The sequence below is a fragment of the Clinocottus analis genome, unplaced genomic scaffold (genome assembly GCF_023055335.1).
Source record: "Clinocottus analis isolate CAN_PGR_092001 unplaced genomic scaffold, fCliAna1.0.p SCAF_12, whole genome shotgun sequence".
In the NCBI taxonomy this organism is placed as follows: domain Eukaryota; kingdom Metazoa; phylum Chordata; class Actinopteri; order Perciformes; family Cottidae; genus Clinocottus; species Clinocottus analis.
The window spans coordinates 15,392,045-15,536,223 of NW_027175843.1; the positions used below are offsets into that span (position 1 = coordinate 15,392,045).

At 40.6% G+C, this 144,179-nt stretch overlaps 4 protein-coding genes across 5 annotated transcripts in view; 1 reads left to right on the plus strand and 3 right to left on the minus strand.

Annotated features, from left to right (window-relative positions):
* agpat3 (1-acylglycerol-3-phosphate O-acyltransferase 3) overlaps nucleotides 1-4,498 on the minus strand; it is a 16,128-nt gene extending 11,630 nt beyond the window's left edge. Inside the window, exon 1 of the mRNA XM_068572760.1 lies at nucleotides 4,282-4,498. The gene's annotated coding sequence lies outside the window, so the exon portion shown is untranslated. The remainder of the gene's footprint in view (nucleotides 1-4,281) is intronic.
* Nucleotides 4,499-5,674: 1,176 nt separating this feature from the next.
* On the minus strand, nucleotides 5,675-13,497 carry LOC137783309 (pyridoxal kinase-like). The gene is made up of 11 exons (XM_068573148.1): nucleotides 13,233-13,497; nucleotides 12,270-12,324; nucleotides 9,022-9,126; nucleotides 8,590-8,673; nucleotides 8,339-8,373; nucleotides 8,080-8,165; nucleotides 7,898-7,943; nucleotides 7,698-7,809; nucleotides 7,459-7,595; nucleotides 7,292-7,358; nucleotides 5,675-6,809 (listed from the first exon to the last, which is right to left on the minus strand). The coding sequence occupies exons 1-11, from the start codon at nucleotides 13,311-13,313 to the stop codon at nucleotides 6,682-6,684; spliced, it is 936 nt and encodes a 311-aa protein (XP_068429249.1). The 5' UTR covers nucleotides 13,314-13,497; the 3' UTR covers nucleotides 5,675-6,681.
* A 2,288-nt stretch (nucleotides 13,498-15,785) lies between these two features.
* On the plus strand, nucleotides 15,786-23,648 carry chpfa (chondroitin polymerizing factor a). The gene is made up of 4 exons (XM_068572116.1): nucleotides 15,786-16,281; nucleotides 17,458-18,022; nucleotides 19,593-19,775; nucleotides 19,898-23,648. The coding sequence occupies exons 1-4, from the start codon at nucleotides 15,992-15,994 to the stop codon at nucleotides 21,158-21,160; spliced, it is 2,301 nt and encodes a 766-aa protein (XP_068428217.1). The 5' UTR covers nucleotides 15,786-15,991; the 3' UTR covers nucleotides 21,161-23,648.
* Nucleotides 23,649-26,077: 2,429 nt separating this feature from the next.
* On the minus strand, nucleotides 26,078-101,928 carry asic4a (acid-sensing (proton-gated) ion channel family member 4a). 2 transcript variants are annotated; one of them, XM_068572118.1, is made up of 10 exons: nucleotides 101,089-101,928; nucleotides 38,338-38,482; nucleotides 37,850-37,977; nucleotides 37,567-37,720; nucleotides 33,637-33,690; nucleotides 31,381-31,534; nucleotides 30,720-30,811; nucleotides 30,467-30,546; nucleotides 29,823-29,939; nucleotides 26,078-28,513 (listed from the first exon to the last, which is right to left on the minus strand). In XM_068572118.1, the coding sequence occupies exons 1-10, from the start codon at nucleotides 101,662-101,664 to the stop codon at nucleotides 28,376-28,378; spliced, it is 1,638 nt and encodes a 545-aa protein (XP_068428219.1). In that variant the 5' UTR covers nucleotides 101,665-101,928; the 3' UTR covers nucleotides 26,078-28,375. The 2 variants fall into 2 exon arrangements, with proteins under 2 accessions (XP_068428219.1, XP_068428218.1); XM_068572117.1 differs by having other exon boundaries at nucleotides 26,078-28,516.
* Nucleotides 101,929-144,179: the final 42,251 nt, after the last annotated feature.

Below are 144,179 nucleotides of genomic sequence, written 5' to 3' on the forward strand. Positions count from 1 at the left end.
TTCTCTGACTATCTACAGATAAGAACAAATGAACTGCATGACAAATCAGCATACTGAAGGCTACCCTCCGACATTGAAGAGCAGACCTGAGCTAAATTTATTTGGGATTTGGGGTGCGTTTCCACCACTAATATTATGTTTTTAGTTTGAAAAACATCTTTAAAATTATTTTACGGGGGATTTACCTGATGCTTAGGTCTAGTGGACTTGCCCAAATACATTGTAGTAGTTAATCAAGAGTTGACAGTTAAAAAAAAAAATATATATATATATATATATATATATATATATATATATATATATATATATATATATATATATATATATATATATATATATATATATATATATATATTTTGCTAAAAGAAATATTCACATTAAGCGCAATCAGAATTCAGTAAAACAACAATGACTTCATCACTCAGATTATCACACGAATCGAAACACATCAACTTTTCTCTGTGGCGTGGTGGTTGAACCAAACTTCAGGTGTTCTCTTGTTCAGACCATAAATAAATGACATTCAGAGAAACAAACATTTGGTTTGACTATAAAAACAGCCAGCGGAGATCCACCTCCCCGTGGATACAGGCCCACCTGTAACCAGACACAGATTAGAGACGCTGACTGGGTTAAAGCTGCTTAAGGCTGGTCAGCTGCTTCTGCTCTAGAGGACTGCTGAATCGCACATAAACAAATCCTGGCAGGCACAGCTCCCTTGTCAAGTAATTTTAGTTCTAAAAAAATAATTTGGCATGCAAAGAACTCCTCTTACCACTGTGACCGGTTAAGCCCCGAAGTGCCATGCTGACTTGTATCTCTTTTACAAGTTCTAATAAATCTGGTAGGGCCTGACCTAGCCCGTCCAAGCTACCTCTCCTGTATTTAACTTACCAGTAGACATAGTAGGCCATTGCCATGACCACCAATGCCCCACAAGTCCCAGTGAAGATCATCACAGCACTCTGGTTCAGCATTCTGGCTCCTGGTATTTCACCAAATCAAAGCCAGAATAATAAAAAAGAACATCCAACAAGAAAAATCCTGCAAAGAGCAGTAGATAGTCACAGGCTGGAGAGCTTCATCGCCACAATAATCCCACAGAAGGAAAGAGAGGGATTATGATGAGGACAGCGAGAACGCAGCCAGATCCCAGATCCTTTTGGAGGCGCTGACTATTCAGCAAACGAGTTCACCGAGGAGCAGAGCATTTCTTGTAACGAGGAAAATTACCAGTAAGAATGGATCTTCATTGAGAGCAAGGGCAAAAACAGTCCAGGAAGAGTGAGAGATGGCTCACTTCTGGAAGCAGGGAGACACACTTGTACTGTAAGCAGTGTCTTACATGCATTCCGATCCTCTAATCCTATGGATCAGATTAGGGCTAATTAGCAGGCTATGGGCACCCTGGATATGTCACATTTCATTAAAATTAACAAAGAAGAAGGCAGGACTCTCCCCAACGCGGTAGCGTTAGCGGAAGGGCATCTGGTTCGCTAAAGGGACCAATCATAATGTAGACTTCGTCGCCTCATCTTGCCATTAGCCACCTGTTAGTAACACCTAGCTTTAGGGAGACGTGCTGTGTTGTCAAGCTGTTCTTTGTTTCTCTCTGATCAAGTGTCATTGGGGGTGAATTAACAAAAAGCCTGGGAATCAGCGATGTTTATTCTATATCTTTCCCCTCTCTGTCTCTTTTGGTAGTACCTTGAAAGCTGGAAATTATTTACAACAGATATGTATTGCTCAGCCACACTGATGTGGCAGACAGGGCAAGCCAACAAAAGCCTTTGGGTTCTCACACAGAGTTAACGTCAAATGTTGATCAGACAAGCTGGCAGACGCTGCAGGAATGAACTCCAGCATTTACTGAAGCAAATAGGTCAAAGGTTAGAGTACAGTCCTGGGGCCTTACAACCAAATAGAGATACAAATACATTGGGATAGCTTGACAATGAAGGTTATTCATGTTTCAAAGTATTAAGTGCTCTCAATCACGCGCATTGCAACACTCTAAAGCTGCGCCCTCAAAAGCAATGTCAGTTATACAGTTGTTAGGCCAAGTGTGACAGCCACACTACTGACTAGCACTACAAACAAAAGTTACTTTACTCTTGGCAGGTAAAATAAACTCTGAATGTGCGTTCAAATCCTTTGATTATGAACAGACACACGAGTCCAAAGCAAAAAAAAAACAACAACACTGAGGAGGATACTACTTAATACATTTATTTGAACTTGCCCAGGTTAAATCCTAAAATATACCAAAAATATAATTATCACTACCATGGCGAAGTCGTGTCTGGCAATAACGCAAACATGCACAATAGAGTTTAATAATGACTGCATATTATCTTTTTATCATTGTTAACAAGTCCCATGATAAAAAAAAACAAATGAATCAATCCTAAAAACCATAGTTATCTCCCATTGTGAAAAATCTACGGTCTTTATTACAACAATCATTGTGGGTGTAGTTTATTTCTCTCTGCAGTATACAGTGTCCTTGAGCATGCTCAATGTCGCATGTCTGACAAAAAAAATACTATATTGACAACAGAATAATGCAATTACAGATTTTTATGAAATTAATCTCGATACGGAGCAGTTACTGGAAGATATCTTGAAATCTACTCAAACCGTCCATGCAAAGCCTGAACAGAATGGCTTCTCAAAAAGGACAGACATTATTTAACAAATGATGCGTCACTTTAACAGGGTTACAACACTTTCAACGCTCCCTCTAGACTAGAGGTAGCTTTAGTAAGAGGTGATGACTGATAAGACTCAAGGATGTATAATGGGTCCTTCTTGCTGTAGTCAGCGAAAATAACACTAATGGCAAAATGGGGAGGGAGGGATAATGGATGAATTCAACTGCTCGAGTATGGACACACTAAGTTGTGTGTGGACACTCTAAGGTAAAAGCAGTTAAACAGTCACAACAATGATTACAAGGATAATAAAACTATACACTGCTAGTGTGGGATAACCTGTCAAGTTGTTAAGTACTTCTCAGAAAAAAAATATGTACAGTATCTACATATCTATGTTTCAAAGTCTTATAGGGAAATACTTGATAAGCTGATAAAGAGTTCAATAGGTTACTACGCAGACATATGTGATTGGACTTTGAACCTGAGCAGTTTTGAAGTAGATACTTCAATTCGGCCACTATTGTAAATTTGTAATACACATGGCACACAAAAGTCTTATTATATAGTATATCATTTCCGTTCGCACTTAGTTGCATGCTGTCAAATCTCTGCAATATCAGCGTGGAGTAATGACATATGTGTATTACATTTGCATTAGTGCATTGGCTACCCATTAAGACAAAGCAAACTGTGTCAATGGAATAGCCATATAAGGTTGTAGTCTTCGTGGACAGTATTGTGAGAACACAGCTGCATCTTGCACAAAGAGATAATGGTCAGAGCATTTTATGATCACTAACTAATAAACACATAATTTAAAGCCCAAAGGATCAATGCAACCTAAGTGCCTGTCTCCGTCTCACCCTGACACACTAAAGTTAAGGTCAACTTGCTAAAAGAGTCGAATGAACTCCAGTAACCTCACGTCTGATGTTGTGGTACCACATTGTCACGCCGGTCAACCAGGAGGCAAATGCCTTACACTTTTAGTGCCTTTTAAACAAGCCCAACGACATATTACCATATAACGTAACTCTGGCATGCCGTACTGTGTGCTACTTTCGTATACTACGTTACTCGGCTAATATGTGCAGCACTTTGGCTTTCTAAAATAAAATGCACGAGTGCACTGTGCAGGAGTGCGGCATGGCTAGCTTAGAGAAGGCTAAATAACCCCCTTCTGTACAACCAGTGACCCGGGCACACATGTTATGACTGCGGCCGTCAAGCGAGCTGCTCGGAGAAGTCATGAGTTGCAAAACACGGATCCTTTCACGTCTTTGGCTGCATCACAAAAAATAAAAAATACCCGCTCTGTCCTCTATATATTCAGAAACAACACATAAGTATGATCTGACGTTAGTGTGCAACAAGGACAGAGTAGGCAGCTAACGGTGCGAGCTAGCGTGCTAAATTAACAAATCCAGCGTAGCTAAAATAACAAGAAGATTTGAGAAAGAACATGCGGACGGCTAGTTCGATATTCATCAGCTAAAACGAGCCAAAGTCTTCATATACATATATAATTATCTGTTCAAGTGACCTGTGTCACTTTATGCCATGCTATGCTAGGTAGGCAGCTAACGCTAGCAGTCAGTGTCAGTAACGGACTGTAACGGCTCACCTGGAAATTGTCCACTTGGGAGTCGGTTGTTTTTTTCTTATACTTTTTTGCTGCTTACTTTGGGGCCGTGAAACAACTCTGTTAAGGAGTTCTTCTTTCTTCGTCCGTTTCCCGAAATGCAATAAAAAAAAACACTTGAGGTAATGCGATTTGTAAGAGCGCTATTGTTTGTCTGTTAAAGCCCCACGTTTCCTCAAAGCCCATCTGAAGGTGCATGTCATACATCCGGTCCGGCCCCTCATTCATTTTCAGAATTAACTAAAATACGCAATCTTTTAAATATTTTGTTGAACAACGAGTTAAAAATAAATATGTATAGCTAAAAATGTGTATATTAGCAGCAGTGTAGTACAAGTATATTAAGTGAAATTAGCTAGGTCTTTTTATATACTTTACTGATCCACTGTTATCAGTACATCAGTTTATAGATCAGGCGATTGCTGCTTAATAAACTGATTATAATTTATTGAATGTTTTAGTTTGATGTTGTAAGCATTCCTTAGTCTCAGAAAAAGACATGGAAACTCCTGCATTCAAAACATGTGCAACAAAAAATGCTTGTTATCCACAATACATATTGCAATTTCTGAAACATGGTAGCCTATTTTGACAGTGCATGTGTAATAATGTATAAGGAATTCACTTTTTTTTTTTATCAGCCATTGACATGTTATTATATGTCATATAATTCTCTGAATATGGGGTGTGCATGTTTGATCAACTTTAGACCTCTTTAGCCCTCTGCTGGTGTTTTTGCATAGCTGCAGTATAAGTTGGAAAGGGAAGTCAAAATGTCTCAAACATGAACCAGTCACTATTACAAATTCATCCCTTCTTTTCCACAAAAAAAACCTCAAGTTTATCATTCAGTTTACAATGTAGATAATGCAAACAAATAATGTGCCCTTTTACCTTTGCTCACACTATCCAGGTCGCAGTTGAGTAGACATATTGGCTTGCCGGGTTATTTGGGTTAATGCTGGCTATTCATACCGTGGATTAGTGATGACAAAATATAGCATCACCTGGCCCTAATCACACAATATAGTAAACACTTGGGAGATGACCAGTTTGTAATTCTTCGTACCCTTTTGAATTAAAAGTACCTCGTCAGATTTCTGCTTTAATCCTCTACATGAAGATCAAATGCAATCATGCTATTTAAATAGATTATTTGCATTTGTTCTAAAGTAAAATGTTGTCGAGTTCAAGTTTAAATGTACCACAAGTATTCACAATACAAAAGTTATTTGTACGCAAGTGAGTGAAATGCACTCCTTTATGTGAACACCTTGTAGAAAGGTGTCTGATACCACAAGATTGGGTGACTCATCTTGAAATCTAGCATTACATAATACATGAATAAAATGTAAAAAAAACAGTTTCAGTAAAACATGAACCATTTATTTCTGTTATATTGCTGTTTCTTCTGTCAGAGCAGCAGCTCAAGGTTTGGCACTTGACTTTCTAACATTTGTGAAGATACATTTTTACATTAGTACATGAAAACATTCACAACAAATGTTTCTCTTCTTATTAAGGCTATTATACAGCATGGTCTCTCATACCGGCTCTTTTGTTGAGATATGACAACAGTGAAAGAAGAAAACAATGATTGTTAGGAAATGTATTAAAGATTATCTGTGCAAATACCTCAATTTGAGATGCTTAAGACATGGATCTAACATCAGCTTCAAGACATCAATGCATAATTAAAAAGGAGGTGAAAAACATTTACAGAAAGTTGATTAAAAGAACAATTAAACCTTATTTTAATTATCATGAAGTTACAATTGAAGTGAAACTGATTAGGTTAATGAAACGGCATAGACTACATATTAATTACATACAATGTTTTTGTGGGAGTCACAATACACATTTTAGGACTTGTAATGCATCCAATCTGCATGTATAAGGTGATAACACTTTACTTAAAATGCATGATAAACTATGCCTTGTGACTAGTCCTTACTTACAATCATAGTCAAAGAAAGTCGAGGCACTGTCACGAATGCATCTATTTATGAGTTGTTTTAGAGCAATAAATCATTTTTACCTTGTTAATGAAGATTGAAGTACAGTTAAATTATCTTTATACTTAAACATAGTTGCCTAATGTTGTTTTTTTCTCTTAAATGGCAGATGATGTCTACACAGACTATAGTACAGACATATATGGCAGTAAATTCCGGTGTGTTTGTGAGCAGAATGTACATACATCATACATACATCCTGCAGACAGCGCTCATGAACACATTGTTGTACTCCCTCAGAGTTTCTGTAAGGCAGAGACACGAGACAGTCTTTGATGTGAAAATCCTACATGTGTCTGGCGGCCTGCCCAGATTTGAAGTCGATTTGTACCAGCGAGACGTAAACGTCCAGGGAAACGTAACGTCTTCAGTGTGAATACTTTTGTAAAACCTGAGCTTCCACTACAACGGCAGGTTTCTCAATATCGGCTTTGCTCTGAACCATCCTCAGCTCCAGTTGTGCAGGACTGGGCCTCTTCCCAGGGCCAGCCACCCCTGAAAGACAGAAGAGCAGTTTAAAGAAAACACAAAGTGTAGGACTTTGGGTGACTGGTCAACCGAGCAGTGAAAGGGTCATTCTTGTCTCAGTGAATGTCTTCAAGCTGTTAATCCTCTTGTAGCATTTTACATGCAGTTATGAGAGCAATGGTTATAACATTTCTTGTGTGCCTCCTTTAACATATGATTAACTTTTACTCAATATCTAGAGATCCCAAAACCAAATCGGCAAGATGGAAAATTATGTAAAGGGATGAAATCAATTAAGATGTGCATCTCAATAATTGTTTTTGGTTTTTAGACAATGATAATGGCGTCTACATAATGCACACTACTTGTTGACATAGTACTCCTGCTTGTGTAAATATAGAACTAAAAGAAGGGAGCACACATAATTCCTTAGTGTCTAGTAAACAACTTAAAGATAAAGCAAAGAGACCACATGACAAATCGAAGCCACAAACACGCACACTCCTTACCATTGGCGTAAGTCATGGTCCTCTTAATGACATGGTGCATGACGGAAACAGTCTTTTCACAGGCAGCCTGTGAACCACAAGCACATTGGGATTTATTGTAGCAGTGCAAGTGCAGAAACACCAGATTTCATCCGTTTATGGATGAAATGGTGAAGTGTACCACTGACCTTAAGGTCTTTAGGATGATGGTGAGTCCATGCTAGCAACATGGCAGCGAACAGGTCTCCTGTCCCGACAAATACGGCATCCACTTTGGGGATGTCCATGCAGATTTTCTGACTGGTTTTGGTCCCATCTGCTTTCACTACAATGAGGACGCATCCAAATTAAGAGTAAAATCCCTGAATGTCTCATAAGCTGCAGAAAGTAAACGTTCCGTCTGGAGAAAGTTGTTCTGGTACTTTACCTATGTTTTGGCTCCCGAGGGCGACCAGGAACTGGTCCCCACGTCTTGAGGGCAGGTCTGTGCTAGTGAGGACCACGGTCTCTGGACCCATTTTATGAAGCAAGTCCATCACCTGGACAGCAGTCAGGGTCACATTACAGTGTTCTTACTTTCTGGTTTCACAAACTAAAAACTAATTGAGAAATATGTTTGATATTTACCTCAACAGCATCTTGCTCGGTGGTAATTTTCCTCCCAGTTAATAGTCTGTGTAAAAAAGGGCAGTAGTTACAAATGTACCAATCAGTTATTCACCTACATTGAATAATGAACAATTGACTAATCTAACATTCCGCCATATCAGCTAATATTGCCATATTAGTATCAGTATTAGTGAACTCACTCTGCTTCAAACTGGTTGGGGGTGAGGATATCGGCCAAAGGCACTACTTTGTCCCTGTAGACTGGCAGCAGGTACTCTGGAACGTACTGAAACAGACAACAAAAAACAGGGTTTCCATGCAGTTTTAAACCTCCTGACAAGTGACACCATTAAACGAATAGTTGACTTTTAAGCACAAAAAGAGTACAAAGTACAGTAAACCCTCATCAGGTGTGTGGTTTAAAAAAAGAAAAAGAAGAATTAACTGTAAGATGCTTACCATAGAACCGTGGTCTCCCATAACAGGATCACAAACTGTGGACAAGAAGACTAAAAATTAGGCTTTGGACTATGTTAAGAACAAAAGGTTACACTCTGTTAAGGCTATAGCTAACTTATGTTAAGAATAAATAATACATTCTGTTAAGACTCTAACTATTGATAGTTTCATCTTGCTGAGATCAGATCAACTATTTGGTATGTTACAATTGTATGTGAACAATGTTAAAAAAAAAAAAAAAGTATCCTGACCATATACCAGGCTGGGATTGACCTTCTTCAGCTCCTGAATAATGTCCACCACCATCTCCAAGAAGGACGTGTCTCTGCTGTACCCTTGGAGATTAAAGTGTGAAGAAAAGGAAATGACCCATTGCAAACCTCTTTTACTTTGCTGTTCCCTCTCCAAGTAGTCCAACCACTATTCAAAGTGTATCAATCCATCTAAAGCACGCCATGTGGTCTAATCTAAAATCTAAAAAAGATGAGAAATGCTCGCTAGACTGGTGTTTGCGCGTCAATAACTTTAGGGGAGGTTGTGCCCGTTCATTCCAAGTGCAGTACTACATTGAGGGTGCTGTTGAAGGGCAACTTACTATGTTTTCTAGTAAAGGGCAAAACAAAGCTGTAGCTGCTGAAAATCCACATTTCTTTGCTTGACAGCGAAACACTGCATGGACTCACCTGTGAGGATATAGTCATAGCGGTTCACCTTATTGAGCTTTATGCCCTCATATAGCACATTTAGCTCATCCGCTGTCAGTACTTGCCCTTTCCAATGGGCGTAGCCTAGGGTTCAAGAGGGAGAGCAGAGGTTCAAAATGACATTGAAAAGATACGAATCAAGATGCTTTGAGACCGTTTCAGGATCCGTGGAAACCCTGACACACAGTTAAACCAAGACAAACACTGTAATAATATATTAACCCAGCTGTGAATCAATCGTCAATGTTTTTCTCCATCCCTCTGCTTTTCTCCTCCCCTCCCTCTGCTGAGGTTCCTCTACTCTGTGCACTGTCCAGGGCGACACAGGAGGGGCCTTCACACTGACTGAATGGGGTGCTTGTCTCCTGGCTGCCCGCTTCCCCCTTTATTTGTCCCTCTTTCTCCGCTGACCTAGAATAAACCCTGGAAAGCTGCTCTGACTGCAAATGATTGGACACAAACACACGTCGGTGTATCCTTCATACTGTTCACACGGAGCCCAAAGCTGACCCTGAGCCAGCGAGAGAGCACCTCCTGCAGCGAGGACTTAACAGAAAGCTCGGGGCTAAGCAGAGGCATGTGGAGGGGAAACTTATGTATAAACGCCTCCAAATGAATGAGAACATTTTGGAATATTTATAAGAAAGATTGGAAGCGGGATTACGATCGACACAGTTATGTAACTAACTCCATATGCGGATGAACGGGCGAGCAGATGTTTACATTGATACGAGTGGTGCACATGTCTATTTGGTGAAAGCACATTCCTCACATACTTTGAAATGTGGACCCCAGATTATTGCTGGGGAAATAACTGCATTTCCTTGTCAGGAGGGGAATAAAAGGTAAAAGGAAAGCAAACATGCCTGTGTTCTAATTATTCAAACAGAACATACAACGGATTTATTCTAAGAATAATTCTCAGATGGGGATTACGCACATACACAGCATCTGTGCACGAAGAATCCACAAAGTTTCCGAGATAGAAAATACAAATGGTGAGTAGGCAGGGCTATAGGAACCCCCCTTTCTCTGCAGCATGCCGTTGGTGTGTAACAAGAGAGCTGGAAGTTGAAGGACAAACAGAAAACTCTTGAGAAAAGCACACGGTGAGCAGGAGAAAGGGGGAGTAGCAGGTGTAGAAAGCTAAAGGTTTGAAGGCGAGGGAGCGGTTCTTAAAAACAAGTTCTTAGACTGCGACATGTAAAAGGCCTTGGTGAAAATGGCTTTGGGGTGCACAGGGGACATATAGAGATGAACTATTATCAAAAGAATTTCTTTCACATTTTTCATTCATTACATGAATTGACACAACAATTACAATCCTATCAGCAGGTGTTTCAGCCGATCAGAGTTATTTTGTAGGTCGTTTAGCTGAATGGTTCGGCATTTATATTGCCACATTTCACAAAAGGACTTCAATAAAGCCCAGACACATGTGGGATGAGGATAGAGCTGTTGATTATTATGTATTAAAGATAGTCAACAAGCCAAAGATAAAGATTTCTGGCTTGCATCAACTTTTACACTAAGAGAACAAATGAATAACGAACAACACATGATGTTTTGGCAAATAAGACTTCTGCTCTTCTGTTCGGTACATCTAGTCCAGACTGCCATACTCACAAATACAATCCACTGTGCACTATATATTAATCCCCATTGTGTATTGGTGCGTTTTTTGATAAAGTAATACGTCTGCATTGGAAACGTTTCGCTCCTTTTACATTCTAAAATCTGTTTTCTGGCAGCATCTTGCGTTCAGTCATCTAAATGCATAACTCTGAACTTCACACAGTGTTACTTTATGGGTTAAAGAAACACTGTGTACCAGTTGAAAGAAAGAAAATATCATATACATCCTCTTTCAAATAAAACACTGAACTCACAAGCAATGACCCACTCCTTTGCTCAGTTAATTATACTGAGAGGTTTTGCTTATACAACTTTATGGTGGCTCACGTTGGCTATTACCTAACATTGACTAACTATAGATATTGCTGTTGAACCGACATCCCACAGTCGGTTTGCTGACTTTATTTTTCAGCTTACACCCATTGTCACGTGCTCCCAGTCAGGTCACCTAATGGACATGTCTTCGTTTAGAGCAGCTGATTGCAGTGCATCTTGGGAAATGGAATGTTGGAAATCCAATGTGCAAACATCCTGTAACGGCTGCTCGTGGTCACTGAGAAGCAAAGGTTGCACGACCTTCCTACTGCTTATTTGTTTAGATGTTTTCAAAGAAGAAACCCTATTAATTCTACTCAGGAAAGCCTCAAACAACCATCTTCCTCAAGACATGATTCTATGTTGCATGTTAAAAATAATTCATTTAAGTAATCAATTGTAAAAATATTCATGAATTCTCAGATTATCAATATTTTTGCATGCATCGGTCATACATAGTGTATAAAGGTTATTCTGTTTGCTCCATGTTGGAAATGACTATTTGAGATTTAGTAATCAATGTACTGAAGCCCAACTGTGCAGAATATATATGCGATTGTTGCATCTTTTTGACTTGAACAGTTGACTTTGATTGATCTTTAAAAGCTTAAATAATACAGCCTGCAATATAGAATTCATGAAAGATAACTTACTTCCACCGATACACCCAATGTAAAGTTACCTGAAAAGGAAGATTAACTAATCGTGGAGAAATGGTTTGTAGCAAACACTAACTTCATTAAAAAACAGTAACTGATGACCAAAAAGATTATATTTCACTGAGTTAGCCAACGCATGCATGCAGAGCTTCTCCAAAGGTTTCTATACATCTAAAGAGCTTCGGGCAGTGATTAACTCTATGCATCACTTCTGACCTCTAGGTTTGGTCTGGTTTTTGTGTCCAGTGTTTCTCGCTCAAACATGTTGTGTATGTCCTTTACAAATACGTTGATTATATATCTTACCCAGTAAATCATTTCCAAAGCTGATAAAACAATTTTAACATGCGTTGTCGTTTTGGGCCATGATGCAAACAAAACAACTGCTCGTGGTCAAAGGCCACACAAAAATCCTCAGGTTCTATATGACACCACATGATTATAACTAAAGATTTAAAGCATTACTAATCCATGCACTACACCAGTAATAACAAAAGCTCATGGCTTAATATTTGAATAAAAAGATAAGGGTTGACTTGTTAAGAAAGTGGAAGATGACTCCATATAAATATACTAGATAAAACTGAATAAAAAACACGTTGAAAGCACTTGGCCAACCTGTGTGATTGGAGAACTGTACAGAGTTGATAGAGTCCACTTCAAAGCCCAGCACCTGAGAGAAGAGAAAGTAAGCAGATGTTCACAGAGATGAAGTTTACCAAGTCTACAGGAATTTCTGAACTCCACTAAACTTTGGGAACCGCATAGTAAATCACCCTGAGAGCAGTTCAATGAGAAAACCACAGATTCTGTGACGCTTCAGGCTGTTTTTTGTGATCATTGAAAGGACAGAGGTTCCTTTTAGAATATTTTAGCACACTTCATGCAAATCCCATTACATTCTAATACAGTTATCAAATGCTCTACATGGTTCATAAAGGCTTTTTAATGAACCTAAATATGGAGAGACAGACTTTTCTGGGGACTGTCTGATAATGATCGAGAAACTTGTTTGACATAGGAAAGAAAATGTTTTAGATCAATCCATTCATCACTAAAAGAATCGCTGACATAATTTGAATGACCCAAATATGAGGTTTTGTGACTACAATGGATTTAGTCATGCGTGTTGTAAGTCTCAGAAATGTGATTGATATGGGAATGAAAATAAACTGACGGCTGTCTAGAGTATCTGCTTTTGAAAATGTCCAGATATTAATGCACAATGGTATTTCTGAACAATATGCTCTACACATCTTTCTTAAATTTCGGATTGAAAACTGGCTTTTGTATTTAGAGATATTTCTGCATTTTATTTTCTTCCCACAGCCATTATTTAATAAGATAACGTTGTGTGGGTTAAGTCTAAACTTAGGGAAACGGCTGTGATGTTTGGGCAGGAGAGGAAAGGTTCATATAGCGTTTCAATAAAGGCAATACGGCTCTTCTCGCAAATCAGGAAGTCACGCTCCATACAAAATGCATGTTCTATACCCTTTTATTTCCCCGTGTTGAGCTATTCATTTCCTATATGTTGATGAGGTCTCGTGGCCCCACTTGCATGTGTGATCAAAGTCTTACCTGCAGAGGAAATGTTGCCGACTTGTTCCCAACGTATCCCCTGACAACATGACTCTGAATGGATAACACACGACACTCCATTACCGCAATGAACTAACGTGATACCAGCAGCGCGTCGAAACACCAAACAGAGAAAACACACGTGATAAACTCTAAAGTTGCATGAAAAGCGTGTGAACAGGCTCTGGCACGCTGATTCCTAGCATGTGAGGAACAACTCGAGTATTGAAGGGCAGAAGCGGCGCTGTTGCTAGTGACATTTAGTTTTTCTTCAGGCAGATATAAGGACACCTAAACTGGTGCATTCAAAGGCTCATGAGAAATGTGGGAGCCCCCAGCCTCCTGCCAAATAAATAAACACATCACGTTACCGTTTCAGATAGTTAACTTAGCTATTTGACGTTTTACTAGTTTTGTTAGATTTTTTATTTCAATTAAAAAAAACCAACATAAACAATATTCAGGGTACACAGGAATTAAAACAGTTTGATTTAATCATTCCTCCTGCATGTTAATACTGGCGAAAAAGATAATGTATTTTTTATGTAAGTGATGTTGACAAATTATACACATACATACACATATTATCTGAAGTTGAAATGGGGCTTTAAATCAAGATGATATCTTCCATAGTGACAGTTTTTTAGTACTGAGTAAAAGCAAAAATAGTTTTAATGTTTATTTGGGTACCTTACTATTGTTGGAACACTAAGTTGAAAATGTGTGAATCTATCCTTTCATATTAGTTGGGCAGCTATTTATACCATGTAAAACAAAATGATAACAATGCAAGCGCTTTGAGGGACCTGGGCATGTACAATACAATTAATGAATATATGACTCAATTAATTAAATATTAAATGGTTGCATCTCACTGTGCCCATTAAAACCCACAGTTCAATCACATACATCAGCCACACACATTTGTACAACGATCCACATTACCTTTCTTCACTCAGCCTATTATGGAGATAACTGATTCATCGTAGATGTAATTTTTATATTTTACACTGAGCGACCGAAAAGATGTAAAATAATAAACATAATAATAGTTTTCCACACATTGATTTGAATGTATTCATTAATACATGAAGCCAAATGTAAAATACTGTTAGTCATTGTTTATTCTGTAACTCCTTGAATAAAATAAGTTTTTTATGATACAAATTCAGATTAATTAAAGCAAGTATTTTCATTACCACCAGAGGGCACAAGAGAGCTAAAAGACAGATTTGTACTGGCCTAAATTCAAAAGCAAAAAAGCACAATAGAGGATGTACACAAAATCCCAATAACAACATTCCAATCGAGGCCACTTTTTATATTTTAGATACATATCACATATATGGAGGATTGAGGTCTTTATGAGATCAGTGGCAGCAAGTTTCAGATAAGGACTCAAAAAGATGCAGTTGAAGGATCGACAGCCAAGAAGCACACTGGCCCTGACATCTGGGTGAGGAGCACAGAGGCCAGATAGAGAACAGTGAGAGCCAGGTGGATGAGCTGTAAGCTGAGCTAATCACTAAAATACACATGAAGCAGCTGCAGGGAGAGAGAGACATCTGGCACAAACTTATTACTTGTCTTGAGAAAGCAACCATTGTAAACCAACTATTGTACAACTTTTAATCTCTGGTTGAATCATTTGATCAAGTAATATGGTTTCAATTGGGTGTAGGCAAATAAGAAAACAACAACACTAATAATATGTTTTATTGGGTTGTAAAATGTGTGACGACAAACTGTTTCAAAAGTCCATGTTGTTTTTAATTACTCACACACGACACACACTAATCCACCCTGATTTCTTGTCCAGCCCAAAGCACATCATTGACATCCATTGAGGCTTAAACTAACTGCCGGCAAGAGCAAAACAAGTAAACAGAATTAACTTAATATAAATATCTTAAATCAAATATCCGAATCATAAAAAATAGATGAATCACACCCACAAATACACTATCACTGTGAAAGTAAAAGTCCTATATTGAAAATGATGTAATATAAATTGTTATACATTATTATTAGCCTACTGGTGCACATCACCGTTAGATGGTCAATATATGAGCGTATACGGAAAGAAACCAGAACTGTCAAATAAAAAGATTTCTCTCTGAGTTGTAGTGGTATGACTTGAAATAGAAACCATCAAGTACAAACTATAAGCTAGGTGAAAACTATCATGTCAGTGAAATTATTTTTTTTATATAAGTTCTATGCTTTAGTTATGGTATTTTCAATATGTAAATATCTGCAATGGTTAATAGCTGTATGTGATTTACGTTTCTGTCAAATTAGAAAGTAGAAAACCTAAACGCACAAATAAGATACATACTTTTTATTTTACAGGTCTGTAAATACAACCGCATATGAATGAACGTCATCACTGGCCTTTAAACAGACAGAGGGACTTTGAGTGTGTTCCAGTTCACATATCTCCCGCCTACGGTCCGGTGCGTCCTGTTTATTATCCCTCCGCCATGCGCAGCCCGAATCCATCCATACGATCTGGAACAAGACCCGCCTCTGACGCTAACGTCTGGCCGGGGAGGAGCCAGGTAGCAGCTACACTGACACGTACGAATCCTGCGTAAGATTTAAGGAGGAAGTTACATATTTTCCTTAAGTTGAAACGTCCTTACGGTTGCTTCTTCGACTCAGACTTGATGTAGTTGACCTGTCCCGGACCAGAAGGCCTGTTCGGACGCGTTTGAAGCGCCGCGGGACTCTCGGACAAGAAGAGCCGAAAGCACAAGATGAGATTCTCGGCGTTTATTTCCGTCCTGCGGTCGGTCGGCCCGGTGGTAATCGGCATTTCTTTAGGGTTCACGTTGAGTTTATTGAGCGTAAACTGGACGGAAGAAGCGTGCTACCTAGACGGCAAGGAGGGCGAGGATATGACTTCGGGTCATGACGGGCAGCTCAAAGGAGCCCGAAAGCCTAACTCTATATCCACCATCAACGATGTGGAGTCCGAAGAGGATTTTGAACCAAGAATAGTCCCGTATAAACAAGTCCAGCAGAGTCCCCCAAAGAAAGTCTTCAGGTAAGCTTTAGATGGCCGTTAACTTAAACTGAGGATAATAAATGGCTGGTACCTGTGCTGAAACAGGACACACCAATATGGGCTCACGGTTGCAGCCCAGCAGGCCATAGTTCATAGAAGTCACTGGTTTCCATGTGGATATGATACTTTACACTGACAACACATGATGAGTTAGACTATTCACAAAGACTAACAAAACCAAATGGCAGGTTTACATAGAATTATATATGTATAACAATATAATTAAGTTTTTCTTTCTTTCTCCCTGATGTCACTGGTCTAAATCAAATTGGAAAATAAGTGTGGGGTAGGAAGGTTATATCTCCACTTCATCTGCAGGGTTTTCTAGCTGCCAACATTCCCTGCCACACAGCCGAGAGTATCTACATTTTGGGAAATGCCTGCATGCTGAATGAGTTTTGCCTCACATTTACTTTGTAAACAGGCAGACATTTCCTGCACTTTCTGGATAGAGACCTTGTTTGACTTGTTAGCCCCCACACCAAAAGTGGTTTCATTGCATTGCAATTCCGAGAAAGAGACTTTTCCCAGACAGTGAAAAAGTTCCACAGAGGATATTTAAGCATTTCAGCACACAGGTTTCATATGCAACCAGTGCCATGCAGTGGATTGAAATCCAAAAGGGAGAGCAGCTATCAATTATTTTATTTATTTAATAATGCTGATTGTTTGCTTGTGTAGTCACTCAATCGTTTAGTTTATGCAGTGTCAAAAAAAGTACCCAGAGCCAAGTGGATACTGGCCAACCAACAGGTCATAACCGCAGTGATGAATCACATTTCAAGTCTTTGCCTGTTTAACTTTTCCAGAGAGCAGATCATTTTTCTTTTTAGTCTGTATTTCTGCATATTTAAAAACAGTCAGGATTTCCTGGAAATGTATTGGGCAACACCACAGATTTGGTTTGGATCCAAAATGTCTTTTTTTTTAATTCCATAACTACTATTTTCAATTGTTGTTATTATTCAACATCAACTTTTCAGGTCAATTAATAAACTAAAGATGAGAAATGTCTAGTGAGAAAACAGTCAATGTATTTTTGTATGACAGTAAGATGAAGAATTGTTCAGTTTGTTTTTCTAGGTTTTTTTTGTGTGTGTTTTTAATCCGCACATATTTACCATGTTTTCAGTAGCCATTTGGTTTCTTTTTCAGGGCTAAATACATAAGCACAGAGTTGGGGATGCGAGAGCGTCTGTTCGTCGGGGTCCTGACATCCAAAAACACCATAAACACTCTGGGCGTAGCTGTCAATCGCACCATCAGCCATCACCTGGACACTGTGATATTCTTCACCGGCATGCGCAACCGCAAAGTCCCTCACGGCATGTTTGTAGTCTCTCACGGAGACGAGAGGCTGATCTGGAACATGTTTCAGAATATCAAACACATTTTGGACCACTACATCAATGAATACGACTGGTTTTACTTTGTCCAAGATGACGCCTACACAGAAGCTGACCGGATCAAAGCCCTAGTGGATCACCTGAGTATGGACCGAGAGCTTTACATGGGCAGTCCGGAGGAATTCATCGGTGGAGAAATGGAAGGGAAGTACTGCTACGGAGGATTCGGGTACATCCTATCTCGTACCCTGCTCCTCCGACTCCAGCCCTTCCTGGAAAATTGTCGAAACGACATCCTGAGCGCGAGGCCTGATGAGTGGCTCGGAAGATGCATCATTGATTACACAAACACAAACTGCATCAGTGAATATCAGGTAGGTTGAGACTGTCTGGGCACATGATCACACCGCACTCATCCAACACCATCTCTTCTTCAATAATACATATATCTTTTTTTAAATTTATAAAACAGTGTCGGTTTCTTAATGTCTGATGTTCAAAGGGAACAGAGTGAGGCGACTCATAAGTTAAAATGAATGACGAGCAGCGGAGGAAAAAAAGACGCTCCTGCCGGCTACAGCAGGGGTTCTCCTTCTCCAAAGAAAAACAAAACTGTCACGGCAAAAATCATGCTTTGCTTCTGAGAAAGCACTTAAAAGTGACAGACGGATATATAAAAGTGTAATTACCATTCTAGCACAGAAGTGGCATTTATATTACAGAGTAGATTGCTAATAGCCTTTTCCTCCACAGCTCCAGCAGCAACATGGAATAGGTAAACAGGCCAGCAGAGCGCAGCTCAGTTCAGTCTTGCTTAGGTTCAATGGTGTGAAAATCCCCTGTGGGTCAACATGCTTTGCTCCTGTAATGTCATTAGCATTTAAGGTCAAACAAGCTCTGTGGGGACCTGATCTGTCCCACAGTGCCCTTTCAGGTGACTTTTTTTTTTTTTTTTTTGCATTCTGGTCCCGATGCTAAGAGTGTGTGGTCTTTGTTAACATATTCAAATACTGTATATTGTCAGAAGGTTATCAATGTAAATGTGTCCTTTACAATATACACGCGGCCAGCAGTTTGCAGTCAAGTCCCTCCGCTGTCCTTTGCTTCCATTTTCTGCTCCTCGGCCACGACACAGTGCCGGAAACCATCTTGTCTCTCAGTTGAGAGTGAGTTGCATGGCTAACTAAAGTGCCCCGAGCCAGAAGAGCTCCAGCAGAGCCCCCTAAATGAGGGAGGGGAGCAGGGAGAAAGTTAAAAGGGCCTGGTGTGGGTGAAGAGAACAGCTTAAACGCAGAGCCAGACATCAATTTTTCTGTTAAGAGAGAACATTGATGACAATTAGGCACTGATGATGCTTCACTAAGTGTACCACTACAGGCTGTTGGCAAACATTTACAACAGAGTGGCCTTTCTGCTCAGTTAAGCCACGTCTTCGTTCTTTGTTCTTTTAATAGCTTGATCAGATTGGATTCACTTTTTTTAATCACTCAAGCTCCTTAGGTGACTACTCTGTTTTCAGCTTAAGTGACTGTGTCTTTAAGTGGGATTCTGGTGCCAGGCTTTTGCTATTGGGTTTCAACATTAAGTGCTGGACTGTTTGCTTTTTAACCTGATGCTGCAGAGGTCTTAGTTAGTTCAAAATAAAAAGTGGCAAAATTAAGATGAGCATCTTTTGAACCTCCATGTTCCCAAACCAAATGTAATCCCTGAAATTATCACAACTCTGGACGATAGTAAGTTTTTGTACAATAGTTTTCAAATTGTAGAAAATTAACATGTTTTTCCTTCACTTTTCATCTGTGGTTGAAACAAGATGCTGTCGAGATGGCGTGTGGTGTTTGTTCCAATGGAAGTAGCACAGTGTAACAACTACGCTTTGAAAAACATAAAGCATGTATCTGTCGTCAAGATTTAAGATCTCTCATGAATCTTGTTTTCTCTCAGGGACTTCAGTACCACCATTATGAGTTGGGAAAAAACTCTGATCCGAGTAAAGAACAAAGTGAACAGTTCAAGAAAGCTCTGACTGTCCATCCAGTGTCTGACCCTGAACAGATGTATAGGCTGCACAGATTCTTCACTGAGATTGAACTCCAGAAGACCTACGATGAGATTGCTAAACTGCAGGTAAGATGCTATTCAAATGTCACAATTTTCCCTCGGTTCAGTCAAAAATTAAACCCTTCTCATTACTTACTTTTGGCGGGTCAGCAGCTGTCTAGATCTAAACGGTTCTTGTGTTTCCACAGGCCGAAATAAAAAACGTGAGCGTGGTTGCTTTCGATGGCAACCGAAGCTCCCAGTGGCCCGTTGGGATCAATCCGCCTTTTGAGCCCAAATCTCGGTTTGAAGTTCTGAAGTGGGAATACTTTACAGAAGAGGAGATTTATTCATGCGTCGATGGCTCTCCAAAGTGTGAACTGCAGGGTATTGATCGCATGGATGTGGCCGATGTCATTGAGGTGGCCATGGCGGAGCTGAACAAGAAGTACAAGCCGGTCCTTCACCTGAAGAAGCAGCAGCTGATTAACGGTTACAGGCGCTTTGACCCCGTCAGGGGCATGGAGTACACGTTAGATCTTCAGCTGGAAGTCGTGAACCAAAAAGGTCACAGCCGTTCAATCACCAAGCGGGTTCATCTGGTGCGACCTTTGAGTCGGATTGAGATCATCCCCATGCCCTATGTCACTGAAGCGACAAGGATTCACATCATTATACCTCTTACTCTGCAGGACCGAGTCCATGTTGACCATTTCCTTGAAGTCTTCGCCTCAAATGCCTTCGAGACCAGTGAAAATGCCATCTTAACGTTCTTGTTCATCTATGACCCAGTGGAGGCGCAGCAGGTGAACCAGAACGATATATTTGCCGGTGTGAAGGCACAGATAAACACGTACGAACGCAAATACCCAACAGTAAAAATCCCGTGGATAAGCGTCAAGACGGAAACGCCATCCCAGATCAAGTTCATGGACATCATCTCCAAGAAGCACCCGGTTGACTCGCTGTTCTTCTTGGCTAACGTCAACACAAACGTCAATTCGGAGTTTCTGAACCGCTGCCGCATGAATTCCATAAACAACTGGCAGGCGTTCTTCCCCATCCACTTCCAGGACTTCAACCCCGACGTGGCCTATCACAACCAGCAGCATCCGGCCACGGTCGATCTGATCAAGGACGCGGGCCATTTTGACCGCAGGTCATTTGAAGAAGCGTGCTTTTACAACTCGGACTACATGGCGACGCGCACGCGCATGGTGGCGGACGTCCAAGAGAACGATGAGATTCTGGAGACCCTGGACATCTTCGACATGTTCCTGAAGTATTCGGGTCTGCACGTGTTCAGGGCGGTGGAGCCGGCGTTGCACCAGCAGTACAGCTACCAAGCCTGCAACCCGCGGCTGAGCGAAGACATCTACCACCGATGTGTTCAGAGCAACTTGGAAGGTCTGGGTTCTCGCTCTCAGCTCGCCATGCTGCTGTTTGAGCAAGAGCAAGGAAACAGCACTTGAACGCACCAGTGAACTCCTGCTCCCGCTCGTCTTTTTTGAAATGGTGTTTTTTTTTTTTTTTTTAATGTACTAGAATTTGGGACAACCCATTTCTGGGGGCTGAAGTACCACATGTGACCCTCGACTACACCGCTCTGTGTGAATCAAGGACCGTGTGGTCCGTTCAGAATTTTTAGCCATTTTGGAAAAATGAATGCAGTACATTCCCAATGACACCTCTCCTTTTCAATGTTTACAATACCTGTTTGTACAGATGAGTTGCTTGAACCAAATGTTTTTCGCTACTCTGACGATCCTGAAAGTTACGTTAAGTCATTTCTGACCACTGGTTGGCAGAAACTCACAGCAGCAGAGCCAGAGGGCTTAGTGCTGGCTTATCCAGTTATGTGTTCAGGTGTCAACTACACGGCTACATAGAATCAGAGGTACTTGCGGTAACGCCTCAACCCATCTAGAATGTCATTTAGAATTAATGTTAATATTAAATATTTTGTTAAATTAATGTATAGCTCACCAAAGGTTGTGTGCTCCTTCACATGGACAAATTGAGCTTTTGATATTTACTAATTTGAGTATTTACAAAAGCGCTTCTTTATGTGCCTTGACACTGACTTTTCTACGTGCTGACTGTTTTGAAATTATCTTTGTGTTGCACAGTTTTGCAGGTCACCCCTTCAGGTGACGCACTGCTGATGTTTTTCATTAGAAAACATGAATAATAGTTCTGAGCGGGTGGGAGATATTAGCTCTCACTGAGGTTAAAGTAATGTTACATAGCTGGGAGAACTGAATAGGTACTCGGTCATCCTTAAATATATTTTTTAAAGGTGTCTCTGAAATGTCCTGATTTGTTGAGTACGTGCCTCAAAGCGGGGAGGGACTTGGTAGAGAGACTCCTCCGCTGGTCTTCAGAGGTCATAGAGGACGACTGGTTTATTCCAGTCTGCACATGACTTCAAGTTGTCTCCATGAAACCTTTTGATGTTACAAGAAAATCGACATGCAGGAGGCAAAGGAGAACTATGAATGATGGGGAAAAGAAATCACCTTGGTAAATGTCTAAAGTGATAGCCCACACGAGTCCTCATAAAACAGGATTTAATTAGTTTAGAAATGACTGAAATTAAGAATGTATAAAACATTGAGTACAGCGGACCGTTTTTTATACTCTGAACGAAGGTGTTTAAGTGTTTCCAAAGTATTTTGGACTGCATTGCTCAAAGTTTTTGTAAGTTATTGAATGATGAGTCAATTGTATGGCAAACTCGTAGCCCGCTGCCAGTTTGAGAAGTGGCAGTGCAGTCCAAAGGGAGGCCTTTTCTACGTTACTGAGCGCTGGTTGTGGAGGTACTGTGCTGAACACAAGAGAGTTATTGGTATGTTATAATGTGCAATATTACAGATGACACAACCTGCTCGATGTCCGATGGAGGGCAGGACTTTTCATTTCAAAGACATTTGCTGTAAGTAGAGCAGAGTGTATACCAAAATACTGTTCACGGCGTTACATGAAGATTTGGACTTCTTTCTGTTCAATGTCAAGTAAATACACTGTCATTTCTTTTAAAAGACCTTTAATGTATTTTACTGACACTAGACACTTTCCATCATCAATTTTACTTTGAAATACATAAAATGAAGGCAGGTCATTTTATTTAACTTTTTTTTAATTGGATGCAAACCTATCGGACACACTACACCCAGAGCGGTGATCCTCAACACTTGCTGTATTTGCTTTCACGTGAACAAAGACCGTGGAGGTCATTTTCCTAACGCATCTCTTTTCTTGACGAGAGCAGAAGAGTACGACACTAATAATAATGTGCGCAGTTGGAAACTGAATCTTCCAAAAACCACTGTGAAAGATGGAGGGCTTAGATTACAATATGAAGTTATTGTGGTGATCCGCGTCGCCTCTGCCTTTTATGTAGACGCGAGGAGCTTAAAATTAAGCGAGCGTGGCAGATTAATCACCCCGTGTTGTTAAAGCAGCCACCGTCGCTGGGCGAAGTCTCTTAAGTATTTTGTTCATAACTTATTTATCTGTCATTTCTCGATGAATTATGCAGATTCTGAATACTTCCGCACTAACAGAGGCTTTCATGACATTCTCTGTGTACATGTATAAATATTTTATAGATTCTATTTTTAAGCCTTTTGTAGCTTTATGTACACTGCAATTGATACTTTATTTTTGGTGACAAAAACATATACTGTATCGTATTTTGTATTTTGTGCTTTGAAAATCACGTCGTTTTTAAAATGTGCTTTTGTTACTCTCACTTTCAATCAAGCGAATAATTTCAAAAAGCAGGCAAATACATAGGCTCGTTTTTTAAAATTTCTATTGGTTTACATTATATTATGCATATGGATACTAGTATAACCAAAGCAATACGTTTGAATTAATACTCATCACATTTAATTGTGTGCTGTAATTTCTAATGAACTGTGAATTATTGTGATTTTTAAATAAAGAGTATTTGAATATAAACCTTTCCTCTTTTTGTTGTCTTTTTTTTTCATTTTCTTTTTCATAAGAAAATAGTATTCAGAAGTGCAGTTTGTCCTTTAGGTGTCAGCAAAAGAGCGTGTTTAGTGTCTGCAGCACAGGGCTTCCAGCCGCTGAGGTGAGCGGCGTTACTGAACAGCATTCAGAGATAATATTTCGAACGAACATGAATGTTTTTGTCATTTATGTTCACAGCGTGTGCTTCGTAGGGCTGCAGTTAGCGTTCTTGCTCATGTCGGACTCGAGGTATTTCTGATGGCTGGGTTGGCTAAAAACGAGGGGGGAAAATGTTGCAACCGTAATAACAGCTTTAGTTATTTCAAGGGTCCATATGCACTACCCTGAGGCAATGCTGTAAAACCACATAACTACAGAGCAGCTGGGAGTTAATTGTAAGTCATTATTTTGTACTTTGTTTTATGTTCGATCCCAGGACTTTCTCCTCCCACATGGGGACGCGGTTGTTTCAAGTCCCCTAGAAACGAGAAGTTCTCCGTTTTTCTCGAGAATTCGGGTTCACCTGGAGGGTCTTTTAACAGAAATTGCTGGACGTTAAGAAGAACGGTCAATAAATCACTTTACTTGTCCTCATTAGAAAATGACCCTTTTTCAAAGGCCCTCTGAGTTGTCCCACGTTGTCCCCACAAAACCCACCACTGAAACGCCTTCAATCTCTGAAACCTCGTATATCTTTTTATAACACACGTTAATGGTGGAAAGGCTTTAAAGTGTGGTGAAATTGAAATGCATGTTGAGCGTGTGAATAATGAATACACAATGTTGAATTGGGCTCTGGATTTAGGAGGCATTGGTTTTACCAATCTAAACTTTAATAGTTTTTTGTATATTTACCATATTTAACATTTATAAAATGTGTTCTAACAGAAAAAAAATAATCACAAGATAACACATCTGTACAAAATGTAAGCGTTCCTTGTTGCTGCAGTGATGTCTGTCAGAAATGTGATGGCCTTCCTTCTTAGGAAAGCTTTTCCTAAAAAGGAATTCCTGACAGCTGCTTGTGTCACCCTGCACTCATATTTCTTCTCCACTCAGATGACCTCTCAGACCTCAGCCCAAAAACAAACGGCTGAAAAAGGAGGACAGATCTTCAAAAATGAACATCGGTGGCTGCTCGATTGAAATAGATTTGTTGTTACCAGATAATGCAATAAGCATATATAGCGCTGCATGTGACTGAATGTCACGGCGCTATAAAAAGACAGACCCGTACAGATGTGCACGAAGGGAGCTCAGAGTGGAGGCTTGAGGAATCTCAAGAATGTGAGCTACATGTTATCAAGCAGGGAAGTTGTCCCATCGGCTACAGCACAGACTTGCAGCCCAGCGCTCGGTCCCGCGGCGCCTCACCCGGACGGCATGCTGATGTAAAATCATCCATTTGTAATCGACTTGTCTGTGTTCTTTTCAATGGCTTTTGTAATACAAATGAACCGGGTTGTGTTTTAAAGTGCGCAGCATCCCGAGGATAGAAAACCTTTCGACATCGACTCCGGGCTCCACCGTTCAAACACAAGTCTACAGTGATAAGAGGTCCGGTATTCATCTCAACACACCAGCCTCTGTGTGACTTGTCTGAGGATCGCTACAATTATTGATGACAGAGGAGAAGATTGTTATGCATAGCCTGTACAGGATGCCATCAGAGAATGTGATTGGGAACCTTTTGAAAATGTCAAAGTGACACATGATTATGAATATTAAACAGCCATGTACAGCCCATGATTACTTGACAGGAGGAGAAGATTTGACAGATGGAGGGCTGTGGAATCTCATTTTTGAGTTCGTGATGAATGCCGATATCGCGGCAACAGAATGCAACCGATCAAATGAACAGAAAAGTGATGTCGCCATTTGTAAACATGATATCTTCTCATGTGACGAATTTCACACATTCCCCAGACAAATGTTATGAATGACATGCGGAGTGGATTGTCAAAGGCCTGTCAAAAAATTTAGGGTGCATTAAACTGGATTCATTTTGTGCAGTTTAGCATTGGACTTTAAAATGAAGTAAGGCAATTAGCAACAAGAAAGGACGCAATGTTTTGAAGCCCAAACTGCTGCATGATAGCACGTAACTTGCTGGCACGCTATGAGGGAAACATGATCAACATCTACACCAGGAATACAAGTGTCTTGAGTTAGCACAAGTGGTCCTGGAGTTCAACTGAATGTGAATACCTTTCTGTACTCTAGCATTGCTGAATACATTAGTGAAGGATGAGGTAACGTAATTATAAATGATGCTGCACTAACAAAGCAAAACGTCAAGTACTTCTATATGCATATATATATATATATATATATATATATATATATATATATATATATATATATATATATATATATATATATATATATATATGAGATTAAATGCCATTAATAAATACATTGTGAGGTCTAGTTAACTCATTCTGCTGACACAAGGAAAGGTGTCAAGTTACGCCAAATTGTCTAGATTAGCTTTATCCATCTGAAACTCAGTATGAGCTGGTCGTCATCATCAAAAGCCGCTTTTCTCGGCAGGAACTAAATAAACCTTTGTGTTTAACCATTGCCATAGGTTCTTCTTGAGTAGAACCCATGACAAGTGAAAATGGTTGTGAGGCAAACAAAGAGGTCTTGTTGAGGGGACCATAAAAAAAAAAAAAAAACAAGGACAAGAAGACAAAGTTTTTTGACAAATACCACAAAGTGGTTTTCACGAGCTTTACCCCATTTTTGACCACTGACAGCAACAATGTGCTAAAATGCGCAAGAAAAAGAATACCTGATCTACTTTGTTGTGGTTTGTCCCACTTATATGACAATATAGTTTGGACCGTCGTCGCTTATTTTAACAGTGTAAATCCAAAATGTCTCAATTCATAAAGACTTAGTTATAAAGAAGAAGCTGGCACCAAAGCCTCTCAAAGTATCCAAAGATCCGATTGTGGGAAGTCGGGGCAACATGTTGTTAAAGTTCCTGCAGTGCATAAGGGCAAATGAGCAAGCCGACTCTCCGTGACAACGACATGGTTATGAGTGAATCAATGTAAAAGTCTTCCTTTTAGTTTTCATTCCCACTTTGCTAACTTGTGCTCTTAAAAAATATTGTGTCTTTGTCCCGTCTATTGAGGATTAAGTTACCCAGTAAGAATATTTTCAGCCTCCAGAGCAATTTTTCAAATCTAACTCTGTGCTGTCCTAACTCTACATTTATTAGATAAAAACCTTACTACTGCAATAAAACTCTACGCTTTTTTTGCTAACTATGTCAATTTTTAAACATTTATTTTTTTTCCGCCGAGTCGCATCAGCCTAATGTGCTCAGTCATGTGTGCAAAATGTTAAAGTGCACATGCAAACAAACAAACAAAAAGGCACACACACACACACACACACACACACACACACACACACACACACACACACACACACACACACACACACACACACGCACACACACACACACACGCGCACACACACACACACACACGCTGGGTCTACACTGTAAATAGCTGCTACACTTTTACAGAGGCCCCACAAGCTGAAGGAGATGACTCGGCAAAAAATGAAATTCTGTTTCTTATTGCTTATGTCAGCTTAAAGTTATGATGCTAACCAAAGTGAAGAGTGGATGGTGGGCAGAAATGCATTGAATAAGAAGAAGAATATAAGTAGAATCATTTCATAACTGAAGACATCAACCACTCTTAATCCAGGATTTGTGTCGTCTTGGAAAAAGCAAGACACATAAAAGAAAACGATGTAAATGATAGTCACGATCCATACAGTCCGTTTTTGTTTCCTGGACAAATGTATTGATGTTTGGCAGTCTAACATATCTCCAGATTGTAAGTGTGAGTATTTGCTACAATCGTGACCGCTATTGTCGTATAAAAGTCTTTTCTAAAATGTATAAATAACTCAAATTAATATTCCATAAGTTATATATGAACTGAATATAAACGACAACCATTGAAACAGAACTTTAGAACTTTCTCATTTTAAAGTTGGACTTTATGTACAGGTACAATGCTACTCTCTAACACCTTAACCACAAACCAGACAAAGTGTATCATGTGGAAAGATGCTGCTAGATCTAAAGCCAAGGTCTACAGTTCAGCCTAAATAATTACCCTCGTATTTTGGGTGGATGTAACACGAGTGAGGTTTGCTTCCTGTAAGTATTGTCACCTTGTATACAATATAGAACATATAGATAATAGTATCTCTTTAAATAATTACATAATTTAGAACGTGTCATGGCTTTCTATGGTACCGTGTGTTTTCCGTGAAGTAGGAGGAAGAGTTGGAGAAAAGGTGAATGGAGAGATACAGACAGAAAGAAATCAGAGCGGAATAAATAAATCATGAAGTGTAAACTTGATCACGGTTGGATACAGTCCTCTTGTCCCATTGTAGTGATCATGTACCAAAAATGGATCCTGATGCACAAAGTTGAGAGGTCCATCCAGAGGAGAAAAAAAAAGAAGCTGTGTCCAATTTGTGCCTATAAGTACAAGTGCTTTGTTAGCAGCACGAGTTTGGTGTTTGACTTTGGCTGTAGCTTTTCACTGGTGACAGCAAAGGAGCGACGGAAATGCCAAAGGTCCGTTATTGATCTGAACACAGACGTGTTTTTTTTTTTTTTTTTAATCTTTTGGTGTCACCAGGACTGGAAACGACGGTTGGCTCTAGCAAGCGAAGTCCTCAAATACCCCGCGGTGCCCGGCGTGGTGGTGGTGGGGGTGTGGGACAGGGTGGTGGTGGTTGGGGAGGATCGTGTTGGCGTACGCCCCCTCTGGGTGACTCCGTGTCATGTCATTCGGCTCCTGCTGAGGGCACAGCACACACGTCAACTTCAACATCATGCTTTAGAGATCATGTGCAACGTCACGTGGGACAAAACCAAAATGATAAACATCCATCCAGAATGATCTGTTGGCAAGGTCGTTCAAAACGCAGACACTGCCCCGGAGTACCCTGATCATGCTGCAGATTCAATACTTTAACATTTTTGGAAAGGCTTAACTTTTGATACGAGAGTGAGATTATTAGATCAATTCAATTCAAATTATTTTGTAGAGCCCAAAATCACGAATAACACATTTGCCTCAGAGGGCTTTACAATCTGAACACATCCAACATCCTCTGTCCCGGGGTCTCACATCGACGCAGGACACAACCCCCCCCCCCCCACCCCCCACCCCCGAAAACAAATTCCCTCCGAAAAAAACCTTTAACGAGGAGAAAAAGGGAAGAAACCTCCGTCAGAGCGAGAGAGGAGGATCCCTCTCCCAGGGTGGACAGAAGTGCAAAAGTTGTCATGTGTACAGAATGAACAACAATATCTGTGTGCTAAGTGCACAGCTGGAGTTGGGAAATAGTTAGTCTAAAGCAGTGGTTCTCAATTGGGGTACTAGCACCCCAGGGGATACTTTATACTGGCATCAATTAAAAGAAAACCCTTTAAAATGAGTAAATATGAAATAATGTAAGTGTACTTTCTTTCAGTCCATTGTATTCTGTATTAAATCAGACACAGCGCTGTGTATGGCATTTGCACTAGACAGGGGTACATCACTAATAAAAGGTTGGGGACCACTGTTGTACTGTATCCAGTATTCTAAAGAATCTAAAGATGTACATACTGGGGTATTCTGTCAATATTCTAAGACTAATTTGGTGTCTACATCTCCACAGGGAAGTAAAATGTGATGTCATCCATCCACACCAGCCAAACCTAATCAAAGCTACACATATTGATTATTGGCTACACAATCGATCGTCTTTTCGGTTTCTCTGACAGCCTTGTTTGACACTGAAAACCCTGTTAGAGTTTTCGTCTTTCGTGTGGAATTATGACACACTTGTGGTTAAATGTGAGACAAGAAGTCTATTGTTCAGATAGAAGCACAATGAAGTTGTGCAATAACAAATCCGAGCTCTAAGGGGGGGAGGTGCTTTGTCCTGTGGTTAAGACTAATTAAGAACAATGCAGTATTATTAATGTAATTATTTTAGAAGTGAAACAATATGAATTTGTTTATCCATGAATTATTCCCCTGTAGTCTAATGCAGTTACTGTACTGCAGGGCAAGTTGTGAACAGCTATTTGTTAAAGTACCACGTGTGCTGTACCTTTGCTTTTATTTCCTCTAGACCCACTGTTGCAACTGTGCTGGTCGGCGGCTTGCTCTTGTTCTTCTTCTCCTCTTTCTTTGGCCTCAGCAGGCGTTGTAGCCGGTGCTTGATCATCTGGTTTCACCCATGGCACAGCGGCAGCGGGGAGGGTGGAAGAGCAGCGATGAGCGAAGGAGACAAGAGACAGAGCAGAGCTGAGAGTTTGTTCACTGTGATGTCTGCATTACAGTCCCTCCCTCCGATTCTGCTTGATTCATAGATGTTCGGTAGTCAGCAGGTAGCCGACGAGTCAGCTCAAAAGGGATACATCAGCTGGGACAGCTGTTGTTAGGGCCATGTCAGACCTGAACGGATATTGCTGCAGTTTCTCCAGCCTGGAAATACAGTATGACGTGGTGATAACATTTACACGGCCGGTCCCGAGATTATCTGATGACTAACACAAAAACAATAAAATCAATTTGTCAATATTGGTGGAACATTTTCAAGAACAAATGCTCGAATGTCTTTTCAATAGTTACATTAGTCCGTCACATATTTAGTGATGGAGACAAGTCATACATTTGTGTTAATTACATCTGGGATAGTTGTAGTTGAACAGGGTGATTCGTTGATACGTGTGGCCTTCGCAGGTACCATACCTCATAGATATAATCCAGTAGTTCTAAGACTGTTAGGATGCTGGCTCCAATGAATAAGCCCATTTGTCCACCAATGTCACCTGCAAAGAAGGAGCACTTAAAGAGAAGCACATTGGACACAATGCCAACGTAGGTTCTGTTTGCTACTGATGTTGATGAACAGTAAGTGCAGCCACAACACCTTTCCCTCTGCGACTGCGCGTCTATCTGAATATTCAGAAAAGAGAGAGAAAACAAGTCACGGGAATCTCACCTAATAAACCTGCGACATCGTAGGCTTTTTTTTGCTCAATTGTTTCATAGTTGAGGGCTTCAAAGAAGATATCTAAGACCAGGAAGTTGTCTCTGCAAAAAAAAACAAGTGTGGATGTCAAACACAAGGAAATACACTTGCTCTGTTGTTGTGAATCACAACAAATCTAACGTCATTTGAAAAATACCATCCCCAGTCATCTTTATGCTCACTGTAAATTGTCGCGATGGAATTGTCAGGCCTACAGCGCTTCTCACAGATCCAACCGGTGATTGTGAGATAATGAGGTGTTGCAGGGTTTAACTGAGATGAGGAGAACGAGCACCGGCAGCATGCTCAGTCACTGCCGCGTCTCTCATCTCCCCGGATTTACAAAGTCTGGTAATAAGTGTTGTACGGCATCATGGGCTCTTTGGTTTAGGCGTGTTTACCATTTGAACGCGTCCCTTGTAATAACCCCATAGTGTCTGACTATCAACTCGCTCTCAGCAGATTTTCTACTATTCACCTAAAAGACGAAATAAAATATAATTGATTTTTGTTTATGTGTATGGTTGTGTTTGTTATCACCGACTGGAGGTCATAGTTTATGGCCCTTTTTATTGAGCGCCGCATCGCTGCCCATATGTGAGTTTAGTCATGGTGAACACGGCTGTCGTACCTGATGTAGTCCTCTGACTTGTCGTATTTCCTGGAGAGATAGCGAGCAGAGCCCTTGCTGGGGATTTTGACCATGGAGAGCTCTTTACCGTAGCGGGTGAGATTACAGGGTGTCTCGCATGGACAGGCATCCCCACTGTTCTTCTGTAGCTGTGCTGCAACACAAATGAAACAGTGGTTTAACAGAGATAGATTCACTTTCAGGCATGATTTGATGGCAGTCACTCTACCAGAGAAGCATACAAGATCCTACACAGAGGGAAGAAGTAAACTCAGTCTTTTTTTTTTTTTTACTACTGAGGTGCAGCAGAACAGGCAGTAAACACAGCACTTAAATATAATCACCATATATAGTTGCATTAACACTCATTTGGAGCTGCTTTTCTCACTACCTGGGCTTTTAACTCTGCTTTTTCCCCAATACTTGAGAAAAATATGTGTCGCTTCAGATGCTAAATACTCCACTATGCAGCTGTAAACAAGGCGGATTGAATTGTTGTGAGCGTAAACCAAACCAGGAAGACAAAAACAATTAGCTAAAAGTGACTAAAATGCTCCATAATACTGAGGGGGACCGCAGAGTCGGGTGGTAATTATCTGTGGGTTTGTCACTGTATTAGCAAATCTTTTAACAATAATAGCTCAATCCATTGTTAGAATAAAAATATAAATTGGTCCACGTTAATGTATTTAATTGAAACACCATAGAAATGACTGGTAAGCACACGTCCACTAATACTGTCCAACATATGAGAAAACCTGAATTACAGTTCCAATCAACACTTTAACCCCAATCGCGACACGTTGTATGTTTGACTGCAGGTAAGAGCAATATAATTGACATTACCCGACTATAAAAATTCAATCATATCTACCCTGTTTCCTTCATGAAGTGGCCATGGTAAGTACTACTTGTTCTGATGTTGTATAATACAAGTATTTACCACCTGATTAGGATGATTAGGTCAGTAATAAGAGTTTTTGAAGGCTAAAATAGCCTCAGCACTCAGCATCATTAAACCATAATGCGGTAGGGCCCAGACAATCACAACTAGGGTTCCTCATTGGATCATTTTGAGGATGAACAAATTCATTACAGCCGTTGAATGAAGAATTAACAGTTTGCAAAATCATTAAGCGGATAAAATGTGCAACGGAAAGTCAGGTCGAGTCAGGTTTTAAAGACTTCTCCAGCCGCGGCTTCACCGGCAAAGAAGCAACCGCCCACATGATATGAACAAACCAATATTGGTCTGGATATATTAACAAAATGATGTGTTTGTCTAGTGGTATTATTTAATAAACACTGTGGGAACAGTGTTTACGGTAATTTAGTCACGACATTTGTTCGTAGAATAGATCAAATTATAGTAAATGCCACTAAGGGCTCGACAAAACATACCTAGACTTAACACCCAATTAACTTGCAGGCATGAATTGCTCACACATTAACAAATACATTTTCAACTCTGAAACAATGCTACGTACACTGGAGACTAAATAGCTTTTCACAATCTCTCTTTTCAAATTCTAAATGCATTCAGTCCAAACGAAAATGGAGAGAGGGAGCACTGAAAATAGCGATTAAGAATTGATGATGTATTTTATAACTCTAACAATACGTTGATGTGTATGCAGGAGCACGCCGGCACATATTCTCTGTCTGATATGGGAACAAAACCTTTACAATATAAATATAGAAATGATATTCTAATTCATTACCTCTCATGGAAGGTACATTTATTCTTTGATTCAGGAATATGACCCACATGAATATGCCCCCCTCTTGTAAGATATATCTAAGAGTTCATTCAACCAAATTTTAAATAGGGTTCGAATACATGCAAAGCGAGACGTAATTACATTTTCTGGCTTATTTGGCAGAGATATGATTATTGCACTTATATCTCTGCCATGACCATGATAAAAAAATATTTTTTACATCAACTGTGATGCCTTTGAAATCAAGGCACCTTTGTTCATTTGAGATGGAAGTCGTAGCTCAGGGTGCAGGATGCAGATAGGAAGTGTGAGTATATGAACAGTACAACAATGGAAGCAGCACAGCCATCAAGCTCTAAAGTGACTAAATCACAATGAGGAAAAGTCATTTTAATATATCAAGTCCACCTCCAGGTATTTGTGTTACAGGAAGAGAAGAAAAAAAAACCGTATCATGCTTACTGAGTGTGTTTCCATTTCCCTTTGGGGGAATATATTGTAATGAGAAAAGAAATGAGAGAAGATTGTTTCTTACCGAGTGCTTTATCAACACAGTTGATTTTACTGGGAGGGCAGATATCTGCAGTTCCTGGAGAGGGGAACAGAGAAATGAGTCTGATCAATGTGAAACAAAAATGATCAGTGACCCGTTTTCTGCCGCAATGAGGAGCCGTGGCTGTGAGCAACACTCCACAGCTTATTAGTCGTCTTCAAATGAGGGCAGGCACACAGAGGGGGACTTCCATCCGCGAAGCACAGGCCGTCTTGGACGTCTGTCCTCGAATGCACTGAGAAATGGAGCGTGCCGGCTTCGCACATAACGCATATTTGGAAAGTCTTTAAAAAACAATCAATGAGTCGTTTCCTCGCAGACAAACATATTTTTCGCAGGCCGTTAAGGACAGGTAGTTATTAGCAGCACAATTAATTGGCAGAGGTGTGTTTGTCTGTGTGTCAAATGTTTGTGGGGTTAATGTTATGTGGAAGTCTTCTTCCCAATCACGAAGAAATGTTAATTCATTCATACATTGTGAAATAATGTCTGATGAGCTGAAGCGTCACACACTTTCAGAGTGAGACTTATTTTGTTGTGGAAATAACTTGTCATGATTTCACACAGAAGGAACCATCATGGAGCTTATTGATTGGAGACTACTTTTGAAAAATACTTTGAATCATCATTGTGTATTTTCATTTTTTTCTTATGTCTGAAAGAAAAAGCTGTGCAGTGTCTCTGCATGCTGCCCACACTCTAAGAACAAGAACAACTTAAAAGCCTTTTTTGGTGGTCATCCGAATATAGAAATAGGATGACATACTGAAATATTAATCTTGGACTAAAGAATCCAGGAAAACACAATTTTGCTTCTACACCTCAGAGTTCAGGAGCCCTGAACAAAATCTAAAATACTTTATAAATAACTGTCTCAAAAACGAGTCACTTGCCAAATTTTAGGAATCTGTGTTCTGTTGGAGGCAGACAGCAAACACAACGTCAACAATATGAATTCAACATAATGCAATATCATTAAAAGGCCAAGAAACATGAACGCACAAACCATAAAAAGACAATTAAACGAGAACAAAAAAGTATAAAAACTAGAACCAACCGACAGTAAACAATTGTGGGATTATGCAAACATATGCCAATCACAATTTGCTGGCATTTTAAATTAAGACTGTCGACAGTTGCTGAATGACGCACCTCAAGATAAATAAATAAATAAATGGATTATAAACTTATAAACATTTGTGCTGTTCTCTCAAAATCAAGCAACACCAAACCTGAGCAGCAAACTGCTGCTGTGGATACACAGCGCGGCGTGCTGGGGAAAAGAAATGATACTGTAAATTGTGTTACATACAGTACTGTCTTGGCACATCGGGGCCATAAAAGGATTTCCAATTCACAAGCCGGCCTCAAACTCCTTTGGCGAGCTTTTGAATCAATCGCTCTCTAGAATCTCGTGAAGGGGTTTCCAGCAAACTAAATATGCAACAATAAATTTGATTCACCATTGATAAGTGCAGTGAACTAATGTGAGCTTCCTGCTGCCTGACAGACGCTCTCTTCTAAATCCGGACTGCGCGAACGGCCTGGGAAAAGCTCCCACATTTATTATATCTGAGATAATAAATATAATAAGGGGGTTCTGCTGCTCTCCAAACACATCTGCCCTGTCAACAGCCCTCCCGATCTATCAATTCAAACATGTCCCACTCAATAGACCTCTTCTTACCTGTGACTGATTGGTGGGTTTGAGCCTTATCATAGGTTGGAATCTGATACCCGGAGCATAAGATGGGTTTGCGGGGGTGTGAGGCGAAACACACAGGGATGAGTAAAGTGAAAGCAGTGAGATGTTTTCCAAGCAGTGGCCAGTTGTACAGGGAAGTCAACAGCCATCTTGGCTAGTTTTGCCCAAACCCTGAGCTCATAGCTTACTGCAACACAATCAGGATCTTGTGGCGAGGTGCTGACGCTCCGCAGGGCTCACCAACAGATTAGAGAGGCGTTCGCTTCGCAGCCTGTCCAGATCAAATGATGAGCTGCGATTCCTCTCCGCGGATCGGACCACCTCTTCGGTGCGATCGGTAAAGCCGAAAATGGTGTGCCTGATATATAAATGTCTCACCTAAAAACCACGGCGAACATATTCTAGAGACTGTTGAGCGCCTCCACTCGACAAAACTCCTTTCTGCAACAGTTTAGTTACAGCAGTATGGGGTTAAATTAGCATTAAACATGCTTTATAACTCAAATGTCTCTCACTGTGTTGCTTATTCACATCAGTAGACACTTCCAGTCGTGCCAAATCGATCCCTGCATCCAGTGAGAGTCTCCTGCCGTCACTTTAAATGCGACCGCCTCAAACATGCCCACTTGTCAGACCCATCAGCCAACTTCAGTTTGCATTGAGTGAGTCAGCTCTTTGACTTCTTGCAGCCCGGCCGTGATGACGCATGCGCTGAGTAAGTCTAACGTCTGATTATGCGTTTGTTGTGCTGACCTCTGCGACAAATCCCCGAGCGGACCAGAGACACTGCGGTAAATGTGGAACGACAGTGACGACACACAACATTTTTTGTGTCGTGTCTTCAATGTGTCTGTCTGTCATCCTGCTCTGCTCATGTTATCTCACGTCCAGAGCTCTTTTACTATGATTCAACTGTAGATTTATCTCTATATTTTCACGCTGCTTGATTTAGAGGTGCCCCGTAATATTTAAAAGAGGAAATCATTGATATAATGTTAATGGTACACATATGATTACACATTTGAACTTTGTACAGTTATAGTTACAGACTCTCGCTCCACTTTTCTACATGAGTGAAATTCATTTGCCAGAAAAAAAAGAAAAGTTCATGATTCATTTAACTGAAAATGTTAAATGCGATAACACCAGCAACTCTTCTGGCCATAATACTAGTGGACAACATCTGACATTGTAAAAGGTCTTGTTTTTTTTTCCTGCGCTTTTATCGATCAAATTAATTGATGACAGTACAATAATTGGTGACAGTACACACGCACAATGGAAAGTAACAAAAAAGCAAACAGGGAAATTTATAATAACTCTTGATTTTGTGAAAACGGAACAAATGCTGATTCTGGAGTGCAAATGTTTGTTTTTTTTGTTTTCTTATCTTAAAATTGTCCTGAAAAGAATGTTCTTTGTGCTACATATCTGTAATCAGCTGACATTTTGAATTGATTGTGCGTTGGAGGCAATCTCCCAGTGTGTAAGTCAATGTTAAATGAATCATTTAAAGGGCTGTTTGCAAACTATTTACCAGTGGAAACTAAGCACGAGAACAACCGGGACTGATCAAAATCAATCAAAAATAGGAAATGAGCGCCACAGAAGCACAACAGCTGGGATGTACAAACAAATAGATTAAAAAGTCACTGAGACTTGTAGTCTAGTTGAAGAGTTAGCGTCCAGAGAGCTAGCGGCGCTGCTGAAGGGCATTCCCCTGCAGATATTAAGCATCAAGGTCAGGCATGTGGCAGCCCAAATTATGTCCGCGCCGGAATTATTCAAGTGAGCAACAAAATAATGACTTGTTTTGCACATTGTGTCATCGGCAGTGCAAACACAGGGATGGCTGTTTTTCAATCACGCTCGACCAAACAATTTTTAAACAGAGGGAAATACTCTTTTGGAGGATTTTGATTTTCCCAATGTGAGTTGTCTTACTTTATACATGCTTCTCAAGTCTTGACCTTGAAGTCTCCACATAACATTGTCCAGATTTAAATTGGTGTGTTTCTACAACCGCACATACATATCATTCTCAATTTGGATATCAGTTTGATTATCCTCAATTCTCTGTATCAATACCTTGACAGCATGTGTGCATTTGTAATTTATTCAATCATTCAATTCATCATGTCATCAAATTTTGCTCCCCGTGCCACCTGCTGGGCTCTGTGTACATGTGAGGTAGTGCTTGATCTTACCGGGCATGTGCACCATCCTGCAGCCGCACACTCGCAGGACCTCGTTGGTCTCGCAGAGCAGCCGACATGCACTGATGCTGTATGTGTCGTATCCCGGGAACTTCTCTTTGCTGGCGGAGCGGCAGTTCCCCCAGGGCTGGGGCAGGTAGGTCAGCTAAGTACACAGAGATTTATTAGACCTTAGTCTGAACCACCAGGCGCCAACAGTTGCACTAAGAAGAGTAATCTTGTGGGGAGGGGGATAGTGGGAGCAGGGCGGTGGGCTGCGATGAGGAGGACCTACCCTCTGCTCCTGACATGAAACAAAGGTCTGGAAACCCGGAGAGACGCCGAAGCCCAGCTGGTGGATGTAGGGAGGCTCGTCCTGACTGTGGATCTGAACTCGGATGCCGGCCTCCAGGGATGTCTCATCTTCAGGATGAAACGGAGCATAAACACAAAGCATTGCAAAGGGAGAGTACAAGGGAATTACAGATGGCTGCCTCATATGACAGCTAACTGCAAACCATATTTCAGTCATGTTTGAAAAACATGGCAGCAGGGATTAATATTATGTGACAACTACAATGCTGACACAAATCTGAGGTATTGTGTTCAGATATTTCCTCATACAAATCACATTTTCCAGGTCGCAGGAATGCAATCAAAAAATGCATTATTTACAGCGTGTGAGCCAGAGAAATGGATGCATGTTATTGTAAAGCCCAGCAGAGTTATCTCATGCTGTAGCATATGATGGGATTACATTGGACAAATAGTTGTGAGGCTTACTTGTCTCTCTCCAGATGGGCAGATACTCATCCTGCTGGATATCCAACATGATCTCCAGCCCATTTCCCATTCCACCCTGCTTGCTTTTCCTGGACGTCGTCTTGTTGCCATTAAAGGTATAGCATTTCCCATATCTGGTGTAAACCTGGAAGAGAATAGATTCCTATCATGAACATCACCATAAACATGACAAAGTCCATGCGCTGGCTGTGACAAGATCATACTTGCATTGCAATGAAGGCGGCGATATGGGCAGAATAAATAGATAAACCAGCTGAGTGTCTGCTTGGGCAAGTTACTGAATATTACCCACAAACCTCTGGATGCAGTCTGCCGGCTGTCCCTCATGGACTATGATAAGCTGTATTTGAATTAATTCCCAACACTCACCATATAAACCCCGCACAATACTTCCGCACAACGGTACTTCCATCCCACTGAAATATCAAATGGCATAATAGATTCTTTAATCTTCCTTCAAGAGAAAACTAAAGACAATAAGAGAGAGACATCATGTCACCATGTATCAGAGGAGCTGTCTCTGTGGGGAACACATTGTCTCTTTGTTTATGCGTCTCTTCTAAACCACTGCACTGCAGAAAATGTGCATCTTACCAATCATTTATCTGCTATCTCCCTGCCAGTTTTAAAGGGACGACCTGTGATCTACATGAATGGACTTTAGATCCACCAACAAATAAATACAACACAGGATGGGAACCTGCCATCGATCCCCAAATACCTGATTTTAATAAATAGACTAAAACACAACGCATTCTAAGTTACAGTTTTTTTTAATAGCACAGCAATTTAACCAAGATGTCTGTCCAGTCCTGTTGGCGCGGTGTGCATGTCTGCGTGACAGCGTGAAAGCTCTTCAACAGTGTCAGGGGTTTGTGTATTTTTTTCAGCCCTTGAAAAAAGGCAAAAAGTGAAAGGAATGGAGTAAATGTACTTCACGTTGAAACTAAGTTACCATTTGCAAAACACATTGGTGAGTCCCGATCCGGATCTATGAAAAAAAATCCAAACAGAATTATAATAGAGCAATATGTCATCTCATGTTGTTTATGACTTACTTATAAATACTTGTACTGAGAAGCTGTATGCTTCAATACAAGAATGCCTTTTCTTTACTTTTAATAGTATTGCATTAAGTAAGTTTGTGCGTATTTAAAGACCTTCTTACAGTGCTCTCATTATAAATCAAGTTCGCTGGAAACATTAATAAGTCAGAGAAGGGTTTTTAACTGACTACATTTTTGTAACTCACATTAACTTATACGAGCTAACTGCAACTGACATTGACGATTGCTGGCTAGAATCGAGCTTGACAGGCTTCGCAACAGTGACTAGGCCGGCGGTGCTCGGCAATTGGTCAATAATATGTGGAGATATTTGATCATTCATTTGTCACAAATTACGTTATTATAATTCAGATGTTCTGTGATGCTACAGGTGAGACAAATACAATTTTAAAAAAAAACCTTGCCTCATGGTTTTTGCTGGCTTTAAGGAAGAATTGCTTTGGGGAATGCCTCAACATGCCCACAACTATCTCTCTCCTCTCTACACATTATAATACATCATAATACATCTTTTCACAGAGCGAGTAACCTATTGGATTTGTTTTGTTCAAACATCAAACACAAGGGAACAGAGAAGAAAATATTAAAGCCGAAGAAATCACATGGCACAGGTCAACCGACGATTCGCTGGAGAAATGACAGCGAGTTAACAATCGAGCCGAGAAGAGGGCAGACGTATCATTAAAGTCACACCGCGACGGTCCCAGCATTCTCCGAAACATCGACATCTGTGTTCTGACTTTGATATCAGCTTGCTCCACCTAATGAGTGCTGTGATGTCTAAATAAAGGATGCTGGTGCAACAACAGACACTCTCATTTGCAGACCACAGGGTGTATTCACATCTGAGATGGTTGAACAACAAATCAAAGTCCCGGTTGTGAGGTTCAATCCACCAATTCCCTGCAACAGTTGGCAATTTAGCAATATCCACAACAGTGATTAGGGCGAGAAATGAGTATCAGTTACAAAAGCTTGGGCTTGTGAAAAGGAGAGCTGTATTTTACACCATAATAGACCTGGAGGCTTTTGATCTGAGTGTGTGCATGCATGTTTGTATCGGGAGAGCTTGAATGCTTCAAAGTGAGTCGTGGTTGATGATTTAGAGAAATGGCCGACTCAATTACAGGTTTCCGTTTGGGCTCTGATGTGGTAAAAAAAAAAAAAAAAAAGGGTCTCCATGGTGAAAAGTTGTTCAGTTGTTTCTGCATTTCTTTGTAAACAGTAGAATTGCTTTTCGGCTGGTGTGATGAGAAAATGGAAGGTGGCAAAGTGGGGGGGCGGGGGCCGGGAAGAAGTTTTCAAGTGTGACTTTTGACTGACATGTGCTATTAGGTTGAAATGGTTTAATCTCTATTTGGTTGATGCGGAGCAGTTGTGGAGGTAAGCTGCACTTATCACTGATCCTCCCCTCCGTTCATTGACACACTTAAGCCTCCGCAGGCAGACTTTATCTGATGCAGCAGGCAACAGAGGCAAAGGAGGATTTCACTTTAGAAATGCTCCAAACACCCCGACCAAGTGCTTAGTTTCCGCTCTAAAACTTTGGGCTCCGGAGGACGGCACGAGTTTACAAATGATGTCCCCAGAGAGTACCACGACGTTTTCCCATCATCTCACCCAGGAAATGGTTCTTGGCAGAGCTTCCGCTGGTTTGTTTCTCTGCCTCTGAACACCCCCTCCACACCTCCCCTCCACCTCTCCCGCCCCTCTCTGTCTGCATCTGCAACGTGATTGATGGATGCATTTTTCTCTTCTTACATCTTGCACCAAATTTAGCAAAGGTAGCAGGGCTGACTTGGGCAATTCCCGAGCGGGGACTTGGCACTGCTGTTGACAAGCTGAAACAGAGCAGCAGCATGGCAGTTACAAACCAAATAAAAAGAGGGTTTGTACTCCTCTGAGTGACTCTGTTGTTTACAGGAGGTAATTATTGCCGCACCTAATGGGGCATTGTTCACTTTGTTGCCATTCGGAGGTCTGAAACAATATCAGTGCAATCAACAGACGTTTAGATGGTACAGGAAAATAGATCCAGACATGTGTTTCAGTTGTGTATCACTGTATGAGTTCGGTCTCAACACAAACAACAGAACTCTCCAACGTATTACACTGACTATTACATGGCCTGTTCTGTCTGTTCATGTTATTTATGTACTGACTTTGCATACTATTATTATTCTGTTTCTCCATATTGGGATTCTACTGTTAATGGAGGGATTATCTACCGGGCAAATTGGGCAACTGGCCTCCGGCCCCGTAAACTCTGGGGCCCCAAAGTAGCAATTTGCTTGAATAATAGTTAATTAGGACTTTATTGGTCACAGGAACCCCTTCAACAATTATACAATTATATAATTGAATTAACCATCGCTAATTCGATCATTTACACTTGAGCTTTTCCTACACTGACACGTCAACGCTTTTTAAAAAAAGATTTTGGTTTAACAGCCTGAAACTCTACTGTTTTGGTTCAGTCTTAACACTTTTTTTCAGCAAAAAATGTTTTTTTCCTTAACTTGATGCACAGGCCGACAGATGGATCTCGGGTTAACATTACATTCCAACACCTTTTTTAGTAAAGACATTCTTGTTAACCACAAACTAACTCACGGCAAACCTGGAGAAAGAAGGTATTTCAGAGAGTACTTGTGGTTTCCTGCGTCTCTGTGCTCAACACAATGCATTATGCAAAGTTGGAAGAATGGAGGGGGCATAAGGATAAGGGTCAAGGGTGTCAAATGATCATTCTGTCAAGCTTTCTGAGAAAAATCTGTGATTCTGGGCAAAATAAATCAACTTGGCGAGACTAGACATTTAACTTAAATGCAATAAGATGGAGCACTCGTCTATTGCTACAGGATAATATGAAACAATGAACGACTTCACATCATTTGCATGTACTGTATCTCACCAATTATAGCGTCAATGTCCTTGTAATTCATTATGCGTCTTTTGGCCATGTTTTTTCTTCCAAAGTGTCTTGTTTCATTCTCTGTCTCTCCATGCTAAATGTATTAAGAGACCAACCCCATACCATGTAATGCAGAAGCCCTACTGGGAGAAACCCTTTAAAACCTCTTTATGGCCCTGATCTGACAGTCCCATGGCACTTTTCCTTTTAAATAACCTGCAGGAATCATTTCAGTGCTTCTCCGGAGGACATCCTTTTCCAGGTAGGTGGCGTGTCACAGGGTAGCTCTCTGAGTATGAGGAAGGAGGATTTGAATTAATTTACGGACGGTGGTAGAATATGCCAGAGCACTGATTGGCAGTTGAAAACCATTAAGGCTGGCTCATGCAGGTTTAGGGTTGAGACAGTGCGTTCCTTGATTTAATGACTTCATTGCAAGCTACCAGCAGTAAGACTTGAATCACATTGTGACATGAACTGAATATTTACATGGTATTTCTGAATGTATTGTGTAGGCTGCCGATCAATGCCTACTTATTTAATCTATTGTAACCTTTTATAATAGATACTGTGCTCATGATTCAGTTTGTTTCTTTGCTGGTGAAGTGATTATTCTGTCTATAGTTGTAATACTGTATGTATTTTCTAGAAATACCTGATAAAGGAAACTGCACTGTGAGCAAATGGAATGTTATCCCATTTGTCTTAAACTAAATTTGAGGAAAAGTGACTTGCTATGACAGAAGGGAAGGTCAAGGGACGAAATGTAATTTCTACACAGCTCAATTGCACGAAGGAGCTGTTTGACAGAAAATATTCTTTACATTCCTGCCATGAAGACAAATATTTAAAACGTTCTGAATGTTACATTCACACCACAACTAAAAGTGTCCCAGTTTCACATTTGAATAGACTATATATATATGTCCTCCATACAGTTTGTATTTTAATGCACAAACATCCCTGTTACATAACCAGACAAATAAATAAATAATTTCGCATGGCTGTGACAATGCAAGAATCTGGCATCTGAGACACTGAGTCACTATTTGACCCAACCTGCACTGGAGGACAAAATGACTTCCTGTAACAACAAGAAGCCAAACAGTATTTAAGGAGTCACCTTAGTCGGTTCAAAACTGTTGTTGACAACAGGACGTACAAAGAGTATGTCCAAAAAGGACGCACAAAAGGTATGTGCAAAAAGGACGTATAAAAAAGTATGTGCAAATCTTAGGGCCTTCCTAAAAAAGAAAAAATGTTGCTTAATTTCTTCCCTTTCACCTTCTTGCACTAGACAAGATCCTCCCATTTGTGTTCTGGATACAAAACGTTCCTCTCTCACTCTTAAAAGCACCTAACAATAACTATAAAGGGTGCATGTGACCTTCTGTTAAACAAAGAAAAAAGAGGGACGTCATATCTTCATCGCTAAAACGTATGGTTTGATGTCTTTTCTTGACAAAAGTTAAACGAAGGGCGAGAGGTGCCTCCCAACGGCTCTAACAGGGCCACAACGGAGGCTTGCAGCTAACGGTGATAACAAAGCTAACATCGCAAACTACGGCTAACGTGCTGACCAGTGCCGTGGCGGCTAAACTGTCACACCGGACAGCTTTTTCAGCCGTAACCGTCCTGTGAGAGCAATGCAGAGCCCTGAACTCGCCAGTGGGGCACGCTCATGTTTAAAGCACGCAAATCTGTGAGTTCCCTCTTTACATTTTTATGATTTACACCATTTTTGGGTATCCTTGCTCTATTCAGCATGATAGCACTGAGCCTCTGCAGTTATGGACAAAATATGAGCAATGCCTGTATGGAATACATTCACCAACAACTCTACAGCCTTAATAATGACCATGGAGTTGAATACAAACCTGTACGAATGACAACAAAAAACGATTGAAGAGCTTCATTCAGATATGGTGTATTTCAGTGCTATTAGATTTGACACAAAGTGCTAATTTAAGGTATTTTCTTCTTTTATCCTAAACTCAGCGCAAACAATCCTTCAACAATCTGCCTCTGCTGAAGAACCTTCAGAGGTTTTCAAAAATCATATACAAGGCTAACAGCAAGGCTGCAGACATTCAGAAAATGTTTTAAGCTCAAGATTAGAAATTAAAAATGATAGTGATGTGTTGTCTCAGCGCACAACTGACAAACTGAATACTCATTGCTAAATATTTCTTCTTCTCATGCACCATAGTTAGGCTGCATAATAAAATAAATAATCCTCAATCAAATGTCAAACAGATTGCTTTTATCCTGGGTCAGCGCTTTGAGATCTCAACAACAGTGGGGCGTAAAAACAAAAATAGCAAACATCGTAACCCCCCTAACCTCCTCTTTAAAGAAAAACAGTTCGCCTAAACAGAGGCGAGGCTCTGACATGTTGCATTAAAAGTGCAGACTGGAATGTGAGGCGCACACGTTTTGCACCATTAACCTCCATCTCAATGTCGGCGCTGGGAACGCAGCTTAGGTTTGCTATGCAACACATTACAGTGATCGTCTATCAATTCCGACCAACATTACACAACCTGAGTGCCGAGATCTCAATGGTAGTTTAATACAGTCATTCAAGTGAGATAAATACAGTGTAATCAGAGGGCTGTCATCATGGTGGGTCTTCTGCTGCTGGCCAGAATAACATCTTTAAAATGTAAATGAACACCGGCTAGTGCGAGTGTTCCCAGAAGATCTTCAGATTAATAAGAAGAAAAGTAAATGTAATCTTTTCTGACTGAATTCGGTTACTGGCTCACGGTGTTCATGATCAAACTCTGACGTTGGTTTACACTACGTGGTGGTGAACTTGCTTGATTTTAAGTAGTGTCTTTACATTTTTCTCCGGCGTTTTAACTAAATACCATACATTAAAATGATGAACTGTGCTACAAACCCGCAGGGCTGGTTTCAGTCATTAGAGTAGGAGTTCTGACTCATCTCTTCTCCGCCTTTGCTGCCCTCTTTCCGGTTTCCTCCGACAGAGCATCAAAATAAGTGGAGCACCAAAGTCAGAACAGTGCACTCAGCAAACCTCTCTCTCTTCAAATGTTAGTATTCCCATTTTTTTCTTCCCCCTTTACCCCCACCATGCTGCTATCCCTGCATATCCGAGCATACTCAGCTAATGGAGCAGTGAGAGATGCTCTTGAAAACGTGGTTGGAAATGGACAGGCTCTCCAGCACAATACAGCAACTCACAAATAGAATAGTCACTACATGCAGCACTCTCAGAGACGTGGAAGCTTCCTTTGAGTACAGTCTGCTCTAACATCATGGGCGAAGGGCCCATAAAGGTGCTGTTTTATAAATGTGAGTGGAAACTACTGTCATAATGGGGATAATTCATCTGGATCATCACAGTGAAACAGGTCCCTATTCAGTCTTCATGTGTAATTGAGATGAATCATTTCCTGCAGCGAGAGCTCGTGCCTGGTCTCGCCAAAATGGTAATAACTCTTGACCTGAAGAGTCAAACTATTAATTATGCTCCATATGGAACAATAGTTGTCGTTATCCGTTTATCTATGTACGTATGACCCAACCGGAATGGTGATTTTATGAAAGATAATGGCTCAAAACTGCTTTGAGAACATATAATCCCTGGCATGTTTGAGGTGTGCTGTCAAACTCTGCTTCATCTGAGCCGTTAAGGATCCTCTGTCAAAGTCTTACAGCGCCTCTGGTTAAGCCTATGGTGGTGTGGTAACAATTTGCAGGCTATTTATTCCACTCCAGTGGTCAGGGTCATTGCTCAGAGGAGAGGTCATGGTACAGTACAGTCATGCTGAATGTATGAGCTAATGGTACGCTCAAAATAGCAAAAAAGTACATTGCCCGCCGCTATACATCAGCCAAGAATGCCTCGCTTTTCCACTTCACCTCATTTTGCACACAGTTCTGATCAGTCATTCTGCATACGGTCGACACTGATACCGAAGAGAAGTCTGCCCTGGGCACTGCACCGGAAAACATTCCCGCCTGAGGCATTTGTCTAACTGTCGACTTTGTTTTTCTGCAGTCATTTAGATATTCAGGTTTAATTAAGCCACCTCTGTCATTAACACAGGATTTCATTTCCTAAGCTTTCAATCGCACACCACTCTCGGCTTCTCTCAGAGTCTGGCACCCACTCGGAAACACAAACACTCCCACCCAACTGCCACTGAAGAAACACCGTCACAGTTCCCCGGCCAAACTTTGATTTAGTATTCATAATAACCAAGACACCTGCTTGGTTGTTTTCCCTTTTGAGGGAACTCTAGGGAAATGATATCTGTTGGATTGGCGCGACATGTTAGGGTTGATGAAACTGCTGAGGAGGAAAAGCAGGATCTACTATCTCTTGACATGAATCATCAATATAAAAGTAGTTTTTCAGAGCTATGAAAGAGATACAGATAGAAATAAATATCAATGGCTAGCGCTTGTCATTTGGAGACAGGTTTTTCATAACTAAGCACAGGCATCAACTTATACAAATGCTTGTGATTGCAAGTGTTCTATTAAATGCAGCTGCTGCATGAGATAATCATGAATACATGTGTTTTTTTTTTCTCTTCTTGCGCCCCAGTGGAGCATGTCTAATGTCCAATGAGTCCTAATGACATGCAACACTTACTTTGTTCACAAGATGGTGCAATAAGTGCACTTACTTACCCATTTACTGACTCACCAAACCTTTTGGGGAGTGCAACAGTGAAACAATATTTGCCTCTCAACCGTGTAACATTTATGAGCATGGGGATTCATGTATTTCATGCTACATAAATCATCCAAGTAAACAAGTCTGATTAGTGTTTTTGCTCAGGCGAAAGAGCTTGTTTTGAGTCAAAAGCAGATCTCACAGTCCATTAGACTAAGCTGGATCTAAAGCCAGAGCCCAAGGAAGTTTGGCAGATGCAGGAGTTTGAGCTGCACACCTAAACACGCCCACTTTAATTTGGCCTCTAATCACAGTCCTCTCAAATTGCTGAGTTAAAGGAGATAATGCAGCAATAGAGCAAAGGACTGGAAAATTGAGCAGAAATCAAGAACTTCAGACCTCTCATCGTGTCTGTGACCGACTCTGATCAAAGTCACAGCGACACAAAAAGCTCTAATTTCTGCAATGTGTATCTGCGGGGGCAAAACCGTTCTCCCTCCTCACTCAGGCTTTCACCTAGCTACAATGTGAACCAGCCCGCAGCACTGGTGGAAAGTACGAGAACACGACTTAGAAGAAGAGTGCGTGAGAGTCTGCACAGGGTGTGCAGGAGAGGCGGTGGATGGATCAACCAACACAGGACGTTTGTCGAAAGCGACCGACGTTCGAGTCCTGCGACCAACTAAAAGTAAACGCTGACATTTCGTCGTTAGTCATGTGAGTTGTTGCTGTCTTGAGTCGTAAGCACGATTTTCTCCCCTAAACCTAAAAAAAAGTGGTTTAGTTAACGGAAGTTTATTTTGAAAGGACACATGTGTTTATTCTATATTTGAATTCAACTATGCGCACATAGACACACGCACACACACACACACCCTTGCAGCATCTCTACAGACATTCAGTATCTCTGTGTGAGTTGCATGTCTCTTGCCTCTCTCTCTCTCTCTCATCTATTTCTGTTGTTGCAACTCCAACTGTTCGCCAATGGAGGTTGATAAAGATTAAAGATCATCCAACGCACCTTTAATGCCAGGTTATTTAGAGTGAGAGCAGAGGACTACTGTAATCCCTGTCTGCAGATCAAAGACCGGCCGATATCTGGCCTGCTATTAACCGAGTGGCTGGATGCCACCTGCCCAGATGTTTGGCATGTGGACTCCAGGTCTGCCAAATGGGAATCATGAGACCACAGGACGGCTTCCAGGAAGCATCTGAGGATCCCAAACTTCAAGGACAAGCCTGCAGTCAAAATGTTTAAAACATTTTTTTTTTTTTTACGTAGTTTCTATAATAATCCATCAATCATTTTATGTTTGTGTGATACGTATTCTGTTCTATGGCGAGGTTTTATAAAACATTTAAAAAGAAGAAAAAAAAAATCAATTTCACACCTTGCTAACAAGGTTATTACATTTGATTCAGACACCTTTTAGAAGTTGATGACACCGCTGTCTCACTTTGAAGTTTGAATTTTCTATCAACATAACAGGCACTTTTGATATCCTGCATCAGAGGCCACAAGGCTCGCTGTGGATTAGGAGGAGTTGATGTTGGGCTCTGCGTATCCCAGTCGTGACAATCCCAGGCCTGTTGCCTGGGCTCTGACTGTCAGTTAAAGAACTTGCTTGTGATTGGGCCTCAAAACATTGGAAGGCTTCCTGTGGTTACAGCCCTGACTGTCAATGTGCATTTGATCTCCTTGGAGTTTACTCACACTGGAGCCGTTGTTATTTACAGCCAAAGCCTCAGAGTGAGAGAAATACACCGGGCCGAGCTGTGGTGGAGCTCCAGTTGATTGTTGCCATTATGTTAACCATCATCGAAACACATTACTCACTGTCATAATGGGCACGGACACAAAGACCGACATAAAAGCTGCAATCAACATCACATACAGCGGTCACAAGGCCATTTTGTGCCCTCGCCAACTCTTTTGCAGCAATGTGACACTGCAGTCCAAAACAATCACGGAGGTTAAACACATGTAAAATGTCTGTCATGTCTAAAAGAAGAAATTATGAAGCGTTATGAGGTCAGTCAGTTGGTCGGTTCCAGATCAGGACTAAAATATCTCGACAACTATTGGATGATTTGGCATGAAATTTTAAACCGACATTCATGGCACCTAAAGGATTACCCTCAAGACTTTTCATCTCGCGGCAACAGCATATTTTCACTTATCCAGTAAATATATCTCATAACATCAACCAACTGGATTGCCATGGCATTTTGTGCGTGGCCCCCAGAGGACTAATCTTCATGACTTGGTGATACCCTGACTAATGCCCCCGTCAGTCTGACGTTTTGTGGTTTTAGTAAAACGTCTTGTCAACTGCTGGATAGATTGCAATGAAATTTGGTAAAGATGCCTGCGGCGCTCAGGAAATTAATCCTAATGACTTTAGTGATCGCCAGCACTTTGATTTATGACAAAAATAAGTCTAAATTAATGATAGTAGCTTAGGGGATGAGGGATCGTCCCGTAAACCGCAAGGTAGCCGGTTCGATCCCTGGTCTCCCCATAGTTCACATGTTGAAATGTCCTTGAGCAAGACACTGAACCCCAGTTGCTCCCCGGGCACTGCTCCTTAATTAAGGACGGGTCAAATGCAGAGAATCCTTTCGCCAAGGGGATTAATGAAGGATACTTTATTATTCCCGCCTGCCTTGTTTGTGCTAATTAGCAAATATTGTAAACATAAATGTAAACACTGCTGACGATTAAACGGTACAGAAATGACAACCAGTACCAGTCAATCATTTTGACATCTGACAAACAAATGAAAAATAATGTAAACCCATTTTGCAATATAACAGTTCTCAACATAAGACACAGGAATCTGGCAAAAGTCACTTGTTGACCATTTCAAAACACTGCCATTCAGAATGCCGCACATTCATGGCCGATACACCTGTCACCTGGCCAAACATCCAACGGATATGAGCGCTGTAAAAAGAGTCTAAAAAGGATTTACTGACCCAAACAAGCATTGTCTTTGTTGATAACGCGTTCAAACATTGAAGCTCACAAGACAATGGAAACTGTTTCTACAGGACGTTTTCCCTCAGATACTAGATACCAACTAGGATGGGCAATAAATACAGTTTATAAACGTGAACTATTTAGATTTAATTTAACTGTTCATTTAAAATGTGATTCACCTTCACCTGTGAATTATTTTTAGTTTACATTTAAACAATTGCAGAAACAGGAGAATCGTAAAGACTTAAAAATATAAGCCAACGGTTACATATGGAGAGGTTTCCATTCATCAGAAAAGTATTTTTCCATCAATATGCACATATAAATAATTGTCTCCGTCCTCTAATGCAGATGGCAGTGTTCATACTGGCTTTATATCTATGAAACAAGTCTGTAATATCGATTTTTTTTCTTCCTCCATGTCACAGATGAAGCTGGCTTCAACATTTATAATATGAAAATATGAAGCGCATGCATTTTTTAACACACATTTGCTCCACGCGGATGAATCTGTGTCAAATCAATTTCAAAGGTGGCACCCCCGACTTTGACCTTGTCCCAGGCTGCTCAGGTTTTTGACTGAGTTCCATTAACACAACGCAGAGCAATTTCATGCAACGGACATAAAGCCAACCTCGATGCCTCCACTGATGAGCACTTTTGCAGGCAAAAGTGAGATGATATCGTGCAAATGCTTTACATATCTATCATATCTAGAAGTCCTTGCATTTTAGATATTAATCAAGCCGTTTAAATTTCAATGCTTAGGGTTAAGAGTGTAGACATACAATTAATTTATCTTTTACATTTTAAAATGACATCATTAAGTACGAAGGAGTATTTCTCTACAAGATCAGATGCAACCTTTCACACACACACGCACACACACACACACACACACACACACCCACACACACACACACACACACACACACACACTCTACCCGAAGGTGGGAAGCAGCTGCAGTGTAGGTTCTCCTTGTGTTCTGCCTCTAGAGCACGTGTTGTATAAGTCAGGCCCCAGTCAGGCATTACAAACGCATGACTTATTATAACAAACAACAAAGCTGTAAACCAAGAACAGGAATTGTGACTTCTGCAACTCTTCTCGAGATCTATAATTCACTTTGACAGGTGTCAGCAGCGGAGCATGTTTATTTTTGCTGTGTTGTGACAACAAGCAGCAAAATATACCTCTGAAAACATCAGAAGACTGAACATCCCACAGCCTGTGAATTCTGTGCTGTGCATGATATATCATTAGCGAGCGTTGACACCATTGAGATGACTAAATGATGATAACAAAGCCCCGTGCATCAGAGTCTTCAACGTGACGAAGGAGAAGAGGCCCACCTGACTCTACACAAGGCTGTCTGTTCTCTTCAGAGTCTGTATACGTTTTACTAAACATCAGCAGCTGACTTTAGGTAAATGACAGTAAGTGCAACGCAGCAGAGCAAGCCTCCTATTCGCACTCAGACACCCCTCAGGATAATCACATTGGTTGTCATCATAGCTTGAACGGCAAGTCAAGACTGCTTTTCCAAACCGACTCCGGCAACATTTCACAGACGAAAAACAGTCAAAGTAGATTTTTTTTTGTTGCCCCCTTGAAAAGAAAGAGAAAAAGAAAGCAGTGTTCCAGTGAAATGAAATGAGTATGGCCTTTGACTCTGTGGCTTAGTCTGAGCAAATTCTGTTTGCTGTCTCTCAGCTCCACCAAACAGTGGCAAACAGAATGTCTCTAACTGATCGGTACAGCAGTCAATACATCAGTGTGTGCATTGGGATGAAGAAATCAATGTCAGTGCATTCCCATGCCTCCTCCATCTCTGCCAGCCAGCCCTCATACAGGGATGGAAAGCCATCAACTGAACCTACCCAAAGGGGATAGCGCACACCCGATATTGATGTTTGAAGGGTTGCCTTACTGCCAAGAAAGGCCCTTGTAAAAGCCATGGTAAAAGATTACCCAAGCAAGCATGTCCTCCTTCAGCGCAGCCGAGAACACTAGTTTCCACCCTTGGTACCGTTTTGAAGGGTCATTTTTAAACACTGCAAGAGATGAAACAAACAACAAGCGAGGCTAGGAGGAGCCATCCATCAATTCTACTTGGCTATACCCTGCTGTTTGTTTAGCTGCAGATAAAGCTGGCCCTATCTTCAATTAAGCTTGATCAAACATTGTTAAGGCCCAATCTGTAATGCTAAACTACCCAAACAAAGAGGCTCGTCTGGGACACATTTTTTATTGTTAAATTGACTGTTGGAAAATTGGGAGTTTTTTTGTTGTTGCTGTGATGGGTATAATAGTGGTGCAAAATTCTGCAGCACTGTCTTAATTATACTGATCAAATTGTGCACTTTATCTATATCATTCGCCATAACATTACTGCTCGAACAAGCCACGATCCACACATGGATCAATATAGTTTTATTTTCCCTAATCTCTTCTTATTGAATAAACTCCACATCTATGAATCTAAATATGTAAACTAATTCACATAATGTCAACACAATGTCTAACGTTACATTCTCCACATTCACTTTGACTAAAGTCGGTTGTGTTGATGTCGACATGTAAAATATTACAGAGCCATTCATCTGAGACAGAAGGTGAGATTCTAAAATGATGAACAACAATTAGGTTTTCACTCGGTATTGACGAAATACAGAGCAGATACTAGTGTGGCAGCTGAAAGCTTCTTGTTGAGGTTTGTGAGCTGTTGCATGCGGTTTAGAAGATACGATTGATGTGCCACCGCTCTACCAAACAGACAATGTAATTATAGGCATGCAACCAGGGTCCGCACCATAACATCATCATCTTTTTCTCAGGCTACGATGTCGACTACACTGACACAGAAACAATTTTGTTTCTACAACAAAACACGGATTGTTTCAAAGTAACAGGCTTTTATATCTGGGAATATCAACATATTTCTTTTTTTTAAATTATGAATACATACAAAAATCTGGAACATGGTAACGTAGACATGTAATGGACTTGTATACCATGTGGGCATGCAAAGATGTAGCATCAAAGAAAGGAAGTCTAACATGTTGTTGGACCATCAAAGTTATTTTCACAATGAACTGCAGTTGTGCGGCTCCATGTACATTATCTAACACGGCATGATAACTTCAGTTGGAGGAAAAGTATGGCGCAGTTTCAGCCTTCACAGAGTTTGAGTGTGTAAAGCAATCTTGCTGAAAAATTGAAGCAACAGGATTCAGACGAGGCGATCAAATGCAAGACTTTCGACTTTGTAGGAGACGGGAGAGATAAAATAGAAACGCTGAAGAGGAAATTTCATGGCTATTGTGAGCTCAGAGATACTTCACTCATTCCTCACACGGGCCCAGAACACGTTGGAGCCCATTGATGCATATGCCACAGGAAAGCCAAAGAATGTGAATTTGGACAGCTGCATGACTCCCTGCGACGTGACAGAAGAGTATGTGGTTCAACTAACAACCAGGTGAGAGAAAGACTGATAACAGAACCATATTTGACATTAGAAAAAACAATCAATATCTGCTGTACAAGTGAGATTATATCCAGCCAAGCCAAGAAGCGGAAGTCAACAGTGAAGCTGAAATTCAACAAAGTTAACGCAAACCCAGTAAATCATGAAATTTCTTTTTCAGTCGACTAGACAGAAATCTGAGGAATAAAAATTGACCGAAAGCTTGAAAACAAATGAGAAAATTGTGATTTTTGGACTGGACGCTGCATGGCGCAGACTGCATTGTCAGATAGCAGCACTGGGCCAGAGAGCCCTGTCATGTTTAAACACTGTGCAGATCTCTTCAATGGTCAGCACCATATACAGATTGACCACACACAGCAACTAGTTAATCATGTGCAAAATGACAGTATTTTTGATGCTAAACAGGGCTTATGGTAGATACAACTTCATGATGAAAGCTCAAAGCCGTGTACTTTTAATAGCCACAAAGGAAGATACTGATTCTAGTGATTGTCGTGTGACATTTTCTTCGGCATCTGGGATGTTTCAGTGAGCCATCGCGCAGATTATTGAAGGTCATTGCCTGTTGGGGACAGAATGACCACTGGCTGAGATATTGCTGGTGAGAGCAAAGGTGTGTAACCTGGAACTAAACAAGAACAAGCGCTAAATCATAACAAGGGAAGCCAAATACATCGGACACACTCGCAGTGGAGACGAGACCGGAGAAGGCAAACGTGAGAGCAGTGACCCGGCAGGGGGCTTCTGAGAGGGAGCCAGTATCGTGCCAAGTTCCTACCTGACCTGTCAGACATCAGCGTGTCACTAATGGAAATGCGTGAAGGTGACACATGGCAGCAGTGGCAGGAAATGCAAAAGAGGAGTTTTCAACGGCGTAAACATCTGGTCACCATTTTCCAACCCCAATGTCAACAAACCAATCATGGGTTAGGAGCCTCATTTACTGTAAGCAGAGGTATGCACAGATAGATAGGAAAAGAGCTACTCACCAACTGTCTCTGGGTTTGAGAAAGTTGAAAAGGACCACAAACCACTTGAGAGTGTCTTTAAAAAGACACTACACTGTGCTCGTTTGAGGTTGCAAAAGGGTGGGCTGCAAAAAAAACAAAAACAGTACCAAAACCACCTATTGGGCAGGCCAGGAACTTCATACTGCAATTGCTTTTTAGGTCGAGCAGAAAGAAGATTTGCTGGAGAAAGAATTAAATTAAATTCTTCAGTGGAAAATTGGTCAAGGTCAAGAGACTCTGAAATGCAGATAATAATGAATGAATGGTGAATTAAAGACGTGCAGTATCAAGATCTCTTTCACTACAAAGGAAAGTGTGGCTACTTTTCCCAGAGATCATAAGTTGAGGGACACCACCAGAGTAATTTTTGGGGGGTTTGAAATGCATGGCATTGCAAGCTAACGTGAACCTGGATAAAGGTTCACAGGCATCTGGTTAGATATGGTGCATTTATGATCTTACAGAGTAATATTTTTGAGAAGATGTGATGTGTTGCAAAGCCTTTTGTATGATATGTTTAGAGTTGTCAGGTTTTATCAAAGTCTATTGTCCATTATGTGGAAAAAGGTAAAAAAAAAAAAAATGTTTAAAAAGATGAAAAGATGAACACAGGCGTGTGTAGATCGTAGATGTGGCATAATCCGAAAGCAAAGACTGAAATGTTGCTGCTGTGAAGCGTGGTGAATAAAGTTATTTTCACATTGAACCGCAGTTGTCTGGCTCCATTTATATAACAACAGGAAATTACTGATTGGGATCACTGTAATTGTGAAAACAAATTGTGTTGTAAACACTGCCAACAAATGCTGCTCATCCAGAGGAAATGACAAATAATGTGAGACACACAAAGTTGACAGCAGTACTATCTGACATCGCAGCTTCTAGATGCTCCACTGTTTTACCAGCTTGCTGTTGTTTGGTGCTGGACAATCTGTAGAGTTTTTTTCTGGAAGGATCCATTAGTGTGGTGGAAATGAACTAAAACAGTAAAACAGCTGTAAAATGGAGGGGAAAAAAAAGAATGAAATCCAGCTGGAATACTCTGTGAACTTGTTGATTCTGGGTGATAATGGACTGACGGTGGAGCTGCAGGAATGTGGAACAGATGAATAGTTTGGACTCATTCATTGGGACAATACGACGTCCACACCAAACAGTCTTACTACTCCACATCATCACGTTTGAGCGATCCGGGCAACATTACCGCGATTAGTTTTCATCACCAGCAGGACAGAAAACAATTTCTTTTCAACAGGAATTATTAATCATGCTCCCGAAACACACACAAATAACACAGCCATAGAAAAACAACATCCTATATCATTTGTGTATTCCCAATCTGCCATTTAGTCAAGGCTGTAAAAAACATGAGCCTCAGGTTCAGTTTCTTGAATTAAAATAGATTCACAGCGGTCGGCCGTGATAGGGCAGGACATTACGGGTGTTTGTACTGTTGTGAAACTGCAGGTAGTTGCTGAGCGATCGTTTGTAGATTGGTGCAGAAACACTGGCAGACGCATTCATGTGCGTGTTATTTCGTAAGGGCAGAAACTGAAAAGCCTCGTTGAAACATCCTCGCTCTGCACAGCTTCTTAAAAGGTTAATCTAACAAATTAGACGGCGACATTACAATCTGATAATTAATAACGTAACGGCACATTTTTCACAGGAGAAGGCCCCTTGATGACAAGTCGGCGAGTCAGAATACCAGAAGAGAGAACGCTGTCAGATCTTCCCTCGCCCTTTGCACTGCTACACTTTTTTCTCTTTTTTTTCATCACCGTACAATTTCAGTTTATTGTAACACATAAATCATCTCTGTATCATGCTTGAGAACATACACATCTTAGTTTTACCCATGAGCTGTGACCTCGATACACCATGCGGTCTTTACAGAAGACCAAAAGCATGGGCATAAACAGATAAATATGAGAAGTTGACCCGACTGAAATCCCCAGTTTAATTAATGCCAGGTCCCCGCTCTGTAATTTGAAGTCTCCTTTATTAGAAATTTTAAAAGTGCTCTCCCCAGGGACGCTCTGAGTCACAGGGAAATTGTGGCACAATATGTTTTTAATTTCCCAGGAGGTCCTTGCACAGCAACTATTTAACGACGGAGAAGCTTTGCTGAATGAAACTAAAAGGTATGCTTTTTTTCCCAGCCCTCTTTTGTCATCATGTATGGCCCTAACGTGAAATATTCAACCTATAAGCTTAGTAGTACTTACTCCTGCGTTCCAGTGGGACACGCAGCGTAGTGCTGCTGCAATACAACTAAATGGAAATCCCATTAAGCAATTAAAGCAAAAAAATCGATTCATTTTGCAGCATTTCAGAGATATAAACACTTTAACATGCTGATGAATGTGTTCTTAATTATTTGCCTTTTAATCATGCCATAATTAGGTTTTCAGTTTGGAAACACAATTAAAAAGATTGAAAGAAGCTGATTTTAGTTGAATCTTTTTGACATGATGAGTTGAACGACATTTACCGTTACACATCACTTCTTGTTTTACATTGAGGCGACATGAAGAAGTGTTTCGGTTGGTTATATCCGATCATACTTACATCCCTGCTTTATTTGATCATAGAAACTTTTATAATCAACAAGAGGAAGTTCAGCCAAAACCAGATAATTGAAATGCAAATATTGTCCTGCCCTCAACATTTTGAAGGTTGAATATTTGGGTAAATCTATTCAAGTCTGATGAAACAGTCGGCCAAAGAGATTCAAGGTCAGATCGATGCTTTGCAATCAATGCCGTACTCTTGAAGATGTAATTTCCAATGGCAGCATAATTATCTTGGGGCTTCTCATGCACTATTTCCTGACCGTCTTCCGGTATCAGCGGTATCTGTGAGGCTCGTCTACCCCTTCATCTCCATCTATAATAGAAATACAGTAGCTTGTTACCCTCCTGTTATCGCTGAAATGAGGCACCTCAGCGTGTTTGTCTTTGAAGTCTGACAGTAGTTTGACCACAGCTGTAATCAGGCTCTCTGTCAACATTGAATTTGTTCCTCTCCCATAATATGTTTGGATTTGGGTCAACGCTGCGGAAGTCACTTCACACAATAAGTCAGATTCAAAGGATAAGGGTTTATTAAGGCCCTAAGTCTGGACACTGTGTCAAGTCTGTCTCCTTCATCTTGAGCCCACAGGCTGAGGACACATCCATCAACTGTTCCTGCAGCCCAGCGAGCCCGCTGCTTCTCAGTGTTACCGGAAGGGTTCCTCGCCTGGTCCAGTTAGCTTAACAGATGTCCTGTCAATATCACTCAAATGTGAGCTCAACTCACTGTGGAGCGCAGAGAAACACATTCTGTCCATTTTCACCACAGGAGCTCTACCTGTCTGAGAAGCAGTTCACATTTTCATCCTCACATCTCCTCTCCGGCAGCCTGACCTTGCTTATGAAAGCATTAGCCTTGCGAGGATTTCAGTTGGGGATAAGTACATTTTGTTCACTTGGGATAGTTTAGGTGCTCGTTTCTAAAAGCGCGTACAAGGTTGCTAGCGCGGGGTTTAGAGACACAAGACAGCAGATGAAGCGGCTGAGGAGCGCGGCTGATCCGCCGACTCGACAAAGGCTTTGAATCCGTCTGTGATTCGCAGGCCGGAAACTGTGCGACGCCGGTCGTTTCACTGCAATACTGCACTCCCAACAGAGCCTGATGATGGAGGTGAGTGATGCAGCGGTGCAGTCCTTTCCACATCTTCTAAAAATGCTGTGCACTCTTCTCATTAATGCTGTTGCCCAGTTAGTATTTATTCAACCATATGATTTCAAGTTCAAGGACACTCTTATCAAACATGTCCAACACATTCTTGTCTGCAAGGTGTGTGTTTACAGTTTGATGTGGTGTTACTATTCACACAAGCCTTTAGGAAATTACCTAAACTGTGTGCGTTAGGGATCAGTGCTGGGATATTTGTTTTATAATGATCAAGCTGGAAATCCAGCTGTAATTTAGTCATGTCTGGGATTTTAGTTCCCTTTTATTCCCAAGTGTAAAAACATACAATATTTATCTTCATATCAACTCACGTATTTTGACTTTTCATGTATAATTCACCAGGGTGTGTGTGTGTGTGTGCTGCGAGTGACCATAAAAAAAGCAGTCGAACACGCTCGGGAAAGGATCGAAATTATTTAGCTTTGCTGGACACTGCACATGCCATGGTTAGCTATTTTTACTCCAGTGCAGCATGTGTGCCGGTGTGACACGGTGTCAACACATTGCAGAGTCAACACCCTGTCAGGCCTGGTGGTTTTTGCTCCCCAGCGGCAGACTTTAGTCCGACAAAGCGCTGAGGACTGCTCCTGGTGGAGCTCCGGTCACTGCAACCTGCGTGCTGTTTTTGAAGTTCTATCAAATGTTGTAATCTTGAACTTTGTGAAGTTACTCCCTGTACATAGAAGCCCTGGCTTTTTTTTTTTTTTTGTTTGCGGCTTTGATGTTGGAGCCCTAATGAGAACACATTATTACATACCTGTTGGGAAGAAACACATTCAGCAAATCAGTAAGCTTCTAAGCAGCTGTTTGAAGTTCCCTGGCAAGTTCCCTCTGCTTCACATTGTAATGTGGAGCGATACTGTCTTCTAACGTGCTTGTAATATACTGCGTGTTCCTCAAGATGACACAAATCAATAGATATACTAATCCGGGTGTATCCAGTGGGGCATTCTCTTATCCTGCTGGATTTTCACACACTAACTTAAAAATCTGTTGAGTGGTCTTTAGGGCAAGTTTCTTATTCCTGTCAGAAGGAAGAGGGATTATGTGCGATCCTTAAAGCTTCACCCACTTAGAGATGAACTTTTTTTTTCCACACAAGGCTAAAAAATAAACTAGAAAAATACACTGTTTACATTTGCTGACATTGTAGGATGCAATAAACAAACCTTAAACACAGGGCTTGTGCCAAAATTACCCCACCAGACTGACAGACAAAATGCCTCGCGGTTTTCCTTGTGTTGACATTTTCTAAACTCAGAGGTGAAAATGGCAAAGAAAAGAAAGAAGAAAAAAAAGTGAAACTCAACCAACAAGAGTGCAATTGCACCAAAGTAAAAGAGAAAAGATGACTGGGGTGCAGTGATGTTGGGCGGAGGGACCAAGGAGGTTGCGGTTGCATTTCAACAGCGACACACTATTTATTGTTTGAACAGGTTAAGACAACATCTGCAGCGCTGACGGTTTTAGATTCACATTTCAGCCGTTAATTAGTGAGCAGTCTTGAAACATCTGGGCGGTAGTATGCAGCCAGCCATTGAACACAAATAGGTTTAGTACGCTGTGTCGACGGCCTGTTTAGTCACTGTGTCGAGACTATATCGTGCCACCAACACAGTATGTGAAGGACTTCTTGAAGTTCAAACCGTAGACTGCTGAGGCAGGAGGGCCGGGGCACCTCAGCCCGGATTTACTTTGGAATCTGATTTAAGAATATAAGCCTCAGCCGTTTGTGTTTTTTTTCTTCAAAACTTGTACTTTAAAGAAGCCAAACAATATTGGTCACTCTCTCGTACTGACTTTTAAAATGTTCAGCACTGTCCGCAGCACTGAAATGGAATCGAGGAGATAGATTGGCAGGTAAATAATGACACTAACGACCAACAGGACTAACAGCTCACATGAATCTCACACTTTATACTACGTCAGTGGCTCTGAGGCGGTAAAAAGGACACAGGTGGGTTCACATTGGAGTTAGTCGTAAGCCTGGTGCGTCGCATACAGAAGCTAAAGAGTTTGTCTGTGCTTCGGGTCAGATACTGAGGCATTAGGAGTGAGAATGGGTTGCTGGTTCACGTACATGCCTCTCCTTTCTTTCAGATGCCTTTGGTGATTGGTGGTGTCCATGTCTTATCCAAAAAACAAATATATCATATCAACAAATTCCAACACTTGCAGTCTTGGTCAAGCACTGCTTTTAGACAGATTGGTGATTAAACTCATAACATAATATGTTTGACTTTAATCCACTCCTCTGTTTGCTTGAGTGATCCTCTTACTCGAAGTTATTCCACATTAAGGGTGTTTAGAGTTGACATATCCCTTCCTGCTCCCTCCTTCCATCAATCTGCAACTCCAACGTTGCCGCTTGTTGCTATTTTGAGAGGATCCAAAGAGGATAAAGCCAGACACCTGACTGATGGTAAATTATTCCCTCCAATCCTTGAACCGTGCGTCAAAGCTCAAATTTATGACTCAACTCACATCTAAGAGGGCTTGATATCTGACATTGTCACAGAGTAAAGAGCTGGCGTGTAATTGAATTGAAAAGCACAAAGCCAGTGGTAGATCGCACTGGAAATTCCCAAAGCCTGCAGATTTGAAACCAAGTCACGACCCCAGTAGCCATAAGAGCCATCCAAGTCAAATCCCAGTTGCTTGCATGTGTCTCTCTCTCTGTCACACCAAATCCAAATTCCCTCATCAATCGTGGCGGTGGGCGACACGATCCCCGACAACTTTTCACATCAGTCTGGGGATTAGAGGCATAAGGTTTACGCTGGCCTTGCCAGAATCCAGGATAACATTTTTTGATTCAGCAATTTAAACTAATTTCAAGGCTGGCTCTGCAGCAATTTTCTGGATCAATGGAATGTCATAGCTCACTTGGTCACTAGTCCTCTTATCGCAGGTACCTAACACAGGGGGATGCTTTGCTAATTGCCTGGTTTGGAGAGCAAGGAATTGTCATTTCCTCCATCTTAGCCTGATGTCTGACGGCCAGAAGCATTCGATATGACATGATATTTGCTGTCTATAACAAAGACAAAATGTTGATATGATACGTTGTGTTGTTGACACTGAAAGGCACTTTTAGGGAATAGCAAGGCTATTGTGAGACACTGCAGGAAATTCCAGCAAAAACTGCAAAAATGGATGAGATAGAAAGTGCACAAATATATATCGAGTGGATTTATTTATTTTTTTTCAAATGTAGTTTTTATATAATTGCAACATATGCTTCGGGCAAAAACAGTTACAATACAGTGACTTCTGAATGCTGCTACTGATTGTACCATGTCATTCATGTAATTATATACTATTCCATATGGTGGGCTTTTTATCAATATTTCTTTAATTGCTATGAAACCTAAAAACTGGACATTTTTTGTCATATCGTGTGGCTGGAAAATCAAACACTTGAACATGAAATAAATAAAAAGCTGCAGTGGTGTGGCTTCAGGCTGGCCCAGCTAGAGGAAATTATCTGTTGGACTATTTATTGGTGCTTCTGGCTCCCCTTATTCCTTTGAACATGGAAAACTCAAATGTTGCAACTGAATCGTCTTTAAATCTGGAAAATGCAAAGAAAAGAAAGGCAAAAAAAAAACTGACAGCATCACCAGAAATTGCTGTAATCTGTGACACATTCAGCAGGGTTTCCTTTTCTCCTCATTTCTGAAGAAATGCTGATTCAAGACTGACTTGGGACGAGACCAAAACACATTTTGGGGAAAACCGTTTAGTTTTTCCCTCCTCTGGCAGGGCCTGTTCCATTTTCTTATGTTTCAATTGCCAAGGACAGAGCAAAGCAACTTAGGGTTAAAAAGCAATTTCCTACATCATGACAACTGTACAAATGTATGGTGGCAAATATTGGAGGAAAAAAGGGGGGGGGGGGGCGTGGGGGTAGATAAGGGTGAGAAAGACACCGTGGTGGCAGTGGTGGAGGAGAGAGGTTAATCCTGCTGTTTAATCTGTGGAGGTATGGGGGGGCCTTATCTCTGCCGCCTGCTGCCGTTGCGCTCTCCTTCAGCATCCAGCCTCCCTGACTGTCTGACATCACTCAGCGCTGGGCTGTGGCGGGGGTCGGCCGGGGTGAAGGGGGAGAGGAAAGACAAGCTAGCTGCATGCTACCCCAGCCATACACAGTACCCCCGCTTGTCCCACCACCATCCCCGCATGCCCTGTCGTGCGGCTTTGTGGTGACCACAGAGAGTCAGTTGAAGCTGATTTGGTTCAACGTCCTGTGGGAGCGAGGACGACAACCTTCATTTCTATATTTGTTTTGGTGAAACTGCGATGAGGGAAGAAACCGGAGAGGAAACCCTGGAACTCATTGGCCTCCTATCTGACAAGACTGTTGGCAAACCGAACAGCTGTCAACTACCCTCAGGCAGCAGAGAAACAAGAAAATTCCCACATGAGCATACATTTTAGCATGCCTATTTGGAAAAACCGAGGCGTGGATATTCATATTTGAAGCCACATCTCACTGCAACTTAGCTTATGGCTCTGATTAGTAGATGACAGTATAATATGCATAAGGCCAGCTAGTGCTGAAGGCCTGCAGCGAGCTCTACTCAACTGTTATTAACAGCAAAAAACTGGCCTGCCTCCAGGAAGTGGAAAAGAACACTACATCTTTAGATGACTTCCACTTGACCTTACAATCATCTCTTAGCTTTCAGCCTTGGATCCAACAAGTTTTTCTGGAGGGAGTAACAAACGGTAGCCTTGATGACTGCAAATGGAGAGAGAGGTATTACTGTATTCACTGATTTAGAGGAGCAGTAATTTAAAAAATCAACATAATGAAGGCGAGGACGACTCTGTGACTCGCTCATTCATTTGATTTCTCTCTTACTGGCTGTTCCTTTACATCCATCTCATCAAAGTGCCCACTGCATGAATTGAAGAAAAAAATCAAATGAAAGGTGTCTTTCCTTTATTTGTTCTTTGCATTGACAATTTCCCTTTTAGCGATGAGTTCTACTCCCCTACTAACGGTTATGCTCCATTAACTTTGTGTTATCTCTGTAGTTCTTATTGGTCAGTGGATCATCTCCCTAACGGCAAGACAACCAAATCCAATGCTTTTCATCAAAATTTGATTAAAAAAGGTTTGAAACGTGAAATATAATGCAACACATTATATACAGATTGTCCATGTGTTCATGTTGCGTTAAGGTGGAAAGAAAACTTTATATACATGTAATAACAATGCTGTCGGAAGCCATTGAAGCATTACGACTTTCAGCCTTTGAGAGGTTACAACGGTCGTTACCAACACAACATGAAGAAGAGTTGCAAGTGTTGGCAGGAAAGATGCCCTGTTTTCCACTTTAGGACCACATTTAAATGACCTGGCATTCACGGTTATCCAACAGTATATTCATGCAGAAAAAGGGCAAGCCTTAGCGTTGAAGAAATAAACAGACCAACAAAACAAATCTGCATCCCAAGCCTCAGGCCACAAAAACAATTACCAGAAAATCCATTTCTACATATACAGCTACCTATTCTTTTAATGACTCTGTTAATGATAACATTCCATTGACTGGGTAAGGTCACACGTCTGTTGTCCGTTTTGTTAATTTTTAAAGAGCAAAAAGACAGCAAATGCTTTGAGATAAACTGCCTGCTGTCTTTACTGAGCAAATCTGCAATAAAAAAAAAACAGTGGTTATGCATCAGCATGTGTGAGATGTTGGACAGCTCAGTCGATGTAGTATTTGTTTTGAAAGACAACTTCATCCAAATGCCAGAATCAGGAGAATAGTCCTAGTGTGTGCTTGTCTCGACCATGTCTGGAGGTGGTTCTCCGACAATGCTGCTACGGGAGCTTTAACAGTCTCGCAGTCTCTGAGCCTTTTCATAAAAATGAGATTTGCAGATATGAAACTATATCCTCCGGACTGTTGGTGTTCTCAAATATCCATTTTAAATCTAACAGTTCCAACAACTATAAGCCTGAGGAACAAATTTGTGGTGCACATGTTAGTGCATTCGTTTTTGTTTTTTTTTGTGGGTGTGTTTCCACTGCAAAAAAGTGTAACGATTGGGCAACTACGTTTTCTGAAAGATTTAAAGCAACTGGGTGCTTTCAAATGTCCCATTAGCATGTGACGAGACATTAACACAGAGTCAGCGAGATGTTCTCTGGTTAGGACATGTGCACAGGTGGAACGCAAGATTAAAAACACCGGAAAGCAAAAAGACAATCGTCTCCAAAGGGGATTGTGCTTATCAGACAAAAAATTACCTTGGGTCATTTATTGAAACACTTTAAAGCAGTAAAGGTAGAAGGAGTGTGACATCTTCATACGGCCAGCACAACATCTCAAGGTGGATAGTTGGGCTTTTGTAGCACGTGACATCGCCGCCAGAGATTGCAGCGTCTGAACTACTAATGTGTGTTTCTTTAATCCCCAGTCTTGCTGGGGATATTGTCGTGCATCAGGTGCAAAACAAAGTGGGAAGAGTACACATACAAAGACTGTCAATATAAACGCATTTTATTGCAGTTCAGAGTTTGCAACAAACAGATTAAGTTTTCATTGTGTTATTCTTTTTCCCCCCCCGCAGGATTTGCGCTAAGTCCCTGAATGAGCAGTCAGCGTGGGAGTAGATTTCATCGATATTATCGCCTATATTTATTATAACACCAAATACAAGGTGTTCAGAGGCCGCTGGCTGTAGCCGTAGATAACCCGAAGGCGGCACAGCGTCATCAAGGCGGTCCATCGCAGGCTGACGACTAGAAGTACTGCCCGGCATGCATGTCGGAAGACGATGAGCTGGTGGTCCTGCCACTGATTATGCAAAACTGGTTACATCACTTTATTCAATAAGCAGGGCTGCCTTGATCCAACTTTGATTTAGCTCGATGGCGCTCTCTGGATACTTACATTTTCTAGTCGACAATTTTGCGACAACTAAAGTGTTATTTTATATTTACTGTTACAATAACATCCTCACTTGTAGGAGCATTGTGCAGGCCTGTGTCTCTGGCATATGCAATGCAACAATGACGTCTTGTGAAATTGTATGTTTTTTTCTGAAGTTATGCTGTTTTGTGAAATGTTGTGTTTTCTGAAATGTTGTCTTTCGTGAAGTGAAGTGTGTTTTTTTCACGTATGTGAGAAATGTGTAACAAATATTTGTACTTTCCTGAGAGCACTGACCAGACACATGGACACAATTTGACAAAAAGAACGATGTTTTACATTTTTTAATTGACGGAATACTGTATTATTTTCATCCTCTGTGGTAATCCCGGGCTGGCCGTGTTAATGCACAGTTGATGGCTAATGACAGGTGTATTCGGTGATCATGGGATTTTAATGGCCACTTATCCCTGTCAGAGTCTCCTGTACTGAAAGCTTCTGGGAGCTGCTACAGCTGCTGTCTGTCTGCCAAATGTGCAGCTTTCTGTTCTCAGCCACTCAGTTTCTGTTTGACTTTGTTCTCTGGAAGCAACGCACTCATTTAACTCTTCAGACCACCTGTGTCATTGTTCACGAGGGCCACTGTCATGTTGGTTTCAAAGCAGTTTCAAAAGACCCGTCGCTCCCTATTTCTTGAACCCGTGTCGATAAGGCAAAGGATGTGAACATAGTTGTAACATGCAAAACATAATGTATATTAGTTAATAATGTAATCAATTATTCCTGATTTCTGCTCTTATCAAATCCTGCAGCCTGCTGATAACAGCAGTTTTTAATCATTTAGAGTGAGAGCCAATATAATCAGCCATCAGCAAATTAACATTTACACAACAAAGGGCCTATCAGAGCAAAGTATCGCAAATTATAAATTGTAATCCTCCTACTTTCATTCACAATTTATACAGGAGGGAATTCAAATAACAAAAACTGATAAAAGTATGCCTTTTGGAAACATAAAATGAAATGTGTGGAAATCCTCGTTGTAAGAGAGTTGGTTCAGTGTCACGTATCAGCAGAGAAGAAGCCTTTGCTCTGTATGAATGTGGATCATTGGCTTTACAATAGACAAACAAAAACAATGCAAGTAATGAAATGTTTTTTACTTTTTTATTTGAAATGGCAAGAATATTATTTGTTGTAAAAAAATAAACGAGGTGAGATGAGAAGTTTGCGGTTCACCTTTAAACTGTGTAGCCAAGAGAAGAGAGGTAAGAATATATTGTGTTTCTCCTTTTCCTCCGGCGAAGAACATTTCTCACCGCGATTCTCGTGGGGAAGCTTCAAAAACACATCCAACACCCACATAACTTCGATTTAAGATCTGCACCTCAGCTAGTAATATCACAGACTAACATTTCACAGTATCCTGCCCCGATACTTTGTCTTTTGTAACTGTTGGTGTGATTACCCCCAGGGCATCAGTCCTCCGTGAGCTCTTGGCTTGAATCCCCTACGGCAATATTACACACCCGCTTTTTTACATAATGGTGGTTGGGCAACAGGAAGCTACAGGTCTCTCAGCCCATGTTTGTCTCACATCCACACCATCTGAGAAAAACATTGCCAACAATACCAGCCATCTATCGCTTCAGTCTGCATCAATTCATTCTTCCGATCGATATATCCCTTTTCTCTTGGTAACTTCACACATCTCATCAAGCGGCATTTGAAATGCCAGTGGTTTCATTGATTTCCATTAGCACAGTTCACATCCCTTGGGTGAGGCCACAGCCACGTTGGTCAGGATATTTGAACACTCAGATTGTTTAACACACTTCAGTGCCTTCAGATATCACTGTGACCACACAGTGCTATTGTCCACTCACTTCAGCTGAGCAGTGGTATGCTATGTAGATCTGATTAAAAAAGACCAACAATCCATGACATGCTTCCCTTCCCCTCAGAGGCCTTCTTTTGCACCTTTCCACCTACCTGACTACCTGAGGAGCAGCTCCGGAGTGGTGCCTCAGGTCCATTTGGGAAACGAGAGGTGATCGGTTCATTCCCCATAGGATAGTGGAGGGAACCAGAGAGCCGGGTCTCTTCTGAAGGCACACGGCACTAAGAGCTATTCGGTGGTCCAGGGGACATACTTGAATGTCATGTTGGATCACGTCACACATACTGGGAATAAGGTCAGCATCGAAAATGGGAAAGACCTCCGTGGCTACAAGGACGAAGCTGAGTCAACTGTCTCACGACGAGCTCGAGTTGCACTTAAAAAATAAACTTCTGAGTGAATAGAGCAGCGGAAAAAAAACAACTCAGGATATGTTGTGATTACCCCGAGGCCATGCAAAGGTGGTTTGGCCGACAGTCAAACGTCTCATGCCTTAGATACTGTTTAATTAATGCTTTTCCAAAGAATAATCTAAATGGCAACAGGCAAACAGGACTGTACTATCAATTCTGCATGGGGTTTAAAATTAAATCATTACAATCACTTGTAACATGGAAACCATAATGTAGCTGGATACATTTATAAAATCAAATCTACAAAATGTAGGAATTATAGAAAATAACTACAACATTCTGGGCTGTTTCAATCATAGATTTTGACTATGAATAATAAAGTAAAATGAAGCATTTCATAAGTTCAGTTGTCAGATTTTGGTTTATGTTGTAAAGACATTGTAAAAAAAACACACAATTTGATTGACATAACGGTTGTATGTGATAATGTGATGATGATTATTAAGGCAAGTTTTATAGCAATTTGTACCAGTTTGTCTGAGACAGAGATTATGGCATGTTTTTAAATTACAGTGCAACTAATAAAACGCAAAGCAGGATGTGTTTACATTTACCTAACGCTAGTACATTATATAACACAGTGCACAGGTTTTTATGTAGAAGGGCAATATATTTGAAGCTGCGCTCTGATTGGCCAGATTACGGGCCTGCTATTGGTCCAACCCAAATAAAATGCATAAGCTTGATTTGCATCTTACGGTATTTGTGTTCAAATTCAATGTAAATGCACTAAAAACTGGCTTCAACTATTGCTCTGTACCATACATAAAGAGCAAAGCAATCAAGACGGCTTGTGCAGATTTATCCATACTACCATGAGCAGGACCATTAAAAGCATTCATAAAATTGCTCAATCAACAAAATCCCAGCAGGGCGCTTCTCCGTCCCCTGATTAGTTCCTCTGACCGCTTGCATGATGATCACGCTTCTGAACTACCAAGATCAAGCGCAGAGCTACACGCGCATGACTTAGGAAGAGCAACCCTGGGAAAAGCGTTTGTCAGCAACATGTGAGCGTCTTCGCTAAACGTCAGCTAATAAGGCTAAAGGAAAACCAAGTGCACGCACACACAAGCTCATTAAGATATACTATGATCTCCCCCGGCCTCCAGCGGTATCACCAGGTACTTGTGAAGAGAATTTAGCCGGGGAGAAAGTCAATGAAGTGATGATGAAAATGAGCCCCCCGATGCTGCTGATTGATTTTCTCAGTGAAAAATGGCAGGTGCGTAGGGAGTACTTGTCGGCACTAGACACATCGCAGATGGTATGGGGAATCGTTTTCACTAGGTGTTCTCACGCTACCTGAATTTATCTCGGGGAGGCTAATGCAGTATGCCGTGAATTGAAGGTGTTTGACCTTGACTGCAAATACCTTATCACCGTTGGTACATTTTTTTGGGGACACATATTTTGCAGACAACTTGGGTTATTTTTGGGGGGGAAATTACCCTATATTTTTAACAAAAAATAAAACGTCAGCCTTTTTGGTGACACTGAGCAAAAGAAATTAAAAGAAGATCAGGGGAGCTCAGAGCACTACAGCTTGCAGCTTCAGAGCCCGGCAAATGAGAGATTAGAGATTAATCAATGTAGATATTACAACAAACCGAGTAAGGGTTAACTGAAGCCTGAGTAAATACAGCAGCGAAACAACACGGATTCGATGTCTGTAGTCATTCATAACTCGTATCAGCAATATGCAACCTAATTAGCTCAAAAACAGTGAGCTTCAGAGGGAAAAAAGAACTAGAGCACATTCATTGATTTGCAGGCCCTCAATTCTACTGGTTCTCTGTGCTTGTCAAAATGCACAAAGGCATGAGGAAAAGATTTAATTTAAATAATAGCTGTAATGTCATGTTTGCTGTGCTAACAGCACGACCCAATACTGGATGTGCTGTGTTTTGTTGCTCTATATCAAACCTGCCCAGTAGAAACTAGACACACAAAACATACAAGACAAGAGGGTATGAAGTGCCCCGCTACCTGACCTGGTAGAGCTGCGGTCTTACCTCAGAGGCTGCGGTTTAAATCCAACTCCAGTTCCTGGTTATCAGTATCACAATCAAAGAAAGCCAAAAAGCAAAAGTTGCTCGGGGTATTTTAGCTATTTATTATTGTCATTAAGTTGGAGGACAAAAAAACAAATGATACAAATCAAAGTAGGTTGTGATAGCTTTCGATTTTTAGTCGAAAGCATTTCCCATGACTCAGTGGTTACTCAGTGGTTCTCAAACTGTGGGGCGCAGAGGTATTACAGGTGGGGCAATGGAGGGAAATGCATACTTTCTTTATTTCAATACCTTTATTACATATTACAAAAGTTACATTGTAGTGTTAAGACAAACCAAGAGAACCCTGATGCCAACACTGTGACATCCTTTCCAATTTTGGATCCGGAGAGGGGGGAGACTTTGACCGACCATTTCTTCAGAAACCGTTGATCCAACAATAACCCCCCCTTCATTCCATGCTTGGTCTACCTCTCTACACAATTGTGAGCAACCAAGCACAACACAAACAATACATGTTGCTTCTCTTAAAACAATATCGTGAATGTAAGACCATTGTTACATTTTTGGAATGTTGAAGCTCAGAAATGAGGTGTATCCTGACAATTCAATGTACAGCAACTCAAAATGAAAGATTTCTGCAGGTGAGTGGGTTCATATGGAAAAACAACATGTGCCAAGATCATTTCAACAACCACAAACTGACAAGAAATGTTGAACAACATTATTGATGGCCTGACAAATATCTAATTATGACTCCTAACCTTGACCACGTAGTGGGTACTAACTTTACATTTTTACCGCAACAGAATCCTGAGCATGTTGTTGATTCCATCTCGATCTGTTTGAACTTACCCACGTTCTACATTTTCTTAAGTGCTCGCTGCAAGCTTTCAGTCTGCTGCAGTACAAAGCTGCGCATAGGGGGTGAAAAGATTAAATGTTAAAACAGAGAGAAAGTATCTTTAATGGCAGCATCTTGGAGCATCTTTCCAGCTGTTTTTTTCCACTGGAGTGGAGGAAGAGGAGGAGGAGGAAGAGGAGGAGGAGGTGGGATAGGATGGGGATGAACAGATGAACTGATGGCCTTTTGCTGTGTTTGACAGAACTACGGGCCTGGCCAGGATTGTTCTCTGCTTCCCAGAAGACACCAGTCAGCTGCTGGAGGCTAATTAGAACTTGTCAGCAGAGCAGCCTTTTTATAAAAAAGGGTCAGTGAAAAGGTCAGTCTGCTATATTGTAATTATTTTACATTTTTAAATGAGAGCCTGCTTTTCTCAAGAAATTTGACACCAACACGATCTAATGATTTTTTTTTTCTTCCTGGGAATGGATTTTGTCTTAATAATAGAAGAGGGAGCTTCACCCACGTTCAGTTTTAATACAACTATGTGATTAATTCTTCTGATGTCTGGACAGATATTTAACTGTTGTTGACTGACTGTTGACTCATACAGTCTTTGTGATGGATGTTGAAAGAGTAGAATATTAGCTCGATACTGACAGTGATGAAATAGAATGGAACTGACTCACAAGGGTTTCTTTTAATTCTCTCTTTCTACTATTTATCTATTTGCGCATGGCAATGACACAATGGTAAACGTTAGGTAAATACTGTGGCTATGGAACATACACTATGGTTATGGTGTGATTAGGATTACTACACTAAAACACTTTGTTAAAATTGGAAATAATAGTTTTAATTAGATGAGATCAATGCACATTTCATGTCTTTATGTTCAATATTAAGCCTTAGCATTAAGCCTAGCATATACTAGCTAGCTAGCCAGGCTCCATCCAAAGAAAACACATTCACATAAAACCCCGTGTAAAGCTAAAATAAAACATAGTTTGGTGTGACGTTCCTGACCTTTAACCCTAACCAAGCCTTAATGATCACACATTAAACATTTTGTTGTTCAGTTTAGAGAACGTATTTTGCACTTTTGATATCCATAACTATTCTTTGTCAACTAAATGAGAACCACCACATGTGGTTAAAACATGTGGTTACCAGGTGAATTGTTCAGTTGTTGTTGTTTTTATAGCATTACGTTTCAAAAGGGGAAATATCATGCAAATGTTACTGTCTATCTGAATACTTGTCTCCACCCTCTGTCTGAAGCTCTCCATTTTAGCGCCTGTCTCTTTAAGCCACTCTCCCGAAAAACACCCAGTCTGCCCTGATTGGCAAGTGAGAAAAATACAGTGCACCTTTGCAAAGGTAGTTCTCAAACCGCTGCAGGAGATATGGCTTTTTGAATCACAAAATCTATCGCTGATCTCGGCAGCATACAAACACTAACCGACTGTGTCTTACTCAGCAGTTTTATGGTACGGCAGGCACTCAGGGTACCCAGATACAAGCAGTGAAACAGTGAGTTTTTCATGGCATGTCCCCTTTCAACACACATAAATTCAGTCGGACAAGCGTCAGTTGTGCAACATCTGAGGCTCGCAGAGAAGAGGAAAGAATTCAGCTTTGTTTCATGGATGTCTCTATTGTGGGCTGACCCGGTGGCAACATCACTCAGAGGCTGTTAACCCACAATACATCAGGTGACACCTGTCTGTCCTGTGCTGCCCTTCCCATTTTGTCCTCGACCCACTCCTGTCCATCCTCCCTGGCAGTGTCAGATAGAAATCTCCCTGGGCCAAACTGTGCCATGTCCATTCACTGCTTCCACCCTGTCAACCAGCAAACATCTTCAGATTGGATTGCCTGACCCAACTTCCACCCCCGCGGCTAAATAGATTGCCCCCATTCCCCCTCCAAAGACAGGTGGAGACAGGTAGAAATGACTGTCTCTGTGCTGGACATTTATCACACCTGCTTCTTCTCTGGTATCCGCTAAACAATGTAGCAGAGATAATACAGCATTAGAGTCCTCACCTTCATCATGCTGACATTTGTTACGCCTCGGCAGAGCTGCTGTTTGATCCAGCGCATGTTTCAACATCACATCTTTAATCTGTGTAAACAAGCCAAAGGCCAGCGTGGTTTAGGAGCGAGAGGATGGAGGGACATTATTCAGGCTGAAGCACGCAGCGCGCCGGGTGAACCCAAACCGAGATTAGAGTGTATAGTCATGTCACAAGGAGTCAAGACAGTCACGTCTTGTGTGTGCGTGTGCACATGAATGTGGCTCGAGCAGGTGTTTTCTCTGTGACAATCGAGCAGAGAGTCCTTGTTCAGACTCCTCTGAGCATTCCCAACCCCACGCTGTATATCATAAAGAAAAGGGTGACGTTTGAAATTGACATTTTTAATCTGCAGGGCCTCTCCCTGTGATGTTATCTACTGTACTGTCTGAGGACGGAGTGGAGGGGGAAACATTAATCTAAGAAACACATTATTTTAAAACCGTCATAAAACAATATTTATTATATGTAACGTATATTATATGACAATATACTACCTCTATGGGGAAAAGACAGCAGGTATACCAGTCAAACGTAGTAGGATGTTTTAAAACGTTTAGTGTGCAAAACACATGTCGAATCATATTTATATGCAGTAATTCATAATGAAAATGTTCACATTAACTAGGCATAGAAAGGATAGAAAATACTCTGATATTTGTTTGGAAGAAGGATATGGATAATATACACTGATGTCCTCCATCTCTCTAATGTCTGTTGCCAGCAACAGTGAACATTTGTCTATGATGACTAATGACCGGGATGTTGATAACAGACATCATAACAAGCTGTGATGCATGTGGACTATTATGCTGCATTATTACATTTGTTCTTTCGGCAATTTTATTTGTTATGCCAAGTATTCAAGAATTATGTGACAAGATGATGTTATGCCGATTATTATTCTCAAAAGTCGGAGGTCAATGAGGTCCACATTGAGCTCTTTTATTGACATATTAATATAAAACTGCACTTGATTTGTCCTATTTCTTGATATTGTCTCAGATTGACACATAAATACATATACATATAAAACAGACGTAGGGGTTGTGGTCTCACAAGCAAAGGAAACAGGAAACAAAGTACAGATGAGGTAAAAAAATGAAATACATAAAGTCCCATGCATGCCGTCGACGTGAAAGCCCACTGCTCAGATCAGTCTGAGCCCTGCTGAGACTTGACAGTGCATACAAGTTGGCGTATCTACCCAAGAGCACTCTACAATATTTCACTGACCAGAAATAGAGCGTGCATCTTTCATTGAGCGGCACAGTGAGCTGAGAACATCAGTCAGAACGAAGTTTCTATTTGAGCTCAATTTGTACAAAGTAAATAACAGACGTGCACTGTCAGTTCTAGCATTTAATGTGATGCAGTTTCAATGCAAGGTGGATCCTTTCCCATATTGAATATGGGAGTATTTACAGAAGAAAAACATATATCTTTATGTATGTTTAATGAAAATGAAATCAATCTTTTGAAAACGCCTTCTTTGAGAAATTCATTTTGTCTACTAGTTTGCTCAGTAGAAATAGCTGGACAACCGTTGGGTGCTTTGATGTGTTATTTTGTGTTGGTGCTGAATTCAGTTTGATTTAGGGAGATCCATCCCTATTTAAATAGATGTTATTCTGAACTCCACTAAATCCCTTCAAGATATTGTTAAATATTGTCTGTTTATTAAACCCTCATAAAAGGGCAAATTATGTCAGAATAAACACCCCTTCTATGATTGAAGATGATATAAAATAATAATACAACAAAATAAATTATGGATTTGCAAAAGCATCATCATTATACGTCTATTTTAGTAATGCGACGTATCAATCAGTACATCCATATTAATTTGAATAATTTCCAAGGAGCAAAAAGCATAAAAACTTAATGTGAAGGCAAGTGCTTTAAAACACGGACATCAAGGCAGAGCACGACCGTTTTATGCTTTGTTAGTAAAGGTCAGACCGGCACATTGATGATGTGCTTATTATCTGTCTCAGCGACAATCTGTTTAAAATTACCTCATTATGTTGATGACCAAATCAAGTGCACCCCTGGGCCCCACGCACTCCTCTTTAGCTACTGCTTATGCCAAGTCACGGGCTACCAGTGCTGTCATGTTAGGCCCGATGAGAGCCGTAGGGCATCTGATTCTACATGTATGCCAGCTTAGCCATGACAAAATATTAATTATGTTAATGTGCTCCCTGTCAGGCTGCCTGATCTCCTCATGGGGATCACAAACAGGTGAGGCTTCAGGCTCCTTCACCCTCTCTGAGCGTGTTGAGTGTGCAATGAGCTCTGCACTTTTTCAAAAATGTATTCATGTAGGAAATAACAATGTAAATGTGCATGTTGCTTTAATAATTACAAAGTCCAGTTGCCTTCTTTTGCATGCATATATATATATATATATATATATATATATATAGTTCTTGTTTCATTTACAAACATGTCAAACAACAGTGAGGCTATAAGAATTACATAACATATGTTATCTTGGTAAAAAACAAACATGGGAGACAAAAAGAACAAATTGAACCGCAATGAGAAAACAAAAACGTTTTTGGTTCAAAAGTGTTCAAAGAAAATGGTTTTATCCAATTTCCTTTTAGGTTGTATGAATTTACATATGTATAACTTGCTAAATCAGAAAACATCATACTTGATTTATTGTTTTTTCTGTAAAGTTATACAGAGGTTTGAAACTGGTCTATGCATTAATTATCATTTTAAGCTGTCTAGTTGTGTTCATGTGCAACAGAGTATTATAAACATGTCCATTATGGTTATCATTATGTCTTATTGTAATTCGACCAAGATGCAGGAAGGGAGATGCTCCCCGCTACAGAGTGATATGCTGAGGAAGAAGAGGCAGTCAGCGACTTCACCTGACAACACACTTTGAAAACATGCCTGTAAGGTCTGATTTTGAGAATAACATTATACAAAGTGCTTTCACATCACCACTTACCTTCCAGTAACACTTTGATTTGTTGATGTGCAGAGCCTGTAGTGTAGCCTGAAGAAAAATTCCAATCAAAACCACATCAGACGCTTTCAAGAAGTATTGAATTAGTATTCTAAAAAAAAAAAGTTTCACCTACAGTAGCTCGATTGATTATTCACTATTCATTTCGCTCAATTTCTTTGGTGCTTTGTTTGTTCTGAACTGGTGTGTTGAGTGAATGCTTTCATGCTGAACATGTAAGTGGCCACCCAAGTTCTTATTGATTATGCTATAGCAAACTGAAAGATCAGGCACTGGCACTCAATCTTTTGACAGGAATCAAAAGCAGTCAAGCCTTGACACTTATCCCACTGCGATCTGTACTATTAAACAGCTCCGACTGATGGGCCACTGCTGCAGTTGAAAACAAATACTAACAAGAAAGTTACAAAAAAAGAACTATTCGGCAGTATGCCGAAATACACAACTGCTTCAACATCCACAAACTTACAGGACATCCACAAGGTGGACAACACTGAGTCTACGGGGCTGAAATCACACAGCAGCCACATTAAATGCAGTTTTAAAAAAAAAAAGACTGTGGAGAGCCACCCAGATAATTCTGACCATTATTAACCTCTAGCTGACCCTAATTCAGCTTCACAATCCCCCGGATTCTGAGGATTAATGCTGCATTTGAATAATTAGGGTCAGCCATGGACAAACAGCACATATATAAACCTCTGCTGACATGACCGCTATTGAATTTAATAAGACTGTGCAGCCACAATGAGCTGTCATCCTATATGGAAGCGGTGGATAAACACTGTGGCGGGGAATAACACGTTGATTCGTGTGTTTTATGCAGCAAGCTGTTCTGTCTTATTACAGCCTACTTTTACTGAATGCCATTCATAGATATTAATAGATGTTACAATGAGTACCGTTTTAAAGCCAGTTGTTGGTATGCATTGTTACAATATTTATGGTTCTCATTCATCAGACAACCTTTGAGAAGTAAATACCACGTTTAAGGCTCAGATGTGGGTTCAACATTTTACAGCTTGTTGATCTGTTGACCATGAAAACAACTCTGAAATAGTTACCAGGAATTAGGTACCAAGTACTAGATCCATTTTTCCTCATGAGTCAGTACAAATGGGCAAACAGGAGAGTGATATTGGACATTCACACGGCTGGATGTTTAAGTGTGTTTCTAAAGTTAAACAACGTACATGTTGTGTTTGAAGTTCATGTGGCTAACAATTGGTTCCAATGTCGTGAAAGCAGTCCTGAAGGGACCTTTACCTGCAACACTTTGGATGGTTCCATGCTCAGTGCTACAGATGGTTTCACACTATTGACAGCTCGTCGTGTTATCAGGACACGGAACATATTGATTTAGGCGTGGCAGGAGAAGACTGCTAGCAATACAAGAAATGTAGGCTTCAAAAACCTATCTTTGCACTTTTAACATGTTTGTTAGGTCTCAAAGATACAAACGTCTGAATCAAAACCTAACTTTGATTCCATATAAAAATATTCAATGGGTCCTCTAATAGAGAACCCATTTATTGTCATCTTACATAAATGAAAACGTGCCATATGAAATAAAGCCTCCTTTGGAATTAAAATGATTGGCTAATAGCCACATCCATTCACTGCAGCAAATACTGTACGGCTGAAGGCACAGTATCTGTGAGTACTGAATATAAAATAACCCCTACATAACACATGGTGTTATTTCCACCTTCATCGATCCACTACCATTCATCGCACTGCATCTCATTTAACACCTGCTGTTGGTATTTTGGAACAGTGTGATGTTCAGCATTAAATGCCATTTAAATGTAATGCATCCAACTCGGTGTTAAGTTACTTTAAATTGTCTTTGAAAAGAGTAGTTTACCTCCAATAAGGTAGAGGAAACTTCCATCGGGCTGAAAGAGAGAATTACTGTAGCAGAAGTAAGATGACACTTCAAACAACTTATTGATTCATGCATTGGAAAATATAATCAGAAAATAAAAAACAACAATTTTCAGCAGCTTCAGAAGTGCCAATTAGAAGTATTGATGCCATATAATGACGTCTAAAGACAGAACGCCCGTCTCTACCCACACAATCAACTGTGAGACTCGGAGGTGCCAGCTCACCACTTTTGTAAAGGGCATTTCTGCTATTTGTTGTGCATGTGTGTGGATGAAGGTGAAGGGCGTGTGGTTGGTAAACATTCCTACTCTCTTCTTTTCCCCTCTCTTTCTGTCCCATTTTCTTTGGTCACCACAGCTTACATCTTTGCTACTATTCGAGGTTAAAATCTGCGTTGCCTTCGGCTCGAATTGCAGAGTGAGTGACAGGTCAGTGACAGGAAACAAATGTGAGCCTTCATCACACTGGGCAACCACATAAACATTCGGCAACCCCGGGGGCACGCTGTGAATTGCTAATTCGCTTGTGATGAGGGGGACAGGGGACGTATTTTGAGGGGGGAAACCATGGGTGTCACAAGTCTACCCCAGCTTCCATTTACAAAGTCATCAATTCAGTGTGTTTCTCGCTCCCCCCACCGCTTTCAGACAGAATGGACAGTTTTCTCTTTGCAACAACATTGATCAGCTTCTGTGCTGCGAGCTGCCGGGACTCGGGATATTAGCGGGAAAATGATCAGCTGGGGCGGGAGAAATGGCACACTGCTGGGAGGCTTTGATTGACTTTCTTTGGGGGAGGGGACACTGACTTAGATCCACTTTGAGGTCTCTGAAGATATACTAGTACACAATGCAGGTGGAAGGACAGAAGGTATGTGTGTGTGTGTGTGTGTGTGTGTGTGTGTGTGTAATGTTGAAGAACAGAGTAACTAAAGGCCAACACAGGAGAAGGTGGGATGTCTGGCCCACTCTGTGTGGGTTTTAAACTACTTGTTTGTTTTTCTATTTTGGGTGAAGTGCTGCTTTGTGTTTCATATTTGAGGCCAGAGCTCCAACATGCAAAGTAAAAACGCTGCAGTAACGCAGAAAAAAAAAGTGTAGAGATAGAAGTGTTTACAAGGTAAAGAGATGACTGACCCCCAAGTTTAGGATCCCATGTGATACGCCCTTTATTTATTTACTTAAACTAGGCACCTTAATAATGCAGGGGGGGCGCAGGGGGTTTGGAGGGGAAGAGACATAAGGCAACAATGCTGCGTGAGGTTAAAGGGACAGGTGCATGCTGGGGCTCTGAAAATAATGGGAAGTTAGTGATTGTTGTTTGGCCCACTCACTAACATGGTCAGCAGTGGTTGTGACTAATAATGGCAATTAGCTATATTAATTACAGTAAAACTGTGAGCACTTCAGATAGTTGAAATTAGCGGCAAATATTGGAGTCAGAGCTCAGTAAAATGTAATGCATGACAAAACAATCGTAGAGTTACAGATTATGTTCCTATGGCAATATCTATCATGAATAAACATTCATCAACCCACCTTGAAATCATAGAAAAGAAAGACTTCACAATCAGCTTGAGAAAAAAATCAGCATCAAAGTACGACAGTGATGGCTGTTTGTATAGTATACATAAGATACAAAACGCCTGCTTTAATAAAAGTGTGGGTTTAGTCTTTTGCTTGTGAGATCAGTGTCTCTTAAAGAAAGCACTGGGCCAGCACCACACATTTATTCTTTTTTACAAAAAAAGAAGTGGAACTCAAAGGCTAGGGATGTATCCACCCATGCAAAACCGTGTGAGTAGCCAAAATGTTAACCTTTCTGTTCCGATCACTGGTTTTTTTTAGAATGGCTGCCTTAAAACAGGCTACCAGTATATTATTTTGTGTTTCAAATCGTACATTTGCATTACTTAAAGGGCCAGTGTGAAGCATTAATTGGGATCTATTGGTAAAATTTAAATTTAAAAAAATGCTTGATTGAAATTACTTTGTGTTTTCATCTTAGAATTAACCTTTTATATCTACATATAGGAACTGACCAACCTCTGGCTCTAGATATGGTTGTTGTTGTTTTAGGGTCGGCCGCCATAGTTCTCTTTCAAGCGCGGGAAGAAGTTTCAGCTCGATAACGTCCAATCCTAACGACTAGGCCTTAAACAATATCTTCATAATGATCTGACAATATCCATACAGTCAGAAAACAATGCAAAGAGCCTCTATTCGCCATATTTTAATGGCTGGCAGTTAAATCTCCGGTGGTGAAATGGGCCATCACTTCTTCAAAATACTGTTTATATGTGATGGGGGATCAGTAGTTTCTATCTCGGATCTACAGAAAGCGATATAAAACGTGCTACAACAATAGCCTCATCTCAAAGTACTGTCCTAAACCTGAACTTGACAAGTGAACTCTGAGAAGTACATTACAAAACACCACAGAACAACGAACTCTTGTAATTGACTCATTTGTTGGTCGTTACATCAATTGGCCAGAAAAACAAGAACAATTGTTCGATAATCAAGGCAAAAAAAATGAAATGCTTGCTCAAATGGTATATGCACTACCTGATCTACCAAGGCCGCCGTGCAGGCATCTGTGTTAGTTTATGTTCCTGTCTCGCTGCACGCGGCCTTGAATGATGCGGTCGAATGTGGAGGGACTGGAGATGCAGTCAGACAGGCAGTATCTTTGGGCTGCCAGTGCCCTCTGGGCTTTGTTAATGTTCGTGGTAATGCCTAATGGAAATAATTACCATGCTAGGCTACTATAACTCAATGGATGGGAAGGATGCGAGAACGAGAAACACGTTAGTAGTCCTATATTGGTTATTGTTCATGTGAGTCATAGATATGCAACATAAGATTTAAATAGAATGGAATCAAACCCGGATGTTAGAGTGAGTCACGCTGTGCAGAAACTCAAACATCAAATCTTAAATGGTTGCGTAGAATGTATATGCACAGAGTGTAACCGTAAATAATGATTATATCCACACCCAGTAACATATGCTTGTAAATCAATACATACGCATCAGCTCATTTCCCTCATTTTGATCAAAAGTAAATGTTCGATGCGATCAACAATGTGAGTGATTTGACACATTTTTCTTGATCCAAAGCACCATCATGTCTGTAAATCAGTCTATTTCCATTCTACACCAGCCCCCTCATTCTAGACTAATGGCAAATGATCCCTTGTGGTGCAGCATCCTTTTCCATCTCACTGCCAATTGTACAGGACATCTTTCACATTCTGTCTCTTCTTTGACATTGTCCCCTTTGGGTTGCGAAAGCAAGCAAGGAATACACAATACGTAGGTGGGTCTTCATACCTGTATCTGACTGGAATACTGATTGAAAACATGGTGTACATGTCAGATATATTTCTTGAATTTCAATGGCTTCCAATTTCTAACTTTAAACATTTGCACCTCACCATTTCGCGGGATCGAAAATGGTTGAAACATAAACATGAACCGTTGAGAAAACATAGTCTTAAAAGACTATAAACTCATGGTTTCATGGTTGTGGCCGGCCTCTGTATCGGTAGAATAAATAAAGGTATCTGAAAATAAAGTATAATGCCACATTCCATGGCTTCCAAAGGGCATTGTAAACATCCTCATGCAACCGCTGGCCTGCTGCAGGGAACCAAACAGAATGCAAAAATAATCAAACATCCACTCCCTCTCGCTCTAATCTCCATGACTTTCTGCACTATGGCTGATAAAGTCCATTAGAGTGAAGTTAATATATCGAGACTTGACACATTTGGCCTCTGAAGTAAAGGCACCGCGTTTTATCCCCCCCCCCCCCCACACACACACACACACATCAGTGAGATGACGGCAAGAATAATGTGCAGCACATATGGGAGCAGTCCAGTACACGACACAGTAAACAGGCTCAGTGCACGATTCTGAACAAGAGATGTCTGAGGGGGGTGCCGACCGAACACAGTCTCATGTGAATAACCGGAATATGTTATGTACGCAGATATACTGCAAAGACAGGATGTGTACACAAACATTTTGCTCCATTATACAGGCAGTGGAAGATTTACATTAATTTACTATGAAGACTCAAGTGAGAGGAGCCTAGATCCTGGAGAATTCAAAAGAAGCTTCCTCCCAGTAGACTGCACTTTACATCAAGCGGAGCCCTGGTTAACATTCAAATCATGTGGCGAGTTTAAAAAAAGAAATGTCAGGTCATTATAGATCGCAATTTTTGCCGGGGTAAAACGAATACATGAAACCTTTATTACCCACAAGGCCGAGCAGCAACAGAGAAAAGACACCTTCAGAATAATTCCTTTCTTCTCCTGGTTTACTGGTCAGATCACACCCTCTACCGACCCCCGCCACCCCCAACCCCACGCTTCTTTTACAAGTTCCTGGGCCAGTCATGTCAGGGTCACTGCCTAATCACATTAGGGCTTGATCAAAGTTGCAAGAGCAAGAGGGAGAGCAGGAGAACCTCATTTCTCACAGTGCGGGGATTAAACCTCCAGCAACATCTCAGGATCGTCGGCAGCGCGCCACGTCCCACAGGTCCCTCAGGCCCCACAAAAGGCTTCCGCTGAGTGGTGGGCGGTGGACAGGCTGCTGAACCTGTTGTAATCTGGAAGATAGAATACAGAGGGAAAATCCCGGCTCCGCGTGCTGGGCCAGGATAGATGATCGGCCGGATAAAATATAAAATAAAATACGGGGAATAAATCAGGGCTGCGGCTGTCTCTGAGGTGGGTGATCAAATGATCTTAACTTTCCAGCATGGGCAGACTGTTGGAGGAGCCGTTCCCAGACACACGTATCAATATTTCACAGGAGGAGTTAACGGATTTAAGAATTACTTGAATTCAACCCGAATCCCCACATTTACACTGATACATTTCTAGATATGCCTTTTCCCATGATCATATTGATTGATCTGCTACATACCGTTGCTGTTGAAAAAATATGAAAGAACACATTCAATGGGAAATTTCCACCGTACAATAAACAATGTCAAAACTTGTTCGAGCTGCAATATTCATATTTTAGCCCAAGTCCAATTTTCACGGCAGATTTAATTATATATGTTCTTTTGTGTGTGAAATATTCCATCTAATTAGTTCCCACGAGAAGAGTTTATCAATTTTATGTAAAATTCTTGATCAATACTTGGAAGGTACCTGTTCTGATTTATGACAAAAATGTCACACTTTGTAAGTGTCCAACAGCCAAGGAGACATTTAAATACAGAAAACTTGAACAACATTTTCAACATAATGTTTTATCTGAAGTTTGTTCCAAAAACGAATAGACAATTATGGCCAATGGTAATTGGTGTATATATTGCTGTCTGGCAGTAACGTTTGAATGCTTTGGTTCTCATACGTTGTCCCTGCTGGCCTCACTGCACGCCAATAACATCAAAAGCAAGACAATTGCTCTGAGTAGCTCTCCATTGTTCGTTCTTTGCAAAGCGTTAGCATTTAAACTTCTGTCTTTGCGCTGTTTGACGGTTCTGAGCAACCGCAGCTTTTTGGTTTGATCATTTTCTTTCTCTCCCTGTGAATCTAAAATAGAAATTACACGACTTGCCGTGGGAGAGAACAACAATGCCTCCCACCACTTTTCCATTATATGATCATGTCATTTCTCTTTCCTTATACATTATGGAAATAATATATACAGCTGCTAAGTTCATCTTTACTAATAATCAGAGTGTAAACAAGCAAAGAACTCCATTATTATCACAGATGATGAAAAATATCAGACGAGAAGGTTGTAGCGTTAGAATTAGGAGGCTGGGAGTTTTCTCGATTTCTATCTCCGATGGTAATTATATCCATTTTTGCACATTGATGGATCTGCTTCTTGTTTCTCACAGTGCCCCATCATGTGCGTGTTGTCTGATCTGGTGGCCCTCATCTCAGCGCGGCATTGTTGTCAGTGGCTGCCAAAACATTTACAAATGATCGTTATTATTCGTGGAGCCATTTCCTGACCGCTCTTGTTAGGCTGAACCAAAAATTATCTTGTAATGGAATAATTGTAATCATGCAACAGCTGACTTCCACGTCAACCCGTTCTCACTCCCAATGTGTCTCCAGTGCCGCTCGACGGCTCACATTTAGCGTCTACTATGCACTGGGTTTGCAACCAACACGCTCAGAGCAACCGATGTAGTATAACGTGCCAGATAGTCTCCTCACAGGGCAGACGGGGAGGCGGTGGATGTGTTGAACGATACATTTTCTTTTAGCCAGCAGAACGCTTTTTCGTGTCTCTTTCGTGATTCAACATCACCATCAATAGCCCTTGCACCACTTTGGTGGTTTGTTAGTCACTGTACATACTTACATGCACTTCACATACACTGCATACACTTTGCATTTTTGCACTTTCTTTATTGTTTCATTTCCTAAATGTGTACGCTCTGCAAATTTGTTGTGTATATTGAGTTTTGTTGTCTAAATTTAGTAAAGTCATTCAGATATTTGTTCTATGCAACCTTGCTTGCTACTGTGAAAAACAGATGTCCCCTTGGGGATAAATAACATACACATCTATCTATCTATCTATCCATGTATCTATCTATCACTCTATTTATCTATCTATCTATCACTCTATTTATCTATCTATCTATGTTGCAAAACACAAACTAACTTCAGTCGCTGTGTTAATCATGTGAATCATGTTGACTAAGTTAACATCAACCAGGCTCTTATCCTCAGCCTTACTAAGTGGTTGTGTTGCCGAAACCTAAACCTCTAGTGAAGACAGGAGTTTATTTTGAAAAGACAGACTATGTAACACAGCGTATATTCACAAGCTGTCCAAACTGAAGCTACGGGGGTACATTGAGTGTCCTAGTTTGAAGCTTAGGAGCACTTACCAAGCTGCAGTATTTCTGTGAGGCAATAACACCATTATGTCACTTCCTCGTTGAGTCCTAACTTTCACAGTCCTAACCCACCGCCAAATCAATCACAAGAAACAAACAGAAGGTTGTTTTCGGCATTCAAGAAAAAGGACCTGTTGTTTGATTGGTGAACACAGCCTCACCTTGGAATGGACTGACACATAGCATGTTACTAATTAGTAAAATGGTTTTCTAATCAAGAAAATCAATCTGTTACATTTTAATTGTGAATACAATGTATAACATTACAGGATATCTTTGAGTCTGTTGTTTGTTTCTAAGTCTCTGTTGATGAAGTTCAGTTGCAGTCTCTTTTTATGACCAGCAATTTTTTCTGTGAGCTCTATTGTGACACCTGAGAAGATGAATAAAGTGATAGCGCACAGCGAAGTGCAGCACAACCTTCTATCAGTCATCAAAATAAACCTTGTTTTGATTTCCCCCTGCAGGTCCATGTGATGCCGATGATGCAGGACGCCAAGCCGCCAAGCCTGTGCAGTGAATGAGTTATCTGTCAGTCAGTGTGAATTCATGTTTACCTGACTCGGTGTCTAATAAGTCACCGTGACCCAGAACTGGACAAGAACTCAAGGACAACAATGTATCATTTTTATTCTTTGTTCCAGACTAAAGGCACCAAACAGGTGTGATGAGTCCAGTCACAGCAGGTGCCTCCGGTACTGTAGGAGGTGGTGTAGTATTCGCACTATCTTTGGACCTGGTAAATGTTTAAATAGATTTTCTGGTCAAGAAATTCAAGGTTTAGCATGTCTGAGTTTTATACAATGTATATCTAAACCTTTGCCAGGAAAAACTTTGTATTTATCTCTTTACTATTCTAAATATGCTTTACATCCGAATGATTCCAACCTTTAGTTATTTGTTCACTGTTTGAAGTAAATATAGTATATTTACTATATATAACGGGGCGAGGCAACTGTATGCATGTGTTCCTCCATTAGCATGCGGTAGCTTAACCAATGGTACATTAGCAATAAGTGTGCAACAGAGATTTTTGGAGATGTTGGAGTGCCCCTCCCCCCCCATCTGCATGTCAAATGACCTCTTACAGCCAAAGGCAGTTGTGCAGCCTGTTGTTTACGGTAATTTGATAGATTTTTTTCCTCCAATGATTTTAAATCAGATATGGATGGTTTTAAAAGGATTTCAGCGCTATTTAAATACAATGTCCTGAGAATGGGAGAAAAATATAAATATATTTTTTTTATGTTGCTATGCACCTTATACGGATGGAATAAAATTACAGATCCTTCGGAGATTCAAATTTTGATGTTGTGTTATAATAAAATGAAAGCAAACTTTTAAGTTGATGTGGTTTACTGATTTTTTACAATCCAATGAAACAATGGTTCTTCATATCAGGTTGATGACTCCTGGTATATAGGTCATATGCCAGTTCAAATAGCGCTATATATGGTTTACCAAAAACACACAATGATGCACATAGTGTAGTCCATTGTTGATACAGTATTTTATTTTTTTGGAGGGCGGGCTTGGGGGTCATTAGCTGTGTCTATGCTCTTTTGTATCAACTTCAAAAACAATAAATGGGCTGTTCCCTATGAGGCTGATAATAAAACAATCTCTCTCACCTAGCAGCAGGAAGAAAGGCTCAATGATTATTGCAGTTAAATAGACTCGTGGAACATGTACGCAAATTCAGCTCTCTGAAAGCCAACTGAGTCCTGCTATCTGGATATGAAATCAGTGTCATCGCTAGTTAAACACTATTCCACTGTGATTAACCTGGAGACATATTGGGTCTGAAACATTAAACCTATGGAGGACAGAAAATGACATAAGTATAAATAAATAAATAAATGCATGAAGAAAAACACACATACATATACACTTAAAGGCATAAAAGAAATAATTAAATACAGAAAAATACAAATATTTATTTAATGATGTCTAATTGTATGTATAACTTATATTTATATATTTCTGTATTTATTAATACATTTATTTAAGCATTAATTTATTTATAAATGTATGTATTTATTTATCCATTAATTTAAGCTTTTATTCATTTATTCCTGTATATATAATTATGCAGTTATTTATTTGTACTTAAGTCATTTTAAGTCCTCTATATAAAAGAGTATGGCAAGTGCGTAGTTAAACTAATCCACATGCAGCGCCTGACTCCATTCAGAAAACCCTCTGAATGTATCGTGACATTTTGCTACGATAATAAACATTACATATTTTGGCTGATAAAGCGCGGTATTCTTGGCAGGTAATTTTTTAGTTTACAGCCCGTGGCAGTGAGCTTAAAAGTTAATTTCAGACACTACTTGTCACAATGACAAGGCAGAGCAAGACATTTCAACTTTCACAGTATGATTTCCTGCTCCTCTCATAGTGACATGAAGATTTTTATGATAGTGTTGCACGCTAACGAGGAACAGTCCTCAAATTTGGAAAGAGATTATGGCTCAACAGCCAGAAGTAAACACACCACTGCCATTTCAATCATCATCCAGACTTCAGCCTCCATTTCCAGCATTTATAGATACTATATATATATGCTAGGGATGTCATTTTACCTTAGATATGGAACTGTTTCGCAATCCGCATGGGAATAAAAAACTGCCTAGTTCAACAAACATGCCACCCTCACACCTGGGAATGCCATTCCAATGCCGATAGCGTTAAGCTTATTTTTAAGCTTTGTTCCATGCAAGTCTGTTACATAAACCTAGCCACACCATGCTGCAAAGTGCTGTTTGTATGGCTAAATTGAGGTGGTGTTGTGGGATAGCCCAGGTTGTTCAGGCGTTACATATTTCTTTCATATCTGTCAGTTATAGTACATTTCCCAGAGACATCTAGGAAATCAAAAGGGCACATAAAGGTTTTGCTTCACATTGTGGAGCCATGCAAGAAGAAAAACACTGACATCCACATTTTGTCTTAATGAATAGATGCTCCAGAAGAGACCAATGTTTACTGCAGGTTGACAATCTGAATATCTAAAATCTTCAGGTCTTGAATTTGTCCCCTCAGACAGATTATTACCACTGTCTTTTGGGCTCTTGTCTTTTGTAGTTTACTGCTCTGCTGAATGTGTTTACTTATCCGTAGGGAGCACAATCAAGGGGAAATTGCATGTTCATGGCGCAGATAACACAGACTGGCCACCAGCAGGAGACACTTTTGCTGAGGCCAATTTATCTCAGAAGCAAACTGTCACCTAGTCTTTCAGTGCAAGTATTCTCTAGATTACACTGTCTTCCTGGGTGTATGGGATTCAGCAATACTCCTACACTTTTAAGGATATCACACGGGTGAATGTTTTCCTTTGTAAGCTTGTCTGTACCTCCGACGAACATCTCTACCCCAGTATTCTGTAATGATGCAGCTGGTGTAACACAGGAGGCGATCATGTCTCATAACAAGCTCACAGTACCCACAAAAAGGCAGATCCTTTCCAATAAAAATGAGGCTGCACTCTCTACATTTATAAAATGAACTTTCCAGGGAAGGCAGAAACCTAACTCTCTTGCACATGCAGAGAAAGAACCTCAAACAGTCCCTCTTTCGCTCTGCTTTTCACTCTTTTGTCCACAAACCACCAGCGCAAGTACCGTCTAATGAGATGCTAATCCTGGCATCTTACGGTGGTGTTCTGAGGGGTGAGGGTTTTATTTATTCAGTGGCATCTACTCTGTATACAGGCGATGTCTGGTGAGACCAGGCCATAGTCCTGCATAACCTGCATCAGAAAGAGGCACGGTTAAAGGTGACCTCTTCTGAGTATCATCCTACGCTCTATGAGGATCAGTTCGGATTCATTTTTTACCTCATAGCTGACTAATAGGAGTTGTAAGTTCAATGATTCAGAGGCGTAAGAAAGAGAACCAGCTTTGTTGTGGTCACACAAAAGAATATTTGATGGATAAAATGAACATGGACACTTCGCTCCTATTGTTATTCTGGTTGGGTAAAAGTTAATTTGCCTGTTAATTATCTGTTATGTATTGATTGAATCAACAGACACACACTTTTCAAAGCACTCACCCCTAGATATCTTTAAGCAGCGCCATGAGCGCGGCTGACTTACTTGCCAGCTGAGTCAAGCAGGAAGGAAATGAAGCAAATAATGGCCTGATTTGGAGCACTTGAGCATCTTACAGCAGGTGGAAACAAGGGGGGAGGCTCTAATGCTGCTCTCACGCCAGCTGGTCCTGAAGCAAGGCTGCAGCCAATCTCACTGACCGCTCGGTTTCCCGCTGAGCTGTTTCAGCTGGAGGAACTGTGCCAAGAGGTGTGGCGACTCTCTCTTCAAATCACCTTTTTATTCTTTCTTGCCAGGCTTTACATCTCTCCGGTTATAATCGCAACATAATCGTGCCCACGACATCTTTCGATTTCTTCACGGTGCACTTCCACAGGAGCAGCCAAAGTGGTATTATTGGGCGAAGCGTGCCAAGAGAGATATGATGACACCAATTAGATGACACTGATATTCAAATACACAATGGATGTGGGGTTGGTGAGAGTCTCCCACTCACTTGACTTACGGAAAAGGTACTTTGGTAATTTATCCAGTTGTCCCAGAAGTCTCTCAATGTCATGCTAATTAATTATTTATCATTACCTACACGCACTAATTAGTTGTCAGTTTAAGGGCATGCTTTCACGGAAGACATGTTCAATCTGTCTCTGGGGATAACTTTCATCATGGTATACATACCAATTATTTATTAATTCTTTTTAGAGCAGAAATAGTGAAGGTCAGAGAGGAAGAAAAAAGGCACAGTGATTTGTGAGTGAAGCCCACTGACATTTATCCCTTCCGTGGACTTTCAAGATCTGTTTAGAAAGATGCTGTTGCCCTCTTTCCTTATTCTCAAAGTGAATGTCAAGGACAGGCGTAAACAGCGATGTCATACCTCATTACTGGTCATATTTATTCTAAGGAGATGCCCTTATCAGAGTGATTTGTAATTAAATGGATGAGACCGCAATTTTGAAAAGATCTGTCATTTTCTCATTCCAAGTTTTTGGGGTGGGGGGTTGTTTAATGGATGAGCTATTTGTCTTTTCCAGCCATGATGCATGATAAATGCTTTTCATCTCATTGTAAGATCAGACAATCACAGTTTGAGTGGGTCTAATTATAGCAGCCTCCCATGAGTTGGCATTAAACTACAGACGCAAGCAGACATCTGGTAATAATTGGCACATTAAGAAAGGGTCCGTGGCATTTTACAGATGTTCCTGTGCACTGTTTAAAATGTGTCAGGACATCCATTAACTTGTTTGGAGATGACATCGAAAGTGCAAGAAACTGTAACTAGGAACTCAAACTTCCCGACTTCAAATGCTTGTCTGATGTTAAGGGCACCTCAAATGCCACATCGGGATCTTAAAACACAGCAAAAAAAGAAAATCAACAACATAAACAGACTTTTCTATGACATAAAGTCTGAACTTACTTTAGTTGTCTTTAACATTTATCTCTGGAATGATTTGGTTCAACCCTGCGTATTCATAAAATCGACTGTTAGCTTTACCTTAATACACATTGGTAAAGTATTGTGGCCTCAAATTTCACCGTGAAATGAAACACACTGTGGTAAACAAACAGCTCCCAGAGAAGGTTAAAAAATGTTCTTATTGTGCTACAATGTCCGTGTTGTTTTGCCCCTGTGTGTCTTATAAACATAAGCGTTTTATGTTGTCTAAGTAAAATCTAGGACAGTAGGCTATGAATGGCCAAGAGACTCCTCTCTTGGGGCAACAGTGTTAATCGGAGCAATAGGTCTCCTTCCTGCTGGATCAATGTCAGCACAAATTTCAGATTGCTTTCCTGATGCGCGCCAAGTTATCTGTGATTCAACTTTAATAGGTTATTGAACGGAGCCAGCATTTAGGGAGCAGGGCCGTATTTCACGTTATTGACAATCAAAGGCACACAACCTTCTCATTAGCATGCATTAGGAAAAAACTGAATTAATCTTGACTACACCATCGGGGAACATGACGAGCGTTACACGCTTGTTTAAACAAACATGGCTAACAGTGGCTCGGTAGCACGCGAGGATGGGACATGAGGAATGTAGGAAAAAACAGCCTGACAGACGTTACACTGGACAAAAAGCTCCCGTGTTAACTGAAGGAGAAGCATAGGAGAAAAAAAAAAAGAGGGTGAGCAGTAACACTCTTTCATTCTAAAAATAAATGAAACATTGCATTATAGATTTATAATGATAAAGCAATCCACAATATCATCTTTAATGTTGCAAGACCTCAGTGCATCGTGGCTCCGCTCACTGTCATCATGCTTTTCAGCATGAATGCCACTTCAAAGATTTGTAGAGCATAAATCTCGTATCTCTGTTATGCACGGCCAAAGAGGTCGAGATGTTTCACATTCATTTGACCAATAAATTGGTATCAATTTGAAGAATGCCGTGTAATGGACAGTTATCTATTTTCACTTTACAATTATACTGGAGCACACACACACACACACACACACAGACACGCACAGATAAGCTATGCAAATAGTACGTCCAAACAATATGAGGACTTACGATGGGCGTGACTCTCCTGCTTCAAGCAAGCTCATTATACTGTAATGCATTTGCTCTGACAATTCCTAACTGAAATGCAGCGCTTGGATGACAAAATGAGTGGTGGCAATTCAAACTGGCTGTGCTAAATCAGATGACATTTCACTGCACCTGAAGGTCAAGTGTTTTTGTCAACATGGACAGAGCCTGACAACGAAGCTGCCAGCATCCCATGAAAGATTTACAGTACATGTATTGCTCACACAGGAGGTGCATATAACACCTCTGAGAGGAAAAGGTAGATTTACATAGTTAGTAGTGAAGCTTTGCATCTTATAATTATATCCATATGTCTAGGGAGTGGGAATACACTATGTTTTAGGCTTGTGTCAGTCAAAGTGTTAAATAATAAAGAAAATAAAAAATGCATTGCTGTGAAGATTGATAGAAAGTGCAGAAAAAATAAAGGAGAGAGAGCTGCATGACGGGCATGAACGTTATATCATAGAGCGTGTGTAGCTTGGCGTTTTGTAGCGTTGTTTAAACATAGCTTCAAGGTTTTTTAATCAAGACGTCCAGGTTTGAGATCTGTGAAGCAGTTCGAATCCAAATCTGATATTTTGTTCTCAAATCATTCAGCCCCATTAAGCACAACCACCAAGATGCCAAGGTCAGGAAAATCACCTTTCTTTTAATGTGTCTCCGACTGACTTCACTGCAACAGCCCGGTTGTTCTTGAACAGCAATATTACAAAAAAGCAACCGACATTTGAATTTACTGAAAAGGTTTCTTCAGCCATGGAGTCCTCTCAGCTTTACAGTTTAAAGACATGACCGAGGTTCCTCCACAGCAAATGGCCTCGTTGTTGACCAGTGGGAGCTACTGATCTCCTGGCATACATTATTGAGTAACTTATGTCAGGTATTTACAATCAGTATTAACATTGCTGAAGGTCTAAAAAAAGAGTGTTTGGTGCATTTGCTGCTGACTCAACCTCAAAGCCATTTGACAAATCATTGCATGCATCTCCCAAGAGGAAGCTACAAGATATGCCAAATGTGAAGGTCTATAAGGTGGTTTACACCACATAATCATATAGATTCAGACAAAATATCACCCCTGTCATGACATCTTAGTGCCTATGTACTACAGTTCAAACCTTGTTTGCATAACTGTAGCCAACAGTAATGTAGCTGGAGAGGGGAAAAGAGAAAAGGGATGAAAGCACCTTATGTCAAGCATATCTCATGCAAAGGCATATAGATAGCACGGCATATCTCAATCTTTCAGCGTGTCAATGGACAGCTTTTCTTCTTTTTTTTCACGGGTCATTTATACATTATTTTGCGTGTCATTTATATGCCACAGTGTTAACGTTGTGAAACGGCTTCAAGCGTTATTCTGAAATGGTCGCAGTTATGTTGAGGCAAAAAAAACAACACCTAGTTAGGTTTAGAAATAACATCAAGAGGTGGCTTAAATAACATATTTGACTTGTGAGTCAAATATGTGCATTTACAACAAAAATGCAGAAAAAAATGTCTCTTACTTATTTTTAAAAACTAAAAACTAAAACTACAACACCTAACAGTGTTTTGCCTCTCGTTATATGAGGGGGGTGGAGGTTTCTTCAGGGGGGCGCCCCCCTGAAGAAACCCCCGTATTTTATTGATCGGATTTACACAACAGCTCGTCATGAGGCTCAGAGTATTGAGTATTAACAGGAAGTTACAAAATGAAATACTTCCTGTTCGGTCCGATCTGTAGTCTACTTGTAGTTTATGGATGACGTTTGGGTTCATTCGTATGTGATTATAAATATACATTCATGTAGAAATGTGCGTAGCCACGTCCTTTGTTGTTTTTATGTCTGTCTGTGAAATACATTACCACTGGTTTTGAGATGTGTTATACACATACAATTTTGTATTATAAACCACAAAAAAATATGTTTTTAGATTGAACCTGAGACTAGTCAACAATCGAGCATTAAGTCAGCCGGGCATTTCCCATCATGCACTGGACCAGCCAGTCGGTGAAGAGCTGCTGCAGCGCCTGGCTCCGAAATCGACGGCGGGAGCAAGTCTGACACAAATGTAACCGGCACGCCTTGCGCGTCGATCGGCGGTGATCGATTCTGCGCAGAACTGGCTCATCTCAAAGGAGCCTATTTATGTCTCTACGTGGTCGCGCGAGTTCCATCCCGATGTGCACAGACACTGGCGCGCACAGGTGAGCACTGAGCACATGCACAGCAGCGGACAGAGAGCGTCGAAAAAAATGTCGCGTGAAAAGCAGACACCTATATCTGCGTTTTAAACGCTCCCAGGTTGAAGATGGAGGACCGGAGCAGCTCTCTGAACCCGGAGCAGCTCTCCTGCTCCAAGTGAAACGAACCGAAGTGCTCGTGTCTTGTACCAACAATGAGCTGCTGACTTCACACATTACAAATGAACAAAGTACACGGACATAAAACTAAGTCATTAATAAATACATGGAGAAATGTCTGTACTTTCGGGTAAATGTTTAGTTACGCCGTCAACAGGTTAAACTCGCGCATGCGCGACTCGGCGATTCTTGGCGTTTTGCCAAAAGTCAAACTCCTTGAAGTCTCTGTGAGGTTTTTTCTGTGTCACAAAACAGAAAACAGATCTCAGATCATCATGGAGCATGAACTGAGAGCGGCCGTAACAAATCTACCACCTCGTTTTCAAAAATATTTGTAAAGGAAAGCAGCTCACTGCAGCCACTGTTACTGATGCAACCTGATGCTCACACACCTGCTCTCATTCTGTTTCCTCAAAAAAATATTAGCTTATTGTTTTCCACAATGAGCTATTTAGTAGTAACTAAATATTAGTTCTTTTTTGCACATATAGAATGTTATCTTCAATAGGTGATTGCAATTTTTTTTTTAAATGTCTGATAAGGCAACCTGGTTTACTTGAAAGTGATTGCAATGTTCTTTATTCTGTTATCTATAAAAGCACAGATGGAGTCACAAAATCATGTTATTTATAGAACAAGTTTGAGAAGCATTGCTTCAAGTGTTCGTGTAAACCTCGGGGAAACACTGACTTTAGGACGCGGGTCTTGAACATCATTCTCCTGGTTGCATGTTATGTGTTTGTTTGGCCCATGCAACTCCCGCCCATCCACCTTAAGCAGTCTCTCTCGCTTGTTAACGGCTCATCATAGTTATGTGAATGCTTTTGCACTCAGTGCGCACTACATGACGCTCAAATGACACCCAAAAAGCAAATATAATGCATGCAAGAAAAGCACGCATATTGCACTCAGAATTACTTCAAATGATTCGATCATTCATATGCCATTTAGCGAGAGCGGGCTGGGTATGTGTGGAAACAAAGTCCAAAAAGCAGCAAGGGGCACAGGCAAGTATTTGACATTCGACATAATACAGACTAAGGGCCCAGCGTCCAGCCAAGCAGACAGACGAGGCCTTCATGTTTCGACGATGCCAGGGGTAAATATTCACTTTGACATTTGTGTTGTAAGCTATTTCCATCGGCTGATTTCCATCGGCTGATTTCCAGCCGACTGACATTTTCATCCACACTGCCTATGATTTCTACATTTCGAATCTATTTAAAATATTGAATTTACACCGGGAGTGGGAACACCGCAACATATTGCACGGTGTTCATGGTGTTCTTGGTGTTCTTGCAGTGAAGATCAGTTATAATGCATCTCGGGCACAGCTTTACCCGGGGAGTTCATTTTTTTGTGCTTTTTGTCATACGGACTTTAGTTGTTTCTGCCTTATTTTAGTTACCTTTCGTTTAGAAAAAAAACACATTGGATATTATAGGTTTTTTAAATACATTTGGAAATAAACAAGTATCAAACTAGCAAAGCACTCCGCTGTATTTTAACATTGGTTGAAGCATAATTTGGGAGACGTCCTTGATCTTTCTCTCTCTCATTCTGCAGACTTCCCACCACAGCAGCTCTTTTGAAGCATGGCATCACACCGCCGGCTAACCGCTTTTCTCTCGGTCATGCTAGTTATTGTATTGTTAGCTATTCTTTTGGCGTCCATCCCATTAAAATGTTGTAAGACATCTTCATTGCGACAGTTGAGGTGTGTTTTGTGTTTTTCTTGCTTTTTCTTTTAGTTCAAATTCACAAACTGCTGCCAGGAGACATTAAGCACTTAAGTTTGATACTTTCTGGTATGAACTCAAAATGATCCCGCACACTGCTCTCTCATTTGAAACCTCTAAATTGGTGGCGGAAATCCATCACCTCAAATAAGCACTTCTTCTGTGAGTACCGTGATACATTCAGATGAATCCTGTGCAGCTCGTAGGCATTTGAGATAAATAATCAGTTTGAATAAACAATTCAAGTTAAGTTTTCATTAACGCAAATAAAACTTTTGCATTGAACCAAATGACATTGTAAGGTGTCTCTATTTTTTTGTCCACCTCCTCCATGCGCTATCTCTACCAAAGCAATTAAAGCATACGAGCGAGGGGAATGAAGAAGCACGAACCCATTATGTGGCGGTGGCCTAAAAGCAAGCTTGGTTAATTTTTCAGAGGAATTTCCACTAATGTATTCAGAGACTGGGAAACATGACAAAATAAAAAGCTCACATTGGCAGCTAAGAAGAAAAGTGTGTGTCTAAAGTGTGCGTCATCCTGAACGGTAAGTGCTATTCATCATCAATGTCAATGATAAAAAAAATACAAAAATATAAAGTTACACATAATGATGGATGATTGAATGAGGATTCAAGTTTAGGGCTACTATATTTTTTCAAGAAGAAATGCATATCCACTACGAACATAATGTAATGGCTTTATTTAAACAGAAATCCAAGTATTTTCTTCAACACACTGATACTATCATCTTATTTTTCCACTGAAACCAGTATTGGGGGCCGTGCTTTGAGTCAGGTTGAGATGCATTTGTTTGACGGTGTCGCTGAGGCAAATGAAACCTTTTAAACTCGTAATACAAACCCACATTTTAAATGCCACAACAACTTATTAGCACAGCAGATGTGGAGAACATGTGCAGTGTGAAGGAAAAGCTTACATACATGTTATTGCCCCTAAGACACTGCAACACGCTTTTTCATTTTGCAAGAGCTAATTCAAATTCAGCAATCTTTGAGTTTGTTAAATTTCTGAGTAATCTAATCAAGCCCAAGGGTGCAATCTCCATCAAAAGTCCCTCGTGCTCTTTATTAGGTGGATCCTAATTCAGACGGTGCTGTTTTGGAGAACTTCAACATCAATCAATTACAAATGAAAAATTCCTATTTTGACTTTTGGATCTGACTTTAAATTTGATTTCACTTCATTAAAACACTCCCCCTTCACCCCATCCCCATCCTGAAAAAGTCCAAGCTGTGTTTCATCTTGTGTTGCTCGATTATTTCAGCGCCCTTTAGGAAAAAGGTAGACAGTGTATATTGATTGATTTGAGCTGGATCCACGCTAAAACAAACAGATATCTTGCTCTAAAGATCAAATTCTTCACCAACTCTGGCGGCATTAACAAATTCGGCTGAGACTGAGTCCAAAACACAGACACGAGATAATTAGTCACACCAAGCTTGGAGTAGGAAGGGCAGGGAAGCAATCTGACTGAAGGATGTATTGATCCTGCGGGAAGGGAGGGGCACCCAGTCAGGAGTCATGATCAATCTCGCGAGCCAAGTCTCTCAATCTGTGATGAAACCTGTGTATTTGTATGGGGAAGCATTCTATCGACACCATGTTTGTGTGTGTATTGTGTGTGTGTGTGTGTGTGTGTGTGTGTGCGTTTGTGTGCAGCCACATTAACACTACCAACAGTTTGGTGTATAACTTGTCAGAAAGAGACAAATGTCTGTGTGAGTAGAAGACTCCCAGGGGTTAGAGGAGGGGGGTTTGGCGGCACCACAACATCCGAAGCCTTTATCATCGAGTTAAAAGCCATCTCGGAGCCAGAGATTCCTCCCATCAAACCAAGCGCTCCAAACCGTGGCACAGTGAGAGCTTTAAAACTGGCTCAGGGAGTGATAAAAAAGGTAAATCTTCCCAAATATAAACTGTTTGCATATTGGTGTTATCCAATGGCTGGTCACAGGTGGGTTTCATCTGATTAGACAGCGGTGATGCATATCAGGGAAGCAGCCGACCAATTGCACTGTAATTCATCTTCCTCTGATAGGAGGATGAGGAGGATAAGGTGGGGAAAGAGTGCAGTGGCACTGAAGTGGGTTGTAAAAGCTGCAGTCCTCCCTTAAGCCTTGAAAAATACGGGATCAATGTTCAGTTATTTATTTTTGCATTTTGCGAGCAGGGGAACAACGAGAAGACAAAAGGCAAGAAAATACAGCCCGAGTGTTTGTTTTGTTTCTAGGTTGTGGGGGTGTAATAATGCTCAGTTAGGTCTCCGGGGTTGGGTGTGTGGATCAGATATCAGACAGCACGCTAAGCTGCAGGGACACCCACGGCAGTGGAACTGTAGACGGCTAATTGACAGGCTGTTGGAGAGCAAGCAGGTCCAGATAGCCAGTCACTTTCACGCTCCCACACTCCGAGATCTCCACCAGGGGGAAGGCGGGCCGCGCGGCAGGACGCACGCGTGTGCGTATGCTGTCGAGGGGTGTGTGCAAACCCACCGGGGAGGTGGATGTCACTCTCACAGTCATCTGCACATGAAGACGGGCCATTTCACACAAATATATCTACAACAGTACAACAGACACAGTTTTATATATATATATATATATATATATATATATATATATATATATATATATATATAGAACTGAGAATGAGGGCCTGTGCTTGTCAGTTTTTGCAGGACTCGCAAACAACCAGGGGGATGTATTTCTCATGGTTACAGGGACGATCACACTTATTTCTACAGATGCTCGAAAACCACACAGCGAGTAAGAGACGGGCAAGTGGTGCGACCTTGCACCTGAAAGTTAAATCAAAAAACTGCGCATGACTTCAGCACGGCAGGAAAGAACTTGTTTTGCAATAGAAGTGAAGCCGGGCCGCACCGTGTGGCAGACGTGTAGTATGTTTGGTGACTCATCTTGATATGATAGCACAACACTGTAGCTTTGGGTACCAACACAATAGGTATACAATTCACACACACCACTCACATGCAACTCCATGTGCAGTCTTCTAAGTGTAAGTGCATGCTCTACTCACTCATTACAATCAATTTCCTTTTTATATTTAGACTGTGTACATGCTGTATGTCCTTTGCTCATGGTATTTTATTTTCAGATTAACCACCCTTATAACTCACAATAAAGTCACTTTTGTGCCATTTGTTCACAGTATTGATTTACAATGTGGTCTCAGATTTAATCCCAGTATGAAGGACAGGAGGGGGTTGAACATCATCTATAGCTTACACTATTAAACTTTCAATTATCTATAAAACACACAATGGGGACTTCAATCAGTGTAATGACAGATCGCAGGGGTAGAGCCCCTCAGTTTCGTCCCCGTTAACCCAGGTTTTTATAGCTCATCTCTCATGCCACCCTATAGCTGTTTAGTTATCTCCATGAATATATGCAGAAGGGATCTGTCCTTGCTGAGAGCAAAATCTGATAATGCAGCAGCAAACACAGCTGAGAGTCAGAGCAAACCAATTCAGAGCTCTGTTTAAAAAAAAGCCAAAGGGCTCGCTGCTCATCTCTGCGACAGCACAACACAATAGATGAACAATTATTCTGTGTTAGACTGGAAGAAAAATAATCTATTTATTCATGGCTGGTTGAATTAGCTTTATCTTCTGTGATTAATCCAAGTCAATAATGTAATCTTTAATTATAAAGAATGGCCTTATTACCTACGTCAAATAATCATGCCGGTCCACAATGCCGAAAAGGGGAAAACAAATTCCTCTGCGACGTGATTATGTATTTTCCTGTCATAAATTAGAGCGGCCGGAAAATTTTGTTTAGGCCCGGAGACTTGTGTTTATTTAAATCTTTTAAACAGTGAATTCACAGAAGCCAATTAATGGTTGTCTGTAATGAACTAATCACTTATAATGGAAGGGGAAAAACAATTATAATAGTGTTTTTTTGTGATTCAAGCATTTAATAGCAGACATTTGAGATGGATTTTGGCTAAATTTACTATTCAAATATAATGATAAACTATTATGTATGTTATGTTATGTTAATTATGAGCAATTACTTGTGCAATAAAATAAATTGCTAACCAGAGGTCTTATGCACAAAACATTGTACAAAACGTTGTATTTTTTTTTACAGAAGAAGCTTAAATGCCGGAAATGATTTCAATTATATTTCCCAAGAGCCCCAAATCCATGTAGCTATTATCAAAATGAAACATCTGGAGCTCCCGGGATAATCAATCGAAAGAAAACACATTACAAGAAGCCGATCCTGAAGGGGGGCCCCACGAGAGAACGAATAATGGCCGATGTGCGCAATTCGACGTCTGCATGTGTGCGCATGTAGCTCTGTCTATCTTTACGTGTGATTAATAGCACACCACCTGTAGTAATGGCTTCCTTGCTGGAACAAATGATGAGCGATCTGGAGTTACAAAACACACACTGGAAGAAGCTCGAGCAGACACGTGAATGCGTGTGACTGGCTTTGTGCTCGGTCGCTTGTGCGTTTCTGCCTGGTCCCACAGCTCCCAGTGCTTCCTCCGTATGAACTCACAGTTTTGTTCCCCACCAGGAGTCGGAGTAAGTGATTTGTCATGCGTGGAGGCAGCAAGTAGCCTGTAACAAATCTATCTGACAGCCCCCGAAAATGCAGATCACATAGCCGACAGAGAGGAAACAGCAGCTACGGGAATTTTCACCAGGATCCTAATCTGTGATGAAGTCACCCAGTGTCCAACGAGAGCTACGGGACGCTTCGGAGACTGACGCGGGACAGACATTTCCAAGATGTCAGAATTGCGCGCTAATTAATGTACTCAGGAAGGACTGAGCGCCGACGTGTCATAGGACATTGCCCTCAAACGATCTCGACGCACATTCTCAACTTTTAGTCATGTTGTTGCTTCAGACTGCATTTCGTCAAACTTTTCCTGCGCCCCGAGGAGCAAGACATTGCCTTTTGCCTGATAGAATAAATGAGAATTTGTTTTGGAGATGGATCCATTCTCATGCCCCAACTTCAGGTCCCCGGTGCGGGCTGTCTTTAAGACAACAAAGACAAATTAACGCATCAATACGCTATGAGAGAATCCAAATGAGAAGCCGTGAAATGTCATTATTTCTTTGATGTAATTTGGCACATCACAGGTAATGTAGTGCCATCCGTGTGATAAGACAGAATCTTTAGGTCTCAGGAAGGTGAGCATATCAATGTTCAACATACCCTATTAAGACTTGACACCCACACTTTATCATCTCTAAAGCAATTGCATATTCCTATTCCTGCCGGAGAGATGGGGAAATCCATCTCCTGCAAGGACAGTGCCTTTAATAAATAGTGCACAGAACACAGGCACAAACTCTCCCTCTTTCACCTGATCCCCCCTCTTTCTTTCTGTCTCTCTCTCTCTTTTACACACACGCACACACACACACACACGCACACGCACGCGCGCACACACACTTTCCCTCTGTCATGGAAATTGTTTCATTGCTTTTAGTCAATCTGGCTAATGCAAAAATCATGTATGTCTGTCTTTAAATATTTAATCTTAACAGCGGCGAGATAGAAATACAACGTTGAAGAAGCATTACTCCTTGCCTCCTGATAGGTAGGCGAACTCAGCGAGAGGCACGAGAGAGGCAGCTGCTCTGCAATGTCAGGAAGAGAGAGCGACAGCGAGAGATGGAAAAGAGAGGAAGAGGAGACTGCTATTTTTGATGATAATTTTGTTGCCGTGCACTCTCCGCTGCCGGAGTTGGAAGCAGCATTAAAGCACAGTTTGCCTTGGGAAAGTATACAACCACATCGCTCCCTGCTTCTCTTCTCCGGCAGCAGCCTTTGTTCTTTTGACATAATAGATTCTGGAAACAGGCTGAAGCACACGGCTGGAGAAAAGCACTGTTGCCGCTTAGAACTTCGTGAGGAAGAGAAACAGCTCAATGACTGAGCCGAAGTCATGAATCTTGCATACGGAAATGTATCGTGGGAACCACATGGCCCCTGGAGATGAGTACACGCAGAATTTCAATTCCTCTCGCCTTCAAGTACTCCTTTTGCTTTAACGCTCATCGATAGTTTTGTGTGAACAGGACGAGACTCGTAAAGTTGCCTTTGTATGATTCCTAAAATATGAAAATGTTACTTTACTTGTTTAGTACAAAAAGTTTTGATAAAGACAACACACCGGGATGAAGTAATATACCAGGAGTCTGACAAAGACAGAACTTTGAGAAACTTTTTCACTCACCACAGAGAAGTCCTCGGCTGAACAGTTCTGTCCACTGAAATTGCAGCTCTTGAGCATCTCTTCTAACTGATGTCCTGTTCTGTTGAAGATGTCCTGCATGTCGGGGGCAGGATACATTAAATCAGTAGGTTTGTGCCCATCCTTGTTTTTGGGGGGCAGTCCTGTCAAGTTCGCCAGGTGGTAGATGTCGGCATCGGTGAGCGCGGAGAAGCGAAAGCGGTTGATGTTGCAGATGGTCACAGCGGGGAAAACCATCTCTGGGCTCGCCTCTTCATTCAGTGCCGTGACATGAGGGTGCTCCAGGTAAGAGATGGCACACTTAGCCGCATGGTATAGAAACAGTGCCAGGGAGGTCAGAAAGGCAAGAGCCCAAAGAGTCTGCCGGATGCCCAGGCGACCAGAGACGAAGATGTGGTTAATCCCATGAAGAGAGCAGGAGTTAGCAAATCCGGCCAAGTCCTTAGCCGGAGGTGTGCAGCTCTCCTCGATCAGGCTCTCCTTGTCCCCATCCTGCTTGCTTTTCTGCTTCTCATCCTCCTCTGCAAATTTGATTTTGCAAACAAATTCGATAGGCATGGGGGCAGCCAGGTCTGCGTTTTGGTTTTGTTTTTAATGGCAGCTATCAGCCCCGGATCACTTCTCTTCTACTTCCTTGGCTTGTGTCCTCTGAGCAGGGAGCAACTCCGGGAAGGAAAGAAAAAGACAGGAGAGAGTTTGTTGCTGCTGCTGCTGCTGCTGCCGTTGCTGCCTCTGCTGTGACTGATAGTGCTGCTGCTGCTTCTGCCGCCACGGCTCCCAGTGACTAGAGCGCTGCTGCTGCTGTGCTGCTACTGCTCTGAACGCTTGTCTCACTACTTGATCAGCTCACATAGTCTCGCTTATCAGCAGTAATACAGCTGTCAAATAAAAAATAAAAAACACCCTTGCACGCCGCCTCCGACCCACAGATGAAAATGCAGCATTTTCAGTCGGACTAAAATAGGCACAGCGTACTTAATAATTCATGAGAAGGTAACATTGTGATTATTTCCTCCTCACTGGCGAGAGTCGCAACTTCCCCCGGTCATCCCAGCGCTTCCATCAGACAGCCCCCCTCCTGCCTAATCCACTTGTTTGGCAGGCTCTTCTACATTCGGACCTGAATAAAGTTGGTGTCAAAGGTTGTTCTACCAAACATCCGGTGTTTCAATGCACTGCAGGAGGTCAGCGCTTTTTTTTTTTTTTAAAGCCACCCTCAATATGGTCTCTAGAGAAAGCCTAATTGGAACAATAATGAGGAGAGCGAGGAGTGAGAGAGAGCACAAGCGACTCCTGGCAATCAATTCTGTCTTTGCAACAAAAAAAGTAAAAGAGTATTGATTGAACGAATGTGTTGGTCAGAGATTAAGAGAGGCAGTATATGGTTTCTTATCAGGAACTGATGGCAGCGTCACAAGACTCCTGTACGAATTTGAATCAGTGAAAGCCTCCTGAACTGGACCGCGACGCTGCTGAAGACGTTGAAATAAAGTATTGATCCGCCTCCGTTCCTACCCTTTACAGTGTGTGTCTTAGTGCTGTTAATGGCCTATTTCCAAGTTGCCAAACAAAATTATGCAAATTCAAGGCTGAAAAGGGAGAGCCCTAATGCATGTTATTCCCCTTTAAATGGAATTAGTCATGCGGGTCACATTCACATCACAAGGGGCTGGGACCTCGAGAGAAAAGGCATATTTAAAAGGGAGTTGAACCGCAAACACATGCCGAGTCAAATCCGAGGGGGCATCAGAAACGCAAGATAAAGGTTAAAAAAAGACATTTCTTGATGATGTTGACCTGTGAAATAGCTTAATTAATCATATTTGCTGGAAATAAAATAAACATTTACGCATAATCAAACGCTAAATGAGAAGAATAATCTAGATATAAATCGGATCAAAATTGTGTTACTCATCTATTTGGGTAGTTCAAAATCAACATCTCCTTGAAGGACAAACCGATTTTTTTTTTTCCTATATGTTTTTTGTCATTGCAGTGACTCAGACGTTTGATTTTCATGCTTTTTATATCGTAGGATTGCATTTTTATGGTGTCTTCTTCAGCGAGGCAAACAGAGATATCTACGATATTGCCTTTACTTGTTGGGAGTGAAGCGTCCATGGTTTAGCTGAGCCGCTGGCAGGCACCGAGGTCTGCTAACCACAGAGTGTTTTATGTAGTCACTCCCAGAGGATGCTGGGCTTATTTACAGTCTCACAGAGGAAATGAAAGCTCACAGTCCACGCCATGACTAAATACCAAATGTGAATAAAAAACACGCATGCACATCTGGCACATGAAAACCGTTCAAGGAGTGCATGGCATTATGTTTGTTTGTCAGAGCCAATAACCCTCAAAACCCAGGCCTGTTTTGTGTTTGATGCCCTAAAAATGACATACAATGGTTTAAATGTCGCTGACATTCACGTTATCTTTCACACTGATAATCATGTCTCATTTTGCCAGAAAATACAAATACATAATATATTGCAAATTTATTGGCAATTTTTTGGGAGGATTTCAAGGTCACTTCTAACAAGTAATAGTAATTCTTTTTTTCTTTTTTTTTACAGTTCATGATTGCCGTGATTCAAATGCTTTTCTCTTTACAAGGCTCATCTGTAAATGAGGACAATATGCTTAAAAAGCTTAAAGTAGGTGGAAAAGTAAAAATGGTCGGAATAACTGAAGGATGTGGACGAATGATGAGAATCAAAAGAAAATTAAAGTTTGTAGATATCTTAGATTTTAAAATTCAACATGTTTTAACACTGAATAGAAGCCATTTCATTATTTAGTAAAACCACCGCAGAGAAGAAGAGCAAAACAAAGATGGACACTACAAAGCTTAAAACTAAACCATATTTGGCAGAAATTGTTTTTGTAATATTTCCTGCAAACTCCGAAAGTGTTTTCCCTGGATACCTTTGTGTGTCCAGGAACTGTTGCAGAGGGACCAGATTTACACCTTGGTTCCTCAGATGAGGATTCAGGAATAGTTTTTGAGTTGCTTGAAAAGTCACAGTGGAAACAAAGTGTGTGATGCTGATCTCTTGCCAATAGCTTTCTGTTTTCAACAGGGGTATCAATAGAGCATACAGTATATGTTGATCTACTAATCAATACATTATTTTAGTTATTGTACTAGTAAAGGCAAAACCTTATAAAGAAAAGTGTTTGCTTTGGTTAAAATAAAATGTCAGTATCATGGAACATAAAATCCCTCATTAACTATCTCCAACTGTGAGCCCAGTCCTTTAGGGTAATGGTTAAATAATCTTTGTTAACCATCATACATTATAACAAAATTGTGGTTTGAACACCGGCGCTTTTACCTGCAGGAACCTAAGCCTTAATATGGACACCATGTTTGAACTCAGTTATATTAAGGGACACTCTTAAGTCAGAAGAGAAGAAGTGACGAAGGATTCTCTCTTTAGTTTCTATGGCAATGAATGACACTCAGACAGTGCTCTCCACATCTATCAAGAAGAGTCAATTTCCTGTTTTTTAATTGTTACATTATGAGGTAGAGGAGGCCTGTGGCAACAGTTTGCATGTTTGTGACTGTGGAAGCTGTGGTACTGCGAGCAGTTTCCACATTTCTACTGTTAGTAAAATAGAGCTTCTCACTCTGGCGGGCAAGAAAACTAATGATCAAACTTAAAAAAATGGTTATTCAATTAAAATTCAAAAAATTCCAGTTACTAGCTGATGAAGCATTTGTTCCAACAAGCTTTGTCTACAAATGTTATGTTTAAAAAGATGCATTTTGAAGTTTGAGATACATGTCATCTTTACTTGAACAAGCAGAGTGAGTTTATGCGTCGGAGCAAACAAACACAAATGTGTAGGTCTAAAGTGGAAAATATGCATGTCTTCCTCAGATGAAATTTCCTCATATTTTATTTATAATAATTGTCAGTTAAACACTATTATTAAAAAAAGATAATGCTCCATCCACACTGTGCCTGATGAATTAAGGTTGTTATTTTGGTTGTAAGGACTGTGCTGTCTCTTCCAATCTCTTTTCAATAAAGCCAAATGAAAAAAAAAAAAGCTGGCTGTACTGCAATTCAGTCCCGAAAGTGCAGCCATACGATTGGCTGGTTTACTTATAGATTTGACCTACAATTTTGAGACTTACATGTGTGTGATTTCTATTTGACAGATATTAATGTGTCCATAACTAATAATGAAGACTCATGCAGCAGAGGCTGCTGCTACCCCAGCAGCAACGCAGGCAGGTGTCTGCGGTCAACAGAGAACGTGGCTCTGTGGAACTGGCAGGGGAAATGTCATATTTCCCTAAAAGCCATAAAATATTGTATTTCTTGTTTTTCTCGATGTTTCATGTTTGAAAGTGTGGAATTGTAGAGGTGGCAGACAGCAGGCTGGTATTTGGTATTTTTTTCTTAGATTACACTTTTACAATCTAATAAGCAAATGTCCTAAAGGGAATTTAATCTGAATACAATTTAATTTAATTTGATGTCGGTGTTCACAAAGTCTTTCATTGCAGTCTTTTATCTGCATCTCTATCTGATGAGTAGAGCCCACTTTTGCATGCTATAAAGGGACAATTTACTCAAAAGCCCATGTTTGAACTGTGTCTCCTATGTTTCTCATGCGCCTTCTTTAATCAATACAATGCGTGTAATAACGCCATAGCTTTCCATTGGATGTACCTGCGCTGGGTAGAGCTTTGTTCACTATAGGCAATGGAGTACAATAATGTTGCGATGGAAATTACTGCAGTTTCTGAGACTCAGTTGTTTGAGCTAAAAAAGCACAGCAAGTTTGTCTTGTTCACGAGAAAATTATGCACACCAAGATGTGCATAAATAAGCCATGACAAAGAACTCAGCAAAAAGCTATCTCCATCACCATGTAAGCTCTAAAAGGGATTCACAGGGGATGGCATCCATGCCACCTACAGACAATTTATATTATCTGGCCTCTCTGATCTGCACGTATGACCCATCAGCACCCTCCCACTGTCCTCACCGGTCCCTTTGATGTTCATATCGGAACCAAATCACACAAGCGAATGCATCCATCTCCTAAATGCAAAATTGCCAGTAAAATATCAAAGTATCGTCTCGTCGCAGGTCGACAACTAACGGTCAATGCAAAGTGTGTCGCATATATGTAACTGTGTTGGCCCTGTTACATGTAACCTTTAGTTTTTTTTCTCAACGACTGTTCTGGTTTGCTATCAGAAATGGAAAGCTGTCCCCAAAATTTCACACAAAGCTGCCAAAATTGTCCTCCCGATCTGTCGTTTTTCCTAATTTGCTTAAACACACCTCCTGTGACACGGGAAGCATTGCACAGTGACTCCAACGAGCTGCTTTACTGTCCCTCCTTTCAGCTGAAAGTACCGGACATGAGCTTTGCTGCGTAACTGAAATCACTGAACTACCTCCATCAAGGTTCCTTATGCTCGCTGTAATGTGTATTGTTAGCGTGTGCATGCTGTCAGGGCTCTGTGTAGTGTTACGACTCATATAACTATCTGTATTTACGCTGCAATTATTGGCTCGTGTGGCAAACGGAGTATGAATTAAAAATGCCTGCCCTCGATAATACATTTATATTAAATGTTTCAAATAAAATTAACATTTAATTTGCATGGCATCATGACCATGACGCCCACAAAGTGGTTTCATTTTGCGATCAGCACCACTTGGCTGCTCTCCCCTCAGTGCAGATGGTTGCAGAACACCATGGCAAACTATTCTGGTCATCTTGATGAGAATGAACACTGAATACTTATACAAAAGCTAAGAGTACAGACGAGCATTCATTGTACCAATGCACTATTTTTCAAGAAAAAAGACACTTTAAAACACAAGTTTAGAGATTGTATTCATCTCTAGAACATAATGACTGTTTCAATAAATGCAATAAGTAGCAAAATGCTCAAACATACCAACAGGCCAACAATCCAATGTGAATTTACAGGGAACGTCTAACAAGACCTGCTTACAAGACCTAATTGCTGGGAAAGAAAAGCATTCTGGGAGTCTTAACGCTTGCTTATATGATCCCAACGGGCAGGAGTTTCTTTTAACAATAATTTACTGCTTACCACTGAGAAATTCCTGCACATTTTAATGACAACAAGTTACTTTATTTATTTGATACAGCAAAAGAACTGTAAACTGTCCAGTCACTTGCTGGTCAAAATTCTCACTTTAACTGTACTTTTTTAATATTGCAACAAAAGACTGCATGCTTTCACTATAGTAAGTTGCTATATAAGATCCTGCAGAGGAGAAATTTACACCGAATATTCATTTGATACAGCAATACAGCAGTAGACACTGTAAAGCTTACTGGCAAAATTGCTGCCAGTAGTCTAATGCAATTTTGATTCAAAACGATTAACAGTGGGAGGTTTAAACGTTGAGGAAAATAAATGAAATGATAATGTCAAGTCGATATGCTAATAGATAACTCTGTAGTAAATGATAAGACCTGGTGAAATGGCATAACGCACGGCGAGACAGAAGGATCAAAGAGGTCATGCAAACCCACACAGTCAAAATGTCTTTTCATTTGTGATCCGGTTGATTCTGCTGTGAAACTACAGAGGGAAACACTCATCACTTCATTATAAATTCAGAACACTTGAGTTGTACAGTTGCTTTAATCACTATGAAAATGCTGAAATGACTGGTGTGGCTTGCTAGGTATCATATCCGCTTTTATTAATGCAGAGATTGGACATGGTGTGGTTCAGTAGCTTAGTTCAGCCTTGGCGAGCACAAATTCTGCTAGCATGTTATAATAGTAGATGAAAGTCAGAGGTTGCACTGCCCAATGAGTGCTCTCATTATTAAGGTTGTAGTATCTGCTGAAGGACCATATGGACACTCATTTTTCTGTATATGTAAGAACACACTGCCCAAAGGGATGAGAAAAATATGGGAAGCTTGTGCAGTGGACTGAGGAATTGCCATGCTTTGCACATGAGCGCAAAGTGCAGGGTTCAGTGATTTCTTTTTTTTTTATAGCCCTGAGGATCACTTCTCTTCAAGTTCAGACACAGCACGTTGCTTTATGTGGCACTGCAACATATTACTCATACACACCCTCAATAGTTATATGTTAAACAGTGAAAACAAGTGAATGTGACCACTTGTGTGCAAAACCTCTCCAGAGGCTTAAAATATGTGTCAGAATATGAACAGGGCTCAATATGGCGTTAAGTTAACTTTGGCGTCGGATATTTCTACAGAATGACTTGCAGCTATACTCCCATGAGAACAAAAGAAATGGAGGTACATGTAAAGTTATTGATCTAAATCGGAATTAAAAAAAATGTTGCTGTTGACAAGGGCACCTAATAATCGACTCGCAAAATCCGCCTTTATAGCTGAAGGTCACAGCAGCAAAGCAGGTAACTGAGGCGAGCGTTTGCTTCCTTCTTCTAAAGTGCATTTTGTTCGTTCTCTAAACTGACCCCCGCATGAAAAACGAAAGAAATTCCCTCCCGTGAGAAAGCGGAACAAAAAGCTAAATGTCACCAGTTGAATCTATCCTGACCAAAAAAACTATTCATGTGCAACATCTACAATATATGTTCTTTATTATAAATAATAAATGAGCTTACTTTCTTAAAGCCTCTTAAAAGATGCACACTCTCACTTCAGAGTTCATGGTGTCAGGTCTTTGGAGCAGGCTGCGATTGGACGAGGAGGCAAACCACCAGCTCCTTAGACTCGACTGAAGGCTGGTAAAAGCATACAGAATGCCACACAGAGAATAACTATCATATTATTGCTGTCAGGGAGAAGGCTGTGACAAACATGGCTTTTTAATGGGAATGTATGAGATTAGAAGAATTAAGGTCTTGGCAAATATACATATAGCTTGACCCGTAGTCATGTGGTTGGTTGTTAGCCTAGCTTAGCATAAAGGGAACTATGCAAGTGCATAGTCTCGTGATGACAGTGAGATTGCCAGGTTTGGTACCATTGTGCCTGTTCAAAGACCAAAGCCTATGCTCACCTACCGCACTGCAGTTACACACTTGACACGTGGAGCACTGTTGTTGGTCAAGAAAAAGTCTCAGCACTACACTTTAAACCTCAGTTTGTTGTTTTTACATTTTTTCTTAATGTAAAAAATATGTTTTATTGGCCAGGAGTTGTTGGAAAATATATTTTTCAGATTTGCAGAAGCTGTTTCCCAGTTTCTGATCCACTCTCTCTCTCTCTCTCTTTCTCTTTCTCTCTCTCTCTCTCTCTCTCTCTCTCTTTCTCTCTCTCTCTCTCTCTCTCTCTCTCTCTCTCTCTCTCTCTCTCTCTCTCTCTCTCTCTCTATTTTTGTATAAATAACTTAATTGTTAACTTTTCATGAAAATGGCTGTGTCATAATTAGATAGATTATATTGTACAGTACTTGCACACCACTCATCCAATTGCTCACATTGTTTAGTCCGTTCTATAAGTTGTAGTTTCTGTCCTGAACACTTGAGACAGTCTTAAGATAATTACACTGCGTAACAGATTGCAGTGGGAAGCTGAAGTGTACAGATCTCTGCTGCCTTTGCATTTGCGATGCAGAACTGTCTGGTAATTATTGTTTAGGGTGCTCTGTAGAGGAGCGAGTGATTACAGCGATGAGGCTGATGAGGCTACACTATTATCATCATCTACCTGTTAACATTTGATATCTTGATGCTGAGCGGGGGAACCTCAGCACCGGACAGATGCTGGCTTGTTATTCTGCTCACAGCGTGTCAGTGCAGGACAGATGGGATGGGGATGGACGGGATGGTAAGCCTGGGAGGTACCGCTGACCCTCTTCCCCTCCCCATCAGCTGTACCAACAACATGCCACACGCATCATGGGCCCGACCCATCCTTCTATGACAGAGGCTCACCTGCCCTCAAGCCCTCCAGAACAACAAGGCATGCTCCCTGCCAGCTGTGTCTAACAGCCTGCACCACTGGCCCGCTGAAGCCTGAACAAATTCTCGAGCCGCTGGGAGACTTCTCTTGCATTAGGGCTGAGACGTTTTATAAACACTGGCATAAAGAAATATTGTTGGGGAAAACATTGTCTGTGAGGGAATATAAAAGTACAGGAGGAGGATAAGATGCCAGGCACTGAGGTACTTAGATGATCTGTGGTAATAGACAGGATCACTTTAACATCTGGCCAGGGACAACAGAAGAATGTTGAAAATCCATTGCCAGGTATTGCCAGGAAATTTAAGAGCTAAATATGTATATTTATGATATATGTATTTGTACATATAATTGTTTTCCCAAGGTCAAAATTAAGCAACTGGTGCAGAGATATCCTGACTTTTAGTCTCTAGCATATGGCGAACTCCATAAACACTGAAGCCTACATTTCCCTTGATGCAACTCAATAGAATAATTTATTAGAGTCACCTAGTAGGAATTTAGTAAAATAGCTAAATAAGACATCATTCAACAGTTTTCATAGGCTGACAAGACCTCTTTGTAACAGGTAACCTGAACTTTATGTTTAGAAGGGAACCTATCTTGTTATATTCTCTATATATCTATATTTCAACCTTTCATATGACTGCAGGGCCAATGTAAATCTAGTGTGTGTGTATAGTATGCAGAGTATTCCAGGGAGGTGATTTAGAGGCGGTAATAAAAGGTGTATCCTGGTGCACCGATGAAGGTCACAGGCTAAAACGTTTATACTTCTGTCAGCTGCTCATTAAATTGACTAAAGAGCGTCTGGCATCACATGGTCGTCTTTTTTTTATTGTTGTTTTTTTCTTGAGTACCAATCTGAAGTTATTTATCGTCAGCTGTGCAGAACAGCCTGCTTCACTGCCCCGCCGAAGCCTGAATAAATTCTCCGCTTACCACTGGGAGACAGTATGACTACGATTTTGTGAACATTAGGTTTTGTGAGATGTTGCTAACAAATGGCATAACTACTCTTAAGTACAGCATGCACATGCAGTGAGTATGCCTGATGCATCACAAATGGACAACTGCTTATCCGAAAGCTTTAAAATGCTCCATCCACAGAATGCAAATTGCGGGGCTTATTAGGGAAGTGAGGGGCAGTAAGGAATAACAGTCTTTTGTCGACAATTTATGGATAAAAAACACACATTTTCAAACTCTTGCTCGGGATTTGTTTGAATAGTCAGTCTTACTACGAAGAGGACACTCTTGCCTTTGGAGACATTTAGGCGGTAGTCTGTGAAGAAGGTCTGATACTTGGATGGATGATGAAAGTGAACGGGGCTTCGACAGCCAGGTCCCAGAGGGCCGTCCTGACGCAAGATATTAGAACCTGAATAAATCATGTAATGTTGCTGTATCATCCCTGCCCTGATCAATCTTGCCCGGTCAATACATCAGTCTTCAGGCATGATTTCTGAGGGACAGTGGAGCGAGCAATTGGTCATTAGCATGAAGTGAATGATTGGCTGACAACGAGGCTTGTTGGGGCAGAGGTAGCAATTATAGCTGGAGCATTGAGAGGTGAAAAGCATAAAGATTGCAAACCGATCACCCAATAGTAGCATTGTTGCAATCAAAAATAGAGACGGATTGATTTGACATGATTTGGTATAGGCTTTCACATCAGCCATCTGCTCTGAAAACTCTGGAGATGCGTACTGATTATTATTTCTTTCGAATAATACTCGGGGTCAGTTGTTCATAACAAAATCTGGCTACTCACAACAAGATGTTCAGTTATCTGACAACACCTCATATTGTTCAGTCAGTTTATGAATGCATGTCGATTCTTATTTTGTTCTGGACCAAAGATAAAGAAAGCAATAAGCCTTTGTATTAAAAGTATTGCCATGGCTCCGTTCCTCAAAAGAACTCAAAGAAATAACAACACACCCTGCTACGGGTTGCTGATTAATTCATGTAGCAATCGCTCACAGCACGGACAAAGACTCACAATCTACAATCTCTAGGGGACTTATTTTCTCACTTTTCTCATGAGGGAACATTTAACTTTACTGTGCATCATTTAGTTTTGTTATTGTGACACTGTATATTTGACTCACTTTACGGGCACAATCACAACGTGTCGCTGCACCAGGTGTTTGTTTTCCTCCAAACATTCTTTGACAAATTGTTTTAAATGATTTGGGGATTTTAACCTAATTGTCATATTAACAAATCCATATTTGTTGGTATGGTGGCACATCAGTCAACACTTGTGAAAGTTAGCGGTTTGCAAAATTGCAAATTACGCTCTGTCTAAAGTCCCTTTTACAACTGTAATTGTGCTTCCCTCCCTTAAATAAGCAAACAATAAAACATTGATTGCAAGTAATACAAATAAAAAAACGGTGGTGTAAATCTTTCTGTAATCCATATAAATTACGACTAACCATCTTAAAAACATAAATACACAAACCAGTGTAGAGAGACTTTGGTTGGCACCATGAAAACAGAACTTTTAATGTGAATACAAATGATGAAACATTGGAGGAATCACAAACACTGTTTATCAAAAGAAAAAACAAACAATGATGATGCAAAACTGTAAATTTAGTCTCAACTAGACCCAATTTATGATCATTCAGTTTATATTCTGATCTGCGTTTGGGTAAAGTATTATGGAGTACTGCTACGTCAACACAACAAGTGTAGCCCAGTGACCAACATTAAAGTTATCGCGCTTCAGCATCAAAGAGTTTGCCTCGCAGCTCTCTCTGAAATATCCAGACTTTTTAATACCAAGATGTGTCTGTGTGGCTCAGAAGGGAAGTGAATGAGGACTACGCTGACTTCAAGGCTGGGCCAGTAGCCAAGAGTAAAAGTTTGAGTTCCAATAAAGGCATTCATAAAAATGGTAGGAAAGAATGGAAGAACCAAAAATATCCTGCCTTCATGCATCAATAGAACAACTCCCGACACCTAATACACAACCACAGACTCTACTGAACTTGTCTATTTCCTATTTTGGGTCTTCAATTATGAAACGTTAACCATTATAAAGAGTCTCTTGAGATAAGAAAGATAAGAGAATACACGACTGAAGATGATTAAAAAGTGCTCGTACACGTAAAAGCATTTTCGTGATCTGCTGACCCTACAAGAGGAACGTTATAATCCTTAACGTAGTTAAAAGGCTCCACTCTTTGTTAGTATGGCAACAGTCATTCAACTCACAATCACCTCTTTGTTGTAGCTGTGGAGTCAGAGTCTCCTGCACTGGATTCAGATTGCTTTTACAGGCCAATGGGGTTCACGGGAAAGGATGCATGTATGTAATCCAGCACAGTTTACTCTCAGCGGTATTACATTACTGCTAATTCAAACCAAAAGGTTCACTGTTGGAGTCTTTGTTCAGTTCATATAAAGTCAATCCACAGATGCAAGTTGACCTGAAGTTGCTCCAAGGAGGGGTGAGTTGGGGCAAGGACACGCTTCTTCTAAATTTACACTAAAAGCTTTGTGAATCCAATTCCCGAATACATGGAAAAGAAGCAGAGGCCCTGGTACGTTTTGAGATTAGACACAGTCTGAACATTGCACCACTTCTGGCCGCAAACATACACATTGATCATTTGTTTTAATCGCTTCACCAAATGGCCAGCGCTTGTATATCTGGAGGTTGTTTCACGATCTGAAATGGCGAATGTTCTCTATTTTTATATTCATTTCAGTTAAATTGTATTTTTTTTAATAGAACACAAATTAAAAAATGACGTCAATTCTTATTGATGCATACTGAATTAAGTGCCATTAGAAGAAATAGGACTGCAAGATTTTTTTCAGCTGATTGTTTGGTTTGAGGTTCGTGTTCTCGGCTTTGTTGACATTTACTCCATTTTAGCATGAACACTAAATAAAATAAACAGCTGCAAGCTCATACATCGAGCCATATATTTAGTGGCTTTGTAATCTGAAAGGTATATTTTTGTTAATCTAGATAATACAATTGTTTTTAACTCTTTCAACACTAAAGCTAAAATGAAGTCGATGACTTTTTCCATTAAATAAAAGACGAGTAAAACAGTCGTATCCTTAAAATGGGAACTATATTCTCTGTGCACCATGGCAAACTGTTGGCTATTCCTGCTGCTGTACATCATGTCTGCACATTTTAGAGTGAGAAAATTCATAAAATTTCATGTAATAGTAAAGATATACACTTTATATATTATAATGTGTTTTTTCAATTTAGCATTAGCACTATAAAAGACACACAATCCTTACTGAGTAAGTGGGTATAAAAGCCAAAATTGCAAAGGACTGTCTCTTTGATAAACGGGTCAAAAATGACACAAAAAAAAATCTAATTTTCTCACCTAAACAAGATTGGCTTTAAATCAAGGGAAGGGGAATATTTTTAATCTAGGAAGTATTTTGCCTATGAATTGATGGAGGGTCTTTTGACAGACTGCTGCACTAATAAGATCAGCACAATGCATAATGGCATGTGACCTTTTACAGTGCTTTTGGCTTCATCTCCAGATTGGAACATTTAGCTGTCGCTGCGGCCAATTATTTCTCAGGTACCTCCTGTTGTGCAGGATAATAACACTTAATTAGCCCGAGAATGCAGGGCGGGTTCTCTCTTTTTTCCCCCTCTCCTCTCCCATTCACTCCATCTCTCTGTCTTTCCCTGTCGGAATGCAGCTCTCCGACAGGGTTTGCAGTGAGAGTCAATCATGTCCACTCTACTGCCTCGACACTCACCTGCACAGTGAGGGGCCGCGGGCCTATGCAGTCTGGCCTCGCCATAATCAGGGTATTCACAGGTATCATGCTTTCAAGGGACGTGGAGGTCAGAACAGCTGCAGGGGATGGGAGGGATGAGGGCCCATCTGCCTCTGTAGCCCTAAAGCTACTTGCTGCATCATCATCATCATCATCATCATCACCATCCAAAAGGACAGAAACATGGAGGAATGATGGGCCAGCAGCCACGAAAATGCTGTATATATTCTGTTCCTATAAACTGTGTCGACTATGAGGTCACAGCCAGGAACCTGGCCTGACTAAAGGCTACAAGGTTGCGGTCAAATAGTCAAAAAAGGACAGCCAAATGTAACCTAAAATACTTTTCCTTGACCTTAGTGGAAATTGTAACGTGGTCAAAAAGATGTGAAAGAATACTTTACTCTTTCTCCCTGCACTGCGACATCACCTGCTTTGCTTTGCGTTTGAGTTGGTCGACTACTACGTCGTGGGGCTAGATCGATTCTGCCCAAAGAATACGGGTCTAATACGCAGTTTAGCCAATCACTGATTAAATAAATAAATGACTGACATACAATTCATCTAATCAGGGTTCAAAAAAAGACTTCCGCAGGGGCTATCCTCATCTTGCCCCAGAGCACGATCCCGTGTCTCTGTTCTCGTCAGGGCTCGTGTCTCGTTCATATCTTGCGTGTTCTTGCCGGCTCCTCTTCTCTCGCAGCGACATTTTAACGAAATGACAAAGGAACATCTCAGCAGCCTGTCTCCTGTCTGTTCCTCATGGCTTGCTGGCAGTTCAGGCCAGTGAGCTGGCACTGGCCTAGATCGCTGCTTTAACGCTCTTTATCCAATCAGATCGCACCTCTGTCTCTCTGTCTCTGTCTCTTTTCTCTCTTCTCTCTCCCCCCAGGCTAAACAGTGATGGGCGCGATCAGCTATAAGATGTCCTTTTCATGTCAAAGTGTTGGAATAAATATATATATATATATATATATATATATATATATATATATATATATATATATATATATATATATATATATATATATATATATATATATATTTATTTATTTAACTGCAAAGTAGTAATGCGTGACACCTATGTTTGCTGAAATTGATTGGCTGGCCCAACCCAAAAAAAAATCCACCAGTCACCAGTGGTTTCTATACTGTTGGCATCTGTAGCCGTCAGCTGTGGGCAGCAGTTTGATCAGGGAACATACTGAGGAACACTTAACCCAGAGTTATATTGTAGAGTTTTCGTACACCCACCGAGGGTGAGATGTCTATAACACATCTGAACTAATAAACTTCTTTCAGGAACTGCTCTCTTAACCCAAATGTCACTTCATGGCCGAACGTGTGTCTGGACATACTCAGAGCCGGAAAGACACTAGATAAGAACTTGGGGTCACGCTTCTTAGACTGCTTCGTCTACCAGGTTTTATGACCCAGTCTTGGTGCTGTGTTTCAGCCATATTGCAATAAACAACTTAAAGAATCCTTTCCTTGTTATTCTAGGCCCAGTAAGTACCTGTATTCTGTACATATATAAAAACATCTGATTTTATAAAAACGTTATGTATACTGGTGGGTGGTGTCCCCACTGTAGCAAGCTAGGGCTGCTGCTAGCTCCCCGCTGCTGCTGCTGCTGCTAGCTCACCGCTGCTACTGCTACTGCTGCTGCTGCTGTTGTTAGCTTAATGTTGCTGCTGCTGCTGCTGCCCGCATCCCCGCTGCTCAAGTCAGGCGTCGAGCCCGGGGCTGGTCCCGCACCCTTCGGTGTTTGTCGGGGAGCTAGCAGAGAGCATATAGGTAGACATATATCTTCACATAGGTCTGTCTGTGTTATGATAACAATGTCTATCTATGTTGTGTAATCGTTTGATTAATTCAATATTTAATTGATCAGGTTCTATTCAGTGATTCATAACAAACTATTTGCATTTTGCAGCTGAAATAGCACCCAATTCAAATAAGAAATAATTCAAACAAATCTGCGAGTAAGAGTGAGAGAGAGGACAACTGAGAGGACAAATATGATAGATAACTTTGAATCCTGCACACCAGATCTCTCCCTCGTGGCTCTGACAGTTCCGCCGCTTCTCCGGCCTTGGGTTTCTGAACTGTTCTCATTGGCAAACCCGTGCCGTCTAATGTGCTATGCAGATCCGACCTGCGATGCACCAACTCACTGAAGATTTATTCTAGGAACTATTGCGAGCAAGAGACTCGAAAAGAAAAGACTCTGAGATTAAAGACTTTTTAAACTGGCAAAAGGTGCCATAATGACCCCTGCTGCTACGAATGGGAGTGATAAAAATGACTCAGTATCCTGCTGAGGGAGAGATGAAGACGAGGAAGAATAGTTCCAGCTGAACCTCAACAAAGAAGACGATTTTGAACTTTTCAAGTCATCAGAGAAAGCCGAATCCAGCGAGAGATGGAGAGTGTGATTCAAGAAACTACAATCATCCAACCAGATGCAGATTTCCAAAGAGGAACAGCGGCACTGCATGCAGACCAACCTCCAATCTGCCCTTCAGAGCCGTCAGGTGAAACAACACCACTCCCAGATGTTAATTTATTACACTTTCTTTTAGACTAAATACATTTAAAATCACATAATAAAATAATCTTGTATAGAAATATTTAGACCCAGTGATTAAATTATATATAAAAAATAAAAAAAAATTGGCTGTGATGCAGTGGCGGGTCGTGCTTTTAGACCAAGGCCTTCAATGAGTGCTGTACAGTCCACATCACGGGCGGACTGTGGGGAAAAAGTGTCCCTGGAGTTACTGTCACAGACCGAAACGACTCAAAACACGGCGCGTTCATCTGTTCAGAGGAACAGATGAACGCAACTGTGCAATGAGACAATAAGCGTGTACATTATAAAATAGTTATACCTTTGTTTAAACGGTACATAAATCATTCAGACTAAGTTCAATGTAAAACGTCATTTGACAAATTTAATTAATCAGTTAATGATGTGATTCACTGATTCTACCTGGTCACATGTAATTATTTTTATTGAGTTTTAGCTTATTGGTATTCATTGTATTCGTAATCTCATTTATTTTTAAAGCATTTTGTTTATTTTATCGTTCATTCATTTATTTTCTGTTTAGTTAGTTTTGTAGTTAGTCCAATGCATATTTCATTTATAAAAACATTTGATTTGTGTGACTATGAAATACTAGGTACCTGTTGACTTTGAGAAGAACTCTGTAGCAGCCCTGTGATTAAAATGTAATTGATAATATCACATTTTGAAGTTCTCTCTATCCAAAATTGGGTGTCGTTGAATATTCTGTTAGTCACAGCGACGGGCGAAGGGGCCTTGTGATCCTGGTTTCACCACAACTTCCGCCACATCTTATCCAGATCCGTTGTACCCCTTGAGTTTTACCCGGGTCATTCATTCCGTATCGGAGCCGCCTCCACCGCTTCCATTCAAGGAATCCATGACCACAGCAATGACAAACTTGGCGCCTGGTCTTCTTCCGCATACCTCACCTACATCCACTCCGACCTGTTCAGAAACGACTTGAAACCCTTCTGTGTTCATGAAGCTGTTTTTGGGGACAGCACCACCTGAGCTTCTGAAGAGACCATAGTCTCCACTCCCCCAGATCCCACAAGCCACTGGACACCAGCGGTCCATCAGCGCTCCCCCCAAACCATCTTTCCACAACCCCCTCGACCCTCCTTGTTTCTTCTACTCTCCACCCATTCATCCCTTCCCCTTCATTTCTCGACCCCCATCTTTTATCCTACATCTCTTCATCCCTCGAACTCTTTCCCTTCATCAACATCCCTCGAGCCCCTTATTTTTCATTCATTGTGTATCACCAGTTTGCAGTGTTTTGTTGCAGAGTTCACAGGCCACTCTCACAGTAGCGACCCCTGGTCTAAACCCGGTAGATTTACAACGTGGTTCCAAGTAGATGGAGCAATTTATTTTTATTTTTTAATAATTTGTGGCTACAAAGAAACATGAAAACAACTAATGAACCAGAAAGACACTTGAACATGAGCCAATTACACCTTAAAAAATGTGACCACTGCTATGTCCAAACAACAAAGGGCACCGAATGCAATTTTTCTAGCGTTAAATTCAGTGATGGTTCTGCTTTTGAAGTGCGGCTCCCCATGTGATATTCCTTTAAAATGCAGCAGTATTTTCTCATGTCAGCCAGTATTCATATAAGTCCATTATATTTTCAATAAAAAAGACAATATAAGGTTTGGGTCACGTACCAGTTTCTGCATTCATACGGCATTATATCTCAGTCACCTCAACATCTGGTACAAAACATTTTGATCCTTTTCTCTTTTTTTGAACAGTATTAACTATTAAATTAATACTTTAGTTTTTTTACAATATGTTTGAATAAAGAGTCAGACATACTTTCCACGTTTCGTCTCCCTGGATTGCTGCAGACTAGTACACGTGCGATTCTATTCACACTAGAATTGAGTGTCCACGATGTTCTGGCGTTTCATGCATTTGCCGATCCCCTACTTCTTTAGAGTTATTATAATTTTAACTGATCGAAGTATGATGATGTGTTTGCATTAAAAATGTATATTAATTCATTCATATGCAGCCATCTTGCTCTCTGTGCACTCTGGCTGCACATCCACATAGCGCTGTCGGTCTGTCCTCTCTGCTGTGCTGCTTGACTGCGTGCTAAGTGTAGGGGCACAAAACCCTCTAAGGAGCTTCATCCACCACCAAATAAATGATGTCTGTCATCTTAGAAATTATGACATTTTTTCACTAGAAATCAATGCTTTCCATAGACTTATGGAGTATTTGCGTTTGTATTCGTCTCTCTCGCTCTCTCTCGAATGCCAAAGCTAAACAAAAACTTGCAGTATGTACTTTCTTGTAAAAATACTTTCTGCTGCTACATTAAATGTTTCCGGTAAAAAGGCCACCAGAATATGACTCACGTCCATATTTCAAAGGTCAAACATACTCATATGAAACTGTAAAGGCATAGTTTTTGGCTCCACTTTTCTATTGGGTGATTTTCACAGTATAGAGAAATGTAACATTCATCACATCTTTTCAGTCAACTCTGGGCTAAAAATAGTGCAGAGATACCATAAATTGCTTCACGGGACACACTATTTCCATTCTGATGTGGCCACAGTGAAAATCAAAGCCTTAACAAACTAGATGATGTCTTTAGTCTTGGTCAATCACTATAAAATGGCAGACGGCAGGGCTGAGATCAGAACAATAGAACAGACAGTCAGTAAATGACTTCAGTCAGTCATCAATTACCCATGTGGGAGGTACAAAAGCTACCTAATTACATTTAATCTCGACTTTAGATGTAAAACAGGAGGTTAACATAATATCACTTAGGCATCTTCATGGTTCAGTGATGCCAAATGACTAGGCTAATGAAAGCCAGTCTGCCTCACTAACACCCTCTGACTGGTCATTTTTTGCAAGACAAGGCACTCTTGAAAATCCAATTTTCTGTGTGCTTGGTTTCTTTTTTATGTCTATTCCCTTTTCATGTCTTGCGTCAAAGAGATTATTATTTGTTCGCCGTTTTCCTGCCGCTCTCTAAATCTATCATTTACAGCAGGTACAATACGGGGATAGGGCAAATCCTTTCTGCATGAGCTACCCTTCTGTGGCAAGGACTTGAAGGGGGATGGAGACTGTTGAGTAGCAGGAATGAGTTCTAGGGGTTTTGAATACGTCATTGCCGTTATAATCTCAGGAGCTAAGACTTCAGTACAGTTAAAAACACTGAGAAAAACCCTCCGCAAGCTGTACTTTAAAAGAGAAAATAAACAATGCTTTAAAACCCACATTGGGACGATATTCATGGGCATAAACCTGAATGTAAACTCCTGCACAGAGTCATAATGGTTACCACATCACAGTCGTAGATCAGAAGGAGTTATTATGGTTGTAGCTTGTAATGGGTCTGTACAGGTAATGGGAGAAGGGGCCGACTGTGACAGACAAATGGCCAATTTTCTCTCCAACCTCAGAAGGCCTCTAATACTCGCCCTTATGCTTTGTGCTCTCATAAGACACATTGTCGGACTTTGGAGCTCTCATTTCAGGCAGCAAATTTCTACTAAAAAGGATTATATGAAGGAAGATCTATCAAAAAACTGGCACATGACAAATGGAAAAAAAACACCAGCACAGGCTTTGTTAAAAAGAACAAATTGATGTTGAAAACCCCGTTTCAAACGTTGCAGTGAGCCTTGTCATTACCCCAACCGTGTTTACGGAGGCCGATGCGTTGAGACACACTCTACAGCAACCCAAGGGCATTCGACATCGAACTGTACAACAAAAGGCACGCCATATACTGTACACATGTTTATAAATAAATGACTTGCCCTCAGGCTGATATTGACAGCCCTATACAGATCCTAATGAATCTTGATTACGTTTCTAGGGCAACATTAGGCTGCTTTTAACCCCTTCAAACACATCACTGCGCAATTAAAGGAGCTGTATTTAACATCTATATAGCAGCAAACAACAGTTTCTTTTTTATGTTAAGGATATTGAAGTAGTGTCTGCCTGAGCAGAGAATTAAGTCTCCCTCCTTGTGTGTTCTTATCAGAGCGTCTTCTTGCTTTGTTGACATCATCGAGCTTTTAGTGCATGTTTATGGATGTGAGGGCGCCCGCCGGTTAGCTCACGGCCGCTCTTATACGGCATTGCAGCTGAGACCGACAGCGTCGTGGCTGGAGCGCAGCACCCGGCCTCCGGTCCCCCCTCAGGTAAACACGGCTCTGTCAGATTTTCACCGGAGTTTGCACTGTTAGCCCCATCAACTTGTTTGCTAGCTTAAGAGGCAATATAAATGATCCCAATCTCAAGTCTTGCACCTTTTAGAAGAGTAGTGACATTATTATTTACAGCCAAAACACACCTTTACAACCCCCTTATCTGATCACCATCAGATACAGAACTGGGACACGGCTGCATGTGTCTGTTATCTCGGGTTCGGGTAACGTGCATGCTTGGCTTTCGCATGAGATGACGCTTTTATTGTTAATGTTGATTGAGAGCAATTTTGTTATAGTGACAGCAACAGTTCCACATTGAAAAAAAATATGTTTATTAGATTGAAACCACTCTCATGTCTGTTTGGTATATTTATGAAGCTCGTTAGCAAAGCACAAAGACTGGGGGGAAACAGCACTTAAGTGTGAAATAGCACAATGTGAGTTATACGGGGGACTACGTTTTGGTCTGGCACAATGAATATCAAGGAATAGTGTTGTTTGTGTATCAATATATTGATTGGTGATGGGATAGGCACATTATGTTTAGGGTGACCAGACATCCGGATTTAGGTTCGACAGTTCGGTGGAGAGCAGGATTTTTTTTAATGGCTCTGATTTCTCCATAGTGTTTAAACATGAGATATAATTTGAGTTTGAGGATCTAACGAGCAAACTTCATTAGTTTATTATTTATTCACATTAACATTAAATCAGTTTGACTGAGGGAAAGGTTAAGATTCGTAACTTAAGATTTTAATTGAACTTTTATTTTGAACGGCAGCGGTGTCTTTTTACTTTTGACTGAATTCTTTGCAATTATATGTGTATCTATATTACATATTCAGAATATGACATATATATATATATATATATATATATATATATATATATATATATATATATATATATATATTACATATATAAATTACATATACATATTAATTTATTGATAAAGCAGGGTATCCTCCAAGGAGGTCAATTACAGTAAGAGGAGCTCGCATGTCGATACCTTGTTCCAATACTCTCAGCAGCTGCAGGCTAGTTTAAGGCGCTCGGGTCAATCTGCTGTTTAGAAGCAGACAAGAACACACAAGTAGATTTCCATTCAACACAAAAAGAAATGGTCTACTCGACTCTGATTTGGTTCAAGGGCTCTCGCTTAGTGGAGCAAATGGCTGTCTTGGGCCAAGATTACAAACATTTTCATTCAAGGAAGAAGGCCATCACTGGCATGAGGGCTGGTGCTCCTGCCCTTTGAGCTGTGTGTGCCAAAGTGCCCTATTTTAAAAACCTTTCTCCTGTGCCCTAGTAGGACACTTCTCGTTCTTAACTTTCAACCTATCATGCCACAGCAGAAGGGAACTTGAGAGGGCCAGATGACCACAACCATGCACTTTTTATTTTCACCCCCTGCCCCCGACAGAGTGCATGTACGCCACAGATATGCGTGACCAATCACCATTTATAAGTGTTTATTGCTTGAGTTTCTTTCTACACTACTGTGCTGTGCAAGTAATTGTGAATACCCTGTATCACAAATACAGATTATGTGTATTTACTGAAAAATATATATTTTTAGGAGTTTCTTAAGCACGTAATTAGCATACAGCATGTGCTGCAAAAATGGTTCACAGTTGTCTGTAAATGACAGTTACGTGCACCAAGAAATAATTGCAGCAGCACAGTGTTGTGGCCTCGTCTCAGCCGTTACATAGTGTAAAACTTGTTGAATTACCGTTGCTTAATCTTTCCCACATTATTAGTTGTGCCACATTATTGATAGAAAATAAAAGATTAATGTGCCCTATGGCCATACCCTCAGCATAAAGCTCCTCCCCATTCAATGTGCTTACGGGCTATGGTGCATGTGAACAGAATACTAATGGCACATGTGCTGAGGAGCTGAGAAAAGTGCAAAAGCCATCATTAAGACTATAATAGGCAACAGACACATTTGTTAAATTTAAGTGAAAAACAATTAAACAGTAAATATTACACTGTATATGCATTTAAATAGTTGCTGTTCCTTTTGGTCCACACATTCAACTGCAAAAAATAAATCCCAACGTCCTTTGTGGATTAAAATTAAACCTATCCATGTTGTACTCCACAGGAGAACAGCAGGTTTGTGATGGCAGAAGGCGGCTTCGGGGCTGATATCGCATCGTTTCTAGTGTCACCAGGTTCAATGATGGCTATGTTATATAATAAGGGAAAAGGTGAAAGACAGATGTAGAAGGATGTTTGTAATATAAAAACAAATACATTGACTCCTAATGGTGTTGCTTCACATTCACACTTGTTTTACACAGATTCCGCAATTCTGACTAAAAGACGATCCACCATCACGCCGGCCTTACTTTATCTCACTGAACCAAACAATGACGTCCAATTTGACATGCGTTAATTCGTCCAATACAAAGACACAATACATAGACCTCTTTGACATGAAGTCAACACTCTAACCTCTTCACATACTATTTGCAACTTTAGTTCCTTTTTTTTTATTTAATTTTTTTTAAAAGTCTGGCCAGATAATATACGTTGTGTGGAGTGACTGTGACTCAGTGGTGGAGCAGCGTCGTACTTTAACCTCCGCTTGTCCGTGTCCATATGTTCTTGGGCAAGGTACTTAACCCTAAATTGCAAAGTGCTCCTGCAAGCTGTGCCTGCCGTGTGTGAATGAGTAGTTTGAATCCTGATGAACAGGTGGCACCTTGCATGGTAGCCCCCTGCCATTAGTGTATAAATGGGTGTGAATTATGACATTTAATGTTAAAGCACTTTGAGTGGTTGGAAGACAAGAAAAGCACCAAAGTACAGTTTAACGTTTACCTTTAAATGTGTGACGCTTTTCATTCTACCTTACACATCTAGGACTCGCAAGCACCAGGTGTAACTAAACATGTAAAATCAATGTTCCAGCTCGGATCAACTGATGTGTTGTGAAAAAATAACAACTGTTGTGAGGAAAACGTCTGCTCTGGGTAAAATGCCAAGCTGCCCTGCAATGTGCTAAAAAAATATATGTTTTAATTATTTAAGTTCTGGTTTTTCATGAAGCATCCAAAAAAACAAAATGAAAGCTGTAAAGAAAACAATATTTGCCTTTGTTTTACTGTATGTGAACCATTTTTATTACTATGGACTGCTCACTTGAACCTTGGACAGTTACATTCGCGTTCTACGTGTTTGTTCTGCGATTCAGGATCCACTTTGTGCGAGAAAATGTCTGAAAACAAAAAGCACTTGTTCATAGTCTTGTAATTCTTTCTTTTCTACATGAAAGCTTGAAGTGGGGAGAAGAACAGAGAAATGACATAAATCCCTCTGCATTCTCATTAGCACACAAAAGGCATCTAATAAAAGGCTGACCTTCACACCATGTTTTTCAGGGAACCTGCAGTTTTAAAGTCAAAGTCTTTATGCCAGATAAGCAGTAGTGCATTTTAATCCTCTCTCTGCTGAGTGGGGCATCTGGTTAAATAACTGCCTTTTCACCTCTTCTCTTTGTAGTGGGGATTTCTGTTATGGCTCTGCTTCCTTCCGCAGATCCCCAAGACCTCAGAATCACCCATTGTATAGGCACATTGTGTCAAGCTTAAGCTTCGCTCCAAATAGCCTTCACAGGCGAAGGCAGCAAGAATATGCTGCGGCCGCGGCATGAACCAATCCTCATTGCTGGTGAGTTCAGATTATGAAACCATGTTTTAATATTTCTGAACCCCTTCCGTGTTTCTAAAAGCTGCTGTTGGTCAGTTGTGGTTGAATCTCAAAACCAATCGACTTGTTTTTTCTCCTCACGGAGCTGATGCTCCTTCCAACGCGATCTTTTCCACCGCTTGGTGCTTCCAATCCAATGTTTCCAAGGCAACAAGGCATAAAGCAAGATGCGGGTGGTTTGCCATTTCAGGCCATTTCAACTGTAGCAATTCAGTCAGGTTAATTACTTAATAAATATTTAAACACACACACACTGACATGGTCACGACATGCAGTGTGAGGTGGGTGGATAATAATAAACCCTATTATTCTTACCTTGCTATACACGCCGTAATAGAAAGCAGGTGAAATTGTGCGCTTTATAAATATGCATGTGCTGACTAGTGTACTGCCGGGTAGGCAGTGTGTCCAATCAAAGTGGTCTCCATGCCATATCTGAAAGATCACAGGAGATTTCCGCGTGACCATTTCTGTGCTGTTGCCTTTAGTATCGATGCTGTGGTAATCTCCTTCAGGCAAGGGATATTCAGCTCGCTCATTCAGAGCTCAGTTCTGATGGTTGTAGATGATGCAGTAGTTGAGCTAAGTACCAATACATCCACCGTCTACTCCTGCTCTACTCTAACGCGATGATTAAAAACCTCTTCAACTTTTTTAAATCTTCGTCAAATGGGACTTTCCAGGAACTCGATCCACAGCGTGCGACGCTGTCGGTACCCATCAAGTTAAATAAAAGAGAGGAAGCCAAAGTGTTAGCGTGAACAGCATCTTAAATTGAAGATCAGGTTGGTTTGACCTTACTGCCAGTTGGTGTTACAGTACATGGAGTCATGGAGCCTAGTGACTGGCACACCAATCTTCCTCACTGCAAAGACTTTGACATAAGGTAATCCCCCCCCCGGCCCAACTGGATTTTCACGCAGATCTCTTTCCTGGTCTGACTCTCTGCATAGTTAAATTACGCTCTATGATACAAAAAAAACTGCCATTTTAACCATTTCAATACTTATTTGTGAGGTAATTATTAGAAGATAGTATTAAATGTTTACATTTTGACATGCGTTAAATAGTCAGTAGGAGTATGTTGCACACTTGGACATCCAGGCGTGCATGGGTTTTAAAGAACATCTTTACTGAAAGCTGAATACACTCAGATCAGCAATGCAACTGCATGCTGCAGGCGGTTTTAGTCTACTACTGAATTAATCTCTTTTCTTATACATATACATACATAAAACATGTCTGCTTATTCTGTCCCTCTAACAACTTCATCGACGCCGGCGGCATTCTGCACATTCACACAACTCTTTCTCACAGGCTACAGGTGGCCACTATGCTGTTTCTCGTTCGCTAGCTAGCTAGGTGACGCACCATTATCACGCCCTGACAATCAACTGGCAAAACTCTGAGATACATTCATATTTGCAGTACTGACGGTTATGATCCTTGTGTCGCTACTTTGATACCGTTTTCATCACTTTTACCCAGCTGAAAGCAAAAGAATACACTTGGATCAGCAACGCAACTGCGTGCTGAAGGCTGTTTTAGTCTACTACCGAATGACACGAGCAGAAGGTTTTCCCCTCGATTCTTTCCCAAAGGACCCCAGATCTGACCCAAGTGCCTACCTGAGCATTACTCATCGCAACCAAGCGTTAACCTCCCAAACCATTCATACCTCCACTGCAGAAAAATACATGCCAGAAGGACAAACAAAACGATTAACAATCAATACAAATAATAAACAATGAGACTACTAATACAATACAAATCAAGCTGTGGTTACATTCTCATTATATAATCCTTTGTTCTCCAATAACACATAGACAACTGCAAATAAATGTGCAACCAAAAACTTATGATGTATGTTAATGCAGACATGTGAATCTTGTCGCAGTTGCTCGACACATGTTTGGCTGTGTATTGGTTTTTCATTGTCAGACGTCATGCAAAAGACCGCATATGGGAAAAGGCCACAATGATGGTTTTCGTTGTGATGTGTAGTATAGCTGGATTATTTAAATTTCAACTTGGAGTTAGGGTACCTATTAGTATTAAAAGCACCGACAGAGAATTGGTAAATAGACTTTTACTTGCATGGTGTCTTTTTTAGTCTACCGACCATTCAAAGTGCTTTCACACTGCATGCCATTCACCCATTCATACAATGATGACAGGGCTGCCATGCAAGGTGCCACCTGCCAATCAAAGACCATGTAATTATTCACACCCATTCATACACCAAAAGCACAGCCTCTGGGAGCAATTTGGGGTTAAATGTCTTCACCAAGGCCACATCCACATGGAATAGAGAAGCTGGGGATCGAAGCGCCGATCTCCTAATAGTGGGACGACCCGGTTAGAGGTCGTACATTAACACAAGCGCCACAGCAAAGAACAAGAGGTGACTGCAGCAAAGTAAATACCAGAAAAAAACTGGAAGGTATGACATGTTTTTTTTTGTAAAATACAACATGTTACTTTCAACAACATAGCTTATTTTTAGATAATTAAAATTGTGCATTTTTAAATAATTTGCTTCCAAATGCAGTAACAATGTTACATGGGGCTGCATGCAGCTTCAACAACCATCTTTTCAACTATCTTTACATTTCAAATAATGTGAAGACCTTTACAATGGCCAGTTTTACATTTTCACTTTGAGATGATAAGCATTTCTCATCATTGGTTACTTGGTGTGAGATTTGATTCTGAATATATCAATTATTTGTTGAATCAAATACTCAAACAACATTATTTCATTTGATCATGATCTTATTAGAACAAAAGTCTTTAATATATATGGAAAACTCTTACTGCAAGAGCTTGGTGGATGACTCCCACATTACTAGTAATAATTGTCTTATATCTCCCATGTGCATTGTTCAAAGAATAATGAAGAAAGAATAATATTTGACTTCATGTTACATATGTGAATGCAATATGACGGTGTGGAGCTTGAATACCAATTTGAGAATAAATGGGGGCGCTTTCAGCGGCGCTCACAACACATGATTTAGAGTATAATGAGACGGTGTGAGGGACGGCAATTAACATTTAAAAGCCGAGCCCTCCTCATTGGAAATGGCTGTCGTGCGGTGGCTCTGTATGACTTGGCACAGTGCAAACATTTAACAAGGTCCTCACTGAAATGGATGAAAGTAAAGGATGTGATAGAATTTCAGAGAGGAAATAAGAGAGGGAGTACTGTCTCTGCATTTCACTAGTTGTTTAAAGCTAAGATGTAAGAAGCAAAAAGATTTTTTTTGCATTATGTTTAGCGAAATGGTTAAGTGTTGATAAAGATACATGCATTAGCAAAATACTTAGTAAATTCATTCTGTAAACATCCAGAAAAGCAACAAAATGAGCATTTGTTGTCCGTGTAATCTTAATCTTAAACAACATTTTAATAACACATTGCGTAAATTGTTAACTTACCAATGCTGGTGTGGGAATTTTCTGTGTTCAGATAAGCAACATTTGACAGTATATTCTGTGTTATTCTCATAAAAGCAGCAATAAGGATAAAGGTGTAGTGTGCACAATATAGCTGTCTTCTCCTTGGATTAGAGGCAGTATTTTTTAAATAATCCAAAAAAACAAAGCATTTTGCTAAATCAGTTGATGACAAATTAGGAAGTGGATAAGAGATACGGACTGACAGAATCTTGCTGATCCAGCCCACGGTGCAATGCGCATTCAATATTAGTTATGCAGCTTCCTCTGCGTTTGGATTTTCACAAACACACTCTGATGCTAAGGCCTTGCATTCTGGCAGTTTGGGATGAATATGAAAAAGTGCAGTCAAAGCAGGAGGCACCACTTTATGAATCTGTACCACTTGCATCCATCTCGTCTGACAGAAGCATTTCCAGGAGAGCTCGTTCCCACATCAGATGGTGTTCTTTGATGTCAACGGTGAGGATTAGTTTCGCAAGATGCAAACTTCTTGGAGGAGAGTGAGAGCATCCCGAGCCTGCTGTCCTTCCCTGCCCATTGTGAAGGACATTTCCCTCTTCCTGACTGCCCAATCAATCAGCCTCCTGCAGGGTGAGGGAGCTTCCTTGTCCCTGTCACAACAAGTGATTGCCTCGGCTGCAGTACCAGCAGAACGTCAGGCTCTCAGCAGCTCATAATCGTCCTTACCTGACAAAGACTGTCTCAGCAGATGCAGGTATGGAATTGAATGAAAAAGGATCAGATTTTAGACGACATTGTATGAATTAATTTGTGTTAAAAGACTGATGTTATAGCAGAGTAGCACATGGAATGAACAAAAAAAAATAATAAACAGTTCGCCAATGAACTGGGCAAAAACTTGAAACTTGGTTGAGATAAATAATCTGTCACAGAGAGCATCACATTTGGTTTTATTGTCCCTTTAACTTTGATTAACTTTGCACGCAGGGTTTGCTAATTGCATAATCATCACCATGAGTCTGCATTCAACCCCGTCTTTCCAAGCTTGAATGTCTTACCTACAGACGCTATATTTATCTCTCTAATGGAAGTGAGTCCAAAGATTCTGCCACCATTTTTCAAGTTATTAAAAACCTGCAATTTGAAAGCTTGAAAGTCTGAAAAGGATTACTAAACACAGTCTTTGACTGGCAATTACATGAAAATCTTTTTCGCTCTTCATCTTGCTGATGTCAGATTTGATGATATGTTATTAGGTTCAAAGAGAAAATTGGTCCACAAGTAGGGGCTGAAGTAGTTAAACACAATTCACGTATTATCTTATTCAAATCCATGGCAAAGCCTCACGTTCTGGCAACAGGAAAGTGAACGTTTTAGTGGTAACATAGAAATTAATATAATTATGGATTAATGCCAGACATAAATACATCAGTAACATATCATTATGCTACAATTCAAGGTTAGTAGTATACATGTAAAATTGTGTTTTAATTGTGCATAGCTCAAGAGGCTATGTGGGGATTATGCCAAGCTTCCAACTGCCCCGAGTGTTGGAAAACAAAAATATGTATGCCCAAACTCTTTGGCAATGAAAACCAAAAGAATACACTTGATCCCAATTGATTTTCTGTTGCCAAGTTGTAATTTCATTGGCTATTTGCCAAGTACTGTTCAGTTGCTCGTCGTTGGCAGAAGTCAGTAACTCTAGTAATTGTTAAACAATCCACATTTGACTTAATTTGTAAAGTATGCATTTGAGATTAGGCAGATTAAATATAACATGGGGTGGTTCTCTAGAAAAAAAAGGCACATTTAAATGATAAATTAAGCAGTATGACAGTATGAATTTTCACCTGTTCTAAAATGTGTGAAATCATCTTCAAATGTTGCATACGTCCAAAGCTGTTGGTTCCCAACTATTGTTCTCATTGCGCAAAACATTGCAGATGCAAGTATTTCGGATGCACTTGCCAAAATCTGTCAACTACACATTTGTATTTGCCACACTGGTGCGGCTGGCTCGGACCCTGGTTTGTAGTATCACTAAATGCGCATGGGGAAAAAAAAGGCTTGTGTGTATGTGAGAAACTGCGCCCTGTACTTCTCATATATTAAAAATTAAGATGAAATAAAAACAGCCTTTTTTTAACATTATTAGATCAGATTTGTGTTCATATAGTGCACCTATTTAGCAATGAATGCAAAAAAAGCATATATATTTAATCTTTTATCAAAATCCAAATATCTTTTTACCCTTCAATATGATCAAATACGAAGGTTTTGATTTTAATTCGGCCGGGGCAATATGGCCAAAATATTCGATCCTGACAAAGGTCATTTCATATCTTCATAATATCACAATATAGCATGTTTTATTGTAATTCAATAGGGGGTTGCAGAATAACTGTGCTTGGGCTGAATCTTGCCCTTAAAATGAGGTTTTTCCCAAGTTACATCTTTTCATAAATATAAAATACTTTACTATACACCAAAGTATATTGTAATTAAAGTTGCAATGCTGAAATCATCATCTAAGGGTGAATAATTATGAGATATTGTGCTTTTGGCGCTAAATACTGTCTATTTGAAAAGATGTACAATAGACAGCACAAGGTTTTTATTACCTTCCTTTCATTTGCCTGGTTTTGAATTAGAAGTCTTTTATCTGGAGGTGCTGACTTTGACTGTAGCCTATCTTAATAGAAAATGTCATGAATTTCCATTCACATCCGTCAGAACTTTTAAGTCCATACTATTGCAGATTTATAAATCCATTTTATTTTTTATCCCAAAAATACAGGGTGAAATATGAATACCAATACCTATTCACAAAAGTTTGGAGGACAGCATCTCTGCAAGTGTGTAAAAGCTGGCTGGGTGACAAACCTACTCCATGTCATAGATCCTTAAGACAACGTGGGTTCAACTTGGCTCACAAGTTGCACATAATATAATCCACCCTTTGTTTTGTATGCTGTAACAATGTGTGACATTGTTAGAATGTCATATACGTTATATGCAGCACTAAATCACACGTTCAGGGCTTTAGCTTCATCAAACTCAACTTACATTGTGAGTGAAATAGATATTACCAACACGTTGATTCATTGAACTGTGATCAGCAAGATATTCCTTTTGTCTGAGTGCCTCGTAGTTTAAATAACCTCTGCTCTGACCTCTGCTCTGGCTGAAGTGTGATGGTGAAATGAGACACAAGGTGTACGTACGAGCTGCCATGAAGGTAGCCTAACACGAGAGACCAGAAAACAAAGGCACAGCTACAGAGTGAGAGTGGGTGCTTTTAGTGCTATTTCTATCCTTTTTGAATCCAGGTGAGTGAAGTGGAGCTGTTGCTTGTCTGCTCTACTCAGCCTCAGGCACCATTTTCTCCTCTTTTTTTTTTTTCCTCCCAACCTTTTTTTTTTCCACACTGAATTGTCAAATGAGGCCTACTGTTGGGATGCAAAAGCTTTTGCTTGGAAAATTGCATCAAAGAATTTTCAAAAATAATTGCTTGAGTGCAAAAAGAAAATATCTAGTACAGTAGATTATAGGGGAAAACATTATCCTATTTAGTCTTCCTGTTCCACTCTGGCCCTGGAAAATCTGTGAAAGTATTCTGTTGTGAGAAGGCAATAATCTAAATGTTTGAGCAGGAGTCCAATTATTAAACATTTCATTTCCAGCTAATGTCCGTCGATACAGTACTTGCTACATAGAGGGGCAGGGTGAGGTGCTAAAAGAGGACCTTAAAGGTTTCTTGGAATCACCAAGAGATTTTGTTTTCATTTCAGACCAAAAGGAATCAGAGTTGTGTTGTGCTCACTGAAAAGAGAATTATGGTCACATAAGTGCTGTTTGTTTGTGTGGTGGTAATAATGAAAAGCGAGGCTGAAATGAGTTTTGGGGGAGAAATGTTTTCCTGTTTTTGCTTCGCAGTGCATGTTATACAGAAACATGACTCCAAACCAGATAACCTTTACTGCATATCAGACGGGGAAATCCTCTTTCATCAGGAGAGAGGCAATGGAAGGCGCATGTCCCCACAGATGCCTTCATATCCCTGTGATGATGGGTGGACAGAAAGATCAGGGATAAAAAAAACAAGCCAGCCGGAGAAGTAATATTTCCTCCGAGGCTCTAATATAATGGCTTGGATCTTAGCTGTGATAGATTTTGCTTTGACACTGTGTAAAGAAAATTTCCACACTATCCAGTTTCCATCTGTAAGTGCAAACAATGCCGAGACGGCCGGACGGCTAGTTTATTTGTTTCACGTTTGTTCTCCGCTCCCTGTAGGTAATAGTTTGCACAGTCAAGTGTCATTGAATAAAACAGACAAACATTTAAGCTGAGCGCTGCCTTGACTGTAAAACAGTCTCTGAAACCAGCTGTATCGATTTCTTGTCCTGGGCACACAAACACAGTAACAGGGTAGAGTACCATCTTATCTAGACTTTCCATCGCTGCTGTGACTGATAGGAGAGGCCCTTTGCTAACAGGTCTGTCCTCTACGTACAGTACATGGACAGCTCAGACCAGCTATACATTGTCCTCTGCACACACCCTGCCAGCCCCCTGAGCCAACTGTTAGAGTATTTGACAAATGGACTGATGCTATCTCGCTCAACAATACATTGACTTCAACAAAAAGCAATTCACGGGGACATTTCGGTATTTATAAATGTCAACTTAAGTAAAAGCTAAGGTCTCCCGCTGCAAAGGTTTTGTAATTAAAGGTCAGCATCTGTGATAAAGCTATTGTTTTTTTCAAACTATTGCATTTTTCCATTTGCTTTTCTCACACTGAGGGAAAGGACTAAAAACAATCTGAGATTAGAGGTAATGGTCTGCATTTCAGCATGATTCGAGAAAGTGAAAGTGGGGGTGCAACAGATGCTAATTTTAAGATTAGCCGTATATTCTCAAGGTTTGATACATAACACAGAGCAGAGGAAATAAATCCTAATACAAGATGTAGCTGGGAATATGAATGCACACCAATCTTATACATTCTTAAACCATTTCAAATCAAAGTCTCAAGCCACACACATGAGGTCCTTATTTTCTCCACAGTTTTCCAAGTTACATATTAACAGTGAAAACCTGCATGGAAACTGTTTGATGAATTTGTGATGGTGACCTTCTGAGTAGATTATTGCTGGCTACTGTATGTGAGTCCGTCTACTGCCCATCAAGCTTTTCCCCTGCCATCCCAGAAGCTGTCAGCCACTCGACAGAGTGCACCGGTGGGAGGAACAACTCAATTTGAGTAGAGCATGTGCAGAATTGAAGCAAGAAAAAAAGAAGAAAAAAATGCAGAAAAGTCAGTGAAAGCCTTGAGAACAAATGAGAAACGCGTTTCCCCTCCACTAGCATGGCGACAGAGTGAGGGGGGGGGGGGGGGGTGCGTCCCTCTGCAAAGCAGGACCCTCTCAACTGTCTACATCATGACAGAAAAGGTGATATGTTAGCTTCATGTAGAAATGAATTCACACTTACGGGTTATTTACTGTTGAGGGCTACAGCAATTTATAGTATAAGCTGATTAATTGTTAGGCATATTCAACACACTCTAATTCTTAAGTGAAGCTGAAAGTTGTGCAGCTGTTTGCTGTGTGTAATAATTTGGCTTTTGTTGGGCCTGTTGTGGAATAGTGTCAGATGAGAGCTACGCAGTTTTAAATGAAGTCCCTGTTGCGTGTTTTTTCTTTTAAGTAACTTGGTGTTTAGTTGATTTTTCTCTACTCATCTCGTCTACTCTGACTTTGTGTCAGACATAGGTCATGTCAAACATATTAAAACACGTTTCTCATTGAATATTTGAATAATACATTATTACTGATAATGATTACTGACTCTCGGTTTAAGAAATTGCTGGTAATTTACATCCTAACAGGAAGTAATCCGAATCAATCCTGCATTAATGGAAGACCATCTGAAACGCCGGCATGGGAACTGTCGGATAAAGGGCCGGCACTTTAAGGATAAACGTGCCAGGTGATTGGTTTATTCATATGTCAATCAAACTCTGAATACTTTTCCATTTCGACAAGTCGTCACTGCAGGTCTTTGCTCTTCTCTCAATCAAGAAATACTCTCCAGTTCTGATATAACCGATGATATTTCAGCTTCTACGCTAACCTCTTCAGGAGCCGCCGCAGCATGAACAGCAGCCTCTCTCGGTCACACCTGCAGCTGCCAGTAGCTCTTCACAGGATGCTGATTGGTCCGTGCTCTGACTTACCAACACTAACACATTACAGCCGGACAAGATGGATTTCCGTGTGATATGTGATCCCGCTGTTCTCACGTGATCTTGTGACATTGCAAGAATCCAGCTGCAGTTCAAGGGAACACAAACACATCAATACATCACATGTGGCCTTTGTGCACACTGAGCCATGGGTGAGCCATTCATCTTCAATAGACTTAATATGAGAGATAACTGATCACACATACACCGACACTGCTATCACGGCAAACACCACTGTTTATAAATGTCAAAATGTGACGCCAACTCGACTTTCTTTCTTTATTTTAGGTCCAACCAAAACGGACGAAGTCTGAATGTATGTTTATGCCTTTATATCACATTTCATATCTGAGACGCTGCTGAATGTACAAAACTTGAAAACATCTCTATGCTTTTGCATTTATTTATTTTTTTACTAAGCCTAAGGGACTATGCATCTCTCCATTGTTGTGTCAGATCTAACATTTCTTGTAATGCAATACTACAGTTACCGCTTGTGTTTTTTGTTTTGAGCAGTGAGTGTCATCTGGGAGTGTATGGTGGGCGGGCGGGTAAAAAGGGATGGACAACACAAACAGTTCCTAATTTGCTCTAGCCTTGAATTTAAGAGCCAAGCGCAACAATGCTGGGTTTGTTATTAATTTGAGCCAAAAGACTCCTGATTAATCATAATATTCATGAGTCTCCTGCGACAGAGACGGAGTGACCTTGACTTCTCGCTCAATGTGCTTAAGCGAGCCCTGAAGTCAAGGAAAATCAAAGGGGACACAGTCCTGGAGATCAGGGGCGCAGACATAACCCACATCCGTCACACATCTCTGGGCTAAACCAACTCTTGAAGTTGAACCACACTGCCGAGTAAAATATCTGACATTTAGCGGTCTTCCAAACTGAAGGTATTGGCCAAATCCCGGTAAAGCTGGAGGAGTAAGATGGATAAATGTACAGCTGAGGAATAAAATAACCTGAAATTTACGAGTTTGTTTGAACATTGTGATAGTTTATTTCAAAATAAAGGTAACTAACTACTGGTAACGTGGGAGAAAACAACTATCAGGGGAACAAATAGTAAACCTTGAGACATGAGGATGTTGTTGATAAAACAGTCAGTATCATTAACTTGCATATGCTCGGCTATCCAGCAAGCCAAGGTGGTTCAGACAAATACATTTTTCATGCCACATCCCAGTCCAAAGCAGGAGAGCAAAAATGACTGATCTCTGTACACAGTACACTGGGACCTGTCAATTACCTTTTGCTCACTGTCTGCATAACATTAGCCTCTCATTATACTGTATGAAGATAATACATCATGTATTTATGTAATTACCGCCTGGGTCTGTCTGAGTTGTGCATTCAGTGAGTGCAAGACCACTCAAAAGATGATATGCAATTGTTCGAGAAAACCTCAGAAAATACTCCGTTTCAAAGTAATTTGTATGGAGCTATGTTAAGTTGATACAACGCCATATTAGTGTAGATATTATATATCTTTTTAAATATAAATATATACGCTATATTTATTTTGTATCGGTTCATCTTTTCTTTATAGATTTTTTTTTTATTAAGGATGATGTCTATTTATTGTTGTTTCTTTTTGTCCTGGGGCACAGTCAGGAACACTGAGTAACATCAATCACTGAGGATATCGCTGAATAATGTATTTAATGCCTAAGTTTATATTCAATAATATGTGGTTCATCAATAAACTGAAATGTAAAGAATCATTAAAATGATCTTATATACACGCTTGGGGCAATGCATGCAAGTAGTCTTGGCTAATCCTCAATTGTTTTGTGTTGCACTAACTATTTACGTCCCAATTTGAAGTCTCGGAGTGTCACGTTAAGAATCTTATTAATGGGGAGTGTTACTCATTGGAGCAATCTCATCTATTCTGCACTGTCTCCCGTTTCTGTCAATTTATAGCACTCCAAGGGAGGCACCTGATGACCAGAGAGCCCAGCTCAGCCTTTCTTGAGGTTCACGTTCTGCTGCTTCAGCATTGGCTGTCAGGGACATTTAACACTGAATTTGCATTATTTATGAGGCTACCTTTGAAATGCTTTCCTTAATTATTTTCCAAATTTCCATACAGAACTTGTGCAGTGTACTGAAAACATCCCGAAAACACAAGCCTCACGCAGCAATCGAAGAAACACAGCTCGGTGTCTAAACAAATTGAGTTGTGACACAGTTGCTGATTGATCATGTTTACCTCACCCGTTTCGCAACTCGCATTACGGATAAACGAGTTTTAACCAATTTACAACACTTAAAGCGGTATGGTTTCCTTGGTTACTTTTCTGTCCAATCAGAACGCTTGATGCCTGTCCTCACCCCCCACCATTCAGCCCATAAATGGCAGATTAAGTTAGGGGACTTGGGTGGATCCATTCTAAATAGCCTTGGGTTACACGAAAACAAACTAAATAAGGAAGGAACTAAATTACCTTTGTTTGTGCCTGTGAATGATATCACTCAAACTCACTTTCATGTGGGCCATCGGGGGGGAAATCCTCCTGATTGTTTGTGGGACTGCTTAGTGAGGCAAAATCCAGGTTATTGGCACACATTTGACAATGTATCCTGTCTTCATTTGGGTTTTAGATTAAGCAACAAAACTCAACATATAATAAAATAACATTATATTTATTGTTTTTAATATATACAGTATATATCTATCATTATTTGTTATTTCTTTCTTTCCAGGAGAATTACTGCTCACCAATCTGAACCTAATAATTTGAATTCACAGCATTTAAAACCCCTGCAATGTGTACCATGGTGTCTTCCAAGCAAAACCATCTGTGTGGCCCTGAGCTTTGAATCTTAACACACACACATTTTTCTTATCAAGAACCCAGTTTATTAAAGACACAATAATCTATTATTGTCTTTATATTTTGGCTGCCAGCATAGCCATTTAAAGGTGGCATTTAGCAGTTAAGTGACTGTGTCGCTGCCAAGTGAGTGATACCAGCTGAGGCTGCGCCTCACTTTTCTACTGGTAAATGATGTCATTTTTAAATATGGAGACAAAAATAATGTAACATTTAAGGATACAAACTACTGTTTTCCCTTCTGTAGACGCCCAATTCAGACTCGGGATTTGGTAAAGCATATTTTAAATAAACATAATCATAGGAATTGGAGAGAAAGAGAAATGCTTTTTCTTCGAGAATACTTGGCTGTATTCCTCGTGTGCATGACTAAATAATATCTCCTTTCCAAGTAACAGAGAAGTAATCAGGTGTTCCCTCAGCATCTGGCAGAATGATGAATTTCCTCATCGGATCCTTCACTGAGATGTTAATGTATTTAACAAATTGCATTCCATTCAGAAGCTGATACATTGCGGGGAAGAGGTGGCTGCACTTGTCATTTGCCTTTGTGCTACTTGTAATGCAACCTTGACAGAAGAAAGAGAAATATGTCATGTGAATTTTTGTGTCGCCGTTTTGACATTTTTAGGATTAGTTCCATATTGATGACCCTACAGAATGTACAGTTTGTATTTAAAAGACACAGTGACAGGAGTGAAGTTAACTTAACTTAAGTGCTCAAGAAAAACTGGACTCATAACTACATTAAAATTCATTGGGGTGGGCGGTTGATTAATAAAAGACGCTCTTGAACTGCATTATGGCAACTGTAGAACCTTATGTTTTTGGAGCGTCACCCAAAAGGCAAAATATCTTGTCTGCCTTTTCAGAGTCCTCCAATTTTATGGAAGTACACCAGTAAACCACTGGATTATCACTGGATTAAACAGTATCCAACCCTTGAGGGAAATATTGTCCCCAAACACTGAGAGGAAGAAAAAAGGTGAGCGTTGAAGCAAGAAATCTCAGAACTCACACATGTCATGTTTAAGTACACGGAGTAGATCACGAGACCTGTACTTTCATGACAGATATTGCTGCAATTTGGTACCGGATCTTGAAATGAGCATACAGACAACATCATATACAATTTCTCTCATAGCTGTAACTGGGAATACTTATCGATTTGTGACATACTGCGTGACATTAGCAAAGACTAAAGACTAATGAATGAACTGTAAGCACGCTCTCGGCTTTGCCATGAAGCCATCTGATTTCACCGAAGCGCATCACAGAGAGAGAATGCAAAACCCCTCTTCCAAGATGCCTTTGCATATTTTGCACATATTCACAAATGACAGGATCTTAACAGTGCAGCTTACAAAGAGGGAGGAGAGACAAGTGATTCAACTATGAGAGTGGGTGGTGTGACTCTGCTTTGAGGGGACAGAGCCAGAGATGTGGTGGGAATGCGGGAAAGATGCGAGGTGGAGGAGAAACCTCCAAGAAAATGAAAGGGGAGAGGGAGATTTGGAAGATCTAAAATAATAGTGACATTGTCTCTAGACAGCACTCATTGTTTCTCTATTCAGTGCGCTCAGTGCTGAGGGGACATCGCTGAAATGCAACTTCAGAATACATTTGACAGCGAGAGCAGAGATGAGGCGGTGGATTTACAGTGCCATACAGTATCAGCGTAATATTCAAGTCCTGTCATCACAAATCACGGCGTGCTGCACACTGAATAAATCCTGCAACTTGTTTGAGGTGGAGGGATATTTTCTGTTTGTTTAAAGGAAAAGGTAAGACAGATAAAGGCCGATTGATTTAAAAGCCCAGATCAAATCTCGTGCTACAAACAACAAACCTGAGTATGAGATCAAATGTCAAATGATTTGTCGGCCATCAGAGCGAGGACGCCGCTCTGAGTTTGAGTTTGCTTCAACTGCAATTTGGTTCAAGATTTATACACATGATCTCTTGGTGCATTTATGCTGCACAGTAAAAGTAGTGGCCAGAAAAATAACAGCAGTTTTGCAGTGCTGTAGTGCTGCAACACATGGTTATTTTCATTACCATCTAATGTGTTGTTGATCATTTTCTATCTTGATTAATTATTTGGTGAATAAAATTTACTTAAGAAAGAGAAATATTTGAGAAGCTGGAACCAAACAACAATTACCAAAATATTTGCAGATTACTTTTCAACGTAATTGACCAATCCAGAGACGTAACTGTTTGATCTCTACAGTCGTCTCCTCATGCCGCATTTGCCTGAGTAAGAAAGATATTTCCAAATCCAAATGTCATTCAGCGAAAATGAATACCCTGTGCACACAAATAGTTCTAATTTGCTCAGCATCATTTGTACTGTGAGGGATTACTCCCTGAAAGTCACTGTTGTCTTGCTTCTCGGCCCTTTGTTGTGTCTGTCCAGCATGAAGAACTCTGATTGCAGTAATATGCCGATGCTTTGGCATATTGGTCAGTAAACAGAGCCGGTCTACAGTGTGACATCCTCCTGTTTCATTGAGTAATCCTTGATGAAAGGTTGCTGCGGAGAAAAACTAAACAGGGATAAGAAGGGATCTAAAGAGATGAATAAGTAAGTAAAACAAATCTGTCTGCTCGAAATGAGTGGCCCATATTAATCAACTAAATGACTGCGTACGAGTTGCCCTTTAAAATCCCAGCTGTCCCTGGGGAAGTGCTGGCTGTTAATATTTAATATGAACACGTGTAGTGTCACGAATCAATCTGTCCTGCAAATTAGCTCAAATTAATTCAATTGTTGGCCAAAAAGGCATCTGATTAACATGAAGTGCTGACATCGGTACAGTGGAGATTTAAAATGCTGTTGGCGTTGTCACGGTGGCTTCTCATGTGTAACATAATGGCGCTTTCATTTTTCTGTCCAAACTGCACACGGCGTCAAACCGCTTCTCATGTTTTTGTGCCACCCAAATGTAAATGATAGTGGAAAGTCGTCCTGTGGTTTTTGTTAAGGTTAATGTGCAGAGGCTCCATTAGTATTAAAGGACCGTTTTGTTCCGGCTCTGCTTTGGTAAGCATCCGACTGGGACGGGTGTTAAACAGATATTTCTAGCTGGCGTCAAGGTGGCAGCGCTTCATAAATATGTATGTACCTGAGGCGCTCATGGAAAGCAATAAGACATCATCACAGAGATCACCCTGCTGTCACTCCCCTCTGCAGGGCCCATTAATAAACACTGACAATCAGCGCCCTTGACCTGCCCCTGCCTCCCTGGAGGGGTGAGAGGGCGGAGGATCCCCATTTCCCCAATGGCCGCGTACACTTCTTTCAGAGGTCCCGCTTCAAGCTTCTCTACATTTCGATGAAAAGGCAGGACAGCATTTTCAATGACGACCATAGTCAGTTTGTCTGAGAAATATATGTTGATAATAATCATTACTTAAGATCGAAAGCAAAACTGAAAGATTGTCAATACGCCACTGTTGAAGACATTTAAATTCAACATGGCAGGGAAAGCATAGGTGTTACTTATTTCATTTGAAATGTTCACAGAGAAAGGTTTATGAGGAGACTGGTCACAGTATGGTGTTCAGCTGCCGGTGAGTCATCAAGACACTATATAGGCTGGTCACAGGTTCGTGGGTGTAGTGCAAGAAATAGGTATGTAATGAGCCACTCTGAGTCGATTAAAATGAGAAAATGCTCATTGGGGGTTTTCAGTTATCATGTGCACTCACAGCATTTACGCTTTTCAAGCAGTGTGTGTGGTTTTTGCCCTGGATAATGGCTCTCAGGCAAAACACAAGCTGTCCTACCTCCTGGAGAGAGGTTGTTAGGGTTGTATGGAACAGAGCATGAAACAAAGTCCAGCAGTTCACCTGCATTTTTGTATTAGCAAGTTTCTCTTAAGAAAAACACAATAAGTTATCGTAGCAAGACAAAATAGCACTCTTTGTAGTAAAGATAGAAATAAAACATTATTTAACTGATATTCATTGTTGGCATTGGAAATGGTATTTTTTTTAAATATAAAATATTCACGTTTTTACTCCCTAATATTGGAATTGGGCTCAAAAATCCAGTAAAGAGTGGGCTCTAGTATTTAATATAAACCATAAGTGATTTTTCGAAATGCTTATGGGCAAAATGACATAGATGAACAAAATAACTGAATTACAGAGCAGAATACCACACTGCATTTCCATTCACTCAAGGACAGCAAGTGTCTATCCGCGTTTAAACAAATAGCGTTGATGTCGCGACAGGGAGGACTTTGCCTCCAGGTAGCAGAGGCATCGGTGAATGAACAGTAGACCTCTCACACCGGAGCTGTTCTCCTCTGCCTGTCTCAGAGGATTAACCTTTATTTATCCCTATACCTCCACTCAGAGGGCTTCCATCCACAGCCAGCCTCTACATGGGATGTTTTGTGGGTGTGATGCATTATTACTATTTCTAAGTAATAATGCTATTGTATTACTTGTATTATTAAAGGAAGATAACAACTGAATTGCGTAGTGTGCAACAAAATCATGTAATTTATCTTTATAATAGTGCTATGAATATTTAGATTGTACAAAAACATAATACAAATACTCCAAATAGAAAAAAAACATGCAGTAAAGCCATCACATGATACAACTACAATGTCATACATTGCACATTGTGTGTTTGACAATCAACACAATGTGTCACTTCTCAAAGTCAAAACAATCACAAAAGATGGAATTTGATGATTGTTTTAACATAGCGTGGGGTCATGCGTGTTGTCTTTATTAATACAAATTAAAAATAATAAAAAACTGCTTCACAGTTTCCGTGCTAACCTTTCATATTAGACATAACAAAACAGCATAGTTTAATTCACAATGTTTTGTCACGTTTATCGTTTTGAATTTCATCGTAAAGCTTCAGTAGTAACATGAGCTAATGTTACGTTAACTTGCTACACGTACAGCTTTAGCTAACGTTATGCGGTGGTTCAACTGTAGGGTAGCCCGGCACTGAAATCGGTGGTCAAAACAACCATATTAGTAGTAGCACATTGTAGTAACCTAGATTCCAAATATGAATATCATATCAATGAATTAAGTAGGGTGATCAGACGTCCTCTTTTTCCCGGACATGTCCTCTTTTTGAGACCTAAAAAATGCGGCCGGCAGGGATTCTAAAAACGTCCGTGATTTTGCCTCATTGTATATTTGTGTTTCTCTGGGTCTTTCACAAACTAGTTCTTACGCCCTTACAAGTTTTGGAAACGGTATCTCTCTTACGTTCACCTTCTTGCGCGAGCTCTGACTGTAGAGAGAACAGTCATTGGTCGACCGATCTCAGTGTTGATGCCCGATGCCCGACAATTATCCTCCAAATACGACCATTTTGAGCCTTTGGTGCGATACTTCGCCATTTCCTATATCTGGCAACACTGAGCACCTTGCCACTAGTTGCACGAGCTCCCCACAAAGTGTCCTCTTCCTCAAAAACTCAAATCTGGTTGCCCTAAATTAAGGCTGTTGCAAAAAGACATGCAATTAATCAAATGTGATGCTGTGTGGCAGAAAAAAAATCTGTATTGCTAAATGTAGTTCTGTGAGATTGTAGGATTTACACCTAACCTTGGACATATGTAACTATTTAGTTGACGTATAATCCAGTGTTTTCCATGTTTGCCCGTCAGGTAGTGCAACTACAAGGGGTAAAGGGAGTGGCAATTACCTTAATAAAATCACATATTTCTCTGGGCTCAAACATTTGGGAATTGGGATAATGTATGTAAAATATATAACACAGATCTAGCTGTTTTCAGGCATTTTAATGGGTAATGTCACACATTAGAAGTTATCATACTGAATTCATCTTTTTATACGTAAGTAGGTTTTGAGTCAAAGTCTTAAAAGATGTGTAAATACTAGTGAAGTAAAAATGCTCTGTGAAGAAATAGGAATATGGGTAATTCCTTATAGTAAATGAACTGGTAATATACATGAGCAGATAATTCCACTGAGAAAGCACATGTCTTTTAGCTTCTCTCCGCTCTCTCTCCTATTAAGCTCTGATTTATGGCTTCATAACCATAATTGCTGAAGGGCAGCTGCACCATTGCATGATTCAACTCAGTTTCCAGGGTGTCAACTGCATCACCTGCTGTTCTGCTTGGAACTAGACATCACAGGTAGCAGACGGCTGATAAATAACACCACGATCATCCAGGATGAAGTAAAGAAAACCTCAGCAAGAAATGATTTGAACCGAAGGGGAAAAAATCACCAGAATGTCTTTTTTCATTTCAAGTACTTCATCAAATAAGAACCCTGGACCTCCTACATAAAACCATGTGATTTAGAGAAACTTAATAGGATTACTGGATGTGTCTG

What these genes read in the sequence shown, in the direction of transcription:
- asic4a (XM_068572117.1), bottom strand. Translation starts at nt 101,664, where the DNA reads ATGCCTATCGAATTTGTTTGCAAAATCAAATTTGCAGAGGAGGATGAG. An exon ending in CGATGTCGCAGGTTTATTAG is followed by an intron (nt 30,547 to 30,719) that starts GTGAGATTCCCG and finishes CCTTCTTTGCAG; the next exon opens with GTGACATTGGTGGACAAATG. An exon ending in TAGAGGAAATAAAAGCAAAG is followed by an intron (nt 28,517 to 29,822) that starts GTACAGCACACG and finishes CTGTGCCCTCAG; the next exon opens with CAGGAGCCGAATGACATGAC.
- LOC137783309 (XM_068573148.1), bottom strand. Translation starts at nt 13,313, where the DNA reads ATGGAGTGTCGTGTGTTATCCATTCAGAGTCATGTTGTCAGGGGATAC. An exon ending in CGGCAACATTTCCTCTGCAG is followed by an intron (nt 12,325 to 13,232) that starts GTAAGACTTTGA and finishes CTCTTCTCTCAG; the next exon opens with GTGCTGGGCTTTGAAGTGGA. An exon ending in CCTCGGGAGCCAAAACATAG is followed by an intron (nt 7,596 to 7,697) that starts GTAAAGTACCAG and finishes TCCTCATTGTAG; the next exon opens with TGAAAGCAGATGGGACCAAA.
- chpfa (XM_068572116.1), top strand. Translation starts at nt 15,992, where the DNA reads ATGAGATTCTCGGCGTTTATTTCCGTCCTGCGGTCGGTCGGCCCGGTG. An exon ending in ACTGCATCAGTGAATATCAG is followed by an intron (nt 18,023 to 19,592) that starts GTAGGTTGAGAC and finishes GTTTTCTCTCAG; the next exon opens with GGACTTCAGTACCACCATTA. An exon ending in ATGAGATTGCTAAACTGCAG is followed by an intron (nt 19,776 to 19,897) that starts GTAAGATGCTAT and finishes GTGTTTCCACAG; the next exon opens with GCCGAAATAAAAAACGTGAG.